Below are 108,398 nucleotides of genomic sequence, written 5' to 3'. Positions count from 1 at the left end.
ATCTACCAACACTTTTTAAATGTTTGTAGGAGTCCATAAAGGACACACTTGAGAAGGCTCTTCTGCAAACACAACACTTACTTCTTTAGTTTGGGTTGTAAGTTCTGTAAGTTCAAGCTGGAACAAATATGAAGTAGCTTTTTTAGGAAAAGAAAATAGTTAATAGTTATTTGGCTTTCGTATCGCTCCAAATTCTCAACTTTTCACCTTTTTTTTAGAGTTTTAGATCATCGGTGTCCCAAAAGACATTGAAAGACGTTGCTATTACGAAGGCAAGTACATGCATAAGAGGTGTTTTACAAAGTATGATAACAAAGTGATGAGTTTTTTATACTATTTTTTATAATGGGTATAAGATAGACTTGTAGAAGAGCTTTTTCTTTCATTTTTCTTTCTACAAACGCATGCTAATGACAATGTCATATTTTTCATAGCATTTTGTTATTGGGTGGATGTAGGTGATTTATTGAGGATGTGATTCGCATGCGTTAGCGGATTCATAGTGTAATAAGTGGGGGTGCATGGACCCCACCCCACTTAATTTTAAGTTACACCTTATATTTTAGATCAAAAAATCATTTCTTTAGTAAGTTTGTATAGATGGTCACCAGTTGAGCTTTGTTTCTTTATCCGAAACTACCCTAAAACCTACCAAAGCTACAACTCATCTATATTATGTAAAAACCCACAGAGGAGCAACTATATTTCAAAAAAAAAAAAAAAATCCACCATTAGCATTTATGTGATCTTAATCAAGGTTTATAAATGTAAAAAGCCAAATTAAATGTCTCTCTATGATCCTATTATAAGAAACAAAGGCTTCAAAATGATTCCTCTGTGATATTATACACACTTATTTATACATAATTCTTTTGACTCTTTCAATATTATAATGGACCCGGTTACCATTTGTTCCGGATCTGCCACTATTCGTATAGATATATAATATCTACAATGGCTTAAAAATAATTTAAATGATTTAGGTTATAAAAATTAAAAATGGTTTTAAAAAGAAAATAGTTTTCCATAAAACGGTTTTAGAACAAAGAAAATTGACTTTGATTTAGTTTTACTTTAAGGTGATCTATGGTATTAGTTTTCCAATGGTTTAAAAAATGGTTTGAGATTTTCTATTTAGTTTGTATTTTTTAAATAATTAGTTGTTTGTAGGCATGCACAAAAAAACCGGTTCGGGAACTGAACTGCCTCATAAACCGGTAAACCAGTTTGACGTGAACCGATTCAAGAAGAACCGATTCGGTTTGAAAACCGAACCTCCGGTTTGGACAGGTTCGAGATTATAGATGTTGGAACCGGTTTAGTGGGAACCGATTTAGAACCGTCATCATCACAGCTTTTTATCGCCATCGAACACCACCATCATCACCTACCTTCACCATCTCCACTGGAATCAGCGCCATAAACCACCACTGCTATTGCAGCTTCTCCAAGCCACCACTTGCCGTGTTTGCTTTCATCGGGTAAAGGAACTCCGAAAGCAAAATACTAGAAAAAGGAACTCCATATATATATATATATATATATATATATATATATATATATATATATATATATATATATATATATATATATATATATATATATATATATATATATATATATATATATATATATATATATATATATATATATATTTCTACGGGAAAGTTACTTCAAATATATATTAATATATGTATTGCATGATGGACAAAAGCATGGCTACTAAAAAACAAACGCATGATGGATATATGCGTGTACTTTTATGCATACAGACTTTTTTCTTTTTTTTATTTTTCCTTTCTTTCAAACTCTATTTTTTGCAGGAAAGCAACAGTATAAAGCAATTACTTTTTTACTGTCCATTTTAAATTAAATCACCAACACAAAGCAAGAAACAAAAAAAGTCCAATTAATCGGTTTGAAGAATCGGTTTTCGAGGAACCGAACCGGTCTATAAAATTCATATATTTTTATTGAAGAACCGGTTTAGCCTTGAACCGGTGTTGACCATGTTGACTTGAACCGAACCAGTTCTAAAAACCGGACTGGTTTGAAAAAAAACCGGTTTGTGCACCACTAGTTGTTTGTCAAAATATATTTACTTGTGAAAATGATGAGATTAAAGATGACTCTCCATGACAATGATCATGGGGTTATGCTTTATTTATAGATAAATAATTACAAGGGTACACCACAAATAATAAATATAAACAATTAAATGTATGGTACAACACTTTGGTCTAATACTTCCCCTCAAGCTTAAGGTGGTGGACCGAGACGAAGCATATGACGAAACTGTTCAAACTGGTGTCGAGAGAGACTCTTTGTGAATATGTCTTCCACCTGAAGCTTAGTAGGAACAAACATGGTGACAAGCTTGTCGAAAGCCACAAGCTCACGAACAAAATGATAATCAAGATCAATATGTTTAGCGCGTTTATGAGCCACCGGATTTTGAGTAAGAAATAATGCACTCTGATTATCACACATGAGAGTTGGTGAACCGGGCGGCAGAGCATGAAGCTCCCGAAGCAGATGAGTGACCCACATAAGTTCAGCAGCAGTGTTGGCCATGGCTCGATTTTCAGACTCGCAACTGGAGCGGGAAACCGTAGGTTGCTTCTTAGCACTCCAAGACACGAGATTACCCCCCAGGAATATCGAGTACCCATACGTGGAGCGGCGAGTATCGAGGCAACGAGCCCAGTCAGCATCAGAGTAGCCAACAATGGTTGTGCGAGAAGGTGAGACCATAATTAATGGTGCCTTTGACATAACGAATGAGTCGCTTTACTGCCTGAAAATGATCAACGGTAGGGGCAGCAAGGTATTGGCTGACTTCGTTAACAGCATAAGAAATATCTGGCCTGGTAATAGTGAGGTACTGAAGTGCCCCAACCAGAGAACGATAGTGAGTGGGGTCATCAAATAAAACACCATCCCGAACCATGGAAATAGACGAAGCCAACGGGGTGGGCATAGGTTTGGCATCGAGCAGACCAGCACGTGAAACAATATCATGAGCATACTTAGCCTGACTCAAAAACAGGTCGGAGGGAAGATGGGACGCCTCAAGACCAAGGAAGTAACTCAAACAACCAAGATCTTTGATGCGAAATTTGGCATGAAGCTGAGCGACAAAAGAGGAGATAACAGAGGTGTCAGAGCCGGTGAGAATCAAATCATCCACATATACCAACAAATAAAGGAGGTAACTACCCTTGCGAAATATAAAAAGGGAAGGATCAGCCCGACTACAAGAGAAACCATGGGCGACCAAAAACGTGCTAAGACGATGAAACCAGGCACGAGGGGCCTGTTTCAAGCCATAAATAGCCTTATTAAGCTTGCAAACATGATCCGGATACCGAGTATCAACAAACCCAGGCGGTTGTTGCATAAAGACAGTGTCACCAAGCGTGCCATGTAAAAAGGCGTTATTGACATCAAGTTGCCGCAAAGACCAACCGTTAATAATAGCAAGAGTGAGTACAATTCGAACAGTTGCAGCTTTAACCACCGGACTAAAGGTATGAGAGTAGTCAAGACCCGGAACTTGACTAAACCCCTGTGCCACAAGGCGTGCTTTGTAGCACTCAATGGATCCATCCGCCCGATATTTGGTGCGAAATAGCCAACGACAACCAACGATATTGGAAGACTTAGGATGGGGAACCAAGGACCATGTATGAGTTTGTTGTAAAGCAAGCATTTCAGACTTCATAGCCGAATGCCATTTGGGATCCTTAATAGCAATAGAATAATTTGTCGAATCGGGTGTAGAAAGAACCGCAGAGAGTAAGCCATGGGACTCAAAATGCGCAAGATCAACTCGGTATCGAGGCTTAAAGATACCCGCTTTGGCCCGTGTTATCTATGGTGCGATGGAGCCGTGGGTGACGTAGGTGGAGGGGGCGAAGTGTTCGGGTCAGCAGCCCCTTCGTCATCAGAAGACGAAGACGAAGAGCTGCTCGAGGAGTCCGAATCAGAAGAATGGAGCGGGGGGGTAGGAGATGGAGCTGCCGGATCAGCGGTCGGGCCAACCGGGTCAGCCGGGTCGATGCTATGCAGATCAGGCTCAGGGCAGGCCGGACACGGGCCGGAAGGAGCAGCCTCAGCAGATGCGTGGGGAGTGATCGGAGCCGGAGCAGGTGCGGAAACAACCGGAACATCCGACAAAAACTCTTGCAAGCGAAGAGAAGCAAGCGGTGTCGCAACGGTGGGGCCACCAAGCGGGAAATTAACCTCATCAAACCGAGCATGGCACGTGATAAATATGCGAGAGGACACCGGATCAAGGCATTGAAACCCTTTATATTGCGAGTGATAACCAAGAAATATGCACGGGATGCTCCGGGGTGAAAGTTTGTGGGGCGAATAGTCGCGCAAATATGGATAAACCCGACACCCCAACGGGTGAAAAGTGTCATAAGCCGGAACTCGATTGAACAAGACTTCAAATGGTGATTTGGTGGCCAACACTTTGGTGGGCAAACGATTAATAATATATACCGCCGAGCTAAAAGAATGCACCCAATAAGAGGTCGGAATGTGGCCATGGAACATCATGGCAAGGCCGGTTTCGACTATGTGACGATATTTATGCTCAACCCGCCCATTTTGTTGAGGGGTGTAGGGACATGAGACTTGGTGAAAAATACCACGGGCGCGAAAAATGTCCTTAACCCGATTATTTAAAAATTCCATACCACCATCACTTTGAAATATTTTTATTTTGGACGAAAATTGTGTCTCCACAAATACAATAAAAGTCTCAAGCACCATGCAAAATTCGGCCTTTGTTTTAAGTGGGTAAAACCACGTAAAACGAGAAAAATCGTCCACAAAGGTAACATAATAGCGATAACCATCAACCGAGGTAACCGGAGATGGGCCCCAAAGATCGCAATGGACCAAATTCAAAACTCCAATAGCACGTGTATTATTATTATTAAATGGCAAACGATGCGATTTCGCTAATTGGCACGGAGAGCATAAAACCGGCTTAGGTAAAATAGATGTAACAAAAATACGTCCGAGTTTATTTAATAACAAAATGGTGTCAAACGACACATGGCCCAAACGAGAGTGCCATAACTCAAACGACGCCTTGGACCCCCGACTAGCAAAACAAGCACGTGCAGGAGGTTTGGTGGAGAGAACGTATAATCCATGGTCACGCCTTCCTCGGGCTAGCACCCGTTTCGTTTTCCGGTCCTGAATATCACAGTAAAATTTTGAAAAAAGAACATCCACATTATTATCATATGTCAATTTGCTAATCGATAATAAATTTTTGGTGAGTTGCGGAACCACCAAAACATCCTGCAAACGAATCCCATTATTAAGAGAAGAGGATCCAATAGAAGAGATAGGAAGGGTATTGCCATTCCCAAAATGGACCGAGCCATCACCACCAAAAGGTACGGGTTGATTAACCGAGGCGGAGGATGAAACCATGTGATCGGAAGCACCAGAGTCCACATACCAATCCGGGACAGAAGTTGAAACATTACATTTGGCTAAAAATGCCTTCACCAAATCCGAATCATTTGCGGGAGGAGAAGATGCAAAAGAAGAGAGTTGAGGACATTGACTTGCATAGTGACCATTATTCCGACAAAGTTGGCAATGAGGGGGACGACGGCCACGACCACGCCCGCCATGACCACCACCCCGACCACCACGACCACGACCACGAGAGGCAGTGGCAGCCGCGGAGGCGCCTGGGGCAGCAGCAGCAGAAAATGCGACGGGTGGGGTGGAGCCACTGTGGAGCGAAGAAATGAACATGTCATGGCCCTCGGCCTTTGCAAGAAGGTCACGAAAGGAGTGAGACATCCCGGAGGCACGTATGGCAGAGGAGAAGGCCTCAAATGATCCCCAAGTCCTCGTAAAAAATGATGATTTTTGTCCTCGTCGTCAACGGGGTGGCCTATAGCGGCTAATTGATCACAAATGGTCTTGAAACGCCTACCAAAATCTGAAACCGAGGCAGAACCCTTGGTAAGGAGGCGAAGAGTGTCACGAAGGTTATGCACACGTTCCATGGAGGAATTCCCAAAGGAAGCCTCAAGTGCCAACCAAATGGAATGAGCGGTGGTGAGGCCAACAATTTCTGAGAAGGCCTCCTCGGTGAGAGAGGCTTGAAGCAAAATAATAGCCCGTTGATCCGCAACTAGCCATTCCGCATGAGCCGGATTGAGAGTAGGCTTGCCATCAACCACAAGGTGGGATGGCGGGGCTTGAGAGGAGCCGTCTATATGATCAAAAAGATTAAATAAGGAGAGGGGTCATTTGGTTGACCCACAGCAGATAGTTTGAGGGAGAGAGGCGAATGGTAATGAGGTGAAGAATTGTGTTCATGGATAGGGTGGTTTCGGTGGAAGAAGACGCCATGGGAGGGGCAGTGGGGTGGTGGCAGATTTCCGATGGAAGGAGGAGAAGGGTGGTAAGAAACCGAAACAGGAGGAAGAAGAAGGAGAATCAGAATTTTAGGGGGTGGGAGGTGAAGGGAGAGAGGCTCTTGATACCATGAAAATGATGAGATTAAAGATGACTCTCCATGACAATGATCATGGGGTTATGCTTTATTTATAGATAAATAATTACAAGGGTACACCACAAATAATAAATATAAACAATTAAATGTATGGTACAACACTTTGGTCTAATAACTTGTTTTCAATATGTCATAATTTTGGATAATACTTAACTTGTTTATAAAGTTTGTTTTCAAGTTTTGGTTTTATCCCTTATGTTTATAGTGTTTGTGTTCCACCTCATGTTTGTAGCACCGTCCTGTTATTCCATCAAAAAGATATACTAGTTTCCATCAAAACACCATCAAAGTGATCAAATTTATATTTTAACATCTTTCTTGCACCCATTCTATTAATATTGATAACTTCTATGATTATACTAACGTCTATTTAATCTTTTCAGCATAGATTGTTAAATAATTGTTTCTTTTTCTTATTCCCATCAATTTATCACCTACAAAACCATCATCACCGTATACTTTTGTTTTTGACAAAATTTTGAATTCCCACAACCTTTACTTTATAGCCTTTTGTTACTTAATCCTCATCCACCATGATCGGATCTTTAGAAACTTCCACAAGAACGCCAAGGTTAGAATGACAATATCAATAAGTTCATCTCTATTACATTAGAGAAGGAGAAAGGCCAATGTGCATCTTGGGTTAATCTCAAATATGTTTACCAATGAAACTAACGATGTTAAATAGTATTTGATAGCTATCACACTATGTTATAGTTTCCATATTATGTCTTAGAGTGGGAATAAGTTTCCATCTTGAAATCTTTAAATAGTCATTATAATTAATGAGAATGATATCTTACATTATCACTCCATAATGCAACAAAAAGAAACTATACAACATTATATGGTTTGTCGTAATGAGATGTTCCCTTCTATATAGGCTTCCACATCCGCTATGGATGGTCAAGATTTATTTGATCTAACGGCTACAACATACAATCTCACTTATAGTCTACATAGGCACATCTAATTTTCTACACACTTCACAAACCTTCTACAATATTAAACGAAGTTTTAAGATCTCAAGATGGCTTTTGAATAATGTGGAAGATTTCAAAATCAAAGAATTTAGATAAAATCAAGAAACTACAAAGATGGGTTTCCAAAAACAGTTAGGATTTTTGGGGATTTTGTTAAATTTTATTTTATTTTTGTCCATCTGACTCGGCTCACAAATTTGTCATGGTTGGTTTTCTGAATTTGGATCAATCTCCATACTAGCATCATTATAGCAACCTCATTCTTTAAACCTATTCTTGTTTCAAATAATACAAAATTTATCACAAAATAACAAGATAATACCTTATTTTTTAGGCCCAAATTACCAATTGAAATACAACAAATAAACTCTTATAATCTAAGATTTGATCCTAAATTCCTAACTATATATATGTAAAATGAATTATAAGCAAAATAGAAGTTAGCCTACAAAACATTACTATTATGTTTATTCTAATAGGCCATTTAATTTTTACAACCTGAGAGCTAAAATCATTTAATTTTATTATCTACAAACCAACCTACATGAACGCTTTCCTTTGTTTAGCTTCTATGCAAGGCAATAGATATACAAAATCATGCAAGCAAAGCGTTCAACAAATACTACTACATTAACTCAACATCACTTCCTACATTAGTGAAACGGTTAGAGATGCAAGGCATCAAATCTTCATACATGAACTTTATAAAGTTGTCTTCTCCCGTATTTATTTTTTCCTATTCCTCACATATTTACTTAACTGATCATAGTCTAGCAAATATATAGAATGGATCAAGACAACGGTTTGTCATCACTCTTCCAAAACACCCGACATTAGGAACTTTTGACCATTTCAAAACGCTAGAAATCTTTGAGGGAGAGATGGGAAATAAAGTTAGCTTATTTAAAAGCATCCAAGTTTTCACACACACACACAACAAACAACAACAAAGACACATTGTTTGTTAAAACCCCCCCAAGACCTCCTTGCTTATGTTTTCAAATCTCAACAAAACTAAAGCAGGAAGCCCTTGAGGGAGAGTTAACAACCATTGCCTTTCAATTTCAATGTTTGTATTTTCATCAAAGAGGTGACTCCTATTTATAATCACAAAAACCGGACACAAGATGTTGGTGGGGCCCTTAATTGACATTAATCAGTACCTAGTAACCCTTCATAGTCCATAGAGTCCTAGAATCTGGCACCTAAGGATAGAGTCAACCCCAATTGGATAAAGAATAAAAGCATCTGATCTTAATAAGGCATCTAAAACGATATCATCCACATGTTAAGTTGTCCTTTCCAAGTTAATGATCCACATGTTGTTAAGCATCTAACCTTAATAAGGCTATGCCTTGCATATTAATGATTAATCATAAGCCCAAAAGTGGGAATCCTGCATATTAACTAGTCGTTTCCAAGTTCCAACTACAAAACTTCATGGATTATGAGGCCGATATGAATATTTTAATTAAACTAGATAGTTATAGATATACAAGAAGCAAATGATGCATTAGTTGGATATAAATATAATGTTTAACCTGAAACAATCTTGGATGCAGTTCCTAGTGCCATTAGCTTTAGAAAAATATTTCATGTGCCCAGGATATATTCAAGATTATGCAATTTGTTATACTAGCAAACATAATTTAACACTCATATCTAGCTGTGACTCAAAGCATATCATGTTAACTCCATTATATGAAATACTTATTGTAGTAGCAGATCTCAATGGAGCCATTGTCCAACTTTTCCAGATTCTTTTTATAAAGAAAGTATGATCAAGTACAGCAGTTAATATTACAGATCCCCAATAGTTGATTCTCAAAAAAGTAGATATTAACCAAGATAAAAAAAAAACAAACAAACCAATGGAGCTGAAACATAATAGAAGTTTTAAAAATCGCATTGTACTCCCCAAATGAATAAAAGAGCTCCAGCTTCATCCTCCACGACCACAATCTATAAGAACCTGCAATGCTAGAAGTGTCAGATTTAATGAAGTTATAATTTATAAGTAATATCTGACTCTACATAGTTTCCTATCAAATGTCTAAAATTCCCTTAGAATCGATATGCAAGGCAATCAAGGTGTTTGGGTTAAAAAGGGGGGGGGGGGGGGGGGGGGGGGGGAGGTTTTAGTAAAAACCCTAGGCTAACTTCACAACACTGTCAGTCAAGATTCATGAAGCAAAGCAACAAAGGCCCCTTCACCCAACCAAACCTACAATCAGAAATGAATGCCCGTATCAGAACAAACATCAGTAGTTACAGAAAACCGTACTCAACACTCAAGCTTTCAGTCATACATTTTATTACAAAAAGAGAAACTCAGTCATCGCCACCTGGCAGCCACTAAAAACCAATTGCACATCACATCACATCACAACATATGTAATATGTATGTGCAAGCTGGATCCTCCTTCAAGCCGTAGGCTACAAAAATGCATTAAAAAATAAATAAATATAAAAATCATACATTGTAATATATAATAATATATACATGTCACAGTCAATACCACATTCATGATTCAACAAAACTATATATATATATATATATATATATATATATATATATATATATATATATATATATATATATATATATAATGTAGGTTAAAGATTAAAATGAATTAGGAGCCTAGTTACCTTAAAGTGTTGGTTACTTCTCATACGACAGAGTAACGCCCCGGTTGTGAAGTAGGAAGAGATAACGCTTGTGTTGTGATGTCTTCCAGAACCCGTTTTAATTCCGCTTTTGCCCTTTTAACAGACTGTTCAGTACCTCCCTCAATAAACAAATAGAGTTTTCTCTCCCCGGGTCCTGGGATCCTACCAGGTTGAACATATTGACCCCTAGTAGTAATAGCAGCTCCAGTCCACTCAGAAATCGGGCCCAGAGTCTCCTTATGTGTCACCTTCCACCTCGCGTTCTGAGGGAAATCATTAATCTCCAACTCAGCCTCATAATGCTCAGGCAAAGAGTCCGCCTGAATCCTCGCCAGGTTATGCTGCAAGTTCATCGCAGCCGCCAATGCCGCCGCCCTAGCCGCCCCATCATTACCACCTGCAACACCGACACCAAGTACACCTGGCAGGGAAACGCCGGTTGTCGGGGGTTGTTGACTGGCGGCAGCAAGCGCAGCCGCCTGAGCAAGAACCGCCTGTTGAGAAATATCCCCTCCCGCCTTCCTAACACCATCATCATCGTCTTCCGAATCAGACTTATCTTCTTCAAATCCATACTCTTTCGCCTGTGCTTTTTTCGCAGCCTTCCTCACTTCATCCTCTTCCTCATTAAACTTAAACCCGCTTCCACCATAACCAGTCCCATGAGCTTGAACAAGCCCTTGATTCACCTTCGCCATGAAAGCATCCGCAAGAGCTTTCAAATCATCCGGAACAACCTGATTGGAAAGTTCCAGAGCCTTTACGAGATCCGGCGCGTATCGTTCGTCTTCACCCGATAAAAACGTAACCGCACACCCTTTTCTCCCGGCCCGCCCGGTACGGCCCACACGGTGCACGTAGTCTTCGTAATGATTCGGCACATCATAATTTATCACAAGCTCAAGCTCCTTCACATCCAAACCTCTAGCAGCAATACTAGTTGCGATCAACAGATTGCAAACGTTACTTTTGAAATCAGAAATCGTCGATTCTCGATCCGTTTGATCTTTCGCCCCGTGGAGCGATAAACACGGGTACCCGTGTTTCAACAGATCGCGAAACAGCGCGTCGCATTTCTCCTGTGAATGGACGAAAATCAAGATCTTACCTTTTTCATACCATTCCCCGAGTAGCTCCAACAACCTAAGGAACCTTTCGTTCTCTGGTCTCACTTCAACTAACTGACTTATGTCTTTGTTCACAACTGACCTCCCGCCTACCTGTATCTCAACGGGTTTGTTCAAGACTTTTCTTGCTAGAACCTCCACCTGGCGGGGGAAGGTAGCAGAGAAAAGTACAGTCTGGCGATCGGGTCGGGTGTTTTGAAGGATCCGGGTGATTTGAGGTTCAAAACCCATGTCAAACATACGGTCAGCTTCGTCCATGACTAAATACGTGACCCTACGTAGATTTGTTATCTTTCCAGCACTTGTACATAAAATGTCAATCATTCGGCCAGGTGTGCAGACCACGATTTCAGCTCCGCGTTTCAGCTCGCTGATTTGTTGGGCAACACCGGAACCTCCGTAGACCGGCACACAGGTGAGTCCCATCACTTTAGTGAATTTTCTTATGTCGCTGTGGATTTGTTGAACGAGTTCTCGTGTGGGTGCCATTATGAGTCCGATGGGTCCGTCTCCAGACATGAGAGGTGGTTGGTCTTTTATGTGTCTCAACATTGGAAGAACAAAAGCTAGAGTTTTACCTGAACCGGTTTTCGCGACGCCTATACAATCGCGACCACTCATTATAATTGGGAGAGCTTGTGTTTGGATAGGCATTGGTTTGTCATAATTCAGCTTTCTGATTGTTTCTAGGATTTTAGTTGTGAGTCCGGTTTGATGCCAGGTTTTTATCGGTTTTGGTACGTCTTTTCCGTGTATTTTCAGTTCAAGTTGTTTTCTGTAAACAGCAACTTCTTCAACAGACATTTTTTGGATTTCCTTTACTTCGATATAAAAGTTTTTCCTGAATGGGATGTAGTCGATCTTTGAATGGTCAACAAGGGATAACTTTTCAACCTTTGTCTTCTTTACTCTTTTCATGAACTCATCATCGTCTTCATCTTCCAAAGGATCATCGTCCTCGTTTTCAACATTAGGATAATCCGAATCCGAATCTTCACCAGGAATGATCCTCCCCATTGATCTTTTTCGTTGCTGTCCATTGTTCTGAATCTTCTTGCCATCTTTCTTTTGATCATCCAGAACAGGAACCTCCAACTTCTTGACTTCTGGTATCACCATGGAATTCATGAAAGCATCCAAAGGATCGATTTCCTCTTCTTCTTCTTTCATATCACCACCATTCTGCAAAGGAGCCACAGTATCTGGTGATCCGTTAACCATGACATCTCCATTCCGATTTTCAATGTCAACTTTCTGTTTCATATTGTCATCCACATCCATGTCACCTTCTTCATTCTCATTGTCTACAGGGGCAGCAGCTTCTTCATCATCAGACTCACCTTCTAGAGTCCATGTCTTACCTGATTTTAGTTCATCAGTCTCCCCAGCGGATTCCTCCTTCTTTCTTCTTTTTTCCTGCCATTCTTGAACTCTCCTCCTTCTCTTCTCCATTTCATCATCTAATTTCCTTTGTTCTTCCTCCATATCTTCTTCACGGCTCCTTATCTCTTTCTTATCTGAAGAGTTTTCATCAGCCTTCTTCGCCACACTGTTATTATCTACACTATCTTCCCTGCTTCGTCTGCTAGACACCTTACGTTCTCTCTCCTCCTTGTAATCATCATCTCTCCTCCTCCTCTTTCTATCTCGATCTCTCGCATCATCATTTCCAACACCATTGTTGTGATCCCTCTCAGCTTCTCTACGTTTCTCTCGCATCTTTTCCCTATCTCTTTCTTCCCTTTCTCTTCTCTCCCTCCTCTCTCTCTCCTTCTCTCTTTCTTTCTCCCTTTCTCTCTCTTTCACCCTCTCTTTTTCTCTCTCTTTCTCTCTGTTCTCTTTCTCTTTTGCTCGTTCCCGTTCCCGTTCACGCTCCTTCTCTCTCTCCCTCTCTTTCCTTTCCTTCTCCTTCTCCTTCTCCTTCTCCTTCTCCTTCTCCCTATCTCTGTCTCTATCTCTATGCCTCTCTTTATGCTTCTCTTTGTCTTTGTACTTCTCATCAACACTCCTTTCTTTCTCTTTCTCTTTATCCCTGTCTCTCTCCCTCTCTCTACGCCTATCCTTCTCACGATGCCCTCTCTTCAAATCTTCGTCTTTCTTCAAAGAATCGTCCTTCTTGCTAGATTTATGCTTAGACTCTTCCATATCGTAGTTTTTACCCTAAACCAAAGAAAAAAACAACAAATAAGAACCTTGTAAATTAAAACCCTAATTCCCAACATACAGTAACTATATTAGATTTCGAATCACATTACGAATGAATTAAGCAATTTCACATGAAAGAAAATATGATTTAATGAAAAGCGTTACGGATAACTGAATTACCAAATGAACGTGCTTCTTTCGAGTCTAAAAAACTTGGATCCCTTTGGTAACCCTAATTTCTTTCGATTTTTTATCTCTTCGTACCTCAAGATCAGAACTTGAGAGTCAATCAACTATTCGAATAGTGAGGTAACGACGAAAGAGGATTAGGATTTGGTTTGAAGGTGTTCGAGTGTGGTTATTGGATGCTAATGGCGAAGAAGATGACCTACTTCTCCCCCCTTTTTTTCTTCTTTAACCGTGGGAAGAAGAAAAACGATTACTCTACGGTACGTCGGTATCCACAATTTGGTGACCCTGGTCCAATCGGGTTTATGGATCCAATAGACGGGTATGGATCCAATAGTCGAAGCCTCGGATGTGCGATTGATGACAACGTCGAGGGAATATCGAGGGTTTTTTGGTGTCGTTTCTCGCTTGCTCCTTTTGTACCCTCCACCCCAAACAATGGAATATTGAGGGGTTTTTTTTTTTTTTTTTTTTAAAAAATCTTATTTAGGTTAATCCATTTAAACGAAAATTCTTGAACCATAATCAAACCCATTAAGTTTATATGTTTTCGGTTAGCCACTCGGAACCTGAATAATTCGAATCGATTAACCTATTCCTAATTTGGTTCGGATGGTTTATTCGTTTTTTGACCGCATCCTTATTTTTAACCATTTGTCAAACAATAGCTAAAAACTAAGTATATGATAACATTGGGATAGGATTTTGTTAAGCTACCTATTTGGTCATACTAGTAGCCACTTATCCAAAATATTTACACTTTGAAAAGAAAAATTACACTTTCAGATGAAAAATTATCCTAATGATTGATTTATTTAAAAAAAAAAAATTCTTCTAGCAATGTTGTAAATGATAGCCAAAATGTTAGACTTCTATTGGAAATATTTATAAAAATAAAATAATAATTGCAATTGGATTATAGTAAACCAAAGTTGGTTAGATGTCAACTACGATTTTATTCTTTGTAAAATCATCAAATCGACTTTTTATACAAATGACGAAACCATAAGTGGACTTACAAAACTACAACCCATTATGACTCATCTGTGATTGCGACAGTTATTGAGATTATTTCCTTAAGTTTTTATTATTCTTTTGCAAATGGTTAACGGATTTGACTAAATTTGTGGTTTTCACAAAAAAAAAAAAATAACAATAATACTCATGAAAATGTCCACAATAACATATGGGATAAAGAAGCTAACCAACATTTTGAATGTTTGTAAAAATGATCATTGTATGCGAATGCTTTGTTTCGGACTAAAAGAAAATCATATCAAAAAGTCTGATTTCTAATAATATGAAACTTATAGTGTTCTAGAGATTGATATTTCATACAACTTTTTCAATAACTACAGTTTAAACTAATATTTCAAAATCTTATATTAGACTTAAATAGTTTTACTAGCACGTGTGTTGTTAAGGTTTTGACAACCTAATCTCAAGCATCACATATACAGTTTCTTCCCGTCAAAAAAACATTTGTTATAAATGAGTCATCCAATTTGCCTTTGGGTATTTGATTTAAACTTAAAGTGATTTTTTTTTTGTTACGAATGAGTTCATCAAATTTGTAAGGGCTATTTTGTTAAACATTATTCTTGAGGGTTAATAAGAAAGAAAATTTTAAAAAAATTAATTTTAAACCTGAAATTGGTTATATTGTGTCATTCCAAATCCATAGTTTGTAATTCCTTAGAGCAGTTAACACTAAAGCTAAATGACAATAAGTTTATTGGTGTACTTCCTCGAGCACTGGGGAATTTAAGAGTTTTAAGACCATCCGGTAAGGGTCCAACGAGAAGCAACGGGGGTTGAGGTGGCACCCCTCAACGACGTTATGACACGGGGAACACCCCCCCCCCCTATTCATTTTTGCTCGTCGAGGGTGGATCTCATGGCCAAGGCGACAAGATGCAACGAGGAAATTTTTACATTTGATAACGTTTAAAATGCAACGGTTATAAAAAAAATTAACTATTAAAAAAACCATTTATACCCTATAAATACCTACCATTTTATAAAAAATTTCACATATTTTCTCTTCTCTCTACATATTATCAATTATCTTCAAAAAAAAATATGGATCTTTCGACTCGTCCAATTATTCAGATGATGATATTTTCTTTAGGATGGTGTATCATTATTACACTACCGACCTGTTACAATTAGACTCAGCCCCGCTACTAACAAGACGTGTGATGTTAAACAGAAATCGCGAGGAAGGACACGAACATCTATATCGCGATTACTTTGCGGATAATTATGTATACGGAGCGAATGACTTTAAAAGAAGATTTCGTTTGAGTAGGGATGTGTTCTTACGAATCATCAACGCCTTGGAAAGCCGGTATCGCTTCTGTACTATACTTTTATACAAAATAAATAAAAATGTACTACATGTTTCTTTAATTTTACAACATATGCAATATATTTTTAAACTATAGTTTATTTATGTTTAGGTACAAATTTTTTCAATTAAGATATGATGCTAGAGATAGACGAGGGTTTACAACGTTGCAGAAATGTGTTGCGGCCATTTGTTTGATGGCTATGGGGGAGTCACCTGACACCATGGACGACTATATGAGAATGTCCGAAAGAACCGCAAGAGAGAGTTTGTATACATTGTCAAGGGACGTTGTTGAAACTTTTGGAGACGTGTATTTGCGGAAACCTTCGTTACATGGTTTGCAAGAATTGTATGTGGCGCATGAAGAACGCCATGGGTTTCCCGGAATGATAGGAAGCATTGATTGCACACACTGGAAATGGAAAACTTGTCTGGTAGCATGGAAAGGGCAATATGCAAGTGGTCATCACGGATCACCTTCGTTGGTGTTAAAGGTTGTCGCTTCTCAAGATTTGTGGATTTGGCATGCATTTTTTGGGGTTGCAAGTTCCAACAACGACGTCAACGTTCTTGATCACTCGCCAATATTCGACGATCTTTTGAATGGAAAAGCCTCGGATGCTCCTTTCACGGTAAATGGAAACGAATACAAATATGAGTATTACCTTACAGATGGAATATATCCTCAGTATTCCACATTTGTGAAGACATTCCGCCACCCAGTTGAAGAACGAGACAATTTTTTTAAGAGAAGACAAGAAGGAGCATGTAAGGATGAGGAACGTGCTTTTGGAGTGCTGAAGGCGAAGTGACATATAGTCGAACATGCAACACGACCATTGGATTTAAAAACTCTACGATATATCATGTGGTATATAAGAAGAGGAAGGAAGATGTCGAACTAGGGTTTTTAACCATCTAAGCCACTATTCAGATTACACTGTTGTTGTCGAAGATATTATACTCTCTGAGTTTTGTTACACTTTTGCATGGTTGGGAACGAAAATGAAGTTGTCCATCTGAGAGTTCATCTACACTACAATTGTGTATTTGTGCGACATCCTTGTGGATATGTTGGTGGGAGTCAATTCCTCTTTACTGGCGTTGATTAGGCAGATATGGATGCAATGATTGTTTTTCTTTTCTTGGAAGAGTTATAGGGGGGAGAGTTTGAAAACCTTTACTATTGCATACCTAACAATCCTTTATCTGGAGGGATTCGTCCCATTGTAGATGACTTGGATTATGCATAGTTTATAGATACCGGGTATGAGTATGGGGAAATTTCAATTTGTGTTGATCGTAATGGGAATGGTTTGGAGGAATGGTGGGATGATGACATGAATCTAGTTATTAGTGAAGATGAAAGTGGCCTTGAAGATGAGGGTGGGATAGAAATGAAGGAAACATTGTCTCTGATGGAACTCATACCAATGTAGGTCTTGAAGATGAAGTCATTGACCAAGACAACACACCCTTGAACAAGACAAGTGGGGATGAGTTTCTTAATAAGTTATGTCCTCCTGAAGGAGATACTAGTGACAATGAAGTTGAAAAAGAAGTTGTTGAGATCCATTCCATTTTCAACCCTGATTTGCAATGGAAGAGGCAAGTAGGATGAAGGACTATTGGACTTGGGTATAGAGAAAGGGACTCGACGAGTTGGCAAGCCAACTCAGCGAGTCTGCTCAACTGGCAGTTGACTGTGTCTTGACTCATGACTTGTTAAGGGTAAATGGACAATTTACCCTGAGGGGGTTAGCAGTATTTGACTAAGTGTTTGGTGGGAATTACAGCCGGAGGATTTCCGGAGCAGCAGCAGCAGATAGACCATTCCCACACAGATCATCAGCTACTACGAGGTGAGTTACCTTCTAGTAGCGGTGGGTCTAAGACCACAATGCCGGCCCACCAGTAGGAGATGTATGATAGATGATTGTCTTTGTGATATCATCTAGGTTTGCTACTACCTGATATGTTATATGCTAGCATGATATGTTGTATGTGATAGTTGTAGAGTTCGGTTGTTAGGACCGAAGGGTAGTCAGACACCCCATATACGTCTGACAGTATGTGATGATATGTTTGCATGCTGGCTTGTTATGTTATATGCAATAGAGGTAGTAGGGGGGACTAGTCCCCGAGTTCGGTTGCTAGGACCGAAGGGTAGTTCAGGCACCCCAGATATGTCTGATAATATGTTATGTTATGATATATGTGATAGTAGCAGTAGGGGGTGAAATAGTCCCCGAGGTTCGGTCGTCAGGACCGAAGGGTAGTCAGCACCCCAGAATGGATTGACATGGGTAGTCAGCACCCCAGAATGGCTTGATACGGGTAGGTCGGCACCCCATAATGGTCGTACCGGGTAGGTCGGGCACCCCAGAAATGTCTGGCAATATGTATGATATGTGATTGTATGGTATGCGGTATGATGGGGGAACTCACTAAGCTTCGTGCTTACAGTTTTCAGTTTTGGTTTCAGGTACCTCTTCTTCGAAGGGGAAAGAGTTGGCGCGGTAGCGACCCATCACACACATGCTCCGTATTCCGCATCATGAGATCTTCCTGAGGATTTGTACTCTGTCATTATTATGTTTTATGAAATGTTTTCCAGACATGCGATATCTTTATAAAATGTTATGATCAGTAAACGCTTTAATTCGAATGTTTTGCTAAATATGTGTTTTCAAAATGAAATTTTTGGCTCGTATTTTTGGGGTGTTACAGCTTCCTTATGCTGAGCATAGATAATGTTCCAGACACATTGTTGGAAACTTTAAGAAAAGGTTTGCAGGGGCTATTTTTGAGAACCTTTTTTGGAAGGCCTTTAATGCAACAACACCAGAGTCTTTCAATATGTTCATGAAAGAAATGGAAAAATTAATCCCAGAAGCCCGTAACCATTTGATGGAAATGGATCTAAAGACTTGGTCAAGGGCATTTTATGAGGTCGGCAGGGCTTGTGTTGCCGTGGAGAATGGTCTGTCAAAGATCTTTAATGCAATAATTGTGGAAGCCAGAAGGAAACCTATTATCACTTTGTTGGAGGAGTTGATGTTATATATAATAGAGAGGATGTATAACTTGAAACACAAAAAATGGTCAAAGGAGGTAACTCCTGCCATCAGGCAGTTGCTGAATGGTTTAAAGATTGAAGTTAAGTACATGCAAGTGCTCCCAAGTGGATTAAACAAGTTTGAGACTATAAATGAAGGGCAAACTTATGATATAGATCTTGACAACAGAACATGTTCTTGTAGGTTATGGCAACTGAATGGATGTGGGTGTGCACATTCAGGTGCTACAATCTTATTTCTGAATGGGATGTTGAGACTTTTGTTAATCCTATTTTTTGTAGGTCAAATTACAATAAAACATACCTGAACAATATCTTGCCTATGAATGGTAGTAACATGTGGCTACAGACATCGTTTACCCCACCATTACCTCCCCAAAGAAGAAGGATGCCTGGAAGATCTGCTGTTAAAAGGAAGAGAAATGTCTCATAGAGGATGGGGAAGCACAAGGTATCAAAGAAGGGTAAAGCCATTGTGTACAGTGTTTATCATATGTTTAGCCATAACAATGTGACTTGCAAATCAACAAATAAGCCAACTAAGCTCATAGTGAAAAAAACAAAGAAAAGCAAGACTAACCAGGTGAATTGTAATTATGTTGTTATTTGAGCAAAGCAATAGTTGACATGTGATCTTGTATAAGATTTTGTAGGTTAAGAGGTGCAGGAGGAGTGAATGGAGGTGTAGGTGGTGAAGGTGGTGGACTGCATGGAGGTGTAGATGGTGAAGGTGGTGGACTGCATGATGTTCCAATGTCAGGTGGTGGAGTGAATGGTCGTAAAAAAGGGTATGGTTTGCACCATGCTTTATACACTTTTAAGTAATATCTTAGTTGAAGGATAATATGGTAATTTTGTGTATTATAGGTTAATTCAAGGGGCGTGAGTGGTGCTGTTAGAACAAGAAAGCCTTCTGAGAGAATTTTGAAGACCAAACTTGCAAAAGCACATAGGCATACAAAAGCACATACTAGAAAGATGCTTGTTTCCATTAAATACAAAAGCACATAGGCATACAAAAATATGTTAAAATACAAGGGGCATTTACATCCCTACAAATACCAACAACTATCCAAATCACCAAAAGTCAGTTATCTTCTATCCCTATCCCCAAGCCATGTTTACAAAAAGGGAGAACATCGAAACCACCAAAAAACACCCCCATCATAATACCATCCATATCCCAACACATTTGATTTCTGCATCAGCAACACACCAACAAGAAGCACAAGCACCATCATAGCAATCCCGAACTTCGTCCTCACGAACTTCAATTCACCACTCAACTGTTTGTCATCTTCAACTGTCATGGCAAACTCACCATCTACAATGTCTTTAGCAGTAGTGATTTCAACATTCAAGTTCTCCAACAAAGCTACCCTTACCTCCAGTCTGTCAGTGTAATTGGTGTCTTTCATAAGTTACAACTCATACTTGAGATTGATAAAGGCATGCTTGTAGTGTGATGTCATCTCACCATCGATCCAATTGAAGTATTTACACTTCTTAGCTTCCATCTCCACCTACAAAAAAATACATAGCCAGTTACACAAACAAGAACATCCCCATTTCCACTATCGACTGTATCAACAACATAAACCCTAACCTCAACATTATCGCACAAGATTTTATAACCCATAACTCCACATTGTAGACAACAAACCCTAAAGAAGAAGATGCTTACCAAAGAGTCAACACAGTTGCGAAATCTACGAGTTGGATTCTTATTAGACATCAACATCCTTTCTACGGTGACCTTTGGAGGATGACGACAATTACACAAGTTGTTATCACGATCCCTAGTAGCTACAACAGTGTCGTTCACAAAGCTTGATCCGGCTAAGTATGCCATCGAAGATGAAGATGAATCGCTTCTTAAGGGTTCGAGAGCAGACAAAGATATGTTAAAAATAGGAAACGATATTGTAGATGTTGTCTTCATTTAGGGCATGCATACTAGCTTCTTAAAATGTGTTCCACCTATGCACTATCAATTCATTATAACGGGTAGTAGTATGTCAATTTTTATGTTAGTGGTAAAAATGACAAGTAAAATTCGAATTTAGGGTCTATAAAAGGCCAAATAAAATAATAATGAGCTTTTAAAACCAATTGAAAAAGTTAGTAGAGTCTCTAGCACAAAAACCCTTTCAAATATTTTTCAATATGGTTTGTACATATTGCACTTTATCTGGAATCTAAACATGATCTGATGGCCTAACTTACCTTATCTAGAATCTAAACATTGCCCAATTACCTAACGTACCAATAAAAAAGTCAAAATAAAAATCAATACCCTTTAATACATCTATTAAAAAACGAATAGTTTTGCATTTAAAACTTGAAAACTATATATGGTTAATTGTTAACGTTAAAGTAATATAAATCGAATTGTAATTTGGTGTATTCGGATTGAATTTTGATTTAGTTTGGGTTTTCATATCAAATTGTCAACAGAAATCAATTTAGAGTTACTTGATCCGTTCAAACATAACATGTAAGTTAGCACCTTAAAATCATTCAATTCAAACATCCATCAGTTACATAGTAAAATTTCAAAATTGGTGCATTCTAAAGTCATAAAACAGAAGAAAGACTAAGAAACCTTTAATATGTGGTTTTGATCATCAATCATATGTATATAAATTTCAGTTTGAAGATTCGGATCTGGTGGAACGAGCCCTATAAATGGCTCTAATGGTGTCGGGTGTAGTTCTGCAGCAGCCTCCAATCAGTGATGCCCCCATCTCACACCATGTGTTCACGTTTGAAACAAAATCTTCATCTGGAACTCCGCTATTTTTCTATAAATATCATTCCATTCCATTTGGTTCAATCAAATAGGTAAAAAATAATAAATAAATAAATAAATAAAGATGAAGTAGTAGTTACCACCCACTGCTTTCGTTGAGCATCATAAGTTTCACCACTGTTGGGATATATAAGTATCGGTTTCGTTGTTGCCTGATTGAGGAAGACAACAAACTAACATATCATTCCATTCCATTTGGTCAATCAAAACAGTTTTGACTTTCTTGACTCATACCTTTTTTATAGTTGAAATTAGAGCAGTGATAAATCTAGGAGGGGTGCAATTGATTCCAACAGCCACAACTTTGTTGCAGGAATCAGCTATTGCAGCACATTCAGCCACGGAATCACCACTCACCACATTTACACCATCTTTGGAATTAAAGGCAAACCATGCAGGAATATGTATAATGCCTTCTTCTAGAAGCTCAGCAAAAGCCTGTTCAATACTACTTATTACCATAAATCTAAACACTTTTTTGGTTTTGAGTTTGTTCTATTTCAAAATAAACCAAGTATATTGCTATATACCTGTGCTTCGAGCTTATTTGGCACAACTTCAAATGCAATCAGATCAGCACCAGATTCAGCTAAAACCTGAACTCTTCTTCGGTGAAAACCCTTCAGGAATTCCAAATCCATTGAGTCACCATAGTCCCCACTGTATGAGAAAAGATACAATTGTTAAACATAAACACTAATATGCAACTGATAAGTGATAACAATAAGCTTATCACCTGTATTCAGAACCATCAGCCAGATATGCCCCATAACTCCCTACAGATGCAGCCACTAAGATAGGACGATGCTTGAGAATTCTACAATCACAATCACTAGAAGATTCAAGACATCTCTCATAGTATATATCCCTTGCTTCATGTGCAATTTCTACACTTTTTCTCAGCATGGATTCACCATCTTCTGGAGAATAGCCTTTTGCCTCAAACCCCTGAATTGTTGCCTGTCCATGTCCAATTCAAGAAAGGTGAGACTTGAGAGATATGCTCATATGAATGCTATGCTAAACAACAACCACTTTGTTATACCTGATAAGATGATGTTATTATTATATCTGCACCAGCTTCAAGATAATCAAGGTGTACCTAAACTTCCAAACAGATGAGTACACTGAGGAAAGGACACAAATATAGTGAAAATGTTCATATTTCAGTATGATGTCAGTTAGTCGCCTGGGAAAGAGATTTTAGCAAACAATCCTCTCTGGTTGAACGACTAAGGTTACTCTAGGGTTGATAAATGTGCTTACTCCTCTGAAAACTCTCCAGCTAACTTTCGCTCCTCTAAGAAGATGAATAATAATCAGAAACCAAGTCAGTTAACTCCAAAACTGTAATTATCGACTAAGATTACTGTGATTCTACACAAGTTGCTCATTGCAATTCGCATATAAATTAGTTCGTGAACACTTGTATAATCGTTTTTTTTTTTCATTACAATATATAACATAGTACTGAAAAGGAGATTATTAACTCGTTTCAGTTATTAAGAGTACGATTACGTTCTGTAAGAGCTCGGCGTCACTACCAAAACGCTTCAGGAACTGTTTCGTAATTCGATACTATTTCTTAATAGTCTATCAAATAAATGAGAAACCTAGAAAGCAGAGAGTACATATTTGTGAAAGTACGAAAAAAAAAAACTCATTTCATGGAGCTTACTCATGTAAGTGTGTCCATTCAAGCATCAACAAAATAGTAGTGAGGTTTTGTATACCTGACGAATAAGATGAGTAGAATTCAGGAGACACTTTGCGCTCCAGAGCGGATCGTTAAGGTCGGCACCATATCGTTCAAGCTCCGTCGCGAGCCCTCCATCAATTACGGCAACGCCGCCGGACTTTTGGAGGAAATCCGACATCAATGTATCTAGGGCGACGTTTCCCATTGCCTTTATTACAATAACAAAAATTCGCCTCCGTATTAAATGACGCGCAAACTTTTTCTCCGGCGTTCGGCGGTGAAAATTGTACGGTGATCATATGGGCCAGTCAGGCAAGGAGTCTTGCTTAAATTTATAGAAAGGGGCCGGGAATAGGTGATGAATTTGAAAGTAATTTGACTTTAGGCCCCCTTTAACTTCATAAAGCGTACAAACAGTCCCCTACAGTCTACATTTTATTTTTTATTTTTATCTTTTATTTTATTTTTTTTTTTTTTTTTTTTTTTAGGGTAGGAATAGGATCATAGGATAAAACCAATTTAAACTGAACCAAAAAACCAATTGTGTCCGGTTCTAAAACAAGTTCATTTTTTTGGTTTAAATGAATTTGTTATTTATTCAAACTTAAAAATTATATATGATTGATGGTATTAGTATTTATTTCGTTATTTTAGTATTTTCAATTTCAGTATACATATAATTCGGCATGTCTCGTTTATTTCATTTTCAAAAACTATGATGCTACCAACGATTGGGGAAATATAGTTAGCATGGCGAGCCACTTTATTTTTGAGTTTTAAGTACATATAAGTGTATAACTATTGTCTTGACAAACATCATCTCTTTTGTTCAAGATGATAGCCCCATATTACATTTTCCTTTCATTTCTAAACCAAAAGGCAAATGTTGAACATCTATGCCACATGATTTGTGCATGAAAATTAAATTTTAAAATATGGATGAAAAACATGAAGATTCGAGCATAAAGAATCGAATTATATTTAGTACTTCATAAGTTTTAAAATTAATCAAATTTGACCCGAATAAAACATAAAGAATCTAATTGTATCCAGTACTTCGTAAGTTTTAAAATTAATCATGTTTGTCCCGCTTAGTATAAAGTTATTCTTGGTATATTATTATTCTCTTACTCTTATTTCTGAATAACTTTGATATCCATATTTGCTAGTAAGTTTTAGTGCAAGAATATACTTACCATTTTTTCATGTGAACAGTTTGATAACAAAGGTGGAAAAGAAGAAATTACCTTGTAGTTTATATCTTTAGACCTTTTAAATATTATTGTATAATTATAAAATATGATAAACTTGCAAATCAAGTTCAACACTTAAAATAATGTTCCTTCTATTGTAGTAAATATAAACTAGGTGTGATACACATGTATTACATGGGTTTAATTAAAAAAAATATATGAAATTTTAACAATTTGAAAAGTTTGAATTTATAAGAAAAATAAAAAAAAATTGAGTTATTAAAATTATTGAAACTTTAATGTATAGAATAAATTACATATATAAACACTTTCTAATAAATACTTTACACATATATTACCTTACACATTAAATGTGGAATTTTAATTTAATAAAATGAAAAATACAATAAAATAACAAGTGGAAAATAGAAAATTTAAAAATTTTAGAAAATGTCAAGTGTCCAAATGAAGGAGAAGATGACATATGGCAAAAAAAAACCTTTCATTTATTATAGTAGACTAGGTGTGAACCCCGTGTATTACACAGGTTAATTTTAAAAAATATTAAAAATTAAAGTGTAAACAAAATTTTTTTTTTTTAATATTTTCTAATGTAAAACTTTAAAATAAGAAATAAAGAAATGTATTTATTACAATTTAATATCATATATATGATATTTAATACTTTACATATATATAAATATATGATTTTAATTTTAAAAATTGAAACAAACCAAAAATTGACAAGTGGATAATATTTATTTCAAAAATACCATAAAATGATAAGTGTCAAAACTCATGAGAGATTGACATGTGGTAAAAAAAACATTCATTTATTAAGGAGGATGGGTCAACTGAGGATAAGAAGAGGATGAAAATAATAACCAAATAGAGAAAATGTTAATAATCTCAATTGTTATTGATAATATATGTTACATAATTAAAAAGTATAAATTTGTTAATCATTTTTCTTACATCTTGATGTTTGTTTCAAACAAGAAAAATTATAGACAAACCGCAAAAAATGGTCCTTATGGGATGCATTTTTTCCGGTTTCATCAAAACCTTGATTTTTTTGGTTTTGTGGTTCTTTTCGCCATGTTTTTATATGTAAATGGTCCCTCCAAAAATTAAATGATTATTATACCATTTTGTTTTTATTTTTATATTTTTTAATATATACTTTAAAATTTTAATAATTAAAACAATAGAAGTACACAGAGAGAGAGAGAGAGAGAGTGTGACAAACCCCACCTTGATTCCCTCTCTTATCTATGCGTAACACTCCAAATCAGGTAATCCTTCGTTTCCCCTTTAAATGAATTAATTTTGCGTAAATGGTCCCTTTTGTACGATGGGCGTACTTAAATGTACGTTTAGTGTACTATAGAGGAATGATCGCGAAGGAACATCGCGTACGTGAAGGTATGCCGGGAGTACGTGGCTGATGACCAAACCCTAACTTTTGGACTTGTGACCTATATAAGCATCCTTAACTCATTTGAGCAATCACCCTAGCCACCTATGAGATTTGGGCTTAGGTGGACTTGTGGACCATTTGGACTTCACTTTGCTTTTGAGCTGAACGGTAGGATAGTATTAACTTTCTATGCAATAAATAAATATGAACCATGTTAATATTGCAAATCATTTTAAATAACGCGTATAACTTTCTTCCAATACGGTCATTTTGAGTCAAAATGAGGATAATTACAATATCATAAGTTGAACGTAAAGGTAAGGCGACTCAGCCATTTACAATTTCAATATAAAAACAAATATATACTTTAAATGGGTCTATCAACACGATCTTAAAGATCACGAGTCAAAATCTCAATCCCCTTTACCTTTCTTATGCGGGTAGTTGTCTACAATTACTTAAAATGCAAGCTACTCAAAAAACCAATGAGGTAAATTGGTAATCTTAAAATTTCATGTTCAACAAACCATGATTGAGAAATTTGATGGGCACAAGTCAACAAACACCTTACACGCCTATTCGCCTAAAATAAGATACGTTGCCCCTCCTACTTTCCCTAGCTTTAACAACTTATACGATTATAAAAATGTTCATTTATTAAAAACTATCATAGTTGACAAATATTAAATTATATATCAAGATATTCAAACATATAATTAAAGATAAGGTATATGAAAAATATAAAAAACTAGTATTTATGTCATTCCGCGTTTGCAGCGGAAAACTCGTTTATTAATAATAAAAACAAAACATAACTTTGATGTGGATAATAACTAATTTGTAATTCATATGTAGAATGTGATTTACAAATGCTCATCGTCCACATATTATACTATATAAAGTGGACAACAAAAACAAAATAAATTTTCGATCCAAATAATTATGTGTGGAGACTGCAGAAGGAAATAAAGTTTGAAAGTATATCTTAAGGAAATTAATAAAAACGAAAATAAATTATGTAATGGATGAAAACATAACTTTAATGAGTGGATAACTTATGTGCAATTTATATATAGAATGTAATTTATAAATTCATTCATATCCTTCTAAATTATAAGTATTACTTATATGTCCTTGTAAACTTTCAAATTACGTATATATCCATCTAAAACTATAATAATTACGTTTATATCAAAAATAATATTTTAATAATAATTATATAATTTAATATTAAAAAAATTATGTAAAATTCAAAACTATATATAAGTTTACCAAATTACCCTTTACAAATTAAATCGAAAACCTCTTTTAAATGAAAGGCATATCACGTACATATCATGTACTTCATTAAACATCCTAAACCTCTTCCAATCAATTAAGGCGGCTTAGTAGACATTGTTCTTCGTTTCTATCTCGTCTTCTTACTAGCACAGTAGTGCTGGATTTGATCATTATCTAATCAGTTCGTACCTTCTTCATCACTACATCCTCCATCTGATAAAAAATCCTACCAAGAGCAAGTTGAAGAGGGATACATCCATGATTTATGTATACATTGCCTGAACAATAATCAGACATATTAATCCAAACATATAAACAAAGCTAATATATACCCGAAACCAAATTCAAACAGTAATTTTAATATTTTAAAACCAAGAAAGACAATCTAAACCAACAAAGTGCGAAATCGAGTACAAATACATAACTTTAACAACAACAAATGCATTTAAAAGTTAAACTTTAGAACCTTATTGTAATTGAGGTTTTATCAAAAGCATTAGAGATGAATTCAAATACGTTCTTGTACTTGAAGTTATGGTTTTATGCACCCAAATACTTGTTTTAGCTAGAAAAAATATTTGTTGGTGATTTGTTATCATTAATATTATTTAAGTGTAATAGGATTGTTTTGTTGACCAAAAGTGATCTTGATAAACATTAAACAAGTAAGGAAGGTGTGTAGTGGACATTTGTTTAAGTTTGATCAAGTTTCAAAGTACACTGTCATTTAGGGGCAAAGCCCCTAAACGAACGGGGGTCCAGGGGCAGCGCCCCTGGGAGCGAGGTCCAAGGGGCAGAGCCACTAGCTAGGGTCGAAAATCAGATTTTAAGAGAATTGACCATTGGTTTGATCCCAATCCAAACTTCTGTTATTATGTCATTTTTTATGGTTTTATGACAGTTTGAAACTGTTATATGACAATTTTCAGACAAAGATCAAAAGTCGGTTTTGGTCTCCATTTCTGGTACATTCGAAACTATCATCAATATATTCTCTCTTCTAGTCTCTCCGGGTCTTATCTGATTAAAGAATATTGGGAGTACCACTCAAATACTTTAATCTGAAATTGTTTAACACAATTTCAGAATTTCCAAGCGTTTTCTATACTCTAATTCTTACAATGTTACTGTATGTACCGAATCATGCAAAATGTACATAAAAACACATCAATTCAAGATCACTAGGAGATTAGGATTGGGGTTTGTAACGCCCGTAGATCCGGGCTAGTCAATTTAGAGACAATAAGTATCAAAAACAACTTTTCGACAAAAGATTATTTAGAATAAATAATCTTAACCATGTTTTAGAATATGTCTCAAGGTTTCCATACATATAAAGAACGCCGAAATCCGAGTTATAACGAAGAAGTTATGACTCGTTGAAGTTTCGCGACGGAACCGACACGATACCGGGAAACGTAAATAGTGAATTTACGATAGAGCGAGATTTAGCCTTAGCGATCTAAACAAAAGTCGTATAATGTGTTAAACTAAGAACATCGATAAAAAGAACGCCCAAATCTGACTTCGTATGAAGAAGTTATGATTTTTCGAAGTTTCGGATTAGCAGTGTAAAGCCCGAAATTCGAATGTTAGATCTAGTAGTTTTTAGCCGACACGACCTAAACGAGAATCGAAGATCTCGATAAGAGTAGCGTAACGAGAAAAAGATGGGCGAAAATGGACATCGGATGAAGAAGTTATGAGAATTTAACGGACTAATCCTGTCCCGGCCTGTTAATAATACAAAATTTAAAATCGAGCCAAAATTAGCCGACGGAGTCTAAACGAAAGTTGTAGAGTACGTTCCCACCTTCGTGTGGATATAAAGAATGTCAAAAACGGAGCTCGTATGTAAAAGTTACGATTTTTAGAAGTCGAGAGTGAAATTTACGAAGTCTGTTGCTAAATCGATGACGTGACATGATCTGGATCGTTGCTTGCTGATCACGCCTCGCATCCGATGATTGCCACGAAGTCTCGCTTACGCCCAGTGTTCAAAGTTGAGTACGCACCACGTACAACTGCCACCCTCGGTCCACAAGAAGCCGCGTAGCTCCAGCCGATGTCCGACGCGTGTCTCGTACGAAGCCATCTGGTAGCCCAATGCGAACTACGCCCAGCGTAACCGAGGCTGCTGAGGCTATAAATAGAAGCAAGGATTGCCGAGCAAAACACACCATTTCTCATTCTCTCTCTAAAATATTTCTCTCTCTAGGGTTTCTAACCCCCCCCCCCAAGCCCTAGTTAAAACCCTTAGCTCCCGAGGGAAGCCCCGAGGCTCACAGAATCCCGAGAAAAAGAGTCTTTCGGTTTCGAAACGCTGCTCCATTTAAGTTCCGGTTTTCGATAAAATTCACTGTAAGTGTGCTACGCTTACGCAATTTTTAATATAGCTTTCAAATAATTATAAGAATGTTATTAGGTCCTCAAAATAATTATTTGAGTTATTATTATGAGTTATATTGAGTGTTATTTAACGCTTATATAATAATAATAATAATAATAATAATAATAATAATAATAATAATAATAATAATAATAATAGTCAGACTATTAATTTGTCGCGGTTATCGTTAGACTAAACCCTAGTGGTATTGGTACTAGGTTTTATCGAAGGAAAGTTGTTTTGAGAGTATCGAAGCGTTGTCCGAGTGCTGAGTCACCACCTATCATGTGAGTGCATAGTCCCTTTCATGAACATGATTTTAATACAAGTATTGATTGAAGTATTAATTATATGTTTATGTGCGAGTTAATTGATGTTGCCTGAAATACGTGTTAAAGAACATACCTGATTATATTTGATAATTTAGGATAAAGAGTAGACCTAAATTAAATATGAGGAATATTGGGTAGTTTATTCTTACGAGTACAAGTGAGTTATACTCAGAGAATAGAATTTAGTATATGTCATTTATCCAGGAGTATGGATTAGACATAATCATTGTCCCTAGTCCGAGAGTATGGATTAGGCATAATCATTCATCATTAATCCGAGAGTATGGATTAGTCATTCGTCCCTAGTCCGAGAGTATGGATTTGGTAAATTCGTTCATTTCTGATCCGGGAGTATGGAGTAGGTAAAACGACTAATCTTAGGTCCGAGAGTATAGATAGCCTCGTTGTGAGGATCGACGGGGTGGGATAAGAGTTGTTTATATATATATATATATATATATATATATATATATATATATATATATATATATATATATATATATATATATATATGGTGAAATTGTATATTTTGTGAGTTTTAAACTATATATATGGTATAACATTGTGGGATTGAAATCCCTATGTACTCACCAGGTTTACCAACCTGACCCACTCAGTTTATTTACATCACAAGTGTTGATATGAAGACACATTACACTGAGAGATTTAAAGAGATGTAGATCACTAGTGTAAATAAATGTAAGTTCTGTTTATACTTATGTTTCTGTATTAACGATGACATCCCAAACGTTTTGAAATGAATAAAATATGTTTCTTCGAAAATGTTTTAATAACGTATTTATCATGTTTTTCTGGGAACAAATTCCGCAACATTTTTATTAAAAGAAGAACTCTTTATTTTATAAAGCATAAACAAAATCGGTCTTTTCTGGCCGTGAAAATGGGGATGTCACAGTTGGTATCAGAGCATTAGTTTAAGCGAACTAGGAATATGGATTTATTTCTAGACTTCAACTTAGAATGCTAAGCGATGATTGTGAGGTGTGAGCACTAGATTATTTTAGGTATTGTGCCTAAAATGCTTTTATGTGCTAAATGTTTTGTGCCTGACATGCTATTATTTGTTCGGATCTATGGTCTGTTGCCAACCGGATCTGGAAACCTTATGTGTTTAGGATTCTAAGCGTTTAACTACGATATTAGAACTAGCATATAAACATTTCGGAGTGATAAGGATGATTTAAACATCAATCCTAAATAAATATCTAGATTCACCTTATTCGTTGTGTAGATCATGATGGCAAGGACCCATAGCGGAAACGTGAACGCAAATGGGAACAGAAACCAACCCCCAGTGATTGAGCAGGTACCGGTTGTGGTAGCCGTTGCTGAGCCAATAACGATGGTCGGAGTGCAAGCGATGATCCAGGTGATGTTGGATCGTCAAATGGAGGAAACAAGGCGTTTACTTCAACAAGCTCGAGAGGAACTTACGATGCCTATTAAGCAGCCCGAGCTGAATGACGGGCAATCTGAGGAAGGGAACGACAGCAGGACCGTTGGTCAAGCTGATCCACCGGTGATTAGAAGGAACAATCAAGATGACAAAGTCGAGAGGAATGGATGCAAGTACAAGGATTTTCAGACCTGCAAGACATCGACTTTCACTGGAAAGGAAGATCCGATCGGGGTCATGGATTGGATCTCGGAGATGGAGTTAGCTTTCATGACGTGTGGTTGCAGAGGCAAACTACAAACAACGTTTACCGTACGCCAGTTCAGAGGAGGCGCGGTTCGTTGGTGGAACACTCTTGGGAAGACTCTAAGCCCCAATGAGCCCCTACAACTGACATGGGCAGAGTTTTTGGTGCAGTTCAAACGTAAGTACTGCTCAACCTAAAATTTGCTTGAGCTAGAAAACCAATTCCTTACCTTGAAGAAAGGAAGCAAGTCTATTGATGAATACACCAACAACTTCACAGAGAAGATGGAGTTCGTCTTGCGTCTTGTTCCGGATGAGCTGACGAAAATCGACAAGTACGCAAAACGACTTCCATGGGAGTACGCAGTCCCAGTGCGTCAAGCACCTACTCTGGAGGCAGCTATCTGGGATACCAAGTCTGTTGAGGATATGATCAAGGGAAGAGCCGCCAGCAAGATGGAGGTTGGCGAGAAGAGAAAGTTTGAAGGATCTTCAAAGTCCAGCGAGAAGAGAAAAATCTCAAAGTCTGAAGAAGGAACGTAATGGTGTGATAAGTGCAGAAAGAAGCACATCGGGAAATGCTCTAAAGATACGACATGCTTTAAATGCGGGAAGACTGGTCATTACGCTAGCGAATGCACAACCAAGAGAGAAGTCTGCTTTAAGTGTGGTGAAGAAGGACACTTCAAGCAAGACTACCCAAAGAGCAAAGGGGCTACAAAGCCAAATGTGTCGCCAAAGCCAAAGGCGAGGCATTTCAAATGATCCTTGACGAAGCAGATGACAGTGCGAGGATTCAAGAGTGAAGGCTTGACATCCAAGGATCGAGTTATGGAGTAATCGTGTAGATACTACCTCACGATGTAGCCCGTTAGAGGCATAGTCTAGGGTGAACTTGAACACCTATGTAATAGTTTCAAGGAATAACAAAAACCTTCATTTTGATATTTGATGTGTTAAGTTGTTATGTGATTTTCTTGTACGGTGACTTGGAAAAACTGTGGGACAATACTTTGGACGAGTATGAGCAGGTGTGAATGGTAGTAGAGGCCTATACTACCGGAAGCACAGGACTCACACTTGGGTCAGGAAAAGTCACAAGGTTACCAAGAAGCTAGTAATTGATTTCGTTTTATTCAAGTATGTCGTTACCATCGTTTCGGTAATGACTAAAAAGATTGTTGATATTCCGACCCCAGTGGTCATATCAAATTGAGACCGACTACGATGAGTATGTTACGTGGTTCAGAGAACCAAGTTTGATGTAGCGTCCGACTTAAACCAAACGATTGAAATCAAAGCAATCAATAGAAGTATCGCGCTCGTTGTTAAAGAAGTTGGTAGCTAGAAATGCTACATGTTAAAGTGTGATTATATCACATTAGAACATGAAGGAAGGAAAAGTCTATTTTAGAATTTAAATCTAAGAGACCTGAGTCTAAACATGCAACACATGATGATAGATCATAATTTGGAGTCTAACCTGAGGTAGAGAGCAGGTGCATGATTAAGTACTGCTTACAGTCAATAAGTCTAAGAGATAGACTTGAAGGAATATATAAGTTATAATTATTACCTAGGATGAAGAGATAACGTATGGAGTCATTATACTGCCCTGTTTCGTTGATGATTCCGGGACGTAATCATCCTAAGGGGAGATAATTGTAACGCCCGTAGATCCGGGCTAGTCAATTTAGAGAAAATAAGTGTCTCCCGTAGATCCAAGTTGTAGAATATGTCTCAAGGTGTCCATATATATAAAGAACGCCGAAATCCGAGTTATAACGAAGAAGTTATGACCCGTTGAAGTTTCGCGACGGAACCGACACGATACCGGGAAACGTAAATAGTGAATTTATGATAGAGCGAGATTTAGCCTTAGCGATCTAAACAAAAGTCGTATAATGTGTTAAACTAAGAACATCGATAAAAAGAACACCCAAATCTGACTTCGTATGAAGAAGTTATGATTTTTCGAAGTTTCGGATTAGCAGTGTACAACTCGAAATTCGAATGTTAGATCTAGTGGTTTTTAACCGACACGACCTAAGCGAGAATCGAAGATCTCGATAAGAGTAGCGTAACGAGAAAAAGATGGGCGAAAACGGACATCGGATGAAGAAGTTATGAGAATTTAACGGACTAATCCTGTCCCGGCCTGTTAATAATACAAAATTTAAAATCGAGCCAAAATTAGCCGACGGAGTCTAAACGAAAGTTGTAGAGTACGTTCCCACCTTCGTGTGGATATAAAGAACATCAAAAACGGAGCTCGTATGCAAAAGTTACGATTTTTAGAAATCGAGAGTGAAATTTGCGAAGTCTGTTGCTAAATCGATGACGTGGCATGATCTGGACCGTTGCTTGCTGATCACGCCTCGCATCCGATGATTGCCACGAAGTCTCGCTTACGCCCAGTGTTCGAAGCTGAGTACGCACCGCGTACAACTGCCACCCTCGGTCCACAAGAAGCCGCGTAGCTCCAGCCGATGTCCGACGCGTGTCTCGTACGAAGCCATCTAGTAGCCCAATGCGAACTACGCCCAGCGTACCTCGGAACTACGCCCAACGTAACCGAGGCTGCTGAGGCTATAAATAGAAGCAAGGGTTGCCGAGCAAAACACACCATTTCTCATTCTCTCTCTAAAATCTTTCTCTGTCTAGGGTTTCTACCCCCCCCCCCCCCCCGTAAGCCCTAGTTAAAACCCTTAGCTCCTGAGGGAAGCCCCGAGGCTCTCGGAATCCCGAGAAAAAGAGTCTTTCGGTTTCGAAACGCTGCTCCAATTAAGTTCCGATTTTCGATAAAATTCATTGTAAGTGTGCTACGCTTATGCAGTTTTTAATATAGCTTTCAAATAATCATAGGAATGTTATTAGGTCCTTAAAATAATTATTTGGGTTATTATTATGAGTTATATTGAGTGTTATTTAACGCTTATATAATAATAATAATAATAATAATAATAATAATAATAATAATAATAATAATAATAATAATAGTCAGACTAGTAATTTGTCGCGGTTATCGTTAGACTAAACCCTAGTGGTATTGGTACTAGGTTTTATCGAAGGAAAGTTGTTTTGAGAGTATCGAAGCGCTATCCGAGTGCTGAGTCACCACCTATCATGTGAGTGCATAGTCCCTTTCATGAACATGATTTTAATACAAGTATTGATTGAAGTATTAATTATATGTTTATGTGCGAGTTAATTGATGTTGCCTGAAATACGTGTTAAAGAACATACCTGATTATATTTGATAATTTAGGATAAAGAGTAGACCTAAATTAAATATGAGGAATATTGGGTAGTATATTCTTACGAGTACAAGTGAGTTATACTCAGAGAATAGAATTTAGTATATGTCATTTATCCGGGAGTATGGATTAGACATAATCATTGTCCCTAGTCCGAGAGTATGGATTAGGCATAATCATTCATCATTAATCCGAGAGTATGGATTAGTCATTGTCCCTAGTCCGAGAGTATGGATTAGGCATAATCATTCATCATTAATCCGAGAGTATGGATTAGTCATTCGTCCTTAGTCTGAGAGTATGGATTTGGTAAATTCGTTCATTTCTGATCCGGGAGTATGGAGTAGGTAAAACGACTAATCTTAGGTCCGAGAGTATAGATAGCCTCGTTGTGAGGATCGACGGGGTGAGATAAGAGTTGTTTATATATATGGTGAAATTGTATATTTTGTGAGTTTTAAACTATATATATGGTATAACATTGTGGGATTGAAATCCCTCTGTACTCACCAGGTTTACCAACCTGACCCACTCAGTTTATTTACATCACAGGTGTTGATATGAAGACACATTACACTGAGAGATTTAAAGAGATGTAGATCACTAGTGTAAATAAATTTAAGTTCTGTTTATACTGATGTTTCTATATTAACGATGACATCCCAAACGTTTTGAAATGAATAAAATACGTTTCTTCGAAAATGTTTTAATAACGTATTTATCGTGTTTTTCTGGGAACAAATTCCGCAACATTTTTATTAAAAGAAGAACTCTGATTTTTATAAAGCATAAACAAAATCGGTCTTTTCTGGCCGTGAAAATGGGGATGTCACAGGGTTGCGCCTTGGGGTTTTATGTAATTATGTTTACTGATGCAGTAGGGGAAACCGACGAAATAGGGGTTGAGACACATCTTCGGCTAAGGGTGAGGCTTCAACTGGTGGGTTACAGTGTTGATGTCGTGAATATGGAAGGGTGTTCCTAAGTTACAATGATGAGGAGTTGATAGTGAATCGATTTTTCAAAGTAGCTTGGCACGAAGGCGACATTATGGTTTACCTGGTTGTCGATTACCAATTAAGGGCTAAAAGAGAGAAGCAGATGAGGTATAAATGGATGGTGTATGAAAGAGACTTTCAATTGAAAGATATGTACACGATTAATAGATTAAAGAGGTTTGATTTAATTTATAAAGGGTAATTTGGTAAATTTATATATAGTTTTGAATTTTACATAACTTTTTAATATTAAATTGATATAAATCTAATTAAAAATATGATTTTAGATATAAACATAATTCTTATAGTTTTAGATGAATATATACGTAATTTCAAAGTTTATAAAGATATAGAAGTAATATTTAAAGTTTAAAAGGATGTGAATGTAATTTTTTCATTTATAAATGTCATCAATCACAATAGTGATTATAAAATATCAAGTGGACCATAAAAGATCAAAATAAAGTTTTTATTCAAAAAGTAAAATGAAAATTAAAAAAAAAAAATTATGTAAGGCGTAACTTTAATGTGAAATATTGGGGAAGGGGAGAGAGAGAGATAACTTATTTGTAATTCGTATATAGAATATAATACACAAATGTCAACATTTCATACATATCATAGTGACGATTATACCATATCAAATTGACTAAAAAGGTATCAATATAAAGTTTTGATGCAAAAAATTATGTATGCAGTAGACATACGAAAATAATACTTGAAAAATTATCTTAAGGAAATAAATTAAAAAGAAGATTGTAAAAAAGAAATTTTGTAAAGGATCAAAAACCTACCTTTAAAATATAATAAGAGATCGGAATTGTAACTTATAAAATAACAATAAATTAACTTAAAATTTTATGAAAGATAAAAAATATTTGATGAAAAATAATTGAGGAGAGAAATTATAAACATGAAAAATTACTAGGATAAGAGACAAAATCTTTATTTGAAGATAAATGCTTATTTTTCCATCTTATACTGTATGGTGTAAAAGTTGTGTTAATATACCCCTTTAGCCGATCTTACTGTGACAAAATCTTTATCAGAATATTGTTTGTTATTATTATTATTATTTTTATTCTCTAGTTGTATTTAATGTATCTAGACTAAAATAGTTTTTTTCTACTTGTAGAAAATTATAAAGAAAATAGTTAAAGAAAAGAAATAGGTAAACCCCACAACATTTATGGATTTCTCTCAGATTTAGCAAACGTTGAATATTTATATATATAAATGTCGAAAAAAGCAAAAAAGAAGCTGTTATTATTCAAAGTAGACTTTGATAAGGCATTTGATTCCGTTAATTGGAGATTTCTGGACAACAATATGTATCAAATGGGCTTTGGTGAGAAATGGAGGGGTTGGATCAAGGGCTCTCTAACGTCATCAAAAGCATCGGTTCTAATAAATGGAACACTGACAAAGGAATTCATAGCATCCAAGGGAGTTCGACAAGGCGACCCGCTTTCTCCATTTCTTTTCATTGCAGCAATGGAAGGCTTGACTGTTGCAATGAAGGAGGCCTGTAACAACGGCGTTTTTCAAGGGCTACAACTCCCAAAGGGTGGCCCAACCGTCTCACATTTATTATATGCCGACGATGCATTATTTATTGGTGAATGGACGGAGCACAACGTAAAGAACTTGGCAAGAATTTTAAGATGCTTCCATGTATCATCAGGTTTAAAAGTCAATTTTAATAAATCGTGAGTTTTTGGGGTCGGGGCACACTTTGAAAAAGTTGCTCGTTGGGCGACTCCGCTTGGGGCGAACCATCGAATCTCCCATTCAACTACTTGGGGTGCCTGTTGGTGCCAATATGCGGCTAAAGAAACATTGGCAACCGGTAATTGAAAGGTTTCAAAAAAAAAGCTTACCATTTGGAAATCCAAGACGCTATCTTTCAGAGGAAGGCTCACACTCATAAAATCGGTCCTGGGAAATTTGCCCGCATACTTCATGTCTCTTTTTGTTGCACCAGCAGGGATAATCGACAAGCTTGAAAAACTAAGAAGGAATTTTTTGTGGGGCGGTTCAGAGGGTAATTCCAAGATACACTGGGTATCTTGGAATAAGATAATTGCTAACAAAAGTGATGGGGGGCTCGGTGTCGGTTCGATCAAAGCTTTCAATACGGCTTTGATCGTAAAATGGTGGTGGCGATTTCGTTATGAGCCGGAATCAATATGGGCAAAAGCTATCTTCGGCATTCACAATCTTTAAGGAAAACCTGATCACATATTATCCTTAAAAACCTTACCTGGGGTTTGGAACAACATCGCTTGTTCCAAAAAAGATTTAGATAAATGTGGTATCACAATTAACATGGTAATGGAAAAACAATCAACAAACGAAGGTGATGATTTGAAATGGACTTTCCCTATCAGTAGCAATGGCAATTATCAAGTCAACACATTAAGGAGGAAATTAGACAGCAGTTCTGTTGATATCGGGAGGTTCGAATGGGTGAAGGAGATTCCAATCAAGGTGTCGACTTTTATATGGCGAGCAAATCAGGAGCGCATTCCGACATCTGTCGCTTTATCAAAACGAGGTGTCAATGTAACCTCCACAATGTGTTATCACTGTAGAGAGGCAGAAGAAACATCAGATCATATGTTGATTCAATGCTCTTATGCAAAAACGATAATGAAATGGATCTTAAAATGGTGCAACATTCAGCCTGCAAACTTTTTCACGGTTCACGATACACTCGATTATGCATCAAATTGGGGGAATTATCCAAAGAAAAAAAAGGAGCTTGTTGGGAATTTTCTATGGAACTATGTGGAGTATATGGAAGCCACGGAATGATAGAGTGTTCAATAACAAAAAGCTGCAACCGACGAAATTGATGGATATCATTATGTTAACATTGTTCATTTGGGTCAAATATAAAGGAAAATGTGATTCGATTCGGTGGTCAGATTGGTGTCTAAACCCTTTTATCGGGTTGTAATCGTTCTTTTTTATTTCTCATGTTTTTGTTTTGCTTTCCTTCTTTGATGTAATTTTCCTTAGCAACTTGCTAGGGCTTTATTTTTATATAATTCTTCATTTGCCGGTTCAAAAAAAAATGTTGACTTTATTATTGAATGACATAAACACACATAGGTTAGGCATATGTTTTTTTTTTTTTTTCATGTAATTAATTATGTATTTGTATTTTTATTTGTAAATATTATATTAATATCTTTTATTTATATAAAAGTGTTCCGCATTATACAAAAACTTTATAAAATAAATAAAACAATATTTTTTAACTTATATCTTATAATTAGTAAGTATTCGAATTAATATAATATAAATTGTGAATATTGGATAATTAAATAGGCTTTAACTAAATGATTTTTACTAATGGCTTTTTATTTATTAAGATATTAAATTAATTATTATAAATATCATGCATATTATTTTATTTTAATTATATAAGTTTAAAACATATGTTATCTTATAAGAATTCAAGTAATAAAGTTTAAGAATAATAATTATATTTCATGTTTAATATCAATGATTTAAATATATTTCACGAATTATTAAGATATTTAATTTATTATGACAAATATCATTTATATTGTTTTATTTTATGTATATAAGTGTTAATGTATGTCATCCTATAAGAATAAAAGCAATATGGTTTAAGAATAATTATTGTTCTTTACAATACTTATTGAAAATGTTTATTTCATAGTTTATGATATTGACTTAAATATTTTTAACGAAACATGTGTTATTAGTTATATATATAAATATATTCTTATGGAATGTGTAGGGATGCGCGCGCATATATATATATATATATATATATATATATATATATATATATATATATATATATATATATATATATATATATATATATATATATATATATATATATATATATATATATATATATAGTTTAGGTTCTATGGAAAACAAAAAACTCTAAAAAAATCCTAAAAATCATAAAAATGCATAAAAAAATACTTAGAGATCACAAAACTTTTTTTTAACATTTTTTAAGAAAAAAATCGCAGCTTTTTATAAAAATTCGCTGAAAAAAATAAAAAATATTTTTTTTTTTTGTAAAAAAAAAAGTTTTTTTTTTCAAATTTTTTTCAGCGATTTTCTTTAAAAATCTGCGATTTTTTCTTAAAAAAAGTTTTGTGATCTCTAGGTATTTTTTTTTATGCATTTTTATGATTTTTAGGGTTTTTTTGTTTTCCCTATATATATATATATATATATATATATATATATATATATATATATATATATATATATATATATATATATATATATATATATATATATATATATAACGCAAAATACAAAAAAACAAAAAAAAAAAACACACACTCAACCAATTGTCTATCTATATTCATAAAAACCCTCCAATTTTCTTTATATTCGAATAAACATTTATATTATAATAATAAATATTAAAGAGTACAACCGGATATCAATCTATATTCAGAAAAATCTTGCACGAATTATCCATATAAAATAATTGTTGGGTTTTTCTTAGATATAAGTGGATAATTGGTTATGTTTTTTTATATTTTGCCCTATAATATAATCATTTTTTAACATAAAGATAACTGGATTTTTTTTAATATAGGTGGATAATTTGATGCATTTTTTGTTATTCGCCCTATAATATAGGAGTTTATCTGAGCATAAATATAATTTGACTGTTCTTCTAAATATAAATAGACAGTTGATTGTATTTTTCTGTGTTTTAACTAAAAATATTTAGATATATAATTTAAATCTAACATTATTATAATGGTAATATTTGAGAATTTTGTGGAAAAAAAACCTCATACACTCAATAAACCATTTCAAATAGTTTTTAAAAAACTAGTTTGTATGTTGTTTACTAGTCATACCAAACATGCAATAAACCAATGTTTTAAAATTTAGTTTGACCGGAAACCGTGCAAGTAAGCGATTCAACTAGCACCGATTTTATGCTTATTTTTGGAGCGGAACAAACCGTCAAATTTTTCAAAAAAACGGTTAAATTGAATAAAAAATCAATAAAACTGAAACACTTTGCATAAAAAAACTTTGGTGGTCTTTTCATATGTATTTAGATTTCTCTTAAATCAAATAAAAACATGTGGTAAATATTATGAAACTTTTTAAAACACGTTTATCCATCTAAAACTATATTTTGTTTTAGTAATAATATTTTATTTTCTTTTTGATGTAAAACTTATGGATGTACTTTTTAAATGTATTTTGAATGATCTACAAATTGTTTTTACGTATGCTTTTAGTGTTTGAACACGAAAATTCTAGAAACCTGACTGAGCCAAAGATGAACCGGTTAAATACTTCAATCGCGAACCAAACATCAAACCAATTCAACTAAAAAACCGGTTTTTAAAACATTGCAATAAAACTCAAAAAATAAACTAGGTCATGCATAGCCAAACAGGACCTGATTATGGTATGTAAGGTAAACAAAATCACACAACTACACCCAGAGAATTATTTCATAAAATTTATATCACAAAAAAAAAAAAAAAAACATATATAAACAGTAATTGTTATAGTATTTATATAGCAAACAACCAAATGACGCATATATATATAACCATTAACCACCACCCCCAACATGCTTGTCTCTACGATTTAAATGACAACGTGACAAAATTTTTGTGTCTGTTTACGTACTCGTAAACTTATGCAAAATGATGAGGAAAAACGATAAATCATGGGCCACGTGTCTTGGCAAAACAAAGACAACCAGAGGCTTGATCTTCAGGGATCATTCCACCGCCTTTACTTGTATCAATCGCCTCTAAAAGCCTCACCACCTCATCCATTTCGGGTCTCTTGTCCGGGTTCGCATCCCAACATTTTTTCAAAATGCTTGCAAATGCACTCGGGCAACATTTTGGAATGTCGGGTCGTAGATTCTGTATACAAAATCAAATATTAGACTCAAACAAATACTGTGATAGTATTTGTTTAAATGTATATTATAAGTAAATAAACTAACTATTTTGTACGTATTGACGTGTGTTTCTTTACTTAAATGAAGACAAAACTTTATTTGGTAAGTCAGCTACATCCGACTGTTTTTCTTTTTCTTTTTACTTGACGAAGAAAATACGATTAATAACATGAACATCCCCATGATGGTTGTTAGCATATAGCATTTCATTTCCAACCCAACTCTATTTTTTACTCCAAAAATTTTTATATGAATTCCTAATATTTTCTTCAACTTATTAGTTTTTTGACATGTTTATTAAATTTTATATGAATTCGATACATAAATAATAAATTTTATACTTATGATTAATTAATATCATGTAACCTATATCTACTTAATTAAAAAAAGTTGAAATTGATAAACCCAAAATGTGAGGGACTAAAATTGACAAGTGAAAGTTCAGCTCCAGTATTACTATTTCTAATGGGGCGGTGGAGATGGTTTAACTCGATGTATTCCCACCACAAAGAAACCATCTTCTTAGCTTATTTGTGGGTCCCACGACGACAAAAGGAACTTATTTGAAGGTCCCACAGCTATTTAGAGGACAAAAGGAACATATTTGCAGGTCCCACAACTTTAAATATATATTTTAATTACAAGACAGAAAAAAAAAAAAAAAAACAATTTTTAAATAAGCTCCTCCTAATAAACGAAGAAGTCAACTTTTTTGAAAAAACTCACAATCAGGTTTGACTTATCTTGATGTAGTTTTTTGTTGAAGAAAAATTCCTCTCGACAATTCAAAAACCTCGTTAAATCTCCACTATAACAAAAACCTGTAGTCAACTTATCTAAAGGTCCCACTAATATTAATTCGTATCATTTTTATTATCTTCTATATTATTACAATAATACATTGTTAGTTATATGGTTTTAATACTTATTTATTTCTACATGTAGCAAGGTCAATGGTTTCAAAAGTCAATTTTTGAAAAGGCGTAGTTGAAATGTTGAATAACCCTCCACAATAGTTAAGAAAGCTTTTTTCATTAATAAACAATCAATAAGCTCCCCCCCTTGTAGATGCTCTAAATAAAGAAAGTCAAAGAAGTGAGGTCTTCCCTATTAAGTCAACTTCTTACAAATTCTCCATCCTTTATTTTTATTTTTTTTCCTTCCATCTTCACAAGCGTGTGGTTATTTTCTCATATATTTTTTTTAAAAACAAATCATCTAAAATATATTCTAACAAATCCGTGTGTGTGTGTATGTATATTATATATAATATAAAAGATGAATAAAAGACAGACAAACCTGACGAACAACTGCAGAGGATACTTCAGCAAAACTAAGGTCAGCATAAGGCATGTCACAGCAATAAATTTCCCATAAGCAAATCCCAAAACTGTACACATCACATTTCCGATTGTAGGGCTTTCCATCAAGAACCTACAAAATCAAAAAAAATAATGTGGTTATCTTTTATTCTGATTCTTGTAGTTGCAATAAATAGTGAGTTATGTATGTATGTATGTATGTACCTCTGGAGCCATGTAGCCCAGAGTTCCTGTTTCACCAGTCATGTCTCTAGGGTTTTGTGCTTCAACACGAGCGACTCCAAAATCAGCAATTTTTAGGGTTCGATTTAAATCCAACAGCATATTTTCAGTTTTCACATCACGGTGTACGATCTTCTTCGTGTGTAGATAGCTTAAACTGCAAAAAAAGAAAAGAAAAAAAAAGATTTACAATGTGATCATTTTTGAAGAAAAGGGAAAGAAATTTGTAGCTGACCCTCTAGAGAGATCTAAAGCAAGCTGAACAACAATCTTGAAAGACAGTTTCTTTCTACTATTCCTGATTAGATATTTTTTGAGGGTCCCACCGGGAAGATACTCCACCACAACACAACAAGCCCTTGAGGGTAAAGAGTTCTGAGCAGCATTTGAAGTGTTATTTGTTGGGATCTTAAGATCTGAAGTCCCCATTGAAGCTCCAACAAACTACCAATATTTTATAGAAAAAGAAATACAGAATAAAGACATAAAATTTGTTGGCTATTTAATTTAAAAATATAATTAAAAAGTATGAACCTTGGTGACATTTGGGTGGTCAAGTTTGTGCCAAACAGCAACTTCTTGTCGAAAAGATGTCCGAAGATTCGCAGTCTCAGCAGCAGTCGCAAGTCCATCCTCTCCCCAGTCCAATACCTTCACTGTAAGATTTGATCAAAATTACTAAATTAACCCCGATATTGCATTGTTAAATGTTAATTAAACAAATGATTATATTTAAAATCTACACTCTTAATTAACCTACATATCCAACATTCACATACTGCTATATCTTATACTTATTACTTAACTCATCATTACAAGTTACAACCAGTAAAACCCACAAAATTATTCCATCTTAAGTTTGATTATTCAAGTGCGAATATATAAACATATACAAAACTTGGAGGGATTCATCAGAAACCATCCCAACTTTTATAAAAGACATTATTTTTTTTTTAATCTTGAAATAAGGTGACATTTTTATTGATCATGAATTTATGATCCTAACAAAATATCTAGAATATTGTGGAAAAAAATAATAAATACAAAAAGGTGATCAATTTCTACAGTTCCCATGTCAATTATTCCAAGATAAAACACATAAATGAACACACATAAACATCTCTTTATAACAATCAAATCGATACCCACAAAAATTAAAACGTGAAAAATAACAAACAGCGATTAATTAACAAATAATATTATCATCAACATGAAGAAATAGAAATGTTTACCTGCAACATCTTGACCATCATAAACACCTCTGTAAACAGTACCATAAGTTCCATGAGCGATAACATTCCTTATATCCAATTTAGCTAAATCGATTTCCCATTCCTCTTTTTTAGTATGAGCTGCTTCTTTCTCTCTATCCCTGGACCAAACCCTACTCAAATGTTTATCCAATTGAACATCCCAGCTCTTGAAATCAATCTTATCAGCCCTCAAAAACATTTCTTTATTATTCATATTACCGAATTCCTTCGACTTTGAACCTAAACCACTTAGTTGACCACTCGAATTTTTTGGTGAAGAACCAACGCTTCTTGATTCGGGTTTCATGGTAGCAGTCTCACCATCGGTTGATTCTTGAAATTTCTTCAAATCCATGGTATATATATATATAGTCGGGAGAAAGGGTAAACTGAAAAGTAAGGAACAAAATCAGGGTTTTTACAGCATGGTTTGCAAGATTTTTTGAAATTCAATAAAGAGATAAGCAATCAGACGCAAAACAGCCCTTCAAATGTTGAAAGAAGTAAAACCCATAAAATAAAGAAAATATGAAGTGGACTTTGGAACAAGATTGGAAAAGAAATTAAAACCCAGATGGGAAAAGACGGAGTTCTTCAAATGTTTCTTGAAAACCAATACCCAAATAAAACCTTTCAAATGTTGGAATGAGTAAAACCCACAAAATTCTAGAAAAATGAAGTTGAATAGGAGCAAAAACTAGAAATCCATTTAAACCTCAGATGGAAAAGAAAGAAGATTTTTCAAAGATTCGAAGGATGTGACTTCAAATTACGCAAAAAAAATAACCCCTGAAAATAAGGGATTTTGATTTTTGGTGGTGGAGAGGAGCAGAATTTTGTTATGGAAAGAAGAATCAACGAAGAAGAGAGGGAGAGAGAGAGAGAGAGAGAGAGAGAGAGGCTCTTAAAATAGTCGCTGTGTATGATCTCACCCAGAACCCAAAATATAATGATTGAAAATAAGAATAGAAGAATTATATATGACTTTTTCAACTTTTACTTTAAAATTGACAGAAAATTCGTCAAATAAATAATATACATTTAAAACTAAATTAACATCTTTATTTTATAAATTGTTTTTTTTTAATTGCTTACTTTTAAAACTTATTTACTTTCTAATATAACATTAATGAGATTGAATGTTTTATACGATGTTTTCCATTCTATCTTCTTTTAATATAATTTATGTTTTCTAAGCAACAGCATGACAACTTATGCGTGAAGTTAAATGTTGTATTTGTTTGACAGATAAAATAATTTTTATGTTTGTATTTATCCGTTTTAATGTTGCTAGTCATCTGTCTTTTACTTTAGTACAAATGCATACCGATGAATAACAAGTGTAGTTGATCCTCTTCAATTTCATACTCACTAGGCGAGTTTGCATGGGTAACGGGTTGTATATGAATGAAACTTGTGGTAATAGAAGAGAGATCGAAAAAAAAAAAAAACTTATTCTCATTCCTTTATGGAGCCCTTATAAATACACAAGGTATAATCAGAGCTAAGGAAAACAATCCTCTATTTTTTGAAAAAGATAACTCCAACAAAGAGGACATAGGAAAGGATCAATCTCAATCCATATCAACACTCCTAAGATGGAGAGTAGATGTATATCATATGTTAGAATCAAAAACCACTTGGTTTTTGATGTAAGTTAAACAGAAAAAAATGAGAATAAAGAATAATAGTAGCAGGCTAGCGCCCAGAAAATGGTGATTGTGGGTTGGTGGCGATGCTCGGATGGCAGACGACATAGGGAGTAATTGGTGGACGGTGGGAGCAATCAATAGGGAGAAAATGTATGATGCTTTGGAGATTTCGATCACGCCTTAGGCTAAAGCAACATTTCAAATTTCAAGGTTTTTTGCTATTTTTTTTTTCTTTTTTTTGTTTAATTTAAAATAAATTAGGCTATTATCCAATATTTTAAAACCCGGGTTTTTGGTTGACCCGATATGATGATCGGTTCGCGGGTCAACCCGCTTTATGGTCTTTTTCTATTTTTATATATTTTTACTTTAATGCATAATCCTCTCTAATAAATGAAAATAGTTTTACCACATGTCACTTTCTCATTAACTTGGACACATGTCATTTTTTTGTATTTTTGAATAAATGTTTTTTCCATGTGTCATTTTTTCGTTATTTATCTTTTTTAATTAACACATCATATTTACACCTCAATTAATAATTGTCTTATTTAAAACTAACCATTAAATTATAATATTACAACTCATATACTATTAAATATGTTTCCTTTTAAATTCAAATTTTAAATTTTAAATTTCAAATTTCAAATTTATATAAATTTTTGTTTAAACCTTCATATTTAATTTTTTTTGTTTTATCCAACCCGTATAACATACGGGTCACACAACTAGTACATAAACATATAAAACCAATAGTTTAATGTCCACAAAGTTTAAATATTTAAAAACATTGAAGAAACCGCAAACGGCTCGTTGTTTTGGCGTTCACTACTTATTTCCAATTATCCAAACTCTATTAAAACGGGTCAATCCGGTTTTAACCGGTTCGACATAAGCGGTTGAACCGCGGTTTAGAGGAAACCCGGACGGTTCGATCCGATTCGTATTTTTACAAAAAACCGGTCTCAATTGACCCGCCTTCTATCCCGGGTCACGGTCCAACCGGTTGAACCGACCGGGTCAACCCGGGTTTTAAAACATTGCTACTATCTAATGATTAAAGTTTAAGTGGAGTGAAACATTGAGCTATTTTAAGTGAACTAAAATATAATATGTTTCATATATTTTGATCAATTTTCTTAGGTAGGTCCTTTAGATACTATAAAATCGGTTCCTATTTTTTTCATTTATACCATATACTATATTTAAAATTAAAAAAAAAAAAAAAAAGATGGGTTCCTAGGAGCCACCTTCACTCTACTTAGCTAGACATTAATCTTGTAATCATGACCTCGATATTCTTATTCATTTGTAAGCATAACCACATTTACTAGACTTTTAGTGAATCATGACAAATAATCTTATTGTTATTTGTGGTGGACTTGACCAGTGTACAACATTGCATACCAAATCTCATTATTCTTTCACTTGACTCGCATACTTATGTGAACAAGGAATTAATCTTAATTTTCTAAGTACCAAGATTTCCATACATCACATGACTTAAATCATATGATTTCAAGCTTCTGTCCAATTGAAACTTGGGCAATGGGAATCTTTCCATACTTCGAAAATTTCGACATTACCATAAATAACATAACTAAGAATCACATCCACTTAATATTGCTTATAATAGAAACACACAAACATCAATTTTCACAAATGACATTACAAGGAGATATAAATAAGACAAAACTCAAAATTTATTTTATTTATAAAAGGTGCGGAAAACTTGTCTTTACAACGCAAATTCGAATGAAAACTATGCTATTACATATTCCTAAGCAATCTATCATAACTCTAAGCAGCAACTAAAAAATCTGAACATCGAATCATGCGATCGAAATCCATTTCTTCGCGATCCGACTCAGCTCACTTCTTCCTTTAAGCTTCCTTTCTTTTCTTTAATCCTACAAAACATCAAAATATAATCTTATCACATCATGTATTTAGAATCTAAAATAGAAAAGTTAATAGAGTTAGATAGTGGATTTTACCTAAAGCAGAGTCATACATCTTGACTCTCTCATATCTTATATCTCTCAGGTAGTCAGGGCAGCTTCGTAACCAATGCCCCCTCTTGTAGTAATAGAAACATATGGATTCTTCTGGAATGGTATACAGGACTATCTCAGACCCAGTCTTTCTCTTGCGTAGAGAAAACTTTTATGGACTTCCAATGTTGTCATTTCCCATAGAAGGTTGGGATATTGATTTATCAGACAAATTTGCTCGACCAGTGCACCAAATCATTGCTGATTCAGCAGCAATAAGAAAATAAGTCAAATCAATAAGGGTCATATCATGGTCCATCACATAGTACTCTCTAATAAACTCACTATATGATTCGGGAAGTGACTGAATAACCCAGACAACAACCAACTTCCTTGAGACATCGACACCCAACATTCCCAATCTATTAATATGTAACTTCATATCCAAGACATGAGCACGTACAGACTTTCCATCTTCGTGTTTGTTTACCAATAGGGTTTGAGTGACCTTGAACTTTTTAAGTCTTCGAACACGTGGGTTAGGGAAAATTATTGGAGGAGGTGGAGGAAGAGATGCATGATTTCCATTTCCACAATCCAATCGTGGAACATCATCTTCATGTGGAAAACTTTTTCCGAAGGATTCGGGAAGACCACAGTTGATAGACTTTGACATCTACAAAACGGGAGAAACTCAAATTAGTTTATTGGAATCCTTGATCTAACACCCAAATGAAATATCAAGGCTAGGACCCAACACAATATCCTACAATATGGAAGAGGGGCGGTAATCCAAATTGTATAATATATGAAGGTAAGTAAATGACGATTTACCAATTTCCACCATGAAAAACGAAAAGGAAATTTAAGTTTTAAATGAATGGAAACTCCTAGATCTTTTGAGATTCATTGAACTTTTCAATGGCATGTTTAATCTCGATTATGCCTTCAGTTTTGTGACTGGGATGCTGAGGATCACAAATAACGTTTGGATAACCATGTAAATTAGCTTGGTACTCTCGATGTTACAAATCACCTAATCAATGTGTCGGTTAACCACACACGCTCCATTGATCTATGATAAACATCAAGCTACCCATTGCCATCTTTCATTGGTCCCATATTAGTGTGCCGATTCACCACACACGCTCCACTAACGACCAACAAGGTGCAATGTGTAATTTCATGGATTAGCAACAACACCACATTTTTCCTAAAGTAACTAAGATTTGGGAATTTGTAAATGCATTTAGTTACTTCGTATTTCATTATACTTATAATGGAAGGTTATGTCCTATCCTACCCGTTCAGCTAACGACCCTCCACTAGTCAAGAGTGCGGTTGGTAAGAGTGGATACCCATTCAATTGCCATTTTATAAGCAATTTCCTTAAACACCCCTTATAGACCAGCTTCGTGAATGAGGCCTACTACCGATAAGACTGACATTTACTTATACATATATAATATTAAACTTTTAATTCTATATAGTATAAGGGTGTATTTTACACTTTTAAAATACTAGGTGGTCTAATTTAATTAATTATCTTTTTAATTTAATTAAAATTAAACCATATCATTATGGATTTATTAACTTTCTTTTAATTACACATTTAATTAATTTAATAAATCCATAAGGGTGTAATTTGAACATTTCAAAATACTGGGGTTTTAGAATTTAATATTTCAAAATTAAGACCTTTTAATTAAATTTTAAATTCCAAAACTTGAGGAAAAGTTTTGAAACCTTTCAAAACATTAGGGTTTAACTATTCAAATTTCAAAAACTAAAACTTTTAAGTTAAATTTTAAACTATAAAACCTAAGGGTGTAAACTGAAACTTTTCAATCTTACTAGGTCAAATATTTGACTTATAATAATCATATAGTATCTATATTTAACCAAATCCATCAATTTTGATGAGGATAACCATTCCAAACTTAAAAAATCGGATTTTGGCACGAAAAACGAGTTTTGACAATTATCCTCAACAAAATCTGGCAGAGAAATCGAAAATTCCGGCACCAGAACCCTGGACTCGTCGATTCCACAATGGAACTCATCGTGTAGGACCTACTCGTTGAGTCCATTCATGGAATCGGCGAGTCTGCCAGTCAGAAGACAATATTTTCGATTTTCTTGAACTTTGGCAATTCACTTTTGCATCTATTCACTAGAAAAACGACCTAGGCTCTGATACCGATGATGGGTTATGAGCATAACATCATTCCTATGGTCTTCATTGTAACGCCCCGTTCCTGGTACGTATTTATTTTGATTAAATGTTTCTTTTTGGAAGAGCTACTCGGCGAGTTGTAGCCCTAACTCGCCGAGTAGATGTCGAGTTGGATGCGGGTTTTAAGTGATCTACTCGGCGAGTCCACATCTGGACTCGGCGAGTAGGCTAGTTAGGAGGAAACCCTAATCCTTAGGGTTTGCACCCTATATAAACGTCCTTATAGCCCCATCTCAGCCTCCATCACCCTCAGGGCATTTCTTATCGAAACCCTAGCCTCCATTGGTAAGTTTGAGTGATTGTTGCCTTGTGAAGGGACTTTTGGTGCACATTGGAGCAAGTAGAAGAACAGAGAGGTTGAAGAGGTCAAGGAAGGGGACTTAGATCCAGAACACATTCATTTGTGGTCATCCATTCTGGTAATGAAGTTTCCATCTTGATTATTGATCTATTAGATCTTGTTTGTCCCTAAATTATTGCTTTTAAGCCCTAAAACCCCAAATCCTTTGTAGAGAAACCTTATGGTTGGGTTATACTTCAGATCTGGACTCTCATTACCTTCTAGAAGTGTTAGGTTTCAGTCTTATTTGTGATTAAGGTCCCTCTTGATCTTAGAACCCCATTAAGAGCTTAGTTTGGACATTTGAAGCCCCTAAAGCTATGCATGCACGTAAAGTTTGCAACTTTACATGATAAGCATGCCCTAGAAGCCTAGATCTGTGGTTTGGAGCCGCTGCATGGCTCAAATCAGGTCTGTATGGAAAAAGGACTGAATGAACTCGGCGAGTCCTATGAAGATAGCCGTGAACTCGGCGAGTTGGATGAGCAACTCGGCGAGTTGGATGAGCAACTTGGCGAGTCCGATGAAGAGTGCCTTAGACTCGACAAGTTGTTCTTTAACTCGGCGAGTCGGATGAACTTGGACTCAGTATGTGTGCATCGAAGAAGAACGCATCGAGTCTTCACTAAGCTCGACGAGTATAAACGGGTATAAAACTAGATCAGATGGAAGGGACTCGGCGAGTTGGCGAGTCCGGTCAACCAAGAAGTTGACTTTGACCAGGGGGTAAAATAGTCATTTTACCCTAAGATTAGTTATAGTATTTGAGTTAGTGTTTATGGAAATTGTAGCCGGAGAGTTCTGTTGGATTAGTGTCTAAGTCCATAACTATTTTGGTATGTACTTGACCCGATAGTGCATGGTCCTTTTGGGTTGCCTTCACCAAAGCAACTTGATAAGATGAATTATGGAGAGAAAGGATTAAATATGATTTATTAATATATTATGGGAATAATATATTAAAGGAGAAACCATATTGTTTAATTAATATTAATCAAGAATTAATTGATAATTAATTTTGTGACTAAAAGAGATTAATTAAACTTAAAGGACTGGAATTGTAATTATAAGATAATTGCAATTGGGCTATGGATTGCCTTATATTATAAGGTTCGATGAATTCTATGGGGAAACCCATAAGAAATCGTCCAAGGCCTTTAAGAAAGGAATCCATGGGCTGCTTAGGGCTTAAGCAGCCAGATTAGGGTTTCCTAGTTTAAATCCCTAATAGCCTACATGTATAAATAGCACCCTTAAGCCCCAAAAACGTGGTGAACTTGTTCTCTAAGGTTTTGGACGATTTTGGGTAGCCTCCTTCTCTTATCTTCTTCATCCTCTTGCTCTTGGTGTTTGTGAACCATTAGAGGAGTGACATTTGTGACTCTAAGCTTTCTAAAGTCATTACAAGAAGGAATTGTGATTGTTATTGCCACATAACAATCAAGGTAATATCTTAAACCTATTATTATGTTAATATTGATTATCATATTCTAGAATTAGGGTTTATAGTCTTGGATAAATTGCATGTACAATAGAGAAACCTAGATCCAAGCATTAGGGTTTGTATGAGCACATAGGATGTTCTTATGATCAAAACCCATCAAGTTCCGGTTCAGCACTCAGGCGCTCAGCAAGCAGACTTTCAACAGCTACTTCGAGGTGAGTTACCTTCTAGTAGCAGTGGTTCTAAGGCCACAATGTCGGCCCACTAGTAGGAATTGTATGATTAGATGATTGTCTCTGTGAAATTCATCTAGGGTTGCTACCACCTGTGTTATGTTTATGTGTTCGTATGATATGATGTTATGTGCTAGTGATAGTAGGGGAAATAGTCCCCAGGTTACCGGTCGATAGGGTCGAAGGGGAAGTTATGCCCAACCATGCTAAATAGATTATGTGATACGTGTTATGTGGTGAAATAGTCCCCAGCATCTGGTCGAAAGGACTGAAGGGGATACCAGCACCCAGATATGCTAGTCAGTATCCGGTCGAGATGACCGAAGGGGAGAGCAGCACCCAGATATGCTAGTTAGTATCCGGTCGAAAGGACCGAAGGGGAGACCAACACCCATATATGCTAGTCAGTATCCGGTTGAGAGGACCGAATGGGAGACCAGCACCCATATATGCTAGTCAGTATTCGGTCGAGAGGACCGAAGGGGTAGGTCGGGTACCCAGATATGTTTGACAATATTTGTATGTTATGTGGTTATTTGGTATGCGGTACGATGGGGGAACTTACTAAGCTTCGTGCTTACAGTTTTTAGTTGTTGTTTCAGGTACCTCTTCAGCCAAGGGGAAGGAGCTAGTGCGGTAGTGACATATCACACACACGCTCTTGTTTTTCCGCACTATGAGACATTCTGGGATTTGTACTCTGATATTATTATGATTTACGTTATGGTTTACAAACGCGAGGCATGTTTTATTAAATGATATGGTCGAATGATATTTTGTTACAAACGTTTTGCAAACCACTTAATTAAAAATGAAATTTTTGGCCCATAATTTTTGGGATGTTACAAGTTGGTATCAGAGCCCTGGTTTGAGGGATTCGGACACACCTTCAGGGGTGTCTGAACTCAAATCAAGGGATTAAAAGACTTTGAAAAAGAAAAATGTTTTCTAAAAGGTTAAGTAAAGAGTTTTAAGAAGGAACAAAGTGTGTGATGTGCGCGACCGACCGAGCTCAAGTAAGTATTCCCCAATGTACCCATACAAGTTTATGTATGTCTATCAGTTTCAGTAGAACAGCATGCTAGAATAGGACTAAGGATCTAGGAGTGATGCCTTATGTGCCTGCTTTATGTGCTTCAATATATGAAAATTGAATGCTAGGATTGAGTAGACAGCAGTAGGATAGCCTGTTTAGGTTATGCCTGGTAACATGAGCTTAGCATTGTATGCTAGTACAGTTTCCCCATTATGAGGATAGAATTGCTTGAGTAGTCTCCTATGTCTGAATGCTGCTTGTTTTGTGCTTTGTGGGACTCTAAGTGATGGGAGTTAGCCATTAGGTGAATGTGTCACGTCACATGCGAACAGGGTTGAATAATCTCATAGTGCTAGACTTGGCCCTATTGCGCAGCTCTTGTCTGAGTCTAACCGTTGTAGGGGCGTGCCTTTTACTTGAAGGATTATCTGAGCCTCGCCGCATGTGATGGTATTCAGGTGATGGCTAATTGGCATCACAAGGAAGCTTTCAGCAGTTGAGGACTGGATCGGGTATAGTCAGAGAATTCCCTAGGGAAAGCCTAGGATGGGAGTAGCAGAGATTATTAGCAGTAATAGTGACTTGGTGGAGTCAAGGCAGTACTTGAGGAAAGTACGGATAGATGTGGAAGGTAGTATGGGCCCGTACTACTGGAAGTAGAGGATCCGTACTCGAATCAAGGAAAGCTGAGATGAGATCAGGAAACTTGTGGTAGTAGTGATTCCTCGAAATATATCAGTGTTCCTGACGTTTATTATGTTGTGTTTCAGAATGGGGGTATTACGCCCTAGACCAGCAGTTGGCAGTTCAGGAGAGGGATCGGGTTCGGGATCAGGTTCCGAGCCGGTGGATGAGGGGCTACGCGATTTCATCACGTCAGAGATCACCAGGGGCATCCTTGAGTCGACCCCCATTATCTTCGAGTCGATCAAGGAAGGGATAGTTGAGCTGATGGAGGATCGCCTTCGGGCATTCAGGAGCGACATGGAAACTGGCCAGTTGGGATCTCGCTCACTGTCCTTTAAGGACTTTAAGGGCAGTGGTGCGCCGGATTTTCACGGGGTGAAGGACCCCATAGCTGCCAGGCGATGGATTGTAGACATTGAGTCTGCACAGTTGACTAGCTTCTGCCCTGAGGGGTCGAAGGTGAGATTTGCAGCAGGATGTTTGAGGGATCGAGCTAGGGATTGGTGGGAGTCCGTTGGTGACTCGTTGGGAGCCTCGACTGTCGAGGCTATGACCTGTTCAAACTTTGTGACCAGGTTCAGGGCAGAGTTTGCACCAGCTGTCGAGCTTTAGCAGCTGACCAGGGAGTTTTTAGATATGAGGAAGATGACGGAGACTGTGGCAGAGATCACCGCCAAGTTCCGGGAGAGGGCGTTGTTGGTGCACCAGTACGCGGGTGATGAGGATATGAGGAGGACCCGCTATCATGACATGTTACGAGCTGATATTCGGGAGCATGTTAGTTTTTCAGCTTGCCCTATCCTGGACTCTATGATTGCCAGGGCAAGGGAGAGGGAGATAGATCTGGAGCACATCTGGAAGAGGAATGCGAAAGAGGGTCATGTTATGGGGGCTTCGGGGAAGAAGCCCAAGGGACTAGATGCGGGGCTGAAAGGCCAAAAGGGGCGGGGCCGCTGCAGGAAATGCGACAAGGCGCATGAGGGAGCGCGTAAGTTGGGATCGTCAGGCTGCTATAAGTGCGGCAAGTCAGGGCACTTCAATAGGGATTGTACCGCCCCTGCGCCTGTGATACATATGTTTGAGTTGCTATGTTTCCATTGCAACCAGAGGGGCCACAAGAAGGCCAGTTGCCCCCAGTTGACAGCAACATCGATGCCAGTAAAAGTGCCAGCTCCAGCGACCCTGCGGATCACTGATGGCCGACAAGGCAAGGCAGAGGCTCTAGTGGTGAGGAGCCGGGCGTTTCAGCTGGCTACCGAAGAGGCACGCGCCGCACCCGATGTGGTGATGGGTATGGTTCTTTTCCTCTATTTTATTTATATGATGTTATGATATTGATGTGTGCTCTGTGTATATGCATTAGGATCGTTCCATGTGAACAGTATCCCAGTTCAGGTGTTGTTTGACTTGGGTGCCACCCGATCGTTTGTATCTCTTGCGCTTAGCAAGAAGTTTTCTGAGTCTTCGGGCATGTTGGATTACCCTCTAGAGGTAGAGATTGCCGATGATCGATCGGTGCGAGCATCAGCAGTGTTCAGGGATTGTGTTCTAAGGTTGTTGGATGAGCGCTTTTTGGTGGACTTGGTTCCCATTTCGTTGCGTGGGAACAAGGTGATCATAGGCATGGATTGGTTGCGCACAGCAGCTGGTGCGGATCAGGACCCCAAGTGGGGGAGAGTTGGTGATCCACAGCGACAGGCCACAGCGTGGACCCACAGTATGTTCAGCAGCAAGAGCTAGGCGCTACCTTGATCAGGGTTGCGCGAGATATGTCGCGTATGTTATGAATACCCGGGACGCGGGTAGGGCGACGGTGAGCGAGGTTCCAGTGGTACGAGACTACGCAGATGTGTTCCTAGAGGGGATTCCTGGGATACCTCCGAAGTGTCAGGTAGAGTTCAGTATCGACCTAGTCCCTGATGTTTCTCCGATAGCCAAGAAACCGTATCGGTTGGCTCCTCCCGAGATGCAGGAGTTGTCTACGCAGTTGCAGGAGCTGCTAGACAAGGGATTTATCAGGCCGAGCAGTTCACCCTGGAGAGCCCTGATTTTGTTTGTGGAGAAGAAGGACGGGTCGCATCGGATGTGTATAGACTATCGGGAGCTGAACAAGGTAACGGTGAAGAACCGTTACCCACTCCCGAGGATTGATGATCTCTTTGACCAGTTACAGGGAACATCTTGGTTCTCCAAGATCGATTTGCATTTAGGTTACCATCAGATGATGGTCAGAGAGGGGGATGTGCAGAAGACCGCGTTTCGGATGCGTTATGGCCATTATGAGTTCGTGGTGATGTCGTTTGGGCTCACTAATGCTCCTGCCGCGTTCATGGACCTCATGAACCGCGTGTGCAGACCGATTCTGGATCGGTTTGTGATAGTTTTCATCGATGATATACTGTATTCTTCATAATACAGCTTGGCTATCCTAATATATACACATTTTAAGGTTAAACGCCACATCGTGACCAAGGCTACCGGCTTAGCCTCAAAATATATTATACCTCGATTATAAATTACCCAACTAGTCATTGAAATATCCCAAAAAGAAGACCCAAAATTTTCATTTTTCAATTAATAAAACATTATCCCAAAACATAAATATAAATCTCAAAAGGATCAAATGTATCAAAACATCACAAATGATCAGAGTTATCACGAAAATGTGGAACTATATCGTGTGTGCACTGTAATCACCTCGAGCTCTTCCCTTTTGCACCAGAAGTACCTGAAACATAAACTGAAAACCGTAAGCACAAAGCTTAGTGAGTTTCCCCCAAATACCACATACCACATATCAACTTATAATGGACCGCCCTAACTCGTATAACGGGCCCTGTCCACTGAGTATAACGAGCCTCGATCTAACTCGCATAACAGGCCTCGCCTAACTCTTACAATGGGCCCTCCCATCATAGAAACATATCGCCACACCGTGGTGAGGCTTCACCATCCATGGCCTACAAAAGAAAAATATCATACACAATTGAAAATAATTTTATACCTATAATTGAGTGTTACAAATCTCCCCACTTGAATTCGACATCGTCCTCGAAGTCTGTTGCTCCAAATAACTCTGGATAGTGCTCTTTCATCTCATCTTACAATTCCCAAGTCCACTCCAAACTCTTGCGGTGCTGACACTAAACTTTCACTAACTCAACAACCTTGTACCTCAAGGTTTTCGTCTTCCGATCAAGGATCACCATTGTTCTCTCAATATAATCTAGGAGGTCATCCATATGCATATCCTCCAAAGGAACCACTGCGGAATCATCCACTAAACATTTCCGCAACTATTCGTGCAAAAAAGAAAATAAAATGGTTTTCAACACCGGAACATAACAACAAGTATGAGTCAACCATTAGGATACATGACTGGTCTTATGAGTAGTAAGTGCTCAATTGGATCCAAAATGTCAAAAGCCTTCCAACACTCTAAAAATCCCTTTCCCCTTATTCCCTTTTAAATACCCTGCTTGGGGACATACTTATGGATACCTGCGTGTTAACATTAGTCCCTTGAAAAATGTCTTAGAAGTCTCTCACGGTAGGTAGACCGTGAAATGTCCCACAATAGAAAAGTCAAGGACGAAAATATAAAGAAATAAGTCTAGCAAATAAATTAAGAGTATTATGGGTTGTCTTAGATCTCAATATATATATATATATATATATATATATATATATATATATATATATATATATATATATATATAAGTTAATCTGTGACTTTTAGGATTCGAATAAGTAAACTCCGAGGGGTGTTCCACACCTAGTCGCCTAAAGCTGAATTGTTTGGGACTGATTAGGTTGAAAGTTTGCTACACGGGTTCCATAGAAAGTCATGAACTTAATAATAACAAAAAAAATATAGATATGTGTAGGTATCCAAATAAAGCTAATCTATGACCTTTGATGTTTGGGAAAGTAAACCCAATGGATCTCTTTAAATCTAGCATACTAAGGTCATATGGTCTGGATGTGCTGGTTGGAAGCCCGTTATATGGATTTCAAAGAAAGCCATTGTAACGTCCATAAATCCGGGCTAGTCACTTTAGAGACGTTAAGTGTCAAAAATGAATTTTTGATAGAATATTATTTATAATGAATAATCTTAACTAATTTGTAGTATATGTTACAAGGATTTCGTACATATAAAGAACGTTGAAATCCGAGTTATAACGAAAAAGTTATGACCTGTCGAAGTTTCGCGACAAAACCGGCACGACACAGCACGATGTAAATAGTGAATTTATGTTAGAGCAATATTTGGCCTTAGAAATCTAAATGAAAGTTGTATAATACGTTAAACCGAGAGCATACATAAAAAGAACGTCCAAATCTGACTTCGTATGAGGAAGTTATGATTTTTCTAAGTTTCAGCTTAGCAGTATGTAGCCCGAAGTTCAACTTTGAGATCAAACAGTTTTTACCGAAACAATCTAAACAAGAATCGAAGATCTCGTCAATGGTAATGCAACGGTAAAAAGACAGACGGAAACGGACGTCAGACGAAGGAGTTATGAGTTTATAACGAAGTTTTCCTGTCCCGGCCTACTAAAAATAATATAAAAATAATATAATAAAAATAAAGTCAAAATTAGCCTACAGAGTCTAAATGAAAGTTATAGATCTTGTTTTACCTACGCGTGGATATAAAGAACGTCGAAAACGGAGCTCGTATGCGAAAGTTATGAATTTCTGAAGTTCGGGGCGTGAACCCCAAGGCTGTGTTAGAGCTCAAGAGGTGAACATATGTAGTTCACGAGGTGAGCCTAGCTCACGAGGTGATCATTAGTGGCTCACGAGGTGAACAGATGATGGACGTCTTCCAGGGCAAGTGGCCATGACGAACGTAATGACGTATCGAGCTCACGAGGTGAGCATATGTAGCTCACGAGGTGAATATTAGGTGAACCTAGAAAATTCACCCTATAAATAGAATTCGAGGGCAACCGATCCTTTGCTTATTTTCTCTTCTCTCTCTCTCTCCCGTTTTGCCCCGATTTTCGTGCAAGAAATATCCTGAAGCCCCGATATCATTCTCGATCCCCGAAGCAATTCCCAAAGCCCGAAGATCCCTAGAAGAAAAGAGTTTCCGAGCCGAAGCTCTGCCTGCGAGAAGCCCGGTGTGTGAAGATCTTCTAGTTTCACCGAAGAAGTACTACTCTTAGAGCCATAGTGCTGTCCGAGCATCTTCAGATCAAGTGGGTGTATAGTCCCTTTCATAAACACGATTTTAATACAAGTATTGTTTGAATGTATTAAGTATATGTTTGGTGTGAGTGTGTAGTTACTTTCTTCTAACACATAGATATTAAGTATTTGCTATGAAATACGTGTTATGTGTTTATATATTGTTTGTTTATTTGAGATGGATGTTGGATGAATGTTTTATACAGGTTTGTATATGATTTAAACTATATATGTAATTTATATCTACAAATATGTTGGGTAGAACATGGGTATATGAAATAGTTGGTGTGTGATGAATCAATGTGATAAGAGATAGGTGATGATATAATGGTGATGATAATTAGGTGATGATAAATAGGTAATGAATTACGAGTCCAGGCGATGTTGTGGTTGCGTATTCATGCGATAATAGTCTAACCCTTATTATGAATTACGAGTCCAGGCGATGTTGTGGCTGTGTATTCATGCGATGATAGTCTAACCCTTATTATGAATTAGGAGTCCAGGTGATGTTGTGGCTGCGTATTCATGCGATGATAGTGTAAAATACACGTTTTGAAATCGTGTTTTAAGTAAATAATATTATGAGATATTATGTGAATTTGAATGTTGAGTTCTAACAGATAGTTTTTACTAAAAATGAAGTAAAACTATGTTTAAAATCACTCATAAAATATTGGAAGTCTTATGAGATTCCAATTAAAAGCCAAATAGTGAAATATAGCGAAAATATAATATTTGAAATAAGTAAAATTTTATTATTGAAAATTGTAGATAATCTCGTTAGAAACACGTATGCGAAAACCTCATCGAAATCCGAGTTATAACGAAGAAGTTATGACCAACCGAAGATCCGCGATAAAACCGACACGACGCCGAATGACGTAAAAAGTGAGTTTTTGATAAACTACTTTTTAGCCTTAGTGATCTAAATGAAATTCGTTGTATTCGTTAAACCGAGAAATTCGATAAAAAAGAACGCCAAAATCTGACTTCGTATGAGCAAGTTATGATTTTTCGAAGTTTCAACTTAGTAGTAGACAGCTAAAAACTCGAATTTTTGATCGAGCGATATTTGACCGATACATCCTAAACGAGAATTGAAGGTTTCTTCATTTGTAGTACAACGGTAAAGAGTCTGACGAAAACAGATGTCGGATGAAGAAGTTATGAATCTTTAACGGATTTTCCTGTCCCGGTCTGTTAAAAATAATAATATTAAAAATAAAGTCAAAATTACCAGACGAAGTCTAAACGAAAGTTGTAGAACATAATTTTAGATACACTTGCATATAAAGAACATCAAAAACGGAGTCCGTATGCGAAAGTTCTGAATTTCGGAAGATTTTGGTTCAATTTCCTAGAAAATTCGCATGAATAGTGCCAGCCACGTCACCTCGCGAGGTCACGCGTCGTGTCCGACACGCGTCATTTTCCGATTTGCCCAAATCTTTGGCCTAATGCGCGTCCGACGTGCCTCACCCTGTGTCGCACTTCGGAGCCTCGCACCCGACCCCTTGCATGCACGCCATCTGTCTGAACCGAGCCTCGTTGGAGCCCTGTGCAGCTGCCGCGTGCCCTTCGCTGCTGATTCGCCCTTCCCCCTTCATGTGTCTCTCTCCCTCGTTTCCATGGAGCTGCTTCGCTGCTGACTCCTCCTCTCGGCCGACCTCGGATCTTCCCTGTAAATCGAGGGTTTGCGAGCCTTCTCGGATGCATTTGGAAATTTGCCATATTTTACCCCTTTTCCATATTTTCTTCATCTTAATATTTCCCAAAGCCCCGGTATCGATTATAACCCCCGGAATACGCCACGAAGTGCCCATGAAGCCCAAAACACTACTAGAAAAACATCCTTTTACGACGCTCATTGCGCGTCGTAAAACGCTCAGACGACGCGCAAATGCGTGTCAAGGAAGGCCCTGTCATAACGAGAGACGACGCGCTTTTGCGCGTCCTCTAGAGACGACGCGCATTTGCGACACGCATTTATGACACGCAATGCGTATCAACAAAAGTCGCTGTCAAAAAAGGTCATGTCATAAATGAAGATGACAAACTTGTTTGCGTATCGTAATTTTTATTTTTATTTTTTAAAAAAAAATTATTTATAGATTTACTAATTTTCAAATTAAATTTGCATTTCATGTATCATAATAGAAAATAAAATACCATTTACAAAAAATACAATCCATTGCACAAAAGTTAATGTCATACAAAATACAAAATAAAATACAATAAATAAAAAAGATAAATCATTGCACTAACATGTCAAATACAAATAATCATCCCTAACTATATAAGCTAATACTACATTGCTATTAAGGGACATCATCATAACTCACTAAAGGTCTTGGAACAATGTTCTCGTCATCAACTCTTACGCCAACCTTGCTTTAGTAGATGGTCTTGTAGCTACATTGCAATTTAGCCATTTCCAAGTGCAATGTTTTATAAATTATTATTATTTTAGATTTATTTATCTAAAACCAAAAATAAATATATTGAAAATGACACATACCAGTCCAGTAGACATTGCTAATTCACCCAACTGCTTCCATTTCGACTCACTTTGTGCTACTAGTACTATATCCTATATACACAAACAAATGTTATTATTAATTATAATTCATAAAGTCAAGTATTGGAATATCTTTTGCTTACCTTCACAATCTCTAGTTTACCAAGCTGAATATCTAGTTCAAATCTATAATCAGGACATGTAGCAACTGCTAAAGCTTCATCGATCATTCCACGTGACTCCAATAAATGAGCAACACTATCGAGAAAAGAAATATTCATATATTAAATTGCTTTGGTTTATCTCAATCAAAGTACAATGATACAAAGTAAGTTGCCTTTATCATTTTATTATTGATCTTTGATATTTTGACAAGATTGAGAGAAAAAGAGACTTGCACTACATTAAGGGGGACATCCCCTAAAGAAACAGTTGCCACAACATTAATCACAAGGGCAACCACATTTACAGTGAGTTGGAACTGAATAAATTTTTGTATGTTTGCATGCCAAAGAAACACATTAATCTCAAATAATAATAATAATAATAATAATAATAATAATAATAATAATAATAATAATAATACTTTTGAAGCGTTTTCTATACCAACATAAAGACCAGAAACAGAAGATATCAGACCTTTACAATGGAAGCGAAATTGTCTTCCAAGATTACGATATCACTACTTTCTTTTGCAACTTCAGTTCCTTGGATGCCCATAGCAAGACCCATATCATCCTACAATTTCAATTTCAAAAAATAAAAATCATAAAAATACAGCAAAAATAATTAAATTAATCATGAAAGAGCTTTAATTATTACCTCATGTAGAGCAGGGGCATCGATTGTTCCATCTCTAGTGTAGCTAAGTGAAAAACAGCAAGAATTCATCTAATCTGCTACTATGCTATTCAGACTTGTATATTCAAGAAAAAGAAATCAAAAGATTTGAATTTTAAAAATATAAAGATAGGGTTTTTGATTTATTGTGCAAGATTTAGGAGGACAGGAAAAAAAAGATACAAAAATAGATTATACTGTGTTCAGAGAGATGTGTGGTGTGAAAGATATATAAACAGTACTCTCCATAAGTGCTATGATCAGAACTCATACAGGTTTACACACAATTCTCCATAAGTGTTACGATCATTTTTCATCGAAAAAATGGCCACCAATAAGATTATGTAAATTTGCCTACAAGGAAGAAGTACAACAGCTCGTACAACTAAGGCACCAGTGGCTCCAAGGGCAGAAGGGTCATATGCAATAATAGCATAATTATGAACAGGGTGAAGACACATCGGCTGAAAAAATTAGATAATAACCTTAATTAAGAGATTAAGAATTAAGAATTAAGATTAATATTTAAAAGTTAAAAGTTAATTTCTCTGTTTCATAATCATACCTCTCATGGGATTTTCAACTTTTCTTGTGATTCTTGAAATTTCTGCAGTTCAAGCTCAAGTCTAAAGTTGTCTTTTGTCGTGATTCTTGACACTTCTACCCCTGTATGCTCTTCTACATTGTCTTCATCAACTACTGATTGTTCTGATGCCTCAAGAATATTTATCTCCAATTTCTGTTTTTCTATTTGTTCGTCCAGTTCCTGGAGGATAGAAACTAGCTTAAGATTTGATTCTTGAGTTTTACTCAATTGTATACTCAAATTATTATTCAAATCTTATGGAAATTTTATTTCTTCTTCAAGTTCTGCTTGGATACCATTTTTATCTTGAACCTGAGCTTTTAGATTAGATCCATAGATAAGGTTTTTTTATTCTAGATAGATAAAGCGTGATAACTGCCACGCCGCTTCTTCACCAGGACGATCTTTTCTAAGACCATGCCTCTTCTGAAGAGAAACAGATTGACTAGTCAAACATGGTCAAACATGAAAGTAGAGGATGCTATGATATAATCAACAAATATAATCACACCTTGTTATCAAATTTTAGTGGGAAGCCACTGTTTGAGTTGTTCATACTATCTGGTGCTGACTCCAGAAATCTCATATTGTAAATTGCCTTCATATCGTCAGGAAGCAAATCTGCTAACTGAATATTAAAAAATGATGTTATTGGGTATATTTTACAAACTACAATGCCTTGATAACAAAAATACAATGCTGTAATAGTAAGAAAAAAAAAAGATCCTCACCTCCAATATCTTTGCAAGTTTATCAGTCTCAAATTTCTCGGTATGAGTTGCTACATATATCATTAATAATCGGATCTTTTGTTCATCTGTTGCATCCTGCATGAAGCAACAGCATACAACATTACAATTATGGACATGAAATCTGGAATGCATATAATAAATTATTAATTCCTGCTGTTTGCTCACTTGTTCTTTAAGAAACTTAATGATATCTTTTGTTCCTGCATCTCCAAAGACAAGGTCTTGCTCTAATTGCCCCACTTCTCTAAGCCCCATCTCCCTGATAATACCATTAATCTTTCCAGCAAGCTGTTTCAGTCAAACTAGTATCAGACATAGTTGACCATTATATCAACATAACCCTGGATTTATTTATTTATTTATTTAAAAAAACAAACAAGCAAATACCCTAGTGACTTACATCAACATGGAGGGATAGTTTGTCCATTTGTTCATTGGCAATGCTTGAACCATCTTTTGCAAGTCACGAGTAGACATCTCCCCACCATCTCTACAAAAACAATTATGAATGTTTGTTGAATTACAAGGGTAAAATGGTTATTTAGTCTCATTCAGACACTTTATTCATTCTAGAAAGAAAAAAAAACAGACCTTATGTATACAACAACAATTTACATGGTCATTTAGTCTCATAAGAATAAAATGGTCATTTGGTCTCATGCATACTAGAAAAAACAAACAAACAGACCTGCCATGCATCTGAGCAGCTTTATTTCTAGACACAAAATTTGTCATCTTGTCATGCAAGCGTTCACTAGCCCGACAATGAACCATTGATCAAAAGCTATATAATTATATATTTTATTAAAAACCAAAACCAAATAAATAAAAAAATCTAAAAAAGACATACATCTGCTATATGGGAATGTCGGAGCTCCAGCCATACTAGATCATGATCCTCTAAAAGGACCTCTTTCCTTTCATAACCATCACCTGTTTTGCTTGGAACCTAAGCAATATAATTACTTGGCGTATAATACAAAAATAATATAAAAAATTTCACTAACAAGATTTTATAATAATAAACAATGTACACTACACTAACCACGTGAACATATTTATTTCCCTCCATTTCAAGTAAATCATGGCACATTGCATCATATATCCATTCATGAATAACAGGAGCAATCTACAAGTAAAAAAAAACAAAACAAAGTTAGTTCCTAACTCTACTAAAAAATTAAATTAAAGATGACAGGTTGCATCCTATTATTATAATTTGATAAAGGCCTGTAAATGGAAAAGGAGACATGAGAAGATGATCCTGGTCGTGAAGATGACTCTGAAACCACATTCTTCCCCACTCCCAGAAGCTCACTGGGTCCCACCTTCCTTTGCTCAGAACCAGCTGTCATATTTAACCATTCATAAATACAATTAATTTACATTAAATAAAAAATAATTTCAAATACAAAACAAGATGATAACAAAATGGTGATTAAATAAATTTAAAAAAAAAATTCTCACAAGAAGTCGATTTGATCACAAGAGGGGTCTCTTGAATTTGTTCAACTGCAGCTACTTTACTCCCAGCCTCACATCTAATAGTACCCACAGACAGCCGTGAATCTTGTGATGGCATCAAAATAGGATCTTTTTCAGACAAATATACCCCTAGTGATCCCTACATGATTATACAGGCACAAACAGAAAAACCTACAAGCTTCCACGTTTTTAAGCATACTGAAACCATAATTACACAACTGCGTACCTTGAGAAACCGACCCCTCCTGTTTTCCCCAATGTCAAAGTAAAACACTTGAAGAAAGAACCCTAATCAGAAAGGTAATTGGACAGATATGAAGGTTATTTGAAAGAAAAATCTATGATAATTGTTGAAGAAACTAGTAAAGTCAATCCACATTTTGCAGAGTAATAAATATGAAAGTGTATGTATAGTATGTGTAATGTGTAATATAATAAATTGCCTGGCTATCAAGCTGAAGTTCCTTTCTAGAAATATCTTGGTCATCAGAAGTGACGTAGTAGTTGAAGATATCAAAGAACCAAGAGATTCCATTGAAAGGTACGATTATGGTGGACCTTGTCGCCGACGTCTTCTCCGAAATCTTCAGGTAAAGACAGCGTGGTTCTCCTTGATATCAATGTAAAACAACTTATGCTCCACCGCTTCGTGCACCTCCGTCGCCGCCCGAGTTAAACTCCATCTCCCCTTACGTCTTCTCCTGCACCTCCACCTGTAACATCTTAGACAACAACTCCTCGTTGCCCCTTACGTGTTTTGAACCAGGCGAGAGAGATGAGATGGAAAATCGAGAGTGAGATAGAAAAAATTAGGGTCGGATTTAGGAACCCTAAATCATCGGCTCAAATTGATAACTGGGAGGTAAGAACCCTAAATCCTCAGCTCAGGATCGAATTAAGAGTGTAAGAACTTGTTGGAACCGAGACTTAGGTTTTTCGTGGAGGTGATGGATCAAGGAATTGAGGAAGATGTGGATGAAGACGAAGGCCCTAATTCGAAGAGGCGTGGAATTTTTCGGATGAATAGGCGGGGTGTTAATTTTTTGGATTTTATTTCCCCCCCTAAAACGTGTGTTTCCTTAAAAAAAATATATAAAGCGACACAGTGACACGGCGCACATTTTTTTGTAGGTGCCCTCCGTATTTTTTTTTCTGACACTAATTTTATGGTACGCAAAAATGTGTGTTATCTATCCTTCAAATTTTCGAAAACTAACATTAATTTTTAGGGCACACATAAATGCGTGCCCTCTATCAGTGTGCGTCATTAATTGCACGTCGTAAAAGGCTATTTTTCTAGTAGTGAAAATTTATCTTTTTGGTTTTGAAGCTCTACCTTCGCAGAGACCGGTTTTCAAGAAAACTCCCGGTTTTCAACAACGAAAGTCATATTTAGAGCCGAAGTACTGCCCAAAGTAATATTTTAGCCCCCGGTTATTTCACGGCGAGTTTAATATATAGGAACAATTGTATGTTATGTGTTATATGTGCTTTGTGCTTTTCAGTGTTATTATTCGGGGTTATTTTTATTCGCTATTTTTAATAGCAAAGAAATACCTTTGACCATGTGATCAGTGAAAGGACTTAGATTCACGTTGGTATTGGTATGTAGCCTCTGGCCATGTAGAACATGTCTCCGTAAGAGAATGATTTCTATTCTATGGTATAGGCAAAAGGTTAGACAGGGCTATAAGCTTGAAATCTACCAAAACGTTAATCCGAAGTTGTATGTCTTATGTGCCGTTTGGGCCAAAGCTTTATTGATGTATATCAAGCATGGAAATTGTTATGTCTCATTGATTGTATATCTTTAAATCAAGTCAATGATTGATATGGAATGGTTGTCACATGATTCACATATGCCCTTGTTATTCCTTGTTCCTCTTTGCTTCTACCATATTGAAGTATATATGTGACATAACGTTATATTGTATCTATTATTGAACTCACTAAGCGTCACCACTTACCCTCTCAATGTTTAACAAATTGCAGGAGATAAGCATCCAGTATAGTTATATACTGGTAGAAGATTTTTGAATAGTTTGAAACTATTGTATCGATAGAACCTTCTGAATAGTTTGAAACTATTGTATTTTGCATTCCCATATGTATAAAACTATAGAATCCTGGGAAGTAATGTAATGTATAACACTTTAAAATAGTCGGTTTGTATCCAGTAGTTTGTAACCTCTTTATCAATGTAAAATATTGTTTTTATGAATATGCAAGTAACATGTTTGGGGTAACTATATTGTTAAGTATGAAAGTTTGGGTCTTTCATAAATACGAAAGTTAGGGTCTTTCAGATAGTCTAACCCTTATTATGATTTACGAGTCCAGGCGATGTTGTGGCTGCGTAATCATGCGATGATACCCTAACCCGAATTAGTATTGTCTATGCGATGTAGGCGATGATCCTTAGGAAAAGTTCTTAGAAATAAACATATAAGGAAATAAGATGTAAGGAGATGAGAGGTAAATAAGATATAGGAGATGACCCTTAGGATAATATCTTTAGAGAAGATTAAACGAAGATAATGGGGATGGGTAATTGTGTTGATTGTTTGATGATTAAATATAATAATTATATTATTGTGGGTTGAAAACCCTACATGCTCACCAGCTCCCAAGCCTGACCCACTCAGTTTTCTTTGCATTACAGGTAATGGCACAAGGGTATAAGTTGGTGGACTTGACGAGAGATTTTGGATTATAGATCAGTAGTTATAAATAACAGTTGTAAGGTCTATTTTATATTCTTTATGCTTTTGGTCTGTATCGGAACATGACATCCCAAGATTTTGTTATATAATGAAAATACATTTCTTTAAAGAAATGCTTTAATAAATTCTTATCATATTTTGTTTTGGGAACAAATTCCGCAACTGTTTTCTGTAAACGATTACTCTGATTTTAAAACAAGCATAAACAAATCGGTCTTTTCTGGCCGTGAAAAAATGGAGATGTCACAGCCATGAGCTTTATTTGTAGGAAAATATAATTAGATAGTTTGTATATATTTATGTTTATAGTTTAATTGAATAACACGTTTAGGAAAAATATGTGGCTGCCAAAAGATTCTTTTGGAATTGGACTTGAACTTACGACATTGGGACTGCCTGTTAACTACTTTGACTGGTGTAAGTGGTTTGAAATTTGTAACCAACCTGGGTAAATTTTAGGGAATTTTTAAAAAGGATTTTTTAGAAAGAGATTGTTGTTAATCAACAAATAACTGGAGTTGGTCATCGTCATATTTTATATCATAAAGATTGTTAAGCATATTTTTTCTTCATCACATGTATTTCCACGAGTGTAAAACCATAATTTGTTCCATGTGCTGATTCAATACTAGTAAAAGTGAATAAGTGTTGTAATCTTCGATTCTGTTAGGTTGTATTGGGGAGTTTCTAAAGTATTAATTTTAATGAATATGTGTTTGTGAGGCCAAAACCAAGTTAGCTCAAGGCACGATAGGTAATTTCTCGACTATGTGGTAAAAGCAAGGTCAATTGGGTTGGATGATTTTTTTGTTTTGTTATGTTTTGTGATTCATTGCATTGTACTCCAAAATTAGGACCTAGAATTTTATCTTTTTTTTTCTCCAGTTTATGTTTATCTTCTGTTCTTTCTTAAGGACAAGAAAGGTCTAAACTTGGGCAAATTTGTTAGGTGTATTTTATGCACCATTGAAGCATGTGTAATTCACTCTTTTTGCATTTCAATTTAGTAATAATCCCTGCATTTTACTTGTTTTTGGGACAAAACTCGGCAAGCTTTATTTCCATACTTGTTATGCCATTTCAGGTGGTTCTGGAGGTTGGAGATGAATCGAGATGGTGAAAAAAGGTTGGGAGCAAAGATGCGGATTTTTCGAAGTAAAATTGAAGAAAACAAGAAATTGTCACAAAAAAGTTAACACATGTCGTGTCAAATGGTATATCAACAAAAAGTGGCTGCAAATGAGAAAGCTTTCCAACTTTTTGAATGACACGGGGTTGTGTCTGTCGTATAACTTCTGGGACAGTTTTCTTTTATGATTAAATTTCGGGTTTTTGATCCATTAGACAGACTCTCATTCACTCCAGGCGACCAAGGATGGTTCTTAGAATAAGTTTTTAGTTTGTAGCTTGAAGAAGATCATTTGGAAACACTTTAATTTGCATTTTTTAAGTTAATTTGAAGATCAAATCTTGTTAAATTTGTAGTTTGATTTAGACATGTGTGGCTGATTTCTCTATCATTTCCGATTCCAGATTTCTAAGTGTTTGTTGTTAGATTGTAATTTGCACTTAACTTTATGTTTATCATCTAGTAATCTTTTATTTGGTCTTAAATATATGTTTGTTTGGTTCTCTTTTCACTTGATCAATGAATTAGGGTTCTTATCAATCTAGTTAATCAAATTGTGAAATTCGTATATGTTTTATGATTTGATGTTAGTGACATACACTTGATTGGTTGTAAATAGATCAAAATTAGTGTAAGCAAAGATTAGATGTTCATATTCCCAAACTTATGAGGAATGCTGTACATTGTTGGGAATTGTTGCAAGAACTTAATGTCATTTAGTGATTTGATGCAAGAGCTTATTTGAATGGAATCAATTAAATGAAATTTTGTTTGAAGAACATGTTTTGAATGAAATAATTTTGTCAACAGGCCCGAAGTTGAGATATTAGAGGCCCTGTGCAAAAATTAAATTAAGGCCCCATACCGTTTTTGTAAAATATTATTAAGGAAATTTTTTACCGCTAAAGACAAAAAGAGTCCATTATTTTATCAAAAAGAATTTTTATTGTTTATTTTATAAATGAGATTTGTAACATGAAATTCTATTTTAATTAATTTATTATTATTGTTATTTTCTTCTAACTTTTTTTTAATTATAAAATATAAAATAAAATTCTCAATTGGAGGCCCCTTACGATTGGAGGCCCGGTGTGATCGCATACTCGCACCACCCCCAGGGTGCGACTGAATTGTCAACTTGGATATTAGAGTTTATTAATATCTAAATTACCAAGCAAGATTGAACATGAATCACAGTCATATTACACCTTACAACTCAACACATGTATAGGAATCATAGCGGAAATGTATTTCTCTTGTTGAATTTTAATATCAATATTGTTTGTTTATGAAGTTTAATTTGAATTCAAACATAACACCCCCCCCCCCCCCCCATTTTAACATTGATTGTATGATGCGTAAGAATATGGTTAAATAAGAAGTCTCGTATTCTTGTGGATCGACTCTGCTTTCTATACAATCTTTAGTGTAGATAGTAGTAGTAATGATTTGCATTTTATTGTTATTATTTTATCCCATTATTTGTTGGTTTGACCTCCAAACACACTCCTACATATCTATCTATTTTTACTGATCCTTACAGATCTTAGGCCATGATTATCAGGGAATAATTATCTCGCCTAATGAACCGTTAAAAGATTGACTACAGAGCTAGGGGTTTCCTTGGCATGTGTAAGTTATAAAGAATATGCAGACATACCACTATAGTTGTCTGATCTGGACCAACCATTTATATTTATCCAAGAATATGAAAACATACCATTATTCGTACGCTTCGCTTCTTTCTATATGATAATATGCACCTTGGTTGTTGCGCTCCCTGCGGGTAATAGCAAGAGAGTGAAGAAGGAATGATCCTCCGAGTGATTGAGTCCGACTCAAGCGAGTGAGTGAAAGGCGTGGCAAGAGAGCGAGTTCTACTCGCGAACGATCAGCAAGTGAAGGACCGATCCTTTTGTTTTGCGCCACCAATACTGTTGCGAGACTGGTACTTGGCGGCTCACGAGCAATATATAGACTAAGGTTGCCCATCACTCCCTCGCTAAGGCCCTTTCTATTCCCTTTCTAGCATGGTTCCTTCATAAGAACACGGAACGCCCAGCTTCGCAGAGCAGCTCTCTCCCCAGACCAGAGCATAGTGTGGAATCTGGGTCATTTCATCGAGCACCATTTCTTTTAGATAGAAAGGTATTATGACTTTATTGGATCAAATAAGAACCTAAGCCTTCTACTAGTTTGGACAAACTAAGCTCTATTTCATAGATTGGACTCTTTTACTATGATTCGCCCCTACTAGTAAGAAGCTGTTCGTTCCCTGGATCCACGTGTTCCTAGTCGGGCCTAAATGGATGAATGAAGAAGCACGCCCGGGTAGACTTCAAGAGCTCTTTCTCTGCGTATCCTCCTACTTCTTATTCTGAGGGTCATAGAAAGATACGAACCGCCTACTCTTTCAAGCCCTACCATTAGATTGAATAAAATGAAAGCTGCTTGCCCTCAGTAATAAAAAACAGCAATCCCTCCCCTTCTGTTACCTACTTTTACTCATATCTTCGCGGTATACCTCAATACAAGACAAGCACAGGAAAGGATATTCAATCAAAACCGGGCTATCACCCTATCTAAGCAGGTTTCCCCTCTCCTCTACGGAAGTCATCTTTTAATCTATTTAAGTTCCTGTGTCTATCGCTATCGTCCTATTTTCTCTCAATTGCCTATCCTTTATAGATGAGGGGGAGTACCTTAGCAGTAGCTTCCAACAACTTAAGATTGACCTCCTCAAGTGCCAGATATGAATGTTTTATTAATTTCATACGGGACTACTTACTTACCTAAAGTGAACTTTTGGCTTACCTAAAAAGTGGACTGAAGGAACTGACCTAAGCATAGCTCTCTCAAATAAAAATGCCTTTCATTTCTCTTTTAAGACCTTTGTCCTACTTCTAGTCTCAGTCCTCCAGCCTATCGAAAGTCATCTTTTTATTAACATTAACCAACAACACATGCACTTTGTTGGCACTAAAAAAAAGGTTATTCAATCCACTAGTGCAACTGAAGGAATTACCTCTTCTGAACCGGAATAAGAAAGAGCTCATAACCACTACTTGTGAACAGCTCTCCTCAACTGAAGGCGCACCTATTGTTACTAGAAGTCTAGTCTCTCTCAGGTCCAGTTTCGATCTCGAACTACAACATAGGCGGGAAAAGAGATATTCAGAAAAGCCGATTTCCTGTCCTGTCTTAAGAACCTGACTCAAAAGAGAAAAGAAGACCGGACTAAAAGAGATCTCACTTTCGACGATTGAACTCCACTTTCATATCAGGCTTGCACTGGAATTCACTTTCAGGAATCCTTGCTCCTGGCTCATATTCACATAGGCCACTCATAAGAATAAGACGTTAATAACCCCTAAAGAAGCTAGAGCAAGGCCTAATTGAAAATGAAGCGAATTATTAATTGTTTCATAAAGTCCCTTATGCCCACGTCCCAATCGCCCGATTCTTTCTATTTTTTAATGGGAATCTTTCTAAAAAAATATATCTGGCAAAACGCAATTCGTCGAGTTCAATCCAAGGTGCACCTTGCCTTTTTTCCATCATGTGAAGAGGGAAGGGACTCATTTAGCTGACCGTCAAGCTAACTTGGGTGTTAGGCTGCAGTCTTGTAGTCAGTGGACGGGAGGTCTTCCATTCCAGAAGAGATTGTAATTTCACTCTTTCCCCTACTTCTCATCTCTCAACCACAACCTAACTTGCACGAGATTCAACAACCGAAGCTACTGGTAGTCCCGAGGGGACGGAATCCTCCAATAAGAGTTAGCAGTACTGAACAAGCGAGTCATCGGTCCGGGGAAAGAAAAGGACTGCCCCCTTCTGATCCATTCATTTCTGCAAGCAGGGAGGATCCAGAGCTAAGCCCCCAGTTGTCTGATCGGGTCCCACCGTATTTGGTCATCCCAAGGGGAATACTATATCGTACTCCCGTACAGAGCTACCGTACATCGACACCTAAAAGTATCACGGAACAAGTGTGTACTCTCCGTTCCTAGATTACGCACATTATCCTAATGTGACTACCTTATATCAAACACTAGGTACCTTCCACAAGTCTAAGTTTATCCCTAGACTATATTATAGTGTAACATCCGCGATTTACAGGTATTTATATTATTTATTTTATTGATTAATGGGTTGTTGTTGGTTTGGGCCAGGATAATTGGGCCTTAAGTTTTGGGCTAAGAAAGGCAGTACACGGGGCGTACCATGCCTGGTACGCGTGGCGTACTCAAGAGGTTGGGAAGGGGAGTCCATGCATGTACGCCCAGCGTACCAAAGGGTACGCGCAAGGTACACGTGCAGGTTCTAAAACCCTAACTTTTAGGGTTTGATCCATATATAAAGGATCTTATGCCTTTGGTCCCGCCTCCCTCTCATCTCTATACAGTCACCTCGAAAACCCTAACCCCTATTTGTATGTCTTTGTGATTTGGAAGCCATTTGAGAGTACCTTGGTGTAGTTTTGGTGCTTTGGAAGAGAAAAGAGCTTGAAGAAGATGCAAGGATCCATCAAGAGCTTGTAGATCCAGAAGATTGGCATCATTTATGACTCTTTTGAGGTATCAAGTTCCATACTTGGCCATTGTATGCTTAGATTTGTTTATGGGGGTGTTTAAGGTCACTTTTGGACTCCATTATTGAGGCTTCTTGCATCTTTATGATTTCAAACCATAATAGTTGTCCTTCTGGGCTCTTAGAAGCACTAAGAGTCATAAAAATCGGACCTTGATGGTTAAGCCACAACCATGCAAGTGTTAGTTGGTCTTAAAGCTTGTTAAAAGGACCAAAATAATGTTTTGACCCCAACCATGCATGCAAGCACATAAAGTTTGTGACTTTATGGTTTAGGAGGTCTTAAAGGACATGGATCTACATTTTGGTTGTAAAGACTTAATGGATTAAATTACAAATGATGTCCCAAGGAAGTTGGCCAGAAGGCTAAGCGTACACCCTGGTACGCTGCGCGTACTGGGTTAATTTTTCGTTTGCGGTCAAGACCAGCGTACGTTGGGCGTACGTTCCTGGTACGATGCGCGTACGCATGCAGAGTAGCTACCTTGGGATTTTTGGGCCTTAGAGTGTTGGGCCTGGACTATTGGGCCCCGTGGCCTACTGTGGAGTATAGTTCTAGGCCTGGGAATTTGGAATTAAAATTATTGGGCCTTTTGGGCCATATTAGGCCACACAAGATTATTTCACTTTAGGCTAAAGACTTATTCGAATTGTAAAAACACCCATTTGAAGGGTTGGGCCCAATTTAGAAAATTGGGCCATTAGTGGGCCCTTATGAAGCCTTTGATGGGCAATGGTTGCATTGGACTTAATAAGTTAGAATTGGACCTTAAGAATATTTTAAGTATGCCAAGGGGGTAACATGGTCATTTTACCTAAAGTAATGTTATAAATTCTGATTGAGTGTTATTATGATTACGGTAGCCGGGAGTCATCAGAGTAGCTGTTAGAGATTACTTCTCGTGAGATTCGACACTCAGCTCTATGAGGTGAGTTACCTTCCAGTAGAAGTGGGTCGAAGGCACCAGTGTCGGCCCACTAGTAGTTGATTGTAGTTGAGCTAATTGTCTTCGTGATAATTGTCTGGTTTGCCACTATTTGTTATGTTTTATGTACTAGTATGATATGATGTTATGTGATAGTGGTAGTAAGGGGGAATAATCCCGATATCCGGTCGATAGGGCCAGGGGGTAGGTTAGGCACCCCTGTATGCATGACAATATGACTATGTTATGCTTTTATGTGGTAGTAATGGGGGTGAAATAGTCCCCGTAACCGGTTGAGATAGACCGGAAGGGTAGGTCGGACTCCCCAGTATGTATGACAGGGGTAGGTTAAGCACCCTGGTATGCCTAGCAGGGGTAGGTTGAGCACCCCGGTATGCTCAGCAGGGTAGGTCGGGCACCTAGATATGTCTGGTAGTATGTGTATGTATGGTATGTGATATGATGGGGGAATTCACTAAACTTCGTGCTTACAGTTTTTAGTTTTGTTTCAGGTACCTCTTTAGCGAAGGGGAAGGAGCCAACACGGTAGTTGCACATCACACGCACACAAGATTCCGCATTATGAGATTCTTGGGATTGTACTCTGACATTATTATTATTCCACGACATGTTTTATGACATTTGACTTATGAGATTATGGATTGATATGATATTGATGATGTTTTTTTTAGTAATTGTTTTACAAGTAACATAATTAAAACGAAAGATGGGATTTTACATATAGTGCCTGTAACTAAATTTTAATACCAACTCTATTCTTAGGTAACACTAACCTATCTCTAGCATATTTATATTCCCTACAGAGCATTAGGTGTTATTATTCTTTTATCTTCTCAGTAATGCTACTTCTAATACTATTATATAATATTTTCTATTTAATCCCAACATAAAATAAAACCATATATAGTTCACACATAACATGGTATATACATATATTAACATATAATCCAAAAAATAAGAATATAATTCATATACGATTCCCATCATATATTTAATACTTGTATTAAATCATGTTCATAAAAGAGACTATGAACTCATTTGATAGAAGTGAATGCCTTGGAATTTGGGCAGAACTTTTCCTTGGTATTTTATCTATTCCTCTCATGTGACCTAATATAATAATTATTAAGTCTTAGTCTAATTATTCTTTAATGATTAATGGCAGTCTAGATTTCTCACTAATCCTTATGAATACAGAGAGTTCTATCAAACAAGGATCAACCATGCAGGACGGTTGGAAGGCGAAATCATTTCGGCATTATAGCATTTCTGAAATCCAACAACCAAGCCAACGTGACCATTCTGAACATCGGTTATGTAAGTAGATCAATCAATATTATGACTTGGAATAACCGATAAATCTTATTTATAGGTTCATAATAATGACTTATGACTATAAATATAAATTACACTAAAATAAAGTTTAGTGTAATTTAACTTACAGAGGTTTCCTAGACAAAAGTATGGAAATTATACTGGTAGAGCTTCTTTTCGATAGGTACTACTACTTCAAGGATCGCAGGGTTTCGCTGAAAACTAAAACTAAAGAAAATGAGGCTAGAACCAAAGGAAATCAAGAGAGAATGATAAAAGAGGTGTGGAGGAATGAATGAGCAATTTATAGGGCAAATTTTGGGGTGCACGACATGCATATTAAGGCAATGTCTCCCCAGTCGTTTTGTGTCATGTGTCAGTTTCTCTATGGTCCGTGTTTTCACCTTATAGAAGTGTACGTCGCGCACTCGGCGCGCATCGCATGAGGCGCAAAACATAGATTTTGTAAATTCCGTAAATTCTTCATACGAGATCCGTTTTTGACGTTATTTATATCCTCGGAGAGCTCTCGAAGAGACCAACAACTTTACTTTAGAATTCATCGGCTAATTCTGACTTTATTTTTCATCCCTATTTTTTATATAATTAAATGATTTTGATAAAATCATAACTCTCTTGTACGACTCCGTTTTTGACATTTTTTTCTAAATTTTTTATCTTAAAGAGTATTACGATTTTCCTTTCGATGATTTTAGCTAAAAGTGAATCATTCTCTTCGTGACTTTTTACGTCACACATTTCAAATGCGCAACTGATTTTTACATCTTATAAAAATCATATCTAATTCATATGCAGTCGGATTTTTATGAAATTTATATTTTCAGGATCGGGACGACTGTACTTTCCACACACACACACACACACACACACACACATATATATATATATATATATATATATATATATGTATATATATATATATATATGTGTGTGTGTGTGTGTGTTTTAACGCACTTATTTTTACGATTTACCGATGATCCGACTGATTTTTCATATTTTTTCTTAGTACGAAACTTGTATTATATAGTCTGCAGCGCGCACGACTATATAATCATATTCAAGGATTTTAATTTTAATAATTATTGCTTATTTTGTATAGCCAGAATTTACGAGCGTTACACTCCTCAATATAGGCCAATGGATAATGCATAATAATATTATTACCTCAAGTCTATGAATGTTGTTTGTAAAATAATTAGGTCCCGTTTGATAGTTACTGTCTGGGAAAGTGTTGTCTGGTAAAGTGCTCTGACTGAAAAATAAAGCATGTTATTTGATTGTACATCTGATTGACTGTGCTGAATGATGAAAAAGTAATATTTCAATAAAAAATAAATTAAAAAAAAAGTTATTTAAAAAAAATTAATAATCCAAGAAAAAAAAAAGAGGCAGAGTTTGGTGCATAATTGTCTTTCCAGCCCATTCAGTTAGAAAGATATGATTTTAGGGCTTTCTGGGAAAGACAAATCTTACCGGAAAAGATCTTTTTTTTTTTTGTGGAAATCAAACAGTCTTTCCGGTCCATTCAGCCAGAAAAATTTGTTTGGACCTGAAAGGATGTATATCAAACGGGACCTTAGTTTTGTTATCTAAAAAGAGATTACGATACACTTTGTTGTTCGTTTATCTATGTAAAACTTTTATATTTTTATATACTAATTGTCTGTGTTATGTGTATTTCTCATCTAAATTAAACAAAAGAAATTTATTTGTTATTCCTTATTAAATAGAAGTAATATACGCTTTTTTTAAACGAAAAAAAAAAATAGGAGCAATATAAGTGGTATAATATGTTACAGTCATACACGAGTGTGGGATTGTGCGTCGGCGACGACATTGTAAGAACCGCCACAAGAAACGACATTGCGATCTACACAAAACGACAAACCATAAGTATCTTTCCCCTTGTAAGTGTACCGTGTGTCCGTGTGTACCTCAGCATCCACGGGGACCGCTCACAAGTCACAAATTTGGATATCTCATTTTCATAAAAATATATTTATTTGTTGAGGAATATATAATAAATATTTGAATATAAAATTATAATGAAAAAGATAATATATAAATTACACCGAACGACAAGACTAATATACATAAAAACAAAACATCATAAGAGACAGCGAGACAATACAAAATTAATACCATACATATTAAAATGCACATTAACTTTTATCCAGAAATAAATTATTTTTACATGTATAGAAATACCGTATCTTAGATGTCCCACATCACACTCATTCCAATATTCCCAATTAATAACGTCAATTAAATTCGCTTTTATTGTAAAATCAGCCAAACGTTAAGTACTACTTCAAAATCTATAACCGAGCAACATTCGTATATACTTGTTTATCCGATTTCTTAAAAAGAATTTCATAGTTTTTGTAGGTTCACAATTGTTAATATAAAAAGTGAATAATAGAATTATGGGTTAAAGTTATATATTAAATTATTGTAGGCAAAAAACTATTTCACAGTTGTAATGATTTTCTATCTATGTTACATGTATCTTGCAGAGGGTTAAGTTATTGAATAACAACCTATTGGTGTTGTTTCTTTTTTCTGATGCAAAATATATGTTGTTGCAAACCACATCTGTAGATCTCTGCTGCAGAGAAGATAGACCAGTCGTTTGCAGTCTGAAACTATAAGTACAGTAAGAAGGAATATAACCGCTTGAGAGTCATCTAAAGTTCACACTTGGGTAAAGACGATTGGCTTACTTTGGAAATGGAACACGAACCAATTTCAGCGGTTCTTGCTTCTTATTGAGCGTAGCGAAATCAAGGTTTAGGAGAAAGTCAGCAAAGTTTTTATGATGTTCTAACTAAGAAGACCGTTTGTTTTTAACATCTACATACTGCTAGAATAAACTAAAATCTAATTAAAGTGAGTTTTTTTAAAATTAAAATAACTTTTTAATGATTTTATGATTTTATTATAGATAATTAACAAATTTAGATCAATTTTATGTATTATTGTATAAAAAGTGAAAACAAAATTGTATGAATTAACGTATATATTTGATAAGAATCAACAAACTTTGGTTGCAAAATTATACCTAAGCATTGTAATTAGGGATAAAAGACTTCAAAATTTTTATTCTATTTTTTTAATTAAATCAATTAAAGCCTAGGAATAAATATTTTTTCAAAAAGAAATGAATGATATTGCATTAAATAATGTTTTATAAAATTTGGCACAAAAATATAAGACAATATTACGATTTTTCTCCATATGTATATAAAGAGCTCTGATGACCATTATTGTAATTAAATCTTTATTTATAAATTTGTTACAAAGGTCATGATTGTTTTGTCGATCCTTTTTTTTCTAAGTATTGTAACTTTTTTATTAATTTTTTTTTATCATAGATAAAATTAAAATAAATCTATGTTAAAAAAAAAATGTATATGTTTTTTAGGCTAGAAAATGTCAGCAGAGGTTTGAAGTCTCTTGTCCATATATGCGCCAAAAAGAGGAGTCGCAAACCTTTTTAGGTCTGCAATCTTCAAAGAAACAAACAATCTGTGAAATCTAGACAGAAAAGACCAAAAAGATCTGCAGATAAAAAACAAATAACACAATATTTTCGGTTGTCTCACATAGATTAGTGAAACCATATTATTAGAGGGTTAAAGGCATTCAAAAATTGTAAATGTAAAGAAAGGTGAGTTGATTAAGTTGGAAAAAAGTGATGGCTTGCAAAAGTAAAAGCCACCTTGGTGTGTGTAGTCTCTTCGCTTTTGATCAATTTTTTTATTTAAATGGATTTGACAATTTCTTGGGAATGACAATAATCTTTGGGTAGGGGTTTACATATAATGATTGGGAGCTCCTTCATAGAATGCCAAGAGGTATGGTCGAGGAACGGATCTTAAAGCCGTCTTGCAGTCCTTTATCTTTTCTGATCAATGAGTCAGATCGTTTTGAGACTTGGATCTTAATATCTTATGGTGTGTACTCCGTTTCTACTGCTAGGCATTTTCTGGATGATGCCATGTTGGAGGTGGTTGATTGTCTTATGAGTTATAATTCTTTAGTTCCATAGAGCTTAACATTTTGGTTTAGAGGCTTCGGTTAAATAGGGTGCTCACGAGTGCAAATCTGGTTGATAAAGAGTTTGATATCGATCCAACTTTATACCCATGATTCCTCTTTTGAGACTATTAATCATCTTTTCATAGATTTCCATGTTGCCAAGTCTATTTGATTACTCTTCTATTTCTAAGTTGTAATTTATTTTTTTCCTAACACCTTCATTTCTAATAAACTTATTGCGTTTCAAAAAAAAAATATATATATATATTTAATTGATAACCAAATCTAATGTAGCCGGTTCTTATCCATTGTATTTGGCATTGGCTTTGTCTTTGGCTTTGGCTTTGTCTGTCCAACCCCACTTTTTGTAGATTCCACAATAAAACACCAATCTAGAATCTAGATACTTTGAATAAATAACAATCTTGTTTTACACAAAATGCCAACCTCGTCGGTTTGTTGGTCAAACAAAGAATGAAACCATATTTTCCTTCGAACTAAAATCATGTTGGTAAAAAATAATGCATAGCAAATCTCGGTTGGATCGATATAATCAAACCAATCCTCAGTAAATCGGAATCAATCATATGCGGTTTTGTTTTTAGTGTTTATATTCTTGTAAATGTCAGTTCTAGATTCCGTATACTAACAGCAACCAATTTGTTATTTACTTTTTAAACTTGAATACTATTTATAGACGACTCTTAATTTCATAATTAAAAATGAAGCCATGATTTTAGTGACTTCTATATCACCTTATTTCTATCAATATTTTTATTAACGAGAATATGGAACCACAAGAAATTCTTGGATATGCTTAAACCTTGCTATCGATTATGTAAAAAAAAATGAAGAATAAAAATTTGGAAGTGGGGCAGGGGTAGGCAAGGAGTTCTTTGCTTTCAAAATTCATCCTACGATTCTAACGAATTATATGCCCCACAAAGGCATAAACACATAAACCATACACGACAAATAAATTGATTCAAACACGTTAAGCAATGAGTTAAAACGAATAATTCTCTAGTAAAGGTCAATATCAGAACTGGTCCATTTTTTTATTCTTATAGTACAACACAATAATTTCTTTTTTTTTAATCCCGATTGTACTTTGTTTTATTTTTAGTTAAAACTTTCTAAGTTTTGATAGGGTGTGTAATTGTTAAATACTTTACCTGTTTTATTCTCAGTAGGTACAACAATAAAAGGTGTACATGATAAATTTAATCAGCAAATGCAAATACAATATAATTCTCTAATATACACAGCCCAACGAGTCTTTACCTCAAACCGGATTTGGGAAACAGCTACTCTCTGGCCATAGTATGTTAAGGTTATTTAAGTAATATTTGCACCATGATGTTATACAGCCTGTCAAAAACAAATTTATTTTTTTCTTTTTTAATATATAAATAAAAAAAATCCATGTGAAAATAATTGTAAAAGTAGGTTGTTATTTTTAGCAAGTGTCTAACCTTGACATTGAAGAGAACGGTGTTGTCGGAAACTTGTTGGCCAGGAGTGACTTGTAGGCCGCTAACAAGGCCAGAGGTAGGTGCCTTCAGCACATGCTATATTTTTAACAATCAAGGATACACATATATATATAAATTTTAGTAAAAGATTAAAATTGAAAATTATTTTTAATTTGAAATTTGAACCTCACCTCCATTTTCATTGCTTCCATGACTAACATAGGTTGACCTTCTTCAACCTTCATTCCATTTTTGACCAGAACCTTGACCACGAGGCCAGCCATGGGAGCAGCCACAGTCCCTGGAGGATGGGATCCGGAATCATGATTCCCATTCCGGTGTTGGTGGGATTCAAGGTTATCCAACAAATCAATCCCCACTTTTTGCTTAAACTGATGATGCTCTAAACCATGCCATATGTGAATGTGCTCACTCTCATCCTATATCAAGAAAAGAAAGAAAAAAAAACAAAGTTGGATAAGCTTTCGAGGAGTGTTTTTGTAAAAAGAAGATGAGGAGGGCATTCACGTCTTTTTGCACCTTGAAATAACTAGCAAGATTAACGTTTTTGCTTAAACCATCAGCTTCAACTCTGAAATCATGCTCTCCAAGATGTGTCACCGTGACTTCCACCTCAGGAAGGCCGTTTTCCCCTGTCTGTAAATTCTCAAAGTTGAATGTAATAAAAATAAAAGTAAATTGCTGAAATCGAGTGGAATTTTGGAATTACCTTGATGAGGTAATTTCCGTTTGGGAGATAAGTTATGGAAAGTGTGAGATTCTGTGAGTTATTATTATTATCATGGTATTCATTCTCCCAGTCTAGTTCTATTGTGCGTGTAGCTTGATGGTTGGGTCTAAATGGAGGATGTGTATACCACACAGACAACCCTCCTAAAATAAATAAATTTTTAATTATTAATTTACTAGTTTCGTTTTTATGAAAAACATGCAAATGTTTTAAAAAGAAAAAAAAAAAAAGGTTTCCAAGTTTACCAGGGGGGCTTTTCTTTAAAAGCGTATGTTCCTTTTCACAAATACATGCAGCAACTAAGGCTGCACTGTGTTTAGCTGAGTCATACGCTGACTCAGCTGATACCGAGTCATTTGGATTAACGAATAAATCGTCTTTAAAATGATCGATAAAATGGGTTTCAAGTTCACCGTTTTCAAATGCCTTGTGGTTGGCAAGTTTGTAGAGGAACTCGATATTCGTGGGCAAACCTGCAACCTGAAAAAGTAAAGTAGATTAGAAAAACTAAGCGTGGTAAAAAAAAAAAAAAAAAAAGAGTAGTTGATGAAGCATATTACCTGAAACTTTGATAACGAATCTTTTAATTTAACTAATGCAGCAGCTCGATTCTCCCCCCATACTACAAGCTTAGCAATCATAGGGTCATAATGCATGCTTACAGTGTCCCCTTCTTCAACTCCAGTCTCAACTCGAACTGAAATACAAAATTGTGATATTTCCTGAAGAGAAAGGGCATTTCGGGAATTTTTGCATATAGATATTGCAGAAACATATACCAGTTTCAGAGACTGGAACAGGACTGAAATACTGAAGAACTCCAGTTGCTGGAAGAAATCCCCTTGCCACATTTTCAGCATATATTCGGGCTTCAAAGGCATGCCCTACAAATTGCAATAAAGTTATATGAAAACCTAGACTCAAAGTAAAGTGCAAGCATATGGTACATATTGAGGGCATTTTGGTCTTTCAACAAAAAAGGGAAGGAATGGAAGAACAGAACATAAGAAGAAAACAATACAGAAAGCACCAATTGAGACCTGATATAGGAATCTGTGCTTGACCAAGGGGAAGTGATTCTCCATTAGCAACACGGATTTGCCACTCTACAAGATCTTGACCAACAATCATCTCAGTCACAGGATGTTCAACCTGAAAAAATAAATAAACAAATAAACAAGAGTGTCCCTCATTACTCGTTAGCTCTAGCTACTATCTGTGATTAATATAAACTGATGACACAACTACAAGAAAGAAGTACCTGAAGACGAGTGTTCATCTCCATAAAATAAAATTCACCAGAGAGAGTATCAACAATGAACTCAACTGTTCCAGCATTGTGATAACCAACTGCCTTTAATAATCAGATATAAACTTCCATATCAGTAAAACCATTCAAACTATCTTATTATTATTATTATTTTTGGCAAAAACAAGATTATAGGCTCCTTCATTACCTTGGCAGCAGATACAGCAGCTTGACCTAAACGTGAACGGAAGTCGCTCATGATATCTGGCTGAAGAACAGAGGTAAGAGGTTTGCCAAAATTTTAGAGGGAATTAAAGAAAAAAGGTAATGTAAATATGAGTATAATGTTATGAATTACAGCTGGAGCTTCTTCAATTATCTTCTGGTGTCTTCTTTGCACACTGCAATCTCTCTCGTATAAGTATACCACATTGCCTTGTTTGTCCCCAAATACCTATCATTATGAAATTCAGAATCAAGCTTATAGATATAAAGCTACTTCCAAAGTATCCTCTAACATAATTAAAAATTACCTGGACTTCTATATGTCTTGGTCTTGTTATATATTTCTCCAGCAAAATTGTGTTTACACCAAAAGAAGCAGCAGCTTCACGTTGTGCTCCTAAGAACGCATCAACAAACTCTTTTGGGCTTTCCACAATCCTCATACCCTGAAACTCAACAATCAATTTACACAAAGATAAAATAAATACTAGATTATTTTTGTTTTTCCCCTTTGCAGAAGATACATACCTTTCCTCCACCTCCATGGGTGGGCTTTATAAGAACAGGGTATCCGATCTTATCTGCTTCTGATTTCATGACATCAATATCTTGTTCATGACCATGATACCCAGGCACAAGTGGCACACCTGCTGCACCCATGATTCTCTTTGATGCGCTAATGGACACATAAAACCACTGAATGAGGGGAGTTGAAATGTTGCATTTAAAAGAAATAATCCATAGAAAACCCTAGACTCGATCCACACCAGTTGAAATATTGTTCTCTATTATACTTAAATGCTTGTCCTTTGGACAAGAACAGTTGCAGCAGTGAGGGTTTCTGTGAGTACTTAATCCCTTCCATTTAAAAATCCCTCCATATGCCTTAAGAAGCATTGTTGTATGTCCCACAGAAGTAAAGAGACTTTGATAAGCTTAGACATGACTAGTGGGCTCACCATAGGCCCCATAATATAAATGTTATGGGTCTTGATACATATATAAACATGTAGAAAGTGGAAATCTCTTGCTTCTCAATGCCATTGATACTTTTCGATAAACAAGTACAAAGATAATCAAGAAATTGGAGATATTTGTACCTTTTATCACCCATTTCACGTATTGCAGATGCAGGAGGTCCAACAAAAGTGAATCCCTCATTCTCACAAAGTTGAGCAAAGTCTGCATTTTCTGATAAGAAACCATAACCTGGATGTATAGCCTATAACAAAAGACGACATCCACACTGAATTATGTCCTTGAATGTGTAGAAACTAAACAAACAACAAGCTAATGAACCTAATGACGCTAATATCATCTTCATAAAGTAAATAAATACATGTATCTCCTGCTTGAGATAATTTTCTCATCATCTATGACACAGAATACCCCAGTAATTACACAAACATGATCCTTAAAGCGGCTGCAATTCTTGTACAGGCAACAGAACATTAAGTGTTCGAACACACAAATTAGGGCAAACAATCAGTTGCTTTTATTCGAACAGCAGTATGCTCTCGGTATAAGAAACTATAGCTACATATAACAGAATTCAGACGATTCATGGGCTCTAACGTCCTAATGGAACTGTTAATATTGAGATGTTACTGCAGAAAACTAAATTCGTTCTTTATTAACAGTTGACATGATCACATGATATGAGAAAGCTCCACATTGCTAAAAACAAAAATTACAAGTACACAAAACACCAAGCTGATCGTACCTGAGCACCCGTACGCACGGCGGCTTCAATAATGGAAGAGGAGTTAAGATAACTAGATCGAGCCGGCGGCGGACCGATTCGAACGGCCTCGTCAGCTGACTTCACATGAAGACTATGCCTATCAGCATCGCTGTAAACCGCAACTGTCTGTATCCCTAACCGTTTCGCCGTTCTCATAATCCTGCAAGCGATTTCGCCTCTATTTGCAATTAGTAACTTGTCAATCTTCCGATTACTCTGATTACTCTTTTCATTGTTGCTTAAACCAGTCGCGGCAGATGCCAATCTAACTTGTATGTAGTTGAGTCGCTTGTTCGGTTGCCGATGAAGTTTCCGGTAAATAATTGACGCCATTGACATGGTGGTGCAAGTGGTGGTCCGGTGGTGCAGTCGGAGATTTGTAGGAGTCCATGGCAATCACGTGGCATGTTTATCAATCCACGTACATTTCGACGAGCGTTATCGCGTATTTAATTAATTATTTTAGTTATTATTTTATGCCTATTTATGTCACGTTTCTTAGGCATTGGCCAAAGTTTATTATGAACCGACAAAATCATGGAATGATAAATAATCAAAAATCAAAATCATGGAATTGAATACGTTGTCTTTAACTCCTCCCTGGCTTCGTAATTATTAATCGTTCCCCTCTAAAGGAGTTCCCTTTCACCAAGTTCGACAAGAATATCCTATCTCCCTTTTCCTTTACTATTGCAATGGAAGTTCTAAACGTAGTTACGAAAGCAATGTGCCAAAAGTCTTTATTCAGGATACTAATATTCCAAATTTCAACCCTTCGATTCCTCATATGTTTTACGTCGATGAGGCAATGTTTATGGGAAGTTGGTCTAACTCCAATTTTGTTAACTTAGCTCGTATTTTGAGATGTTTCCATGCTTCATCAGGGATTAAAGTGAACTTCCATAAGTGTATGCTTTAGTCCGGGATAGATTGGCTTGATATGTGTGATGCTTTGTAGTCTTGGGAGTATTTGATGCTATGATGTAATGAAAATATCTATTGGTATCAGTAACTGCTAAGTGTATTCTTTAAAAACTGTATATGATTAGGATCTTATAGCCCTAGAATAATTGATTTGGTCTTATTTCATGTTCTTTGTTTGGTTGTGGTCCTAGGGTATAGTCTATCATTTGACACTATTTGATCATGTTCTATGTATAATTTGCATGCACACGGCAACTAGCAGTGAGGGTGGAATTCTAGCATGAGTTATGGCATGTGGGTTAGCTACTAGGTGAATATGAATGTATTCATGAGGTGGGCGACTAACATTATGGGGAGTTCTTCAGTAGCTGATGGCAGGGTAATGTTGGGAACCTAGGAGAGCCTTATAAGTGCTTTAGAGGGTTTTGTGGCGCTGCTTAGTGGATTTTTGGTGCATTAGTGTGAGTAAGTGACTTAGAGGATTCAAGATGATTCTTGAGGAAAATATGGATAGGTGTGGAAGGTAGTATTGGGACCGTACTATTGAGAACATAGGATCCATACTCGAATTGGGGAGAATCTTGGAGAATTTAAGAAGCTTGTGGGAGGAGGATTTTTTAGTGTGTTCTGATCATTGGCATGTTGTATTTCCGTTTGGTGATGAGCACTCTGGGAGGAGGTTCAGATTCTGGTTCCAACTCAAGTGTAGGTACTGAGTTGATTAGCGATCTGATGCGGGAATTCATCTCGTTGGAGATTACCCACAGTAGTCTAAAGTTGACTCCTATGATCTTTGGTTTAGTTAAGGAGGAGATTCTAGAGATCTTGGATAATGGGCTTGGGCGTGATCCGTGTTGAGGTAGTGCTTATTGTTGGAGCTCGCACTATTTTCATGTTGTGAGCAAGAGATCGATTTGGAGCACCTGGGAAAGAGGGGGCCAGATCAGGTGCAGGCAGGGGAGGGTCCCAGGAAGAAACCTAAGGTTTCAGATCAGTAATTGGGAGGCCAGCAGGGCTAGGGACAGTGCAGCACGTGCGGGTGTCGTTCCAATGGTATGGGTTGCTACAAGTGTAGTAGGATCGATCATGTCAGCAGGGATTATCCTTAAAAGGCAAGCTCGTTATGTTTTATCTGTGACCAAACGGGCTACATGAGGGTTGTTTGTCCGATGAATAGGGGAGGAGCAATGAGTGCACCTGCTCCAGCTATTTTACGGATTTCTGATAGTCATGGGGATAGGACAGGAGCCCCAACAAAGAGGAGTCGTTCATTTCAAAGTCTAGCAGGGAAGGCTCGTGCTCCAACAGGTGATTTTGCGGATATGTTATCTTTTGCGTTCTCTTTGGTTGTTATCAATATATATGTACTTGGAATTCTATATTGTTTGGGGTAAGCGTTATCTTTGGTTTAGTTATCTGTTATTCTTGGGTTATATTCTCAAAGAATTGTTATATGCTTTTTGCATGCCAAGATCATTAATGGGTTATTGAGGGGTTGTATCTTGTGTAGCAGCTTCCAATGTGTTCGGTTTCTATTATGGTTTTTGGTCAGAATCGGCTCGGGGGTATTGTGTGGAAGGCCTTTGGTCAGGATTTAGCAGGTTAGTTCTCTGGTAATCGTCAAGGTTCAGTGGTTTTAGTATTTGTTCTATTAGAAGCAGTAGTTGCCTATGGAAGAATTGTTGGGTTCGAACACTACCATTGCTAAGAGAGGAACAGTAGCAGGAAGATGGTGGTGTCAGTTGCATGAGTTGTTTGGTCATTGGTAATGTCAGGGGAGTTTTATATTCGCTCAGCTTGTAGTCGATTAGGAATCATTTATTCTTCGAGAGAGGGAGTTAGGATGAAGATTCGTCGGTTCAGGGAAAAGGTTATGGTTTTTTAGTCGCCAACATAAGAACTCAGGGAAGTGGTATGGTATCATGGGAGGTGATCTGGATTATCGGACTGGCTAAGATTTCAAGAGTATTCTTCTTCAGGGTTTCAAGAGTCAGGGGATCATTGAGTTTGGCTAGCAATGGAACACTCGTATTGATTAGCTCAGTTTATAAGTGGTTCATGATATTTGAGGTAGATGGGTTGGATATCCATCAAAGTTAAGAGGTGAGAGAGAGAGCTTCGTCGAATCCAATTGGGGGAGAATCGATTCGGATTTCTAGGAGTTAGGAAGGGTGTGGAACTAGGGCAAGTTTCACAACCCGTCCCGGGGGAGAGACGACCCAGGTGGCTATTCAGATTGAGGTTGTGTAGGTGGGAGTTCAAGTAACTTCCAACCATTGGTTGGCGTCCCTTTGTTATGCATAGTGGTCTTATAGTTGAGTCTAGGTTGATGCCTTCGGAATTCGAAGTATGTCTTGAACATCTGTCGGGATGCAATTAGATGCAGGTTTCAGCTCAGGATGCATGGAGTTGTGATGATTAAGGTATGGTAAGGCCATTTGTGGTAACTATGGTTGGTTGATGTGTTGTAAGACTGCGATGGGATCGTAGCATTCACCAGTTCGAGGTAAACTATTGTTAGAGATGGTCACGAGCGTGGATGGGGAACCAGTTCATTCCTTGGGCACGTCGGTCAGGATCGTCAAGGAGTATCTCTCTTTCTTGGGTTGAGACCGATGGGGTCTGAGGCAGAGTTGGACCAGTGTTGCTCTAGATGAGTAGGACCCGTGGGCGAGGCCCATATGATTGTGGTATTCCAAGTGAAACTTAGTACAGACCGTTGGGTCAAGGTTTTGAATTTTGAGTTGTGGGATCAAATGGGTGGTCGGTGTGTGGTGCAAAGGGGTTTATAGGCTGGGTTGCCTTGTTATTTGAACTTTTGGGAACCTGGTGGTTAGACCAGGTGCGAGACCGGTAGTATCAGCGATGGTTGGGAACCTTTATATCTTGATCTAGAGAGGGGTTTTCGTAAACCAGAAGGTTTGGGGTGAAATACAAGTGCAACTCTATGGATCTCGGGTTATGAATTAAGTATCAGATTAGCTTTCGGTTGAGATCTCGAGTTGGGCATCGCGAGTGTTTATGTGTAGGATTCTTCTTTTAGTGGGATAAGTATTCGGGTATCTATAGGCTGATGGCATCAATCGAAGGGTTCAAGGGTAAAGAATGGATTCAGTTTTGGTGATTGATCAAGCTCTTGTGATTGTGTCTTGGATTGGTTATATTGGTGAAGGGCATCAAGACAAGTCAATGCAATATTATTGATTTGGATCTCGTGTGTGGAGTCGCTCATTCGGGAAATATGTTAAGTCACTTGCAGTTTGGGTTAAATAATCTCAGAGTAAAAGATTTGACCCGGTTGCGCAATTCTCATCTGAGTCTAAACGTTAAAGGGTTAAGTCTTCTGCTCGAAGGATTATCTAAGCCTTCTATCAAGCATACGTGTTCTGCAGTGATAATTGGTCTATGATCTTGTTTTCTAGTAGAAGCCTCAAGGGTTGGAAGTGTTTTGTTTTGTATAGAATTCATAGTGGAATTCAAATGGTAGTGGTTCAGTGGGATAAGTATTGGGGTATCTATAGGCCGAGGGCATCAATCGAAGGGTTCAAGGGTAAGGAATGGATTCAATTTTGGTGATAGATCAAGCTCTTGTGATTATGTCTTTGATTGGTTATATTGGTGAAGGGCATCAAGACAACTCAATGCAATATTATTGATTTGGATCTCGTGTGTGGAGTCGCTCATTTGGAAAATATGTTAAGTCACTTGTAGTTTGGGTTAAATAATGTCAGAGTAAAAGATTTGACCCGGTTGCGCAATTCTCATCCGAGTCTAATCGTTGAAGGGTTAAGTCCTCTGCTCGAAGGATTATCTGAGCCTTCTATCAAGCATACGTGTTCTGCAGTGATAATTGGTCTATGATTTTGTTTTCTAGTAGAAGCCTCAAGGGTTGTAAGAGTTTTGTTTTGTATAGAATTCATAGTGGAATTCAAATGGTAGTGGTTCAAGGAGTTAGACAATCTTAAAACTTCAGATTTGAGAATTACGGGATTATGATCAAGGAGTGGGTATTATCAGAATTAGAACCCTTTAAGAAATGAGTTTTAGCTCATTTAGAGGTGGATGATGTAGTTTGGATGATCTTGTATTCGGTTTGTGTTTTGGTGCACAAGGGTATCGGTAAAGGCGTTGGTTGGGGCCTTTTATGAATTTTGAATTTAATTTCGGTTGGTTTTCAAACTAAATAAAGTTTATATAAGTGTAGGGCTTCTCGTTACCTTTCCGTTGATATAAATAACGTCGAAAACGGATAATGGATGCAAAAGTTATGATCATTTGAACTTGGAAGGGTTTGGACCAAACCAGGTACGCATGGCGAACAAGGGAGGTATGCATGGCGTACATGACAATTTGGACATGGGAACATTTGGATATGCCATGCGTTCCCTAAGGAAATGTGTTGCGTTAATCAGGCCAGACTAAAACCCTAATTTAGGGTCTTAGACCCTATTCAAAGACCTTAAATCACCTCCAACCCTCATTTCCTTCAGCCTCCATCCTCTCTAACCCTAAGAGCGAAACCCTAGTCTCCATTTGAGTGGTTCTTGAGCTTCAAAGTGATTTATGAGTATTTTTGGTGCTTGAGGAGGAAGAAGGAACTTCTTGAAGAGTCATTGCTTGACTTGGAGCTTTTGGATCCATGCTTTGTGTACCTAGATCTATCTTCTGGAGGTATAAAGTCTCAACCTTGACAACTCTTTCATGTAGACCTAGCTAAGTGGTATTTTGTTATGATTTTGGTCTATTTGAGGTGGCTCTTATGAATAGAAGTTACTCCAGTTTCTTTGAGTTTTATATTTGGTCCTTCTTGAGGTTATGGAGTCATAAATTTTGGATCTTGATGGGTATAAACCTTCCATGCATGATTTGGTAGTTATTTGATGGAGTTTGGGATTTAGGGTTTTGATTTGGATACCACTGAGTTATGCTAAGTCATAAATTTGGAAACTTTATGACTTCAGAAGTCCCTTGAAATCAGATCTGGAAGTTTGGATTGAGGGTTTTGATTTGGGTCCCACTAAGTTATGCTAAGTGACTTATGAAGTCCCTTGAAATCATATCTGGAAGTTTGGACTAAGGTTTTAAGGTATTAAGAAGTTTTAAGACATTTTTTTGAGTGATTTTGACCTTTTGGAGTTCATCTTTGGTGATTGGCCTTCATTAAGTCATGCAAAGGCTTAAAGCCTTCGACTTTATGGATCAAGTCACTTATATTTAGCTATTCCGAGGTTTTGGACGTTTGGACTAAAGGATTAAGTCATTGGAATGACTTTTGGGTGGCCGTTGGGAACGTCGTGTGTACCACTGGGGAACATCGTGCATTCTGCTTATGATGCCCGTTTTTGGACTAGCGACGTATGTCTACGAACAAGCCATGTATGTTTTGCGTACGTCTAATCATATGGGAATTGGGCTTTTTAGACTTAGACTCTTTGAATGGGCTTTAGTTGGGTTGGATTGTTTTTTTGGGCTATGAATTATGTCACACCCCCAAACCAAGGATGGCGGAAACGTCCGGGGGTGGAGGAATTCATGTAGAGTATCACAACAACGAGTATAATAGTGCTCAAAGTAAATACAACCATCACAAATATAATTGAAAAAGTTACATAAAAGTATAGGTTTACATGATTCACATCAATTACATTATGATACAAAATGAACTGTTTGACGAATTATCGTCCCATCCTCAAAACGTTGTTGATTTCCTGTTTCACTGAATTCCTGAGAATACAAGTAGTTTTGATAAAGTGTCAACACAAAGGTTGGTGAGTTCATAAGAGATTTCGTTAAAGAAGTAAAACGTTTTCCTTGTAAAAGCGTTAGAATATGTATCCAGAAAATCCAATATTTTCTTTATTATGTATATGTAGTCCTAAATCCTAGGACCGAGAAATAACAAGTATTGGCCATACTTAAAGATATAAAAGTGGTTTCAAATGAAGTGTAGTCATAAATACCAAAACCGAAAATGTACAGTAATATCTGTACTTATTGATATAAAATTTATTTTAAATCGACATAAAACCCCTTTAGGTTTTATAAAAATCCCGTAAACTTTATGTATTGTTATCTCCCTATGTGAGTCGCTATAACCATACTATGAGTGAATGAACCTGCCACGACGTTTCTCAGGCGTAGCGAAACTGAAATGATATTTGTCACCCGTAGACCTACAGATTCCACTGTAGCTAGCAACAAGGTGTGGGGTGACAAACCCAATATAGATCTATACACAACTATCACGTTCTCCCTCCAGGAGACTCTGATTATAACTACCAGGAATTTAGATCACGCACTCGGACGTACGGAAAGAGATTGTCTCACAATTTAGGTTAACAAGTTTACGTGTGGTGTGCGTGAGTGTAAAACCCTTTTTGTACGAGTGTGTTATGTGATGAATCATAAACTATACCTATTATAGTTTATCCAAAACGTTTGTAATATATATTTATGAAAATGCATTAGTTTTATGAATCCATAAACTATGCTTAGTATAGCTTAATATACGTGTTCTAAATGAATGAATAATCTTATCATGAATGACTAAGTTTCAGTTTATGATGATAAACTAACAAGGAAACACATTCAATAATTAGAACTTATGGTTATACGCTTTGATCAACATAATACAAAGTGTTATGAAATTTATATGCTATTAAATAAATTTAACCTTTCTGCGTTGTTTTAGAAAAGTCATAGAAAAATCATACGAAGTCGAAAACTAAATCTGTAAATTCTGAGAGTTCCCAAAATGTGTCTAGTTTACTCATAATTTTTATCATGATTTTTAATGACCTCCAACTTGGGTGAAAAAGTCCATAATCACAGACTGGTCCGGATTGGTGTTTGAAATGATAGGCAGTTTTGTAAAAATCACCATAAATTGTAGAAAAGTCGTATGGAGATGTGCGATTAGTCATTTTAAAGCTAAGAACTTTAAATACTTGCACCTTGTACATTTTTGAAAACAAAAATGTTTAAGTTTCCCAAAACAGTCCGTGAATGGAGTTGAACGTTTCTGATGAAGGCTGTTAGAAAAGTTTGGTTATGTTCTTGGTGTTTTAGCTTGTATCCCCCCCCCCCTTGAAGACTTGAGAAAACATGAAAATGTAGTGGTATGAACTCACCTTGAGTGATTTTAGAAGATGGATGATGGAGAAAAGAAGTGTTCAATTCAAGAACACTTGGGAGGTGGTTGAAGATTTTAGGAGCTAACAACAAATATGGCAATATTTGTGTAAGAAATCAATGATTTTAGTAAAATGATGTGTAATAATCACAAGAAGGATGTTAATACTTACCAAAAGTAGAAGAAAAGTTTGGAGTATAGCCTTGAATCTCGAATTTTTAGAGAGAGGAAGTGAGATAGAAGATATGTTTGATCTTTGGTCGAAGAATGAGAAAATGAGAGAAGTGTGAGGAGAGAGGAGACTTTTCTAGCCTTTGACCAATTGTGAGGTTGGAAAAAGGTGGGAAAAGTACAATGAAGTGACTAGGTAAGGGCTGATAGTGATAGTGACATGGACTGGGTATGAGAGTGGTTGCTTGTGTCATAAGGTAAAGCAAAGTCAACACTCCACCTCAATTATTCACCCACTATATTTTATTATTTAAATAAGGATTTTCATGAAATATGATTAAATTATGAATATTTAGGGTTTATTATGTTAAAATACGAGTTTGAGTGAAAATCCCGCGTTAAAATCTCGAAAAACGAGCTTAAAATGTTAAAAATATTGAAAATTGATGAAAAGCGTCAAAAATCCGAAGTTCTGGCCGGAGGTTCGGTTCCTTGAGAGGGGTTTCGGCTCCTTAAGTCCATTTTTCTCGTTTTTACCCCGTTTTAAGCCGTTTTTGACCCGGTTAAGGGTCGGGATGGCCCGAAAGACTATAAAAAGTTTAAGGAACTTTTCAGAGAGATTTCACATTCTTGGAGAGATTTCTCATACAAAGAGAGTTTTGGGAGAGATTTCACATTCTTGGAGAGATTTGGGAGAGATTTCACATTCTTGGAGAGATTTGGGAGAGATTTGACATACGTGGAGAGATTTCTCATACAAAGAGAGTTTTGGGAGAGATTTCACATTCTTGGAGAAATTTCTCATACAAAAAGAGATTTGGGAGAGATTTCACATACGTAGAGAGATTTGGGAGAGATTTCACATTCTTGGAGAGATTTGGGAGAGATTTGACATACATGGAGAGATTTCTCTTACAAAGAGAGTTTTGGGAGAGATTTCACATTCTTGGAGAGATTTCTCATACAAAGAGAGATTTGTGAGAGATTTTACATACGTGGAGAGATTTGGGAGAGATTTCACATTTTTGGAGAGATTTGACATACGTGGAGAGATTTCTCATATAAAGAGAGTTTTGGGAGAGATTTCACATTCTTGGAGAGATTTCTCATACAAAGAGAGATTTGGGAGAGATTTCACATACGTGGAGAGATTTGGGAGAGATTCTAAATAGAGAGAGATAGAGTGAAAACGATTGAGAGAGGTTTCGTGTGTGGCATTTATGAGTGTCCGGCTTCGCCACGTAAGGTCCGTAAACCCTGTTAAGCCTTGTTTAAGGATCTTACACACTCCCGATGAGTATGCAACATTGTTTCATCGGTTTGGCTCGCCGCGTACCACAGTTTTAGGTTAAGGAGATCTAGATGTTCGCACTTTTTGATTTATGATCTCTTATTAGAATAGCGAGTTATATAGTATTTACATATTGTAAACTCTAGTACTCACGGGCAAATTGAGTCGAACGGTTTGATTTATTGACTTTAGTTGACTTTGACTTGATCGAAAATTGACGGTTGTCACAAATTAGCTGGTTGGGCACTGGTTGGCCCTTAGGACCTTAAGTGGGCTTCAGATATTGATTGGACCTTGAGTTATGTTGATAGGCCATCAGTGGGCCTTGGGCCAAGTTTGGGTTGGGCCCATTAAGGAAAGGGTAAAATGGTCTTTTACCCTAGGAGTTAGACTTATGAGTTGAGACCACGGTTAATGGATTATGGCATAATTATTACTTTGAATTTATTTGTTGTTGGTGTAGGATTTTCGGTTCGGCAGTCAAGTGTTATCTGATTTGTAGTATATTGAGGTGAATATTCTCACTATATCCATGGATCAAAGGCACCAATGTTGGCCCATTACTTGTTATATGGAATGCCAGTTGTCTCTATGATGCTTACATGGAAGACCATGAGGGGAGCCCATGGGAATCCAGGTAAAGACCATGGGGGAGCCCATGACAGTCCATCTAAAGACCAATAGTGGAGTCCATGGCAACTATATGTATGCTGCATGATATTTTGTGGATTGTACGTTATGTGGTATTTTGGGGAACTCATTAAGCTTTGTGCTTAAGGTTTTCACTTTATGTTTCAGGTACTTCGGTTTCAACTGGAAGAGCTCATGATGATTGCATTCACACACCATAAGTTTCCGTATTCCGTGATTTACTCTGATTTGATGATTTTGTTAACTTTGAATTACCTTGGTTTTATGGAAATCATTTGTACTAATGATTTATTAATCTAAAAAGAAAATTTTTTATGTTATGGTTTTTCAGGAAGTTACATCATACTACCCTTTACTGTCAACCTGTTGTGGTGCGTCTGGGGCATTTTCAATGATCATTTTGAAACTCTCAACGACGATTGCATCACTTGGTTTGGTACCCTAGTAATAGATACCTCATTGGAGTTTGTGGTTGCAGACACACATAGTTGTAAACCAATATTGATCTTATGAACAATAGACATCCACCTAGTGAATATCGTATATAGTCATTTTGAATGTATTGAAATCCAAAACACCCAAAAACCAGCAAGTCCTCGATATATTGATAGGGATGTAAAATTGCACAAAATGTTGGAATTAATTAAATTATATTATAAATGACTATTATGTAAGTAATGTAATTGAAACACATTTATACCGTATCACACTCAGACAAAGCAAGGTAAAAGGATCCGTCAGCATAGGTAAGAGTAGTTCCGCATGGGCTTGATTAGTAGAGGATGGGGATTTGGATTGTCATCAACGTGTTCTCAGTCGTTGACGATTCCTCCGTGCTTCAAATTGTGACTTGGAGTACTTCAAGGTTTTTAAGTTGTGTGAATGGAAGAACAGTGGTCGTGGCAAGACATCGTGAGAGTATGTAATGGTGTATCAAGGTATTCAAGTATGATGCCCTAGATTGTTGGATTACTAGGAGGCTTGGGTTTATCAGACGGAAAGTGGAACATAAAGTGACTATATTTCCAGATGTACGAGCATCAATTAATTGTCGCCAGACGTGGATGGTCCAGGGGTGTAAACTGTACTGAGGGAAAGTGCCTTGTCTATGAGAATTTCCGTCAAGAGTAGTGATGTATAATATGGGTAGGTGTGCACCTATCTATGTTGGACCACGGAGCATGATTTAGTAAACTCAGTATAGTGATGGCTTGATGATGACATCGTGGGGTGATAAAAGAGTGAGTGGATCCAGGTGGGAATAATCACTTAGGACTGTCAGGGAAAACCGTGGGGTGAGCCCATGGCGACTGAGAGAGTATTGTAAGACTACGGAGAGCTATAGCATTCACAAGTCAGTGAGAGAGAGTATCGTATGACTTCGGGGATTCGTAGCATACACAAGTCAGTGAGAGAGTATCGTAAGACTGCGGGGAGCCGTAGCATACACGAGTCAGTGAGAGAGTATTGTAAGACTGTGAGAAGCCATAGCGTTCAACGGTCAGGGTGTGATGCATGTAGAGAGGTTCGTAGGCCTGGGTGGACTTGCCTATTGAGTCATTGGGAACTTGGTGGCCGGACCAGGGGGGATACTAGGGTCTTTGTGATGGTCGTAAACCGTATTATCTTGATTGAGGAAGGTTTTGTCACAAATCGAAAGGATGGGAGGAGTAATGTATGCATAGATTCGTAGATCTCGGGTCATGAGTTGAGTATCATATTGGACACGAGTGGTTCAAATTCTGTGTCGGACTAGACTCTTGTGTTTGAGTTTGGGCTTTATCTGTGTGGAGGATGGGCAAGTTGGGATTTTGGAATTTTCAGATGGATTTCATTGTGAGCGAGGAGGTTTCCTATATTATGTTTTTGTAACGTCGTAGATATTCAAAAGAAATTTTCAATTTTAAATTACCAACATCACATATAATAATTCTCAAAATCTCAAGTGTCGATGTCATAACATATTTCAAAATAGTTTTCCAAAGTAATTATAAAAATCCAGGATCCTAATTCATGACTCTATTCTCTTTTGTGTACAATCAAGTCAGCGCCTTCCCGCGATCCTGATAAGAACCCGAAACACATAACACATAACACGGTAAGCAAGAAGCTTAGTGAGTTCCACAAAATACCATATACACATACTAGTCACCTTAGGCTACAGGACCTTCCAGTCACTGTGTCCCAGTGGGATCTTCCGATCCCATAATCCTGGTAGACCTTCCGGTCCAATCCGGCCTGACCTTCCGGTCCAACCCTGCTTGACCTTCCAGTCCAACTCATACAACTTATACATATCATATCAAATCATATAACTCATACAAGTACATAAGACCTTCCGATCACACATAGTTACCATTTTAGGTAAAGTATAGTGAGAAGACTCACCTGACAAGCAGCAAGTAAATAACCACGCACCCGAATCTCGAGCTAGCCTCCGCCTAACATAAGGGATAAACATCTCAAATTAATACTCACTTACATCAAGGCTATTCTCTTTCTCTGCTCAATTCTTGAAGTGGATAAAAGACCATTTTACCCCTCCATGATCTCCTTTACTCATGTTGACCAACCCTAAAGTCAACAAAAGTCAAACTCAAGTTAACGGTCCATATTTGACCTGACTCGCCGAGTGCACCCTTGTGACTTGTCGAGTTCACTCACTTTATCAAATGTCTCGTGAAGGTCCATCTCAACTCGTCGAGTTGACCCACAACTCGCCGAGTTAGCACGTGATTCAGCTTGATCGGGAAAACCCTAACCGACCCATCGAGTCGGCTCATCGACTCATCGAGTTCATTCAAGAACATTGCTCAAACAGACGATTTAGGACACATCTATCACTCCAACCACTAGATCTATCATCTCAAGGCTCAAAAGTCACGTAAAGCTTCGATCTTTACGTACATGCATGATGTTATTGCTCCAAAATGCCATTACAGGTCCTTCATGAGTGATTAAGCCCAAACACCCTCCTACAGATGAATAAAGTTGGGACACCTAGCTTCTAAGGACCTCACAAGTTCCAGATATGAGGTCTAGACTCTTTGATAACTCATGCTACTCAAAACCCAAACAAAAGATGGCAAAACTCCATAAATATGAGATCTATCCAAAATAAGAAGAAAGGTGAAGACTTCATACCTTCCTCAGGAGCTCTGGTCAGGAAATTTTTGGATCCAACAGCCTCACCTCCAGCTCCTTGCTTGATAACTTCACCCTCTTCCTCAAATGATGCACAAGAACCACAATATGAGCTTCTCTCTCAATATTTAGCTCAATTAGCAATTAAGGTTTGCTCTCAGGGGTGTAGGGTGACTGATGAGGCGGAAACTCAACGAGCACCAACTCGACGAGTCTGCCTCCCAACTCGTTGAGTCCATTCATTAAAGCCCACACGGTAACTCGACCCTACTCGGCGAGTTGGACTCCCAACTCGTCGAGTCACTCCATAAACCTCAAGAATTCAACCTTACGATAACATACCCAATATTCCGGATGTTACAATTCTCCCCCACTTGAATTAGATTTTTCCTTCAAAATCACTTCCTCAACTACACATAGCTCGAAACCTATACCTCGAAAATCACCATTGAAAGGATCTCGTACGAAACCCGATATCCTTCTTCATGGACACCTGAATCCGAACAAGAACTCCTAAATCCGAAACAAAACCGACCCCTATGCCGCTAGGATACCTCCTTCTGGCTTTCCAAAGTCTGGAAACTCTAGTGGCCTTACCTACTTCCAGATCGCCCTCTTAAGATATTAGCATGTCATTTGCTCCTTGAATAACAGACCCTGCTAACTCACTATCTCTCTGATCCTCTCGTTGTGGCTGATAAACAAGTCAGCACCCGAAAATGGGCTTCTGATCGCTTAAGCCAAACATATTACACAATCCCAATCATACTCCAAAATGAAAAGACCACATTACACCAGGGACCCATTCGCTGAGCTTTAATCAGAACCTATCTGAACAATTAACTCTTGATACCCTTCCCTTAAACACAAGAAGAAGATCATGCTTACTCAACAATATCCTCTGACTTCTACAATCATGAACCTCCGTAGGTTATCCATAACATGTCCCAAAGTGTCCTACCGATTTCCTTCTCTCAACAACTACCTCGGCCGATTGTGACACATGAGTCATGAAGTTCGCGTTTCCCCCAAGCGTATACTACAACCCATACTGAAAAAATCTTACCCTCTAACTCGGTCGTATACTGCTCATTAACTCCAAGCTTATCGAGGTCCTTTCCATACGAATGAACTGACCCACACAGATCTAAGACATTAGATGACGCGCAATACCTCTCTACGAGGAACCCACCTCGGAGCTCAGAATCTCATTTCACCTTCATAATACACCATTAGAGCCAACTCAAACTCAAGAGTCTGGTGCGTCGCGAAATCGAAACCACTCATCCCAATGAAGCACCCAACTCAATGACCCATGACTACATCCAATTCCTCTGATTTCGATAACCCCACCTTTACTGAAAATATGATGGCTCACAACCATTCGGGAGATCCTAGTCTCGCCCATGGCTTGACCACCTGTTTTCCACAGACTCTATGATAATTCTACCCTAAGAACTCTTCTGCATCATGCTCTGGCTGGTGAAAACTACAGCTCCCCGTGATTCCACAACACTCTCCCTCTTACCAGTGAAAGCTACGACTCCCTGCGGTTTCACAATGCTCCCTCCCTGCTTGGTGAGTACCACGACTCCCTGCAATATCACCACACCATCTCTCTGACTGGTGGATACTACGGCTTCCCGCGGTATCATCACACCCTCTTGCTAACCGGTGAATACTACGGCTCCCTGTAGTATCACCACACCCTCTGGCTAACTCATGGATGTTGCAGCTCCCTGCAACCTTATAGTACTTTCTCTTACCATCCCACGGTCTCATCCTCAAGTTGACACCACACTCTGCATCCATTAACCCATGTTCCGTGGCCCAACATAGATAGATGCACACACACCCATCCAAAAATAAGCATCACTACTCCTGACGGCAACCATCATGACAAAACTCATTTGCTCACTACAATTCACATTCTTAAATAATCTCGTTTGACATCAATTAGCCGAAGAGCTCCCACTAAAACCATAGATACTTGCTACACCGCTTGCCATCTCTCAACTTAGAACTCAAAATAATCTGGAATTAAGGACATCATATCCGGATACCTTGGTACACCATCACAAAATCTCACGATGTTTTACCCAAACCACAAATCTCATACTCATGCCACCATACTCGGATACTACATTGCTCTTTCAAAATCTCACAACCGATCTTCCTCTCGCACCACCTGAAGCTCAGAGTATTCCATCTCCCAATAAGAAACACGGAGGCATCGTCAATGGCTCTGAACACGTTGACGAAAACCCGAAGCTCCCCCTCTTCTAATCACTACCCAAACAAAACTACTTATATCGACCCTAAAATTTGTTGACAAATCAAATGATGTCCTTCCTAGGGTATAGATCGCAATCTATACCTTCACTTGCAAATCTCTGCTATTGCATTCGAAATCCAGCGACCCGGTCGCACTCGAACTCGACATATGCCAACCTCGAAAACCCCAGGCCATAAGTAATTCTCCAATCCACGGCCACCTGCCGTGGATCCACTTATCCTTTCTTAAGAACCAACTCATACATCTTCCCGTTTGGCACCTCGCCTTATCCTCCACTAACTTAGGGCTCATGTGATCGCACCGAAGATTTCCATAACCATTTATCTGAATGCACATGAATGGATCACTGATCCCTTATTGGAAAACCAGTTCTCCCCTACTCAGGGTCCGAACAATCCCTAATTGGCACATCCAAAATATACTCAGTGGACTGTCTCACCAGTTATGTCACACTTGACTCTTAAACGCATTACACAATCATCCCAGGGCATTCCCAAGGAGACCAGAGAATCTCTAATTATCTTGTCCTTGATGAAATATCAGAATCCTCCCCACGTGACTGCCTCTAGGCACCTTGAGGCCTCGTACTGACACCCCGCCGGAACCCCACTATTCCGAATCCAATTTATCTCTAATCCGAAAATAGTGCTCTTTCATGCACTTCAACTCTAACTCCTTGACCCGCCTCCCAAATCGGAAATAATCATAAAAGCACAAACCTGATTTTCATTGTCGATACACAACATAGAACACGAGAGCCACCGCCCCGATGTACTCCTTTTATCCACCGAAAACTAATAATAACAATACTTTTCCCCCAACAAGGCACCTCATTGTTCTCATCCATCTTTGTCCCACTAATGACTCTTTCCTGGTATAAGAATACCTCGTAGCAAACATACTGCCCAAATACTCTGGTGACAGGTCACCACACTTGCTACACCATAGGGTTTACCTCCAACTCAAAAACTCATATCCTTTCTTCTCCACACATAAAATAGCACGTTGTGGTCACATGAAGTGGCATCTCCACTATCTGTCGACTGCGTAGCTCAAACCTTAATCCTCCATGAAGCACCACCTCAACTCATCCCCGAGTCTTGCGACTCTAGTGGTCATCTCGTCTGTATTTCTTAGAAACCAACTCGATTTCCCCCTCAAGGTGTGCTTCTTGAAATTCATTCAACATGGTCCTCTGGCCCCACACTCTATCACATCTGATCTCAATCTAATCAATCACAATGGAATAACTGATAACACCAGGAGCACTAACCTCCACGATTCATGGTACCCGAACCATGTAGCCACCTCTCGATCTGCTATGAATCATGGGACTCGAACCATGTTCTCCTTTCTCAGTCCCCACGAATCATGGTATTCGAACCATGTTCTCTTTTCTCAATCTGCTACGAATCATGGTACTCGAACCATTTTCTCTCTTCTTAATCCGCCACATATCATAGTACTCGAACCATGTTCTCTCTTCTCAATCCACCACATAGAACTTTTTGAATTTTCCCTGTTTCAAATATGGGTCCTCTGCTTTCAGTAGTACGGGCCCATATCATGCCACTCTAGTCCTAAAATATGAAATACATAGCCTATCTCTAGCATGCATAACATATCTCATAACAACTTATAACACATATGTAAGGGTATTTTGGGAAATCACCATTCAGGCCCTAGCTGATTGTACACACTACTCCAACTCGTTTTCTCTTAAACTCTTTCTCATTTTTAGTAAAATTTATCTCTTTTGAAAATCTTTCTCAAATCCTCAGTTTAAATTCAAACACATCCGGAGGTGCATCCAAATCCCTCAAACCAAGGCTCTGATACCAACTTGTAATGTTGTAAATATTCAAACAAAATTTTCAATTTTTAAATTACCAACATAACATATAATAATTCTCAAAATATCAAGTGTTGATGTCATAACATATTTTAAAATAGTTTTCAAAAGTAATTATAAAAATCCAGGATCCTCATTCATGAATCTTCTCTCTTTTGTGTATAATCAAGTTGGCACCTTCCCGTGATCCTAATAAGAACCCGAAACACATAACACATAACACGGTAAGCACGAAGCTTAGTGAGTTCCCCAAAATATCACATACACATACTAGCCACCTTAGGCTACAAGTTCTTCCATTCACTGTGTCCCAGTGGGATCTTGTGATCGCATAATCCTGGTAGACCTTCCGGTCCTACCATGTTGACCTTCCAAGCCTAACCCTGCTGACCTTCCGGTCTAATCCGGCCTGACCTTCCGATCCAACCCTGCTTGACCTTCCGGTCCAACCCATACATCATATACATATCATATCAAATCATATAACTCATACAAGCACATAAGACATTTCGGTCACACATAGTTACCATTCCATGTAAAGTATAGTGAGAAGACTCACCTGACAAGCAGCAGGTAAATAACCACGCACCCGAATCTCGAGCTAGCCTCTGCCTAACATAACGGATAAACATCTCAAATTAGTACTCACTTACATCAAGGTTATTCTCTTTCTCTGCTCAAATCTTGAAGTGGATAAAAGACCATTTTACCCCTCCATGATCTCCTTTACTCATGTTGACCAACCCTAAAGTCAACATAAGTCAAAATCAAGTCAACGGTCTATATTTTACCTGACTCGCTGAGTGCACCCTTGTGACTCATTGAGTCCACTCACTTTCTCAAAATTCTCACGAAGGTCCAGCTCAACTCGTCGAGTTGACCCCCAACCCGCCGAGTTTGCACGTGATTCAGCTTGATCGGGAAAACCCTAACTGACTCCTCGAGTCAGCTCATCGACTTGGCGAGTTCATTCAAGCACATTGCTCAAACAGATGATTTAGGACAGATCTATCAATCCAACCACTAGATCTATCATCTCAAGGCTCAAAAGTCACGTAAAGCTTCGATCTTTACGTACATGCATGATGTTATTGCTCCAAAATGCCATTACATGTCCTTCATGAGTGATTAAGCCCATAAACCCTCTTATGGATGAGTAAAGTTGGGACACCTAACCTCTAAGGACCTCACAAGGTCCAGATCTGAGGTTTAGACTCTTTGATAACTCATGTTACTCAAAACCCAAACAAAAGATGGCAAAAAGCCCTAAAGCTCCATAGATATGATATCTATCCAAAATAAGAAGAAAGGTGAAGACTTCATACCTTCCTCAGGAGCTCTGGTCAGGAAATTTCTGGATCCAACAGCCTCAACTCCAACTCCTTGCTCGATAAGTTCATCCTTTTCCTCAAATGATGCACAAGAACCACAATATGAGCTTCTCTCTCACTCTTTAGCTCAATTAGCAATTAGGGTTTGCTCTTAGGGGTGTAAGGTGACTGATGAGGCGGAAATGGGGGGTATAAGTTCCCTTATATAGGCCCCAACCCCAGGAATTTAGGGTTTCTCTGCCCAGTACCAACTCGACAAGTTTAGCTCCCTACTCGTCGAGTCCATTTATTAAATCCCACACGGTAACTCGACCCTAATCGGCGAGTTGGACTCCTAACTCGTCGAGTCACTCCATAAACCTCAAGAATTCAACCTTACTATAACATACCCAAAATTTTGGATGTTACAGTTTTAGACTTGGGTGAATTGGTTTGTTGGTTTGAGGAGAACCACGACACGCATGAAGTAGCAAGTAGTAGACGACAAAGGTCAGAGGTGAGGTGCGACTTCAAATTGGTTGAAGTAATCGCTTGGGGTAAAGCGAACTTGGTGATTGTGAGTCCAATGTGATTGGTTGAGACAACTCGGTTTGATAGAACGGGTGTGAAGTTGTATTGCCAGATGTGTTAGGGTAGCCTTGGAGGTTCAACTTTTGGGTCGGGAGCTGATCTGGTACTCAGTGTTGGAAGAAACATTTGAAGGGAAGTTGGGGATTATGATTATGGATATCTGAGGATATTTCTGACCGGAAGTGGTCATTATTCTATTATTCGAGGGCTGAGTTTTGAGATTCATTCCTTAAACTGGTTCTGATTGTAGTGCCAGTGGTTGGTCCTTGGTGAGATGTGACCCCTCCGTTCCTTTTGAGTTATGATCTGGATCGACTGGTATATCTGACATGAGTGATCAGCAGCCAATTATGGTTAAGGACTTGTTCCCATGAGTCACAATGAGATAATCAGAGTTGGAAGTGTTTTATCGGTCTGTGATTCGATGAGCGATTGACATGGTGATATTCTGCATGGGCGGTCTGTCAGGGAGACAGACCACTACAATTTCCAAATTCTGGAGAGTCAGAGCTGATACTACAACGACAAAGGTGTCTGTCCTTCTTCGGGTTGAGGCTTCCTATTTGGTGGGTGTGTTTTGGTGCATTCCTTGAAGAGTATAAGACTTTGAACAAGAAGGAGCCCTTGGATCCGATATCATCTCAGTGGTAACAGTCATTTGAAGGTAAAAATTCATTACCTTTATCACTTTTTTGTTAGATATCTCTATTAGAGAGTTTAGGGTCCTTTTTAGTCTCTCCTTGAGTCATTAATGGTTGTGAGCATGCTATGGAGCTGAGACCTCAGATCTGGACACTACTAGGCCCTTTAGGCCTAAAGCCTCAAGCTTTATGAAGCCTCGACCCATCTTCATGTCCTAAACCCCTTACCGAGCTTAGTATTGGGTGTTTTAGCCTTGTGAGGCCTTGCATGATCATAAAGTTAGCAACTTTATCTGGTAACTTCATCCCATGAGGTTGGATCTGGAGTTTGGAGCGTTGGAATCGACTGGAATGAGTTTAATGTGTAATGGTTGAAGAACTCGATGAGTTGGGCATCCAACTCAACGAGTTGATTCGATTTTCCCCGTTTTTTGATTCAGAGTTAACTCAACGGCTTGGTGGGACAACTCGACGAGTGGTTAGGGTTTTTCCACGATCTTTTGGACTCTACATGGACTCGATGAGTTGGCTAGCAACTCAGAGAGTTGACTCGGGTTTTCTTGATTTACTGAGCATTGAGGAACTCTACGAGTTCATGAGTTGTACTCGACGAATTGGGTCAACTTTTTATTGTTGACTTTTGTTGACTTTAGGGTTTTGGTAAAACTGTGGATTTTGGAGACCATGGAGAGGTGAAGTCTAGACACTAAGCTTCGTGCTTATAGGGTCTTCACTGAGACACATGACCGGAGGGTCCTTATCGAGTATAGCTATGAGAGCCTAATTATTTGTGTGTGTGGTATTTTAGGGAACTCACCAAGCTTCGTGCTTACAGTGTTGTGTGAAATGTATTTCAGATCCTCTTAGGATCGTGGGAAGGCGTCGGATTGATTGTACACACCAACTAGGGATTGTGTTTTGAGGATCGTGGGATATTGACAAACGTTTTATTGTCTTGTGTTTGAACAAATGACAAACTTGGGTTTTGTGAAATGTGAAATTGTGTTTTGTATGGTTTAAAATTGATTGATTTTTTTTTTAGGATTTTAAAGTGTTACAGTTTCGAATCACGTCCCTATTTAAAGAAGGGTCAAAAGACGGTTTTGGAACATGTGAAAAATACCCTTTCGGTCACCAAAGTTCAAAATACTTAAAAACCCTAGACTTCCCGAAGTACAGTTTCCACGTCATGGCCTTCAGTTCACCACGTCGTGGTCCGCCGCAGATTCGATCTATCGATTCTGTTAGCTACTCGCGTTCAAGGATTGTTCAGATCTACAAGTGTTTTATTTCCAAGGTGCGGTAACAGAAGAGAAACTCATCATTAAGTTCTCTAGTCCAATCAATTGGCAAAACAAAAGAATAAAACCACTAAGAAAGCAAATTTATGATTTGTTATTTTGTATTCTCTAAGTTGCATAGTTTTGTTTGGGTTTTATCTGATTATTACAAGTCGCTAGATCAGACTTTGTTATTGTTTCCCCTGCCCTTGTTTTGGTCTTTGACTAGGCCGAAATCCATTATTCCAACCAGTCTGCATGAGTATCCCCATATAAGCACATCCAAAACTCAATTATCGGTATAGCAATGATTAAATGGTGGGAAAACAACGAACCATCTTGTTCTTTATATAGAGTGTGAATGTTAGGATCTGAAAGACTATCCAACAGTGTTGGTTATTAGCAATACTTTGCATGCAATACCTCTCTTATTCATTTGTATCTAGGGGGACTTATACCATATAGATACAACTTTTTAGCATTGAGAAAGCCCAAGAGGTGGGACAGTCATTTTGTATTCTTCTCAGGGAATCTCTTTTACATCCGACGACTGAGTATATGCAGATGACTGCTCAAGGTCGTCATTCGGCAACGGTTCAGGTGTAACTGACCCATAATCATGCTCCCAATAGTCATTGTATTTTGTGGTACCAACATCATCCATGATACGTGCTTGTACAATTCAATATTATTTAATTATAAATGATGCAATAACGGGTATACCATAAAATTAAATAAAAGGGAGTGAAATAATTAACAAACTACCTCCACCACCTTTGCAGTAGTAACATCATCTCCAGCATGCTTATTACTATGTTTTAGAAGCATGACCATGTTAGCTTCAAGTTCTACCAAAAGCATCTCATGTGCCCTCAACTGCTTGCGACATTCATCGACCTCCAGGGCGGACACATGAATTGATAGTAGGTGTTGCCAACAAAAATTCAAGGTCAAACATCATATAAAGGTATGTTGCTATTAATAACCTTTGTAGTTATG

The 108,398-nt window shown here is 37.2% G+C and overlaps 7 protein-coding genes across 11 annotated transcripts; 2 read left to right on the top strand and 5 right to left on the bottom strand.

Annotated features, from left to right (window-relative positions):
- Positions 1 to 9,285: 9,285 nt before the first annotated feature.
- On the bottom strand, positions 9,286 to 14,024 carry LOC145048631 (P-loop containing nucleoside triphosphate hydrolases superfamily protein). 4 transcript variants are annotated; one of them, XR_013682936.1, is made up of 5 exons: positions 13,668 to 14,023; positions 10,195 to 13,502; positions 9,855 to 9,981; positions 9,695 to 9,769; positions 9,286 to 9,517 (listed from the first exon to the last, which is right to left on the bottom strand). XR_013682936.1 is itself a non-coding variant. In XM_078997176.1 (3 exons), the coding sequence occupies exon 2, from the start codon at positions 13,485 to 13,487 to the stop codon at positions 10,215 to 10,217; it is 3,273 nt and encodes a 1,090-aa protein (XP_078853302.1). In that variant the 5' UTR covers positions 13,488 to 13,502; positions 13,668 to 14,023; the 3' UTR covers positions 9,286 to 9,517; positions 10,195 to 10,214. The 4 variants fall into 4 exon arrangements, 1 of the variants encoding a protein (XP_078853302.1); XR_013682939.1 differs by lacking the exon at positions 9,855 to 9,981 and having other exon boundaries at positions 13,668 to 14,024; XR_013682937.1 differs by lacking the exon at positions 9,695 to 9,769.
- A 2,205-nt stretch (positions 14,025 to 16,229) lies between these two features.
- LOC145047073 (uncharacterized) lies at positions 16,230 to 16,841 on the top strand. Its single transcript, XM_078995320.1, has one exon. It carries the CDS (start codon positions 16,230 to 16,232, stop codon positions 16,839 to 16,841), a length of 612 nt encoding a protein of 203 aa, XP_078851446.1.
- A 4,769-nt stretch (positions 16,842 to 21,610) lies between these two features.
- Positions 21,611 to 23,942, bottom strand: LOC145048630 (homocysteine S-methyltransferase 2-like). The gene is made up of 7 exons (XM_078997175.1): positions 23,654 to 23,942; positions 22,966 to 23,022; positions 22,657 to 22,880; positions 22,451 to 22,580; positions 22,155 to 22,358; positions 22,001 to 22,072; positions 21,611 to 21,912 (listed from the first exon to the last, which is right to left on the bottom strand). Exons 1-7 carry the CDS (start codon positions 23,822 to 23,824, stop codon positions 21,757 to 21,759), a joined length of 1,014 nt encoding a protein of 337 aa, XP_078853301.1. The 5' UTR covers positions 23,825 to 23,942; the 3' UTR covers positions 21,611 to 21,756.
- A 14,538-nt stretch (positions 23,943 to 38,480) lies between these two features.
- On the top strand, positions 38,481 to 38,969 carry LOC145047072 (uncharacterized). Its single transcript, XM_078995318.1, has one exon. The coding sequence runs from the start codon at positions 38,481 to 38,483 to the stop codon at positions 38,967 to 38,969; it is 489 nt and encodes a 162-aa protein (XP_078851444.1).
- A 2,709-nt stretch (positions 38,970 to 41,678) lies between these two features.
- LOC145048627 (Protein kinase superfamily protein) lies at positions 41,679 to 45,844 on the bottom strand. Its single transcript, XM_078997170.1, has 6 exons — positions 44,882 to 45,844; positions 44,184 to 44,305; positions 43,885 to 44,093; positions 43,632 to 43,806; positions 43,405 to 43,539; positions 41,679 to 42,067 (listed from the first exon to the last, which is right to left on the bottom strand). The coding sequence occupies exons 1-6, from the start codon at positions 45,255 to 45,257 to the stop codon at positions 41,861 to 41,863; spliced, it is 1,224 nt and encodes a 407-aa protein (XP_078853296.1). The 5' UTR covers positions 45,258 to 45,844; the 3' UTR covers positions 41,679 to 41,860.
- Positions 45,845 to 63,371: 17,527 nt separating this feature from the next.
- On the bottom strand, positions 63,372 to 66,190 carry LOC144998671 (protein transport Sec1a-like). 2 transcript variants are annotated; one of them, XM_078958401.1, is made up of 11 exons: positions 65,890 to 66,190; positions 65,468 to 65,770; positions 65,273 to 65,371; positions 65,111 to 65,176; positions 64,823 to 64,912; positions 64,588 to 64,710; positions 64,402 to 64,497; positions 64,182 to 64,298; positions 63,967 to 64,096; positions 63,650 to 63,850; positions 63,372 to 63,548 (listed from the first exon to the last, which is right to left on the bottom strand). In XM_078958401.1, the coding sequence occupies exons 5-9, from the start codon at positions 64,847 to 64,849 to the stop codon at positions 64,019 to 64,021; spliced, it is 441 nt and encodes a 146-aa protein (XP_078814527.1). In that variant the 5' UTR covers positions 64,850 to 64,912; positions 65,111 to 65,176; positions 65,273 to 65,371; positions 65,468 to 65,770; positions 65,890 to 66,190; the 3' UTR covers positions 63,372 to 63,548; positions 63,650 to 63,850; positions 63,967 to 64,018. The 2 variants fall into 2 exon arrangements, with proteins under 2 accessions (XP_078814527.1, XP_078814529.1); XM_078958403.1 differs by lacking the exons at positions 65,273 to 65,371; positions 65,468 to 65,770; positions 65,890 to 66,190 and having other exon boundaries at positions 65,111 to 65,193.
- Positions 66,191 to 81,831: 15,641 nt separating this feature from the next.
- Positions 81,832 to 86,545, bottom strand: MCCA (methylcrotonyl-CoA carboxylase alpha chain). Its single transcript, XM_078997169.1, has 16 exons — positions 86,096 to 86,545; positions 85,473 to 85,594; positions 84,901 to 85,048; positions 84,681 to 84,818; positions 84,506 to 84,601; positions 84,356 to 84,415; positions 84,160 to 84,252; positions 83,939 to 84,050; positions 83,678 to 83,782; positions 83,459 to 83,595; positions 83,144 to 83,378; positions 82,878 to 83,041; positions 82,688 to 82,804; positions 82,339 to 82,587; positions 82,148 to 82,243; positions 81,832 to 82,043 (listed from the first exon to the last, which is right to left on the bottom strand). Exons 1-16 carry the CDS (start codon positions 86,453 to 86,455, stop codon positions 82,035 to 82,037), a joined length of 2,241 nt encoding a protein of 746 aa, XP_078853295.1. The 5' UTR covers positions 86,456 to 86,545; the 3' UTR covers positions 81,832 to 82,034.
- Positions 86,546 to 108,398: the final 21,853 nt, after the last annotated feature.

This window comes from Lactuca saligna, chromosome 5 (genome assembly GCF_052625555.1).
Source record: "Lactuca saligna cultivar CGN05327 chromosome 5, ASM5262555v1, whole genome shotgun sequence".
NCBI classification, from domain to species: domain Eukaryota; kingdom Viridiplantae; phylum Streptophyta; class Magnoliopsida; order Asterales; family Asteraceae; genus Lactuca; species Lactuca saligna.
The sequence above is the reverse complement of the archived record's forward strand: the minus strand, read 5'-3'. Positions and strand labels throughout refer to the sequence as shown.

Bases quoted from the DNA above. Each gene is read 5' to 3' on its own strand.
- LOC145048631 (XM_078997176.1), bottom strand. From the start codon at position 13,487: ATGGAAGAGTCTAAGCATAAATCTAGCAAGAAGGACGATTCTTTGAAG.
- LOC145047073 (XM_078995320.1), top strand. From the start codon at position 16,230: ATGGGGGAGTCACCTGACACCATGGACGACTATATGAGAATGTCCGAA.
- LOC145048630 (XM_078997175.1), bottom strand. From the start codon at position 23,824: ATGGGAAACGTCGCCCTAGATACATTGATGTCGGATTTCCTCCAAAAG. The intron at 23,023-23,653 runs GTATACAAAACC...TTGGAAGTTTAG, and splicing joins CTACTCATCTTATTCGTCAG to GTACACCTTGATTATCTTGA. The intron at 22,359-22,450 runs GTATATAGCAAT...AGTATTGAACAG, and splicing joins CAAATAAGCTCGAAGCACAG to GCTTTTGCTGAGCTTCTAGA.
- LOC145047072 (XM_078995318.1), top strand. From the start codon at position 38,481: ATGGTAATGGAAAAACAATCAACAAACGAAGGTGATGATTTGAAATGG.
- LOC145048627 (XM_078997170.1), bottom strand. From the start codon at position 45,257: ATGGATTTGAAGAAATTTCAAGAATCAACCGATGGTGAGACTGCTACC. The intron at 44,094-44,183 runs GTTCATACTTTT...AAATATTGGTAG, and splicing joins ACCACCCAAATGTCACCAAG to TTTGTTGGAGCTTCAATGGG. The intron at 42,068-43,404 runs GTTTGTCTGTCT...TTTTGTATACAG, and splicing joins CCTCTGCAGTTGTTCGTCAG to AATCTACGACCCGACATTCC.
- LOC144998671 (XM_078958401.1), bottom strand. From the start codon at position 64,849: ATGGACAAACTATCCCTCCATGTTGAT. The intron at 64,498-64,587 runs GTGAGCAAACAG...TGCTTCATGCAG, and splicing joins TTAAGTTTCTTAAAGAACAA to GATGCAACAGATGAACAAAA. The intron at 64,299-64,401 runs GTGAGGATCTTT...TTTAATATTCAG, and splicing joins AACTTGCAAAGATATTGGAG to TTAGCAGATTTGCTTCCTGA.
- MCCA (XM_078997169.1), bottom strand. From the start codon at position 86,455: ATGTCAATGGCGTCAATTATTTACCGGAAACTTCATCGGCAACCGAAC. The intron at 85,049-85,472 runs GTACAAATATCT...TGTGTCCATTAG, and splicing joins CGTGAAATGGGTGATAAAAG to CGCATCAAAGAGAATCATGG. The intron at 84,051-84,159 runs GTACTTCTTTCT...TTATTTTTTCAG, and splicing joins AGATGAACACTCGTCTTCAG to GTTGAACATCCTGTGACTGA.